The sequence below is a fragment of the Lodderomyces elongisporus genome, chromosome 8 (genome assembly GCF_030384665.1).
Source record: "Lodderomyces elongisporus chromosome 8, complete sequence".
NCBI lineage: Eukaryota > Fungi > Ascomycota > Pichiomycetes > Serinales > Debaryomycetaceae > Lodderomyces > Lodderomyces elongisporus.
The window spans coordinates 389,977-528,107 of NC_083680.1; the positions used below are offsets into that span (position 1 = coordinate 389,977).

The 138,131-nt window shown below is 36.4% G+C and overlaps 51 protein-coding genes and 1 non-coding gene across 52 annotated transcripts; 28 read left to right on the forward strand and 24 right to left on the reverse strand. All coding sequences in view use genetic code 12, as the record gives it.

Moving 5' to 3' along the window:
• Nucleotides 1–1,514: 1,514 nt before the first annotated feature.
• RPL32 (60S ribosomal protein L32) lies at nt 1,515–2,709 on the forward strand (the record flags this gene model as incomplete). Its single annotated transcript, XM_001523890.2, has 3 exons — nt 1,515–1,520; nt 1,996–2,002; nt 2,315–2,709. The coding sequence occupies 3 exons, from the start codon at nt 1,515–1,517 to the stop codon at nt 2,707–2,709; spliced, it is 408 nt and encodes a 135-aa protein (XP_001523940.2).
• Nucleotides 2,710–3,106: 397 nt separating this feature from the next.
• PTK2 (Putative serine/threonine protein phosphatase) lies at nt 3,107–5,701 on the reverse strand (the record flags this gene model as incomplete). The annotated part of the gene is made up of 1 exon (XM_001523891.2): nt 3,107–5,701. One exon carries the CDS (start codon nt 5,699–5,701, stop codon nt 3,107–3,109), a length of 2,595 nt encoding a protein of 864 aa, XP_001523941.2.
• Nucleotides 5,702–10,291: 4,590 nt separating this feature from the next.
• SUR7 (Eisosomes component) lies at nt 10,292–11,155 on the reverse strand (the record flags this gene model as incomplete). Its single annotated transcript, XM_001523892.1, has 1 exon — nt 10,292–11,155. The coding sequence occupies one exon, from the start codon at nt 11,153–11,155 to the stop codon at nt 10,292–10,294; it is 864 nt and encodes a 287-aa protein (XP_001523942.1).
• A 2,182-nt stretch (nt 11,156–13,337) lies between these two features.
• ATG15 (Putative lipase atg15) lies at nt 13,338–14,996 on the reverse strand (the record flags this gene model as incomplete). The annotated part of the gene is made up of 1 exon (XM_001523893.2): nt 13,338–14,996. One exon carries the CDS (start codon nt 14,994–14,996, stop codon nt 13,338–13,340), a length of 1,659 nt encoding a protein of 552 aa, XP_001523943.2.
• Nucleotides 14,997–15,539: 543 nt separating this feature from the next.
• BUD17 (bud site selection protein) lies at nt 15,540–16,412 on the reverse strand (the record flags this gene model as incomplete). The annotated part of the gene is made up of 1 exon (XM_001523894.2): nt 15,540–16,412. One exon carries the CDS (start codon nt 16,410–16,412, stop codon nt 15,540–15,542), a length of 873 nt encoding a protein of 290 aa, XP_001523944.2.
• Nucleotides 16,413–17,207: 795 nt separating this feature from the next.
• Nucleotides 17,208–20,333, forward strand: SED4 (vesicle formation at the endoplasmic reticulum; the record flags this gene model as incomplete). Its single annotated transcript, XM_001523895.2, has 1 exon — nt 17,208–20,333. One exon carries the CDS (start codon nt 17,208–17,210, stop codon nt 20,331–20,333), a length of 3,126 nt encoding a protein of 1,041 aa, XP_001523945.2.
• A 427-nt stretch (nt 20,334–20,760) lies between these two features.
• RAD18 (E3 ubiquitin-protein ligase rad18) lies at nt 20,761–22,314 on the forward strand (the record flags this gene model as incomplete). The annotated part of the gene is made up of 1 exon (XM_001523896.1): nt 20,761–22,314. The coding sequence occupies one exon, from the start codon at nt 20,761–20,763 to the stop codon at nt 22,312–22,314; it is 1,554 nt and encodes a 517-aa protein (XP_001523946.2).
• Nucleotides 22,315–23,120: 806 nt separating this feature from the next.
• On the forward strand, nt 23,121–24,905 carry PVL30_005493 (uncharacterized protein; the record flags this gene model as incomplete). The annotated part of the gene is made up of 1 exon (XM_001523897.2): nt 23,121–24,905. The coding sequence occupies one exon, from the start codon at nt 23,121–23,123 to the stop codon at nt 24,903–24,905; it is 1,785 nt and encodes a 594-aa protein (XP_001523947.2).
• Nucleotides 24,906–25,186: 281 nt separating this feature from the next.
• On the reverse strand, nt 25,187–25,259 carry PVL30_005494. The gene has a single exon. It is a non-coding gene; the product is annotated as a tRNA-Ala (tRNA).
• A 714-nt stretch (nt 25,260–25,973) lies between these two features.
• Nucleotides 25,974–27,794, forward strand: DBP9 (ATP-dependent DNA/RNA helicase; the record flags this gene model as incomplete). Its single annotated transcript, XM_001523898.2, has 1 exon — nt 25,974–27,794. The coding sequence occupies one exon, from the start codon at nt 25,974–25,976 to the stop codon at nt 27,792–27,794; it is 1,821 nt and encodes a 606-aa protein (XP_001523948.2).
• A 228-nt stretch (nt 27,795–28,022) lies between these two features.
• Nucleotides 28,023–28,679, reverse strand: PVL30_005496 (uncharacterized protein; the record flags this gene model as incomplete). Its single annotated transcript, XM_001523899.2, has 1 exon — nt 28,023–28,679. One exon carries the CDS (start codon nt 28,677–28,679, stop codon nt 28,023–28,025), a length of 657 nt encoding a protein of 218 aa, XP_001523949.2.
• Nucleotides 28,680–30,063: 1,384 nt separating this feature from the next.
• Nucleotides 30,064–31,704, forward strand: PVL30_005497 (uncharacterized protein; the record flags this gene model as incomplete). Its single annotated transcript, XM_001523900.2, has 1 exon — nt 30,064–31,704. The coding sequence occupies one exon, from the start codon at nt 30,064–30,066 to the stop codon at nt 31,702–31,704; it is 1,641 nt and encodes a 546-aa protein (XP_001523950.2).
• A 460-nt stretch (nt 31,705–32,164) lies between these two features.
• On the forward strand, nt 32,165–32,862 carry PVL30_005498 (uncharacterized protein; the record flags this gene model as incomplete). The annotated part of the gene is made up of 2 exons (XM_001523901.2): nt 32,165–32,190; nt 32,421–32,862. 2 exons carry the CDS (start codon nt 32,165–32,167, stop codon nt 32,860–32,862), a joined length of 468 nt encoding a protein of 155 aa, XP_001523951.2.
• Nucleotides 32,863–33,160: 298 nt separating this feature from the next.
• PVL30_005499 (uncharacterized protein) lies at nt 33,161–36,007 on the reverse strand (the record flags this gene model as incomplete). Its single annotated transcript, XM_001523902.2, has 1 exon — nt 33,161–36,007. One exon carries the CDS (start codon nt 36,005–36,007, stop codon nt 33,161–33,163), a length of 2,847 nt encoding a protein of 948 aa, XP_001523952.2.
• A 382-nt stretch (nt 36,008–36,389) lies between these two features.
• COQ3 (Hexaprenyldihydroxybenzoate methyltransferase, mitochondrial) lies at nt 36,390–37,343 on the forward strand (the record flags this gene model as incomplete). The annotated part of the gene is made up of 1 exon (XM_001523903.1): nt 36,390–37,343. One exon carries the CDS (start codon nt 36,390–36,392, stop codon nt 37,341–37,343), a length of 954 nt encoding a protein of 317 aa, XP_001523953.2.
• Nucleotides 37,344–37,656: 313 nt separating this feature from the next.
• VPS60 (Vacuolar protein-sorting-associated protein 60) lies at nt 37,657–38,310 on the reverse strand (the record flags this gene model as incomplete). The annotated part of the gene is made up of 1 exon (XM_001523904.1): nt 37,657–38,310. One exon carries the CDS (start codon nt 38,308–38,310, stop codon nt 37,657–37,659), a length of 654 nt encoding a protein of 217 aa, XP_001523954.1.
• Nucleotides 38,311–39,093: 783 nt separating this feature from the next.
• PVL30_005502 (uncharacterized protein) lies at nt 39,094–40,620 on the forward strand (the record flags this gene model as incomplete). The annotated part of the gene is made up of 1 exon (XM_001523905.1): nt 39,094–40,620. One exon carries the CDS (start codon nt 39,094–39,096, stop codon nt 40,618–40,620), a length of 1,527 nt encoding a protein of 508 aa, XP_001523955.2.
• A 492-nt stretch (nt 40,621–41,112) lies between these two features.
• Nucleotides 41,113–42,213, forward strand: PVL30_005503 (uncharacterized protein; the record flags this gene model as incomplete). Its single annotated transcript, XM_001523906.1, has 1 exon — nt 41,113–42,213. The coding sequence occupies one exon, from the start codon at nt 41,113–41,115 to the stop codon at nt 42,211–42,213; it is 1,101 nt and encodes a 366-aa protein (XP_001523956.2).
• A 1,482-nt stretch (nt 42,214–43,695) lies between these two features.
• MAE1 (NAD-dependent malic enzyme, mitochondrial) lies at nt 43,696–45,722 on the forward strand (the record flags this gene model as incomplete). The annotated part of the gene is made up of 2 exons (XM_001523908.2): nt 43,696–44,312; nt 44,498–45,722. 2 exons carry the CDS (start codon nt 43,696–43,698, stop codon nt 45,720–45,722), a joined length of 1,842 nt encoding a protein of 613 aa, XP_001523958.2.
• A 411-nt stretch (nt 45,723–46,133) lies between these two features.
• Nucleotides 46,134–50,030, reverse strand: PVL30_005505 (uncharacterized protein; the record flags this gene model as incomplete). Its single annotated transcript, XM_001523909.2, has 1 exon — nt 46,134–50,030. The coding sequence occupies one exon, from the start codon at nt 50,028–50,030 to the stop codon at nt 46,134–46,136; it is 3,897 nt and encodes a 1,298-aa protein (XP_001523959.2).
• Nucleotides 50,031–52,655: 2,625 nt separating this feature from the next.
• PVL30_005506 (uncharacterized protein) lies at nt 52,656–54,014 on the forward strand (the record flags this gene model as incomplete). The annotated part of the gene is made up of 1 exon (XM_001523910.2): nt 52,656–54,014. One exon carries the CDS (start codon nt 52,656–52,658, stop codon nt 54,012–54,014), a length of 1,359 nt encoding a protein of 452 aa, XP_001523960.2.
• An 849-nt stretch (nt 54,015–54,863) lies between these two features.
• CHC1 (Clathrin heavy chain) lies at nt 54,864–59,894 on the forward strand (the record flags this gene model as incomplete). Its single annotated transcript, XM_001523911.2, has 1 exon — nt 54,864–59,894. One exon carries the CDS (start codon nt 54,864–54,866, stop codon nt 59,892–59,894), a length of 5,031 nt encoding a protein of 1,676 aa, XP_001523961.2.
• Nucleotides 59,895–60,343: 449 nt separating this feature from the next.
• Nucleotides 60,344–60,649, reverse strand: PVL30_005508 (uncharacterized protein; the record flags this gene model as incomplete). The annotated part of the gene is made up of 1 exon (XM_061119691.1): nt 60,344–60,649. One exon carries the CDS (start codon nt 60,647–60,649, stop codon nt 60,344–60,346), a length of 306 nt encoding a protein of 101 aa, XP_060975674.1.
• Nucleotides 60,650–60,960: 311 nt separating this feature from the next.
• On the forward strand, nt 60,961–63,957 carry PVL30_005509 (uncharacterized protein; the record flags this gene model as incomplete). The annotated part of the gene is made up of 1 exon (XM_001523912.2): nt 60,961–63,957. The coding sequence occupies one exon, from the start codon at nt 60,961–60,963 to the stop codon at nt 63,955–63,957; it is 2,997 nt and encodes a 998-aa protein (XP_001523962.2).
• Nucleotides 63,958–64,072: 115 nt separating this feature from the next.
• Nucleotides 64,073–64,957, reverse strand: LPE10 (mitochondrial inner membrane magnesium transporter lpe10; the record flags this gene model as incomplete). Its single annotated transcript, XM_001523913.2, has 1 exon — nt 64,073–64,957. The coding sequence occupies one exon, from the start codon at nt 64,955–64,957 to the stop codon at nt 64,073–64,075; it is 885 nt and encodes a 294-aa protein (XP_001523963.2).
• A 118-nt stretch (nt 64,958–65,075) lies between these two features.
• On the forward strand, nt 65,076–65,447 carry PVL30_005511 (uncharacterized protein; the record flags this gene model as incomplete). Its single annotated transcript, XM_061119692.1, has 1 exon — nt 65,076–65,447. The coding sequence occupies one exon, from the start codon at nt 65,076–65,078 to the stop codon at nt 65,445–65,447; it is 372 nt and encodes a 123-aa protein (XP_060975675.1).
• A 394-nt stretch (nt 65,448–65,841) lies between these two features.
• On the forward strand, nt 65,842–67,467 carry PVL30_005512 (uncharacterized protein; the record flags this gene model as incomplete). Its single annotated transcript, XM_001523914.1, has 1 exon — nt 65,842–67,467. One exon carries the CDS (start codon nt 65,842–65,844, stop codon nt 67,465–67,467), a length of 1,626 nt encoding a protein of 541 aa, XP_001523964.2.
• Nucleotides 67,468–67,861: 394 nt separating this feature from the next.
• On the reverse strand, nt 67,862–69,190 carry SWD3 (WD domain protein; the record flags this gene model as incomplete). Its single annotated transcript, XM_001523916.2, has 1 exon — nt 67,862–69,190. The coding sequence occupies one exon, from the start codon at nt 69,188–69,190 to the stop codon at nt 67,862–67,864; it is 1,329 nt and encodes a 442-aa protein (XP_001523966.2).
• A 680-nt stretch (nt 69,191–69,870) lies between these two features.
• Nucleotides 69,871–70,440, forward strand: VPS68 (Vacuolar protein sorting-associated protein 68; the record flags this gene model as incomplete). The annotated part of the gene is made up of 1 exon (XM_001523917.1): nt 69,871–70,440. One exon carries the CDS (start codon nt 69,871–69,873, stop codon nt 70,438–70,440), a length of 570 nt encoding a protein of 189 aa, XP_001523967.2.
• A 461-nt stretch (nt 70,441–70,901) lies between these two features.
• Nucleotides 70,902–72,104, reverse strand: MCK1 (protein kinase mck1; the record flags this gene model as incomplete). The annotated part of the gene is made up of 1 exon (XM_001523918.2): nt 70,902–72,104. The coding sequence occupies one exon, from the start codon at nt 72,102–72,104 to the stop codon at nt 70,902–70,904; it is 1,203 nt and encodes a 400-aa protein (XP_001523968.2).
• Nucleotides 72,105–74,443: 2,339 nt separating this feature from the next.
• PVL30_005516 (uncharacterized protein) lies at nt 74,444–75,220 on the forward strand (the record flags this gene model as incomplete). The annotated part of the gene is made up of 1 exon (XM_001523919.2): nt 74,444–75,220. The coding sequence occupies one exon, from the start codon at nt 74,444–74,446 to the stop codon at nt 75,218–75,220; it is 777 nt and encodes a 258-aa protein (XP_001523969.2).
• Nucleotides 75,221–75,997: 777 nt separating this feature from the next.
• On the forward strand, nt 75,998–77,097 carry RPL25 (60S ribosomal protein L25; the record flags this gene model as incomplete). Its single annotated transcript, XM_001523920.1, has 2 exons — nt 75,998–76,004; nt 76,676–77,097. The coding sequence occupies 2 exons, from the start codon at nt 75,998–76,000 to the stop codon at nt 77,095–77,097; spliced, it is 429 nt and encodes a 142-aa protein (XP_001523970.1).
• Nucleotides 77,098–77,370: 273 nt separating this feature from the next.
• PVL30_005518 (uncharacterized protein) lies at nt 77,371–79,491 on the reverse strand (the record flags this gene model as incomplete). Its single annotated transcript, XM_001523921.2, has 1 exon — nt 77,371–79,491. The coding sequence occupies one exon, from the start codon at nt 79,489–79,491 to the stop codon at nt 77,371–77,373; it is 2,121 nt and encodes a 706-aa protein (XP_001523971.2).
• A 2,043-nt stretch (nt 79,492–81,534) lies between these two features.
• GGC1 (Mitochondrial GTP/GDP carrier protein 1) lies at nt 81,535–82,449 on the reverse strand (the record flags this gene model as incomplete). The annotated part of the gene is made up of 1 exon (XM_001523922.2): nt 81,535–82,449. One exon carries the CDS (start codon nt 82,447–82,449, stop codon nt 81,535–81,537), a length of 915 nt encoding a protein of 304 aa, XP_001523972.1.
• Nucleotides 82,450–83,509: 1,060 nt separating this feature from the next.
• On the forward strand, nt 83,510–85,333 carry PVL30_005520 (uncharacterized protein; the record flags this gene model as incomplete). Its single annotated transcript, XM_001523923.2, has 1 exon — nt 83,510–85,333. The coding sequence occupies one exon, from the start codon at nt 83,510–83,512 to the stop codon at nt 85,331–85,333; it is 1,824 nt and encodes a 607-aa protein (XP_001523973.2).
• Nucleotides 85,334–85,704: 371 nt separating this feature from the next.
• Nucleotides 85,705–86,463, reverse strand: ADK1 (Adenylate kinase; the record flags this gene model as incomplete). Its single annotated transcript, XM_001523924.1, has 1 exon — nt 85,705–86,463. One exon carries the CDS (start codon nt 86,461–86,463, stop codon nt 85,705–85,707), a length of 759 nt encoding a protein of 252 aa, XP_001523974.1.
• Nucleotides 86,464–87,466: 1,003 nt separating this feature from the next.
• On the forward strand, nt 87,467–88,654 carry MCY1 (Putative mitochondrial cysteine synthase; the record flags this gene model as incomplete). The annotated part of the gene is made up of 1 exon (XM_001523925.2): nt 87,467–88,654. One exon carries the CDS (start codon nt 87,467–87,469, stop codon nt 88,652–88,654), a length of 1,188 nt encoding a protein of 395 aa, XP_001523975.2.
• Nucleotides 88,655–89,093: 439 nt separating this feature from the next.
• Nucleotides 89,094–90,809, reverse strand: PEX25 (peroxin; the record flags this gene model as incomplete). Its single annotated transcript, XM_001523926.2, has 1 exon — nt 89,094–90,809. The coding sequence occupies one exon, from the start codon at nt 90,807–90,809 to the stop codon at nt 89,094–89,096; it is 1,716 nt and encodes a 571-aa protein (XP_001523976.2).
• Nucleotides 90,810–92,214: 1,405 nt separating this feature from the next.
• On the reverse strand, nt 92,215–93,975 carry PVL30_005524 (uncharacterized protein; the record flags this gene model as incomplete). The annotated part of the gene is made up of 1 exon (XM_001523927.2): nt 92,215–93,975. One exon carries the CDS (start codon nt 93,973–93,975, stop codon nt 92,215–92,217), a length of 1,761 nt encoding a protein of 586 aa, XP_001523977.2.
• Nucleotides 93,976–97,032: 3,057 nt separating this feature from the next.
• Nucleotides 97,033–97,506, reverse strand: PVL30_005525 (uncharacterized protein; the record flags this gene model as incomplete). Its single annotated transcript, XM_001523928.2, has 1 exon — nt 97,033–97,506. One exon carries the CDS (start codon nt 97,504–97,506, stop codon nt 97,033–97,035), a length of 474 nt encoding a protein of 157 aa, XP_001523978.2.
• A 7,913-nt stretch (nt 97,507–105,419) lies between these two features.
• Nucleotides 105,420–109,517, forward strand: PVL30_005526 (uncharacterized protein; the record flags this gene model as incomplete). Its single annotated transcript, XM_001523929.2, has 1 exon — nt 105,420–109,517. The coding sequence occupies one exon, from the start codon at nt 105,420–105,422 to the stop codon at nt 109,515–109,517; it is 4,098 nt and encodes a 1,365-aa protein (XP_001523979.2).
• Nucleotides 109,518–109,773: 256 nt separating this feature from the next.
• Nucleotides 109,774–110,667, reverse strand: PRP45 (mRNA splicing protein; the record flags this gene model as incomplete). Its single annotated transcript, XM_001523931.1, has 1 exon — nt 109,774–110,667. One exon carries the CDS (start codon nt 110,665–110,667, stop codon nt 109,774–109,776), a length of 894 nt encoding a protein of 297 aa, XP_001523981.2.
• Nucleotides 110,668–111,918: 1,251 nt separating this feature from the next.
• On the forward strand, nt 111,919–112,785 carry PVL30_005528 (uncharacterized protein; the record flags this gene model as incomplete). The annotated part of the gene is made up of 1 exon (XM_001523932.2): nt 111,919–112,785. The coding sequence occupies one exon, from the start codon at nt 111,919–111,921 to the stop codon at nt 112,783–112,785; it is 867 nt and encodes a 288-aa protein (XP_001523982.2).
• A 209-nt stretch (nt 112,786–112,994) lies between these two features.
• cbp3 (Serine carboxypeptidase 3) lies at nt 112,995–113,981 on the reverse strand (the record flags this gene model as incomplete). Its single annotated transcript, XM_001523933.2, has 1 exon — nt 112,995–113,981. The coding sequence occupies one exon, from the start codon at nt 113,979–113,981 to the stop codon at nt 112,995–112,997; it is 987 nt and encodes a 328-aa protein (XP_001523983.2).
• Nucleotides 113,982–114,432: 451 nt separating this feature from the next.
• srp72 (Signal recognition particle subunit SRP72) lies at nt 114,433–116,520 on the forward strand (the record flags this gene model as incomplete). Its single annotated transcript, XM_001523934.2, has 1 exon — nt 114,433–116,520. One exon carries the CDS (start codon nt 114,433–114,435, stop codon nt 116,518–116,520), a length of 2,088 nt encoding a protein of 695 aa, XP_001523984.2.
• Nucleotides 116,521–117,178: 658 nt separating this feature from the next.
• Nucleotides 117,179–118,552, forward strand: PVL30_005531 (uncharacterized protein; the record flags this gene model as incomplete). Its single annotated transcript, XM_061119693.1, has 2 exons — nt 117,179–117,182; nt 117,222–118,552. 2 exons carry the CDS (start codon nt 117,179–117,181, stop codon nt 118,550–118,552), a joined length of 1,335 nt encoding a protein of 444 aa, XP_060975676.1.
• Nucleotides 118,553–120,085: 1,533 nt separating this feature from the next.
• PVL30_005532 (uncharacterized protein) lies at nt 120,086–121,198 on the forward strand (the record flags this gene model as incomplete). Its single annotated transcript, XM_001523936.2, has 1 exon — nt 120,086–121,198. One exon carries the CDS (start codon nt 120,086–120,088, stop codon nt 121,196–121,198), a length of 1,113 nt encoding a protein of 370 aa, XP_001523986.1.
• Nucleotides 121,199–121,463: 265 nt separating this feature from the next.
• PVL30_005533 (uncharacterized protein) lies at nt 121,464–122,297 on the reverse strand (the record flags this gene model as incomplete). Its single annotated transcript, XM_061119694.1, has 2 exons — nt 121,464–122,221; nt 122,291–122,297. 2 exons carry the CDS (start codon nt 122,295–122,297, stop codon nt 121,464–121,466), a joined length of 765 nt encoding a protein of 254 aa, XP_060975677.1.
• A 614-nt stretch (nt 122,298–122,911) lies between these two features.
• Nucleotides 122,912–124,105, reverse strand: GCV1 (Aminomethyltransferase, mitochondrial; the record flags this gene model as incomplete). The annotated part of the gene is made up of 1 exon (XM_001523938.2): nt 122,912–124,105. One exon carries the CDS (start codon nt 124,103–124,105, stop codon nt 122,912–122,914), a length of 1,194 nt encoding a protein of 397 aa, XP_001523988.2.
• Nucleotides 124,106–125,134: 1,029 nt separating this feature from the next.
• On the forward strand, nt 125,135–134,389 carry TEL1 (Serine/threonine-protein kinase tel1; the record flags this gene model as incomplete). Its single annotated transcript, XM_001523939.2, has 1 exon — nt 125,135–134,389. The coding sequence occupies one exon, from the start codon at nt 125,135–125,137 to the stop codon at nt 134,387–134,389; it is 9,255 nt and encodes a 3,084-aa protein (XP_001523989.2).
• Nucleotides 134,390–134,639: 250 nt separating this feature from the next.
• On the reverse strand, nt 134,640–135,497 carry mug86_6 (Meiotically up-regulated protein 86 protein; the record flags this gene model as incomplete). The annotated part of the gene is made up of 1 exon (XM_001523941.2): nt 134,640–135,497. One exon carries the CDS (start codon nt 135,495–135,497, stop codon nt 134,640–134,642), a length of 858 nt encoding a protein of 285 aa, XP_001523991.2.
• Nucleotides 135,498–136,182: 685 nt separating this feature from the next.
• PVL30_005537 (uncharacterized protein) lies at nt 136,183–138,072 on the forward strand (the record flags this gene model as incomplete). The annotated part of the gene is made up of 1 exon (XM_001523942.2): nt 136,183–138,072. The coding sequence occupies one exon, from the start codon at nt 136,183–136,185 to the stop codon at nt 138,070–138,072; it is 1,890 nt and encodes a 629-aa protein (XP_001523992.2).
• Between the last annotated feature and the right edge of the window lie 59 nt (nt 138,073–138,131).

A 138,131-nucleotide genomic window follows, 5' to 3' on the forward strand; every position in this document is an offset into this window, starting at 1 on the left:
AATATATACCGGTGTTGGCGAAAGAGAGAGAGAGAGAGTGTGTGTGTGTGTGTGTGTGAATGTGTGTGAATGTGTGCAGGTGGATTAGCAAATAGACTTTCAAGTGAATGTGTAGATGTGTAAATTTGAAAAACTATGTTGTTTAATGGGCTAATGATTTTAGTTATCAAAACGGGTTTTTTGGTTGCTAAAATCAGTGCGGTAAATGCTTACGATTTTATACACTTTATTTTTGTCCTAAATAAAGTCTAGCCAAAATTGAGCGACAAGTAAATATAGTTTAGAATCAGTTTTATTATTGAAACCTTATGGTCCAAAGTATGGTATGTACAAAAATAGAGAGTAGAAAGGGTAATATAAAGATAGGAAGTTATGCCAGATGAGTTTTGATGTAAATAAAGGGAAAATGAAAACAAGAAAATGTGTAAATCTGCGGTTCTTAGTATTGCATTGGTAGTGCTTCGGGCAGAGGTACTTTATTGTTCAAGAATTTGTTTTTCGTAAACTTGCTGTCTCCGCCGTATTTGGTAAACAAGCAAAAGCAAAAAAAAAAAATAATACAATCAACTGACGAAATCTATGATCTACCAGACTTTTACCGACCCACAAACACACCCATCATTTACAAAAGTAACAACTATCTATATGTATATATATTTGAACTTGTACATACTCTTTGTACACATCACTCTGCTACACAAGCATCAATTCTATCGGTATCCGCTTCTCATTGCTCGCATATACAGCTTGTTTTTTTTTTTCTTTTTTGTTTCTTTTGGACCAACCTAGATATGGAAGAAGGTTTCGAGAAAGAATGTTTTTTAAACGCTCCAAACCTTTGCTGGTGGAACTTTATTCGATTTCATCCACTCCTTTTCTTGCTTTATTCTTCTTCTCCCCTCCTCACCCCCCCCCCCCCCCCCACCTTCCCCGCCTCGAACTCATTTCTCTCCACGCCGCGCTCGTAGTCATTCTACAAATTGTATTTAGTGCATTAAAAAAACTAGAACAACTTTTCAAGTTACAACAATGATGATTTCGCCTCTCCGTTCTTACTCGCGGGTTTTTTTATCGTATCCACATCCTGATGTTAGATATTCGGATATAGGTTACAATTTCCTAGCAAGCATGTTATTTCGGCCAAAGTTTTGAAATAATATTATCCTTGATTGCTTCTTGTGAATACTCCATCTCCAATATCAAACTTATGTCCGCATAATGTGTCAAAGCCGGCGATAAATTTGCGTCAACTTTGCTGGGCTCTGTTCCTAAATTTGGTTTTGTGCATATTTTCAAAAAACTCTTATTGTTGACTACTATTTTGGGTAAGTTATAAAGAAGTCTGTGAGCCAACATGATCATAATCAAGAAAACAAGCGGTCTAGGGTTATAGCCCGTGTCGTTGCAAGTACGTGTTGTTTGACGAAAAACCAGATTACTTCACGTGATGCTCTTTTTTTTTATCCTTACTGTCGCATTTTTTATGGCCATAGCTGTCTACCACTAAGCAGATAATGATAGTGCGACTTCCCATCGAATGGCAAGCACCCGCACACTCGCACGCACACACAGGTAATGATATATACACACAAACATACTAGCTTGGTAATAGTATTGCAGCTCTGAAAATTTTTTGGAGTAGAGCGCACTCAAAAAATATACTAGAGTTGAAAATCTGGAACAAAGTCCACCCTTTTTACAGAAGACTCTTAATTAGACAACACAAGTATCAAAGAGTATGTTCACACCAACTATAGATCATGATTGCAAGGATTGAAAGAGGGGATTAGTTATGGAATAGTGAATATCATCGAAAGGATAGTTGATAAACAAAAAAAAATTAGTTTACTTGGAGCAAGGAACGATAGATGTATGAGAAATGGAGGAAGACCAGGATTGATAGATCAACAAATATTCCGTCAAATGATAGAATTTAAACAGTTAGAGCCATCTCGTAAACTTCAGCAGTGAATTCATGAAATATCAGGTGTTTAGCTAATCGGTTTTGTTTTTGAAACTTGCTCATTACGATTTTTTATCACTACAAAAATTTGTGAACAGAACAAAACAGAACAAAACAACATTACAACAGTGAAAAAAAGAGTCATTTAGCAATAAACTGGTTGCTTCCGTTAGAACCATAACTGAAAGACTTTAAAAAGAATTGAGAAAGAAGAAGAGACTGAAATGCTTGTTGGCTCATTAGTTCTTTTTCTTTTATATTTAGCATAAGCTTTGTAATTTTCACTATCCGACACCCTGATCCCAATCCTAAGTCACGCAGCTGAATTTAATACTAACTTTATAACTCTAGTGGCCGCTGCAGTTCCTCACCCAAAGATTGTCAAGAAGTACACCAAGAAGTTCAAGAGACACCACTCCGACAGATACGACAGAGTCAAGGAGAACTGGAGAAAGCAAAAAGGTATTGACTCATGTGTCCGTAGAAGATTCAGAGGTACCATCCCACAACCAAACATTGGTTACGGTTCAAACAAGAAGACCAAGTACCTTACTCCATCAGGTCACAAGGTCTTTGTCGTTAAGAACTTGAAGGACTTGGATGTGTTGGTTATGCACACCAGAACATACGCTGCTGAGATTGCTCACAACATCAGTGCCAAGAACAGAATCGAAATTGTCAAGAAGGCTAACAAGATCGGTGTCAAGGTTACCAACCCTAAGGGTAGAGTTTCTATTGAAGCTTAAGTTTGAGTAAGTTTTAAATAAAGTCGATGAAAGTGGTTTGAAAAAAAATTTAAATTATAATCGTTTATTGGGTATAATTTTTTTTTCTTTTTTTGGAAGCATTGTATAATATACGAACTTTGTGCAAGCAAGGATTACCATTAAAACATGTAGAAGTATGTATTGAATTGGACACCCTCAACTATGAAGTACTTTGCAAATGTGCTTTACGGCTCTTATCTACTCGTTTTGCAATTATAACTAGACAGGTTTCGAATCAACATGATAGTTTGAATAATTAAAAAAATCTATGCGTATACATAAACGTATATATATATATGTGTGTATATATATAATTGTATTTATTTATTTACTAAAATCGTTCCGCCTAATTCCCCATTAAACATATCTTTACTCTTTACCTCCTTAATCCTTTGTTAGCTACATTACTCACTTCACAATGATGGTGCTTTTTCAACTTGTACCCCAAAGGACAAGTTCCATCGGCTTCAAGCTTGAGATCACTTAAGCTCTTTAATATCTTGGGCTTGATATCAGTGTCCGCATATACAGACCTATCCTGGTTAACAGCACTAGCAACATCTTCACCTTCTCTGTTTTCTGAATCTTGACTCGGTGTTCTACTTCTTTCATTATCAGCTGCTGGGGGTAACTTGAACGAAGAGTGGACATCATTTTCAATAGGCGCATGTGTCAATGACGATGGAGATGGTGGAATCGAGTCTCTTGATTGATCAAAGGAATCATCTTGCTTTGAGACGGACAAATTATCACAATGGGGGTCGTGCTCAATATCACTTTCCTCAAGTGCAGGTAAATTACCACTGGAAGGCACATGTTGCTGCTGTTGCTGTTGGTTTTGTTGCTGTTGCTGTTGCTGTTGTTGCTGCTGATTAAGTTTTGGCGATGGTGGTACTGATACATTTTCGCTTCCTACACCTACTACATCAAGCATTGAACGTGTACGTGGCGTGGCATTTCCATCACTTGAATGTACTGAATTGTTGCTCGAAGACGTCATTGGTCTCTTCCCGTTAGCTGCTGCTGATGCCGCTGTGGTTCCAACCCCAACTCCGTGTTCCTTTATCTTTTCGGACACAACATTCAAATCCAACATGCTTTTAAATGATCCACTCATATTGGCTTCGTCGCAACTGCTCTCGTGTCCATCTGCACTAGCACCACCAATATTTTGATGACTCCTATTGATGAAGGTGCCTCTTCTCGACGGTGCGCGTGAAGTGTTTGCTGATGAGGATCCCAGTGCAGGATATGTATGCACATTTTCACCAGTTCCAGGCAAAACAAAGGGGTTCACCGATTGATCGGGATCTTCATAAATACACATTTCCAAAGCTTTGAACCACGTATCTTCCATCAATTGATCCATGGTATACCTCGAGCTAGCAGTTGGATCACATAACTTCCATGCAACACGTGATGCGCCGGTGCTTTCGAATTTTGCAGCCAATTTGAAATCACTTCCAGGACCTTTCATAAAACCTCGATTATGTTTAAAGTTTGGATGATCCGAAGAGAATCTCTTGTGACTAAATTGGTATTCTCTATATTGGTGGTCAGTGACACTTGATTGCTGAAAAGGTACTCCGGAATAAACTAGACAGAATAACAACATTCCCAAACTCCAACAATCCATTTCAAACATATTGTAAGCATGTGATTTAGCCTCGGTATGCGTCATGTCTTTTAAAATCATAACTTCAGGAGGTGAGTATGGTGGTGAGCCAACATACGATGAAGATAATTTCAATGCAGAAGAATAGTCACCGGGTATAGTATGGCCGTAATCACTTACACCAAAATCACACAATTTTGCAACCCCATTTGCGTCAAGCAAGACATTTTCAGGTTTCAAGTCACGGTGTGCAATATCTTGTTCATGAAGATAACGTACACCATAAGCAATCTGCTTGAATATACAGTATTTTTCTGCCAAGGGACTCAGTTTCCATCCTGGTCTAATGATTAGCGAAAATAAATCACCGCCACCGCAAAATTCCATCACTACACCCCAACCTCTAGTCAAATTACCTTGACTTTGAATACGTAAAAGTGCAAATACATCAACCACATGGCGAGACGCGGCGGCTCTCTTGTGTATCACATACTCTTTAACAACTCTTTTGTAGAAATCATCATCTGTTTCCTTGTGCAAAAGAGTAAATTTCTTCAATGCAAACAAGCTCTTCTTGCTGTGTGCAGCATTAATAATTCTCACATCTGACGAGCCACCATCACCCAAATGTTTCTTGTTGACATCAATTTCAAACTCGTCTATAAGATTAATATGTTTTTGACGCAAATCCTCAGGGAGGTAATTGTTTGGGTCGGCCACTGGGTTTGCAACAACTCTCTCGGCATCGTGACCACCTGAGAGGTAGAAGCTTGCATGTTTGGGCAAGTCTTGTGATGTCGATTTGTTTATTCCGTATGGATTGTACACAATTTTTTCGTGATTTGGCAATGCAGGAGTGGCATTTGACGAGGGTGACGCTGTGCCATTTTGATGATGACTAGGGATTCTGTGATTTCGTAATTGTTGTTTTGCTGCATTCCTCGTATCCAATTGTTGTAGATGGGCAAAAGTTTCAGCCTTGGAAAGTTTCAGTCTCTGTGGAGTTGCTGTTGCTGACCCTGTTCCTGTTCCTGTTCCTGTTGCGGCTCCGACTCCTGTTCCTGTTCCTGTTGGGTTAGGTTGTGGGTGGTGCAATTGGTTTTGGTTATTTCGAGCTTCAGAGCTACTCCGCGATCTGTTACTGTTTGTTGCAATATTTGTATTGATGGGGTTTGTGTTTCGACGTTTGAGTGAAAACATGGATGGAGTTCGCCTAGGTCCCAGTGGCGCATGTGGTGCTTGCTGTGGTGAAGATCCTGAAGAGGATGCAAGGGTATCCCTCAGACTATTGTCTTTGTTGTGGTGAAACAATTTCGAAAGTCCCGTGTGTGACGATGAAGAATCTGTTGGTGTCATTGTGTTCTTTTCTGAAGGGCTTGTTTCTTTTTTGAATAAGCCCTTGAGGCCGTGATGGTGGTGGTGGTGGTGGCTGCTGCTGCTATTGCTGTTTTCCTTAGCCAGTGTCATTGTGTTAGGCTAGATAGTATGGCTATAGATCCAAGTATAAGAACCGTTATCGTTGCAATTTCGGTTTCGTAATTAAAATGTTTCTAGAAAATTGACTTTGAGGGTGACCTTGTCAAATGACTATGTATATCAATATGTATATATATGTATATATATATATATTGATATGTGTTTGTGTTTGTTTGTTTGCTTGTTTGTGTGTGTGTGTAAGTCTTATTGAAAAGTGCAGCTAACTCCGTGTTTTATTCTTGACTGGAAATAACTGAATATGTTGTTCTACTTTTGATAAACTCCGCTGCCGAATCCGTTGGTGCTTTATTTGTCTGATGATATTGCTCTGTTATGTTATAAATACTGAAGACAGTTTTGGTAGTAGATAGTGTCTTTCAAACTAGCTATGTTGTTTAAAATGAAGTGGTTGAATAGCTATTGTTGGTGTTGCTGACAATGGGTTTATCCCTTCTCCTGTAAGATCTTTTCAACTCATATATATATATATATATATATAAAGATATTGGATTATCTTTTTATTTATGGATATGTCTATGTATATATATTGGTGTGTGTGTGTGTGTGTGTATGTGTATATATATATTTATATATGTTATCTCTTTTATATTCAAGATTGCTTCTTTTCTACTGCTTCTATTTCCCTCTAGTACAATTTTTCGAAATTTGGTTTAGTTAGCGCTTAGCACACTTTGCACTGCATCTACATGAGTTTCAGAGCAAAAAAAACTGGAAATAAAGAGAGATAATAATAATAATAAAGGGAATATAATAATCATTAAATAGTTATATTTCAAAATTTAATAGTTAATAGCTAATAGCTTATAGCTAATATTACTAAAGGGTAAGGACAAGGGCAAGGGCAAGGGCATGGGCAAGGGCATGGGCAAGGATGTGTGTGAGTTAGTGTACGGGTAGCTCAGATACATTAAATCGATCGGGTGATGACCATATACCCTTAAGTAGTGTGAGGAATTTTGCTATGGAAAACCCTGGCCCATGCTCTTCACTTCTCTTTTTTTTTTCTTTTTTCTTTTATACTCTTTTATATCTGTCACTCTGGACTGTTCTACCAAACTATAGTGGATGATTGAAAGAGAGATTGGTACTAATTAATTTGACTTGCAACTACTACTGTACAGTGCTGTTAGCAAACTTTGGAGTTTGAGAATCGGTTCATTCTTCCAATAATGTTGAGGATCGGCAAGAACAATAGTCTGGCTACCTTTTTTTATATTTATTTTCTTTCTTTTTTTTATTTTATTTTATTTTTTTATTTTTACTTTCACCTCCATATGCAAAGACAATCAATTCATTTTGAACAATATTTAAGAGTAGTTTAGTTGTAATTGTAGCTGAAGTTGTAGTTGTGATGGTGATGGTGATGGTACTTTTACTAGTATTCGTGGTTGTAATAGGGATTATGGCAGTCTCCTTACTAATTGTACTTATACCAACTTTTTTCAAAGCTTCAATTAGGTGATCACAATCAAGAGTTTTCTCTTCTTTTTTGTTTGTTTTTTTTGTTTTGTGTTTCTAGTTTTTGTGATGTGTTTCACACATATATCCGAGATAATAGGGCCGTCATCTACAACATGTGAAAGCTTAAGTACAGAGGGATTGCTTTTAGAAGAATGACGCATCATTACAAACGCCCGAGTACAAAATAAAAATTAGAAATAAATGAATAAATAAAAGAAACAAACAGAGTGAGAAGAATGCGTTCAAGAGAAAAAGAGGTACAAAAAAAGTGGAGATTCTTTGCATTGGGTGAAATCTGATGGTTTGGGGGGGAGACGGTGCAAAGTCGGATCGTGGTATCTTTTTCCATTTGCTTTAAGTAAGATATTAAAAAAAAAAAATTGGAAAAAAAAAAATAAATAAATAAATATTAAAAAAAAAAAAGAAAAGAAAAAAAAGGGCCAACAGAAAACGAGAACGAACAAAAGAGAAAGAGAACATAAAGAGAAACAAGTCCTTTGTATCATGCCACCCCACGTTTTTTTGTAAAAACAAATTAGAAAACTTCAAGTAAAATTCAGAACCAACCAATGATTTTTGAAAAGGTCACTCTTTACTAGGATTTACTGCAAGTAGCTGATGATATATGGCTGATCAGTAGCAAAAAGAGGTTAAAGTAGATAAAGTGTAGCAGATCTTTAATAATCCGTCGTCGTTTATACTCCAAGAGTATTCTGTACAAACTCAACGTGGCCCAACTTTTCTCTAACTTTCATTTATTCTTTTGTTCTTTATTTTTCTGGAAAAATTATTTACCTGAGTCCGTGTTTCTTGTCCCTTGTTTTTTATTTTGCTGTTTCCTGTTTTCTGTTTCCTGGTTCTTTCTGGATCTCTTAACCTTTCTTTTTTTTCTCTTTATAATCTGTTTGATTTAATCATTATTCGTTGTTGTTGTTGTTGTTATTATTATTATTTTTTGTTGGTTTCTAATATCTCAATATAAGAAAAACTCCGGCCGAGGTGGATGTGATGTGATAGGGTTTTTTTCTTTTCTATTCAATCATTCACATATCTTATTCAAAGTTTACTTTCCCTTTTTTTTTTAATTTTTTGTAGGACCCAATGACTCCTATTTTGTTCTTGTCTTGCACCAACAAGCCATTGAGAGACAATGTTGATGGAAGCGGGAAAAAAAAAAAAAGAAAAAGATTAAAAATGTTATTACTAGTGTCACTACAAATCAGGAATGCTTAAACTCACCTCTATCATCATGGTGATACAATTGTTGATCCTTTGCGGTGGGAGTGGGGGGAAGATATTGTTTTTACAACACTTTATTGGTATAACAATTTAATTATCTGTATCTTAGACAACACAACATTCTGCCCATCATGGTAATGTAGTTGTTGTAGTTGTAGTTGTTCCTGTTACTATTGCTGTTGGTGGGATTAATTAAATTTATCCAGGCGGTTTATGCGGACAAGGACAAGCTTTTTCTTTTTTGTCGTTTCTTCTTCACTTTGTTGTTGTGGTTGTGGTTGTTGTTGCGGTTGCTGTTGCTGTTGTTGTTGTTGTTGCTCCATTCTTTCTTCCCCACTTCACCTCGATCTGCCCTTCCATTTGTCCTCGCAACATATGTGCCAAGTATAGCTCTACTCTGTATAAAAAAAAACCCCATCTCCAATCCCCATCCCTATGCTCTTCTACCCCTATTGTTTTGCCTTACTTTTCTTTCTGGTTGTACTTTTTTGGTTTCTTTTTTTTTTTTTTTCTTTTGTCTTTTCTTTTTTGGCCAGGCTTCATTTACAGTCATGGTTACTCCAATTTATTTCCCCACTCCTTTTCCACAAATCTCTTCTCCTCCCAACTTGCTCCCCATTCTTTTGCAATTCAATTTTATTAAATTTAATACTTGGCCAACTCTCGAAAAAAAAAGGAACAATTAATTTCTTTGCGATGTACCATTACCACCTTTCTTGGGGTTTAAATCTCATTGTCTTTGTGCAAACACCATAAAAAGGAAACTAGTATTACGAAAGAGGAGTAGGTCCATGTTTCTTCAGTAGATTTCCGTAATCTATCCTTAATCCCCATGTTTGTTTGTTTGTTTTTTTGAAATCCTCTTAATGGTTGAGATGGAATTGAATATTAAGAACTTTTGAAAGGGAAAGTTACTCTTCACCTCTTTGGAAGAGATTATCTAAAGCATAATAGTAAATAGATTCTAAAATGAAAAGAATGGGTGATATGAACAAAGCATTTGAGAAAGAAACATTCACGCTTGTTGGTTTAAATACCGTTGGGTGACAAGCTATTTAACATTCATCAAGAGTCTTGCTCATTTGAAATTGGAATGTGTATGAAGTGTGTATAAGTGTATGAAGTGTGTATGAAGTGTGTATGACATGTACCTAGTATAGGTATCTTTTGCTTGAATCGAAATTTTGCAGCAAAAAACTAAAACCGTCAAATATCTATATACAACAAACTAAGAGAAACTCGCACGTTCCATTATTATCTTTGTACAAAGTAATCAACAAACACAGCACTATATAACATATACTGAAGATTTACTTATAATACAAAGGTCCACTCATTGGATGGTTAGTGGCTACAAGGTAATTGATGAACAAAGAAAGAAAATAATAACAAAAAAAAAAAAACTATTAAATAAATTTATTAATAATTATGAAAGATTAATTATATTTGGTATTGAAAAGGAAAACTGGCACCGTTTTATATATCATGCAACAAAACATTCATGACATTTCGGTAAGCACAATTACTCAAAAAAATCCGATTCTAGAAACAACGTTTGGAAAAACAAAAATGTGTGTATATATATTGGGGGAGGGGGGGAAAGGGGTATTAATATTCAGTGAAAGAGCTCAACTTGGTCAAACTTGGTCAATGGTTTTGCCTCGCTCACCTGAGTTTAGGCTTAAAGGATGTCAACCTGGCTCATTGCTAATTGCTCGTTGTTCACTGTTCACTGTTCACTATTCACCATTAAGCTGATTCGTCATCCACTTGCTTTTGGTTTCTCTTGATTTTGAAAAATCTAATACCGCCAGTGTTGGTGTCGTCGTGAAGTGCTTGTCCAGCCTCATGGTCTCTAGACTTAACGAAAGAAGAGTCATCGCGTGCGGATGCACCAACTTTCTCGTTTGTATCGTATGGATGGTTACCGCCTTGTTCATATTGTTGCTGTTGTTTTCTTTCCCTAACTCTTTGCGCATGCTTCTTGTAACTGTTGGCAATGTTGGCAGCAAATGTAATGAACCAGCAAATGAGCAAACAGACAAAGGCTGCCCACATAATACCCATGGCCTTGGCACCAACTTTGGCATGTCTGTCGTCATCAGTAAATGCATTCTTGGCCAATACAACGACTGCAGTTTGGAACGAAGCAAAAGCAGCCATAAAGAATAATGCAACAGTGACCAAGAAGATCACAACCTTGTCGATAATAGCAAAACAAAAGCCCAAAATATCAATAAGGAAGGCCAATCCAGCAAAGCCCAATGCAATTAAACAGCAGGCAAATGCAAATCTACTCAAGTAGTAATAAGTGTTTTCATTATCAATGAAATCTTTAGGAACGTTTCTTGTAGTGTCGAAATTGTCAACTGGTGAAATTGGATATGCTGGGCCCAACAAACAATTGCTATAGTCTGCCTTGTCACAAACACCCCAAAAAGTCCATGCTGATAAATCGGCTGGTGCTCTGGTAATGTCTGAGGTGTCAGCCTCGAGCCAGTAGAATTTATTAAGTGGAAAGTGCTTTGAAGAACCCGAGAGCACGGTAAAGATCAACAAAAGGATCGAACCGGCTAGGAAAAACAAATTGAAGAATGTGGCCACTACTTTCATTTGTAAGTCAATTGGTGGTTAATAGGTATAGTTAATTAGTGGAAATACACCGTAAAGAAAACTGTAGGTTGTTTTTTTTTCGAAATTGAAAGAAAGAGTAGGAAAAAGGATAAAAGAAAAAAAAAAAGGAAAAGGAAAAGGAAAAAGAAAAAGAAAAGGAAAGAGAAAAAGGAAAAGAGAAAAAGAGAAAAAGGAAAAGAGGAAGAAAAGAAATGGGAAAGAAAGAAAGAAGCAGAGAATATAAATGAAGTAAAGTCAAGTAGGAAAATTATCTACATAGAAATTAACAAATAAAAAAAAATCATTAACAAAGAAAGAAGGCTTTGACGTTTGTACGGTTTTTTTTAATAAAAAAAATAGTTCTTTTTTTTTATTTCCAACATGACTTTTCAATGCAAGAAGGATGATGGGTAATGAAATTCGAAGCTTAATAGTATGGAAGTTGTATGAATCTGTATCTATATATAGGTGTGTGTATTACGTAGCATGCATTGTGTTGTTGATGTTGTTGTTGTTCTTGTCGTTGTCGTTGTTGTTATGGTTTTGTTTTGTTTTTTCCTTCTCCTCGAGAAACAATAGGCTCAAGCTGAAATTTTTTTATAGTTCCATTTGCTTTTTGTGTCATAGGTCAGCCTGCCTGTCTGAGCCCCCGCCCCCCCCCCCAGAGACACAGAAAACCTTGACGAAAGAAAAATATATATATGTACTTCTACTTATATATACAAATTCTACCTCTACTCCACTGCTTTTTACTTGGTAGTAATAGTATCTACTACCCATCAACTTGTAAGAGTTTAAAGTTCTAGCTAACAATTGTGAAAAAAAAAAGAAAGGTTACAAGACGGCTGATACATATATTGTTATGAGCATGGTCCAACTTTTTTTTTCACTCTTCTCCTCACCTCTCCCCTCCGCTTCTTCTACTTCCCTTCCTGCCCCATTTCTCCCATCCATTATTTCTCCTAAATTTTAATCTTTTTTATTTTCTGGTCCAAAACATAAAATAAAAAAATATAAATAAAATAAAAAATAACATAAAAAAAAAAAGAAATAAAAAGAAGAAAAGAGAAGAAAGAAAAACAGACGAAAAAAGAATTTTGTCTCCGTTTTCATTCAGCGCTAAAAATGAAAGTACAAAGTACAATAAAAAGGATTGCTGGTTACTACACAAAAACAATGGAAAATTTAAAAAAGAAAAAAAAAAACAAAGTATAGAGCAATAAGTTTGAGCCTCACTTGTGTCTCCTTTTGGAATACTGGAGAATATCCTCCCACTCTCTTTCACCTCACCCTCACCCCCCCAAAAAGGGAAAAACTATAAATAAAAATTTTTGTTTGGTTTATTGTGAGCCGTACTATAAGACAAATATGGAAGTAGTACGGCTGGTGTGTTGTTCATTCGTTAGTAGTCACAATTTCTTTACCAACGGGGTATTACATACCCCCTTGCCCGATGTGTTGAAACTACAAATAATACTCGAAACAAAGCTTCACAAGGAGAGTGAAATTTCATGATCTATTGGCTCAGCCATATCGATACCGTTGTATTCAGCCTAATTGGATTTGGTTCCACACGGAGCTACACACTAGACACTAGACAGTAGATAATAGACTCTAAACACTAGACACTTATTGCTATTATTGGCTATGGTCATGCGCTCACTCACTCTCTCTCTCTCTCTTTAATCAAAGATACTAATTAAACCTATTTGGCGCACAGCCCATAAACAATGCAAAATGCACGAGAGGCAAGCTTACACACACACACAGAGTGAGAGATAGAGAGATAGAAAGAGAGTGAGAGAGAAAGAGACCAATACAATTCTCACAACGATATTACACCTTATATTATATAACTCATCTCTATCCACCTCATCTTCTACATCCTACATTTTTTCTTGAAAGAACCAAATTACTCAAGTAAAAAACCAGTAAATTTTATATATATATCTCTGAATTGAGTATAAATGAAAGATGAAAAGGTAAAGAGAAATTGAAATAGAGATTGAAAATAAAAATAAAAATAAATATAAAAATAAATTGAACATGAACATGAACATTAACATGAAATTGAAATTGAAATTGAAAAAAAAAAGAAACAGGAACACAAATGCTAGAAACCTCAAATAACTTATAAGAAACCTCAAAAAAATTGCCTTCATTCTCTTTCGCCGCTAACTTCTCACTCCTTATCGTCGTGCGAGACAAACCTCCAATTGAAACAATCTCGACATGGGGCTTGGTACACGCATGGTGCAGTCTCATTATAAACCAAAATTATATCATCAATCACCGTATGTATCCTATGATTCAACAAGTTCACTCTCCATCCATAATCCGTCACCACATCATAAACACATTGATATCCTGTATGACACGCAGTTTCCATCGCATAGCCACCTAAACTACAACTACTGGAAGCACCATTGCACACCCCCATATATATAGGATCAGCAGTATTGCCAATATGCCAAATATGTTCCAAATGTCTAGGCAAGCCTGGGGCTTGCGGAAGATGAAGGCGTTTCAGTGCCAACATCTCACCAGGAGCCTCATAAGCAACTGTAGGCAACCCATATGTCCTACCCAAGAGACTTGCCAAAGCACCTCCCAATGAATGACCAGTCACCCATATATCCGTAGTCTCTGGTGGATAAATGGCAGTTACATTCTTGTAGATATCCAATGCCGCTTCGTAATACCGATCTTTTCTACGCAACTCCTTCTCCAAACAATCCTGGTTACACGTGTAAGCTTTCTCATAACAATCACAAACAGTTGTCCACATGTACCCTACTCGAGCACAACAACACGAAAAAAGTAAATTATCATTTGTCTTGTCATTCTTTGTAGTCTCATCACTTCCTCCACCAGGTAATCCAGCACCCGATGTCCCCTTTATACCAATAACAACTGTCTTGTTATCCTTGCTTACAAATATATGGCCACGTAACCCAACATCTTCCCAACCAAAATTGACATCATTATTTTCCTCATCAGGAATCCACCCACCACCAACATCTGTCCAGTCCGATTTCTTCTTGTCATCATCATTTTGCGGGAATCGAACATATGCATTTGATGAAATAGTAGCCAATGTAACAATCGTATCTTTATCGGTAATATTTGGGATATTAATATCATCATCAATCCACTCTAAATTTATTCGGTTCAAAATCAGGGCATCTCCATTGACTGAGCGAGCATAGTCGAGATAACTCTCAATGAAAAATGGCTCATTACGATGCTTGATTCGTCTGGCGATACTTTGTTTGTTTTTAAATGGAAGCTGGATATCAAATGGATTCTTTCCACGATGCACATCGGGCCAATCATACTCATTAGTGCTAAGCCTTGATTTGTATTCCGTGCCCACGCTATTCAGAGCAGTGTTTGTTTGATTATATTCTTGGTCTGGTCCATATTTTACTTGTATTTCTTGTTTTTCGTGTCTCTTGTGTATCTCTTGTATTTCTTGTACTTCTTGTTGTTGCTCGTTGACCATGTTTTGGAAATAGGCTGAGTGTTTAATAAGATACTCTTGTGTGACATCTAGCCTTTTATGTATTTTATAATCCTTTTCACCAACTCCGTGATGGAATATATGCTTCAACTGTAATGTGCCATCTTCTCCCTTGTCCTCGAAAGATGAGTTAAGAGAATGTTTGTGTATGTTGTGTACAGGTGATAGTCGAAGCCAGTAAAATGTAGTTGCGGCAACGCATGCTGCTGAAATTAGGCAAAACCAAATGAATTTTATCAGCGGTGGCAATAACCTTTTGCCTCGTTTCTCCAGCTGTCGCAGCCCTCTAGTTTGCTCCTTCTCGGTAATGTGTAACATCGAGCTTGGTACTTGAATACAGTATTTGTCTTGCTTTTAATCAGAAATACATCAAAGTATTATGTCGCTGCTGTTGTTGTTGTTGTTGTTGTTGTTGTTGTTTGTTGTATGATAATCTCAATCTGTACAGTTGGATAGATGGGGTAGGAGAGAGGGGAAGTTGAACATTGGCTTATCGGTAGCTAGCTAATGCGATCATGGGAATTTTTGTGACTTTTTGTGACTTTTTCTTCCTTTTCTGAGGCTCGGTCGGAATAATTAAAAAAATAAAATAAAAAAAAAAAAAAAGAAGAAGAGAACCCGTGAACCCAACCAAATTTTTTTATAAATGACGCAATTAGTGGGGCGGAGGAAAGGAGAGGATAGGAATACAAAAGAATAAATAGATAAAAATTAATCAATAAATATAGTCAATGAACATAGTCAACACTTTAACTCTATTCACTTTAAAGAGCAGCTTATAGATACTTTACTCTTTGTTTAATCCCATCAAAATTCAATTTTATGTTAAAAAAAAAAGCATCTTGTTAAAAATGAATTTTTTTACTCAGAGTCATCTCGAAAATACTGTTTGGCAGCAACAATCCTTATATCTTTCACTACTTTTGGTTTCAAAGCCAACTTTTCCGATTCAATTTCGTAACTTAGTTGGAGCACATTATGCAAGGTGTCAAGCACGGTTTCGATCAGTTTTTCGGTGATCTTGTAACCACTCTTGTAGAAATCATTAGCAACCAATGCAGTAAAGAGATCACCACAGCCATTGAAATCGCAACTAATTTGATTTATAGCGGTTTTTTGCAACTCTCCATGTGAATATGCAACACAATATAGTCGACCTGCAACATTTACAGATGAAATCACTATATTCTCAACATGATACGTGTCTGCAAAATCCCTTAAAGCCAACACCAAATCATCCCAACTGGTAATCTTTGAACCACTCAATGTTTCAAATTCAAATTGATTAGGAGTAATTAAGGAAACAAGTCCGGTCGACAATATGTCTCTGTATACTGGTATGAGTTGATCCAGCACGTATAATTTCCCGTTATCTCCCAACACGGGATCAACTATCCATTTTGGAGTGCTAATGTTGTCCTGTCGATTTTGTTGAATCACTTTAGTGATTTCATCTTTGACTGCAAGAAGCACGTCTGCATTGGGACAATATCCAGTTAATATTAGATCAAATACACTCAACCCCATCACCTCATTCAATCCTCGTAAGACATCTTTGGTAGATTCAACAGTTGCTGCGGAACCTTGGAGCGAACCGTACCCTGGATGGTTTGAGTAATTTGTTGTATTAATTGCATCAACATCCCATCCCATATATTGCAAAGGAAAAGTAATCGCTCGATTCCCAACGTAGCCATGTGCAACGTGTGACAGGATTGTAAGTAGTGACTTCATGGTTACAAAGTAAAAGTACACTTCTGTTGGAATTATCTCACCTTTTAAATATTTTGAAATGTTTGTAATCTCTTACCTAATAAACTTTGATCCACTAACTCTAGCAAGAATGTTTCCACTAAAATATATTAAACTTAATTTGTTGTAGTTGAATTTGAATTTAAATTTAACTTCAACTTCAACTTCAATTTCAATTTCAATTTCAATTTACTATTTCAATTTGTATCTGTATTTCAACTTGTACTTTGTTTAATATTCTATTTTGTTTATTTCGTTGGTTTCGGCATTACTCTAGTATATTCATGAAGTAAATATTCAATATTCTTTTGACTCATACAAGATGTGTGTTATCAATTGTTCAATCGGCAAATGTTGGTTCTAGTTGAGCCGCAAGTTCTAAATCTCATTTGGTAGCAATATCTAAAACAAAGTGCCTTGTTAATTATTATGTACAAATATATATATATATATAGTATTATTTTTCTTTTAGGTATATGGCCAATTACGCACTCTTTTGTTTGAATGGGTCATGGCAGTGCCAATTACTAGGACCAGGATATGTGTTAAGACTAGTGTTTATGTCGTAGAACTTTTTTTTGCGCGTTGCCTCCCAATATAGTTTAATTTTTCTTAATTTTTTTTTTGTTTAAAATCAAAAATCTATATACATCAACACCGTTTCCATTCGGAAAAAAACTCAATTGAAAAAGAACAAAGCAACAAAGTAACGAAGCTTAACGTACCATTAAGACTACAAAAACTTTTTGTTCTTCTTTTTTTCAGCACATTTTCAAGATGGCTCTTAAGGAGTTTGCTACTATTGATGTTGGCTATCCCATTTTAGGTGCCAAGTTTATCAACAACAAAACTGTTTTGGTCACTGGTGGAGGTGGCGAGGGAAATAATGGCATACCCAACAAAATTACTGCAGTCAAGTGTAGTTTTAAAGTTGCGGATCCCAAGAGAAGATTGCAGAAATTTAGAGAGGTCCAATTGCCTTCAAACGAAGACTCGCCGCAGTGTATAGATGCAGTGAGACTCGATGATAACGAATTTGATGTTATTGTTGGATGCAATCAAAGCTCACAACTCATTAAGTCAATGAGCATCAACAACAATGTGAGAAAATATACATACAACAAAAATGAGCATTTGACATTTATTGATGCGGCACAATTTGAACCAGAAATTAGTGGCGATGCTGAAGAGTATCCTAAGATTATTAGAATTGCGCAGGACAACAGCATTGGTTGTTTGATGACCTCAAGGACCCCCTCGGTATTGTACTTGTTTAACCCGGAATACCTTGAATTGAAATACAAATATCAACCAACTGATTCTAGTGAAATCAAAGACTTTGCATTAAGTCCGAATAATGGAGAAGTGTTGTCTTTCATCACAGCAACGAGTATTGTTACATTCTCGACCCAAACCAATTCAGTCACGTTTACTTCTCGATCCAGTTTGGCTTTGAACAAACAGCTTGGTAATTTCACCTTGTCGAAGGTGAAATACATCAGCAACTACGAGCTCCTCATATCTGCTAGCTACAAAAACGGCAAGGGTGCCGTGCTTCTCAGATACAATTTGACCTCGCAAAAAATTACACAACAACAATTGATTTCTAAAAAATTCAACAATGTTGTTGGTATGGATCTCTCTGTGAACCAGGATCTTGTTGCTGTAGCAGGAAATGACTTATCGGTCACATTGATTAAATTGTCAAGTTTCAAAATTTTGCAAACTTTTAACAAGTTGCATCCATTTGCAATCACTAGTGTGACATTTTCACCCAATGGAAGCAAATTAGCGACAGGTAGTGCTGCCAACACTTTGCATGTCATTCGCATTCCAGCTAACTACAGTTCAGGTAAGTCGATCATTGGTACTTTGTTCCAATATTTGTTTACGATTGTGTTGATATTGGCATTGGGTATAGGTATTCAAAAGGGTCGTGAAACAGGCCATTTGAATGAGGTTATTGAATACTCTAAACAGTATAGCCAAGTTGGGTTACAGTATGCTGAAGTTGGATTACAGTATGCTGAGGAATACGGAAAAATATTTTATGCTTTGGCACAACAATATCTTGGTGAATATGGTGTCAAGGCTATTGAATATGCAGACCTCGCAAAGAAGCACGGTCTAGAACTTTATACTGAAAAATTTGTTAAAGCAAAGGAAGCATCAACAACAACAACAACAACAGCAACTTCTATTTCCGGTGCATCTAATAGTGGAGCACTTGATGAAACCAATATCATAGATCAAGCTAAAGACACATTAAATGACATTGTTGTTGAAGTCACTAAAAATCTTGATGACGTAACTAATCAACCAGGCTTTAATAGCGAAAAATACTGGAACTCAGAGTATGTTACACACTCCATTGAATCTTTTGTTAGCGAGGTTGTTGACTCGACGGAGACCCCATCATCGGAGCCGACTTCTGATTCGACATTGCAAAACTTATCTTCAGCTAAATCTTCAGCTAAATCTTCAACAACACCGGTTGCAAATAAGGAAGACTCAAGTTCAGCAGGTGCTATGTCACTTAAAAACAGCGAAACCAGTTCGGTACCAACTGAAAATGTAGCCACTAAACTTGAAACTGGCATTGAAGCTGTGGTTTCCGAAATAGTTAAACACGACATACCTGCTGAAGAAGCAAAAGTGAAGGACGAAACGCTCTCCTTCAGTGTTGAACCAATTGTAAATGAACCTCTGGGTACAACACACTCACAAGTTACACATGAGAGCTCGACTGACGTTGAGATTGAACAATCAATTAATTTACCAAAAGAGCAAATTAAAGTTGAATCAGCTATCAGTGATCAAGTTTCAAATGCCATTGAAGAAAATACCAATCAAGAAGAATCTATTGAACTGATCTCTTCTCGGTTGAGTCATTCATCTGAAGCTTCTGAAGAAATTAAGAATCCAATTGAATCAGCATCCGAAGCCGGCGTAGAAATTTCATTGTCCACTGATGATATTGTGGAGCCACCAAGCACAACGAGCTCAATACCAATTGAGATACAAGAAGTTGCAGCAGAAGAGTTGGTAGGGGAGTCAGCAACTGCATTCGATATTAAAGAGCCTTCTGCTTCAAAAGAAGCCGCTATTTCATATAGTGTAACCCCTATCCTGTCTATTGCAAAAGCTGTTTTGGAAGACGTACCAGAGGAAAAAGAGATTCCTGCTCCACCATTGGAGGCAACGGGTGAACCAATTGCTGGCCAACAAAATGTATCCTTGATGGAAGAAGTGTCATTTGAATTATCTGTTTCAAAGACCGTATCTAGCAGTACAGAGTTACTTTCGTCAATTTCTCCAGAATCTGAACAGACAATAGTTTCTGTTCAATCTCATACTGCTCCAAATGATTATGAAACAAAGGAGGAAAAGCCATCGTCACAAGAGCAAGAACAATCTGCTCTTTCTGTGCAAGTTGCCTCTGGGAAGGACGATGTTAAGCAACTGACATCACAATTGTCTCAAGAACAATCAGCTGAGTCAAAAACTAGTACTTCTTTTCCATCTTCTTCTTCTTCTTCTTCTTCTTCTGAAATAGTGAATGGTACTGCCGGAGATGATGTATCATCTGCCTTGGTTGATTCGGTGGATACTGATACAAATGTAGGTACGCCTGGTGACGAACCTACAGTTAAACCTGGAAATGTTGAGAGTTTGAAAGAACCTGGTGCTTCAAAGACTCCTTTGAAGAATGACACTGGAGCTGAGGAGAATGTGAGTCCTGCAGAAGAGGTAAGTGCAATCAGTAACACTTTGGAAAAGAGTGATGCTGCATCCCTGGCTCCCAAATCTTTGCTGACCTCAACCACTCCATCAGATTCATCAACAACAACAACAGCAGCAGCAGCAACAACACTGAACCCTGCTGAAAAGGATGAACTTTAAACTACTTAGATATTATCTTTTTACTTGTATATTAGAAGCGACAGATAAGCAGACAATTACAATTTTTTTTAGTTTTCATACTTTCATATACACTTTCATTTATTATTTTTTTTTTGTTTTTTTTTTTACATTTACATTTACATTTATAATCATTGTCGTAGCAATTGTAGGGATGGAGGGAGCTGGAGAGGGGTCAAGATCCGTTTTTTTTTTTTGCTCTCTGTTTATTGTTGTTGAATTTATCTATTGGTAGCTTACGTTCACGCCCACCTGCCTTATTCGCGTCATAATCTTTACGCGTGTTTAATGATGATGCTGCAATCTAAAGACCCAAGATTCTTTAAAAAAATAAAAAAAAAAAAATAAAGAATAAAGAGTCTGTCTTTAACTTTATCTTCAACGCCGAAAAAAACACAATCCGATCTCGATGGCCCATCTTTCATATAGTGATGAAGATATAACTGATCTGTCAGATTTCAAGAATACCCACATACCTGCTTTAGCGGAGCTAGATGTGTTAGAGAGATGCTATATATGCAAGGAGTTCTTCAACGCACCAGTGATCACATCTTGCAATCATACATTTTGTTCACAATGTATTCGTGAGTATCTTATCACAAATAATTTGTGTCCACTATGCAAGACTGAAGTGTTTGAGAGTAATTTGAAAAAAGACCTGCTATTAGAAGAGATTGTACGGTGCTATGCCAAATTACGACCGCGTCTCTTGGAGTATCTCAAAGTGGAAAAAGATGAAGATACCAATAATAGCAATAGCAAGGAAATTGGCAACGGTAGTAGCAATGAAAGTAGTACAGTGCTACCTACAGAAAATTCAGATGTGATTGTTACAAAGGAACTTTTTAGAGAAACACGAAGTAGTTACAAGTATGAAACTATTGAACCTGAGCGTAAGAAACAGAAAGTTGACGATAAGAATCAAGAAAGTAAACTTGAATTGAATGATGGTTTAGTAGAGTGTCCTATCTGCTCTAGGAGAATGACAGCTGAGAAACTACAAAGAACGCACATTGATGCTTGTCTTAATAGTGGCGGTCTGCCATTTAGACTGCCAAGTCCAGAACCATCTAAGAGGCCAAAATCATCGATATCATCATTTTTCCAAGCTGCAACAGCTGGGGCAACAGCTTCGACCTCGTCGCCCTCTGCATCGCCTTCTCCAGTGCCAGTTGCACAATCAAGCTCATCTTTATCGAAATTTGGAGAAAAGGACGCTTCTCAAAAATATGGTTTGCGAGACCCTCCGAAGCTTGAGCACTCAAGAAAGCCCAATAGCAAAGAGCCGAAGCGATTACAGAAGTTGGACTTTTCATCGTTAAGTACTGTCAAGTTGAAGGAGAAGCTTTCTCAGTTGCACATTCCTATGAGTGGGACTCGAAATCAGCTTGAGCTCAGATACAATCAATACTTTGTTTTGTACAACTCCAACTTAGACAGCAACCATCCTGTTTCGGATAGAGTGTTGCGTCAAAAGCTACATAAATGGGAGCTAGCGCATCTGGGTTTTAGTAAGAAAAGTGGAAGTTCTGGTTTTGGGAATGGGTCAATAAGCTCGCGATCGATTACTGAAAAGAATTTTCTGGTAAGCGAATGGATGCAAGAGTATAAGCTGGAATTTAAAACCTTGGTGAAACAAGCAAGAAAGTCGTTTCGAGAAAGTAAAGCCAAAGTTAGCCAAGCCGAAAAGTTAAACAATGGTTCGAGCAAGGGCCTTGAAGACGTCGATGGAACCATTTTAGTTGTCAATGAAGAAGAAAAGGAGAAAGAAGAAGAAGAAGAAAAAGAAGAAGAAGAAGTTCCCCATTCAAATAAAGTGGAACTGGAAAAAGAGGAGAATAATTATGACAAAGAGAGTAAAAAAGAGTCCTGTCCGTCGCAAGAAGCACAGGAGCCTTTGTCAGATACAGCAAATACCTCCTTCACTTTTGGTAGTAGTATATTATTCGACTCTGAGCCATAAAAGCTCAGATTGGTTCTGGGAACCATTATGTATTTATTATTATTATTGTTATTATTGTTATTATTTATTTTTTTTTAAACAAAAGCATGTAAAATTTTCAGAGACTGAAATACAACTTCTCTATTTCTTTACTTTTAATCTATTCTCCATTCTTTCGTCGTTTTGTTCAAGTTTACCCAATTTTTCAAAGGGGGGTAAGAAAGAAGAAAAAGAATGAAAAGAATGAAAAGAATATTGGTAGATGCAAGCTGCACATAAAATGCCACAACCTGCGCAACAAAAACACTTTTATATCTGGCGGACCACGAATGACCAAATGTATTGCGCGCAAATCACTATTCTTCAATCTTGTTTTCTCTCTTTTTTGACCTTTTATTCGAGAACCCCGTAAAGATTATCCGTTTAGCGCCAAAAAAAGCGAAACGGCCGATCTATCATCCTTTCAAATCTTATTTTTTTATTTCTTTTGTTTTTTATATTTATTATGTATATACACATATATAATTTAATTTATAATTTTTTTTTTTTGGTTTTTTTTTTTTAATAGCTTCTTCTATTGTTTGAGATCCCGATTTATCTACACACTAAAATAACTTGACAGCATAAATTGAGCAAAGCCCACTTTCCATTTGATTAGAGCTGATCAAACAGAAAAAGACAAATAGGAAGAGGTAGAAAAGAAAAGAAAGAAAAAAAAAAAGGAAACGAGACGAAACGAAACGAAACGAAACGAAACGAAAAAAAAATAGTAACTGCTTTGCTCACGGAATATATCATTTCACGGTTATTCAACTGACCACTAGCTAATGGATGACAACTCATATCTCACCACTTATGAGGCGGCACTAGCTGTGGTAGCCACAGCGATGAAGAAAGCCAGACTCCAGATCGATGTGTTGATAGTCAATTCAATTATTGCGGGAATGCTCTTCAGTACAGGGGGGATGCTCACCATAGTCGTTCAAGGACTGTTACCAGAAATATACAAACAAAACCCAGGTATATTACACATGCTCAGTGGGTTGTTTTTCCCTCTTGGTCTTTTTTATGTTGTCGTCATGGGTGTTGACTTGTTCAATTCAAACATCTTATTTTTCAGCTGTGCATTGTGCAGAGGAGCTGTCTCGATAGTGGACTTATTAATCAGTTGGTTTGTGAGCTACTGGTTTAACTTGGTGGGGAATATTTTTGTCGGCTTCATCATTTTCCACTATTCAAACACGGCATCAACGACAGACATTGTAAATGCTGCACGGGAACTAGCTTTCCAAAAGGCAGCACCGCTGTTTGTTCAAACATTGCTTAGGGCCAGTGCTGGTAATTTTTTTGTATGCATGGCCATCTATTTACAGCTCATGGTGAAACCACTTCATGTTAAATTCTTGATGATGGTTATCCCGGTTTTTTCATTTGTCACGCTTGGGTACACGCATGCAGTTGCAGATATGACTATACTTATTATCGGCAAAATCGAAGGTGCACCGGTGGCCATGGCCAAATTAGCTTGGAAAGTGTTTGTACCGGCGGCTTTGGGAAACATCATTGGTGGCTCTTTTTTTGGAATAGTTATTTGTTGGTATTTGCACTTGTTTGTTGTAGAAAGAGATAAGAAGAAGTTGAACTTGCCACAATACGAATTCAGAGATGAACAACCAGAGTTGAACCAAGACTCAAGAGTTGTTAGAAGGAGAAAACCACAGTTTGATGGACAAATTATTGATAACCAACCTAATGACGAGGATGATTATGGAGCAAAGAAAGTTCAAGAGAATGAAAAATTGGAGAGTTCCCCGCCCGATAGTCTTTCAAGTTCAGAGAATGATGCACAAGCATATGAACCAATTGGATTAAGTGGATCACCGCACTCATTAGCTCAACGAGAAAGAACGTCTTCTGGGTTATCGAGAGTGGGATCACAAAATACAATGCGTAGTATTAGTTCAGCTAGATCATCAAAATCGCCCAAGGGAGTTTTCCCTGTTTATGGAATGGGAGCTCCTGCTGCTAGGGAACGATCAATTGCAGACGGAAGTGCATTAACAAGTAGGAAGAATTCATCAGGTGAACCTAATGTTACGAATGTGAATAGTGATTACGGTGCTGATTATGGCGCTAGCGGTGACAGTAACTATAACAACAATAATAATATTAATAACAAGAACAATAACAATAACAATAACAATAACAATAACAATAACAATAACAATAACAATAACAATAACAATAACAATAACAATAACAATAACAATAACAATGATGATGATGATGATGATCAGCAGGAGGGTAATAATGCTGAATATATTGGAGCGCAATTGAAAAGGCTCGTGACTGGTAAAAGTTTTACCAGCAATAAGAAAAATTCAGATCTAGAGGCTAGGCCGAGACTAGGGCGAAGCTCAACTATTGGTCCTCGTCCTACTCCGAGGTTGAATACAGAGCTATTCTCTTCAAATTCGTCAATAGATTCATCTGCCTCAGCACCCGTTACTGGTTCTAATTCTGCTTCAACAAATGGACCCCATCAACATACAATAACTCCCCGACAGAGTTTACCAGTTGGTCCAAAGGAAAATCGAGCGTTTCGAAAGTGATGAACATAGGCACACTCATGTAATTATATAAAATGTTTTTTTTAACAAGTAATAGATTTTTTTTAAAAAAAAAAAGAAAAAAATTGAAAATTGATAATTTAAACAAAATGAAGAAAACACATCTTCCACTAAATCAAGTACCAACAAAAAGATTTGTATTGGATGGCATTTTTCAAAAACTAAATGTTGACGTATCCTTTGCAGAGAATTGAGCATTAGACCATTATTTCAAAAGTGTTGACCTCTTAAAAAAAAGAAAGAAAGGAAAAGAAAAAAATAAATGGACGAGTAGAGAATCGAACTCTAGACCTCTTGCTTGCAAGGCAAGCGCTCTACCAACTGAGCTACACGCCCTTTTTGTTGAAAATTAAATAGCCATTGTAACTATGTTGGCTTCACAGTAGTATTATCAACACTAACAAAAATATAATTGAAAGATGTGTCTTTGCATATGGAAAATGAACAATTTGGTGGTGTGAACAAGATGCAAACTTCCATTGCATTTATCTTCTTTACAGGATATTTATGAATGTTAGCGAATTTGTTTGCGAATATGTGTGTTAATTTAAATTTTTTTTGTTTTTTTTTTTGCATGTTCTTGCTCCCAAAGTGTAAATACCTAAAATGACAATCTTAAAACTACTGTAGCTTAATTGTTTCAACGAAAGAAAAAGTAACTTTTTCTTTTCTTTTCTTTCTGAGGAATGAGCAACATATTAAGCATTAACGATTATGAATGTTTCAGCTCTAGATAGTTCAGCTCTTTATAAAGAAGAGGTTTTTTATTTTTTTGTTTTCAATCATGTAGTTTCTTCATAGAATTGAGGTGTTTGTTGCAAAATACGGAAAAGAAAAATCAAAGACAAAAAAAAAGAGGACGAGAGAAGAGAGCTAGCGAGAGCGAGAGAGAGAGAGAGAGAGAGAGAGACAAAAAAAAAATATGTTAAAAAAAATTAGTTTGTGCTCTTTTAAGAAAGATTTCTAGATGCCCTTCTCATCTCAAGTTTAAATCTGAAAGATATAGAGCAACAAATAGTTGCCTTATCCTATTTTCTAAAACAACACTAAATGTCTTTGAAATCCACCAAAACAACCGCTGCGTCAGAGACGTATTTAGATGACGAGACTACATGGGATTCGTTAAATTTGGATCCCAGGCTTTTACAAGCCATCGATAAGCTAGGTTTTGAAAATCCCACGTTGATCCAAAGCAGTGCTATACCATTGGCCTTGGAGGAAAAACGAGATATTATTGCAAAAGCATCAACTGGATCAGGTAAAACTGCAGCATATGCTATTCCGATAATACAAAACATTATGGTACAGGGGAGCCAACTGGGGACCCAATCAGTGGTTCTTGTACCCACGAGAGAATTGTCTAATCAAGTATACCAATTTATGGAACAGCTCATTAAATTCAGCAACAACAAGATTGGCATTTTGAACTTATCATCAAACTATAGTGACCAGGTCTTAAAGTCATTGTTGATCAACAAGCCAGAAATTATTATCTCCACACCAAGTAAATTAATACAGACATTGGAAGCACACGAAGGAAAAGATATAATCGATTTGAGCACAGTGAAAAACCTTACCATCGATGAAGTTGATTTGATATTGAGTTTTGGGTACAAAGATGATTTGCAAAAATTGGAGTCGTATTTGCCAGTAAAGAAGAATTTGCAAACATTTTTGATGTCAGCTACGGTGAATGATGATTTAAATGAACTCAAGGCTAAATTTTGCACAAAGCCAGCGATTCTCAAGTTGGATGATGACCAGAGCAACAACAACAAACTTGTCCAATTCTATGCCAAAACCACCGAGTTTGACAAATTCTTGTTGAGTTATGTGATTTTTAAATTGAATTTGATCAAGGGAAAGACAATTGTTTTTGTCAATAATATCGATAGAGGATACAGACTTAAACTATTTTTGGAGCAATTTGGTATCAGATGTTGTATATTGAATAGCGAGTTGCCTATAAACTCGCGATTGCATATTGTTGAAGAGTTTAACAAGAATGTTTACCATCTTTTGATTGCAACTGACGACATTTCAGTGGAAAAAGAAGAAGTTGACGAAGTTGACGAAGGTGAAGAGGAGCACGAGGATGCTGCTGATGCTGATGAAAAGAAACAACAAAACAACAACAACAACAACAATAACCATAACAATAACAATAAAGAACACAAAGAAGTTCTGAAAAAGAATGAAAAGAATAAAAAACATTCCAGCAAAAAGGATAAGGAGTATGGTGTTTCGCGTGGTGTCGATTTCCGTAATGTTGCATGTGTTCTCAACTTTGACTTACCAACAACTTCAAAATCTTATGTTCACAGAGTAGGTAGAACTGCAAGAGCAGGAAAGTCAGGCATGGCTCTCTCATTTGTGATCCCCGAGAAAGAGGTGGGTAAGCACAAGACAGCTTCATTGCGGTCTGCGAAAAAGGACGAAAAGGTTTTGAATAGAATAGTTAAGCAACAGCAGAAGAATGGGTTCGAAATCAAGCCATATCAATTTGATATGAAGCAAGTTGAAGGTTTTAGGTATCGTGCCGATGATGCATTTAGAGCTGTTACCCAAACAGCTATTAGAGAGGCTCGTGTAAAGGAATTAAAGAATGAATTGATCAACTCAGAAAAGCTTAAACGTTTTTTCCAAGAGAACCCACGTGATTTGGCCAGTTTGAGACACGATAAGGAGTTACATCCTGCTAGGGTTCAAGCACATTTGAAGAGGACCCCTCAATACCTATTGCCAGAAAGCGCAAGGCTGGATGTGAAAAACTTGGGCTTTATTCCATTTCATAAGAATAAAGTGGGCAAGTACAGAAAGAAGTCAAAGGGCACAAAGAAGCGCGATCCATTAAAGTCATTTAAGAAGTAAACTGATAAAGTTGTACAATCTATTCTATCTATGTTATATATATATATATATATGTATGTATGCGTTTTTTTGCTACTGAAATTGCCACTGGCGTTGACATCATCTAGTTTCAGAGCTAGATCTCTAACTAAATTTAGATAACTAGAAGTAGCCCAAGAACTAAATAAAGAATAAAAAATAGTGATTCAAAAATGGGAAGAAAAAAAACTAAAAACAAACAATAAAAATTTATGCTAGCTTGCTCAAAATTATGTTCCAGATCAAATTTGCTAGACAGTTGCAAGGAAACATCATTGTGTGCGGGACAAACATGAACAGGAAGACACTAAAGAATGGCCAATAACAGTAGCTGTACTTCAAGGACTTTATGTAGGAATTTCTAGTAGATTTTGAAAATAATTCGCCCAGATCCCATAAAGTGTTCAAGATGTTAAAAATAAGCTGGAAAATTGGTGCGCCAATGGCTTGGTCAACCAAAATTCTGTAGACTAGACTATCAAAATTATTCATGAGAATGTTGATCCACGCTACTGTAAAATATCCATTAATGCTTCCCCAAATCATAAATTTAAGAATCTTGTTTATTGTAAACTTCCTTCTCTGGAACTGATTTATTGATTGCGCCAAGGCTCCAGAAGAGCACCCCAAGATTGTAGGTGCGAGCATGGGTGAGACGGCACCGATATTGGCATAGTGGTAGTATATTGTTAGCGAGGCTGTCGCTTCAATGAGCAACGCAATGTATAACCGTTTAAGGATATGCTTTGAGCTGGGATGTAGCTGATAGTTATCTTGGACTAGACTACCAGAAGTGCTTGACAACATTGCTGTTGATTTTTCCAAGTCATCGAGGCTGACGGCCTCCTTGTCTAAAGACACGGACATGTTGAGACTCTTGCCAAAAGAAAAATAAAATAAAAGAATATTAAGAAATGAAAGAAAAGTAGCAAATTATAGTAATGGTAGATGTAGCGGCGTTGACGTTGGAAACAAACAGATAGATTTTCCTTTTGGGTATGTATGTGTATATATGTGTGTATGTGTATATATATATATATATAGGAAAAGGTCTGGTGTTTGAAAGCAGCGATTCTCGTACTGTTCAGTAAGCAAAGCAATGAACAAGTTGTGGTACGGTATCAAGACAAATGTGTTTATCTTGAAATTTGATCACCGTGGACCCCTCGAGCGCAAACTCGAACGAAAAATAACAATAGAAGAGAAAGAATGAAAGAAGGAAAAAAAAAATTACTTCAATTTTGACTAAATACTTACGCGCTCAATTTTTTTATTTTTCCATCGTCCTTGTTTTCTTTCTATTTTTGGATCTTTGTTTTTTAATCGATCCTCCTTTTTTTTTTCTTTTGTAGGGGAGGGAGAAGAGTTGCCTTTTCTTTTTCATATATCAATCCAGAAGTATATGACTAGTATTATAGGAAGTGATCCTTAGGAAGTTGTGATTTTGCATTGGGTGAAATACAATGCGACCGTTATCAATATTTCTTGGATAAATTGGTCATAAATTGCCAACAGAGTCATACAATGATTAAAACGCCTCTCTCTCTCTCTCTCTCTCTCTCTCTTCTGCAAGGAACACATGTTTCATAGCACGAGTCAGCGGGTGATGGCACATTGAAGTATCCAATAAAGATAACAATAGCCAAACAGTCGGGGTTGTTGAGAATCTCCGGATCACTGTTGAAATAGTTCAATTGTTGGATTAGACAACTTTCTATATAGTATATATCCAATCTTTGTCTGTTTAAAAACATGTAAATAGTTTCCAAGCTCATATCATAGTACATCAATTCATCTTTCAAAAAGCAATCCAGACTTAATTCTTGAACCAATTTTCAATTTGAATGTAGATTGACAATGAATGGAGAAATACGAAAATTGAGATGAAAAAAAAATTCAGCCGCTTTATACCATGTTTCTGCCAAGAGATTGACGCTCGGCCCGACAGATACCAAGTTCGGGTATTGTAATGAGGAGTCAACATAAAAAACCAAAAAAGAAAAAAGAAAAAAAAAATACAAAACAGAAACGGATTTTCATTTTCATGCTTACTCATCAATAGAGAAAAGCCTCATCTCCGCAAACTCTAAGCAGTAACAATATCAATACTTATAACAATATATATATATATATTTATATATATATATAAATATATGTGCAAAATAAATTAAAGTACCGTAACTCATGCGATTTGAAGTCAGAAGTAGTTAACATTGGATAAAATTAAACTCAACTTGAAAACCCGTATGTGATGGAGTCTTTGGATTTAGAGAATAGAAAGTCTCATCTACAAATTACAAAGTCAAATCAAGATGTTTGTGGCAGAAGCTCTTCCTCAGCATCAGCATCAGCATCAGCATCAGAATCCATTTTGGTCCCAGCTTCACCACCACATTCATTATCACCATCTTCATCGACCGCAAGCCCAGAGCAATCAATTGATAAAGTAAAGGAACTAGATGAATTCATGGTGGTATTTGATGGTACTGATGATAAAGAAGATGCAGCTCGTTTATCCAGAGCTCACAAATGGGCCATAGTCAGCATCATTTCGTTTGGGTCATTGTGCGTCACTTGCATCTCTTCGCTGTGGTCGCTAGCTTCATCGCACATTATGGAGCACTTTCATGTTAGCCACGAAGTAAGTGTTTTAGGGATTTCATTCTTTATCTTGGGCTTAGGGACTGGGGGTATTTTCTTATCACCGATAAGCGAGTTCCATGGCCGTAAAATGGTATACATTTTAGGCTTGTCAGTGATGATTGCATTTGAATTCCTCACAGCCTTTGTCAACAATATAGGAGGCATGATTTTTGGAAGATTCATGAGTGGGTTTTTTGGTCTGAGCTTTATGAGTGTGGCGTCTGGTTCATTTTCTGACCTATTCAAAGCAAGAAAATCTGAGGGAAAAGACGCAAACAAGGAGCTTGCATTGGCTTTAGTCATGTATTCTGTTTCTCCCTTTGTTGGCCCCGGTGTTGGCCCTTTGCTCAGTGGTTTTATTAATAGCCATCTCAATTTCCGATGGACTTTTTACGTCTTGATAATTTGGTCGGGCTTGCTATTGGCACTTGTAATCATATTTGTTCCAGAAACTTATGAGCCCGTTAACTTGAAACGCAAGGCCAGGAGATTGAGGAAAGAGACTGGAGACCAACGATATTACGCAGAGATTGAGAAGAAAACAGTTACTTTATACGAAAGTATACTCATGAGCTCAAAGAGACCAATTTTGCTCTTGTTTGGCGACAATATGACTATGGTGCTTTGTTTCTACTCTGGCTTCACGCTTGCGATAGTTTACTTGTTCTTTGTTGCTTTTCCATACATTTTCTCCACAGTATATCATTTCGATTTGGGCAAGCAAGGTCTTTCTTTTTTGGGATTGATTATTGGTATGCTTTTGACGTGTTTGATTTCACCATACTTTATCGATAAACTTTATTTGAAATTGCTAACCAAAAACAACGGTGTGGCCAAGCCAGAGTTTAGATTTATACCTTTAATGGGAGGTGTATGTGTTGTTCCTATTGGTCTCTTCATAATAGCGTGGACATCTTACCCTCACGTACATTGGATTGCACCTATGATAGGCTCTGCAGTGTATGGTGCTGGTACAATTTTGGTATTTAATGGAATTTTTGCTTATACAGTTGAAACATATCGATTATATGCTGCCTCGAGTATGGCGACTAATTCTTTTGTGAGGTCTGTTATGAGTGCAGTATTCCCTCTTTTTGGACTTCAAATGTATGAAGGTATGGGAATCCAGTGGGCTACTACATTACTCGCATTGGTTGCGTGCTTGTTGATTCCCATCCCGTTTCTTTTCTACAAATATGGCGAAACGCTAAGAGCTCGAAGTCCTTACGCATGGAGTGTAGATGTATAGATTACATATGTGTACAATTGTACACACATAGATTGGGAATTCACAATCAAAGATGATTCTGAAACAAAACTTTACATATGGGTTGTATTAGTATAGAGTTAAGTAAGAATTAACGTGTAAAGAAGAAGAAGAAGAAGAAGAAGAAAAGAAGAAAAAGACTAAAAATAAAAATAAAATAAACTCAAAACTTACTAGTAATATTTGTTCGCGAATCTTAGCCTTGAGAATTCTGGAACCTTCCTTTCTTTTTAAAAAGGAAGTTCACAGCCAAAAAAGCTTTGCAGATTGACAAATCGCGAAATGATGAATATTAAGAAATCTATGGTAATTTATGATCTAGGATAATTAGATGCACATCTCATATATACTAAAGGGAACTTCATCACTCGCTAAACACCCACTTTCTTCTGAACCCTTTGCTTATTACATTACTTACAAAAGAAGACTGAACAAATAAACCATGGTAGTACATAATCCTAACAACTGGTATGTTTAAAATCAAACTATACATCTCAGCACTTGTGTGATTACTGGAATTTTCCAATTTTTTGTTTCTTTCAATCTTTCTTTTACCCCTTTACCACCGCCAACCATCATTTTGCCTTTTTTATCTTTTTTTTATCTTCCTTTTTTCTTTTTTGATCTATTTTCTTTTTATCTTTTTTTTTTTTTTCATTTTTATCTTTCATGTTGATATGATGCTAACATGTTACTAGGCATTGGGTAGACAAAAACTGTCTTCCGTGGTCAAAAGAATATTTCACTGCAAATGTCAAGAATACAACTTTCGAAAATGATGAGTATAAATTTGTCATCACCGAAATCGATTCAGTCACTGGAGATTGCGATGTGACTCAAAGAAAGGGAAAAGTATTGTGTATATACGATATGAGACTACAATTCTCGGTGTCAAGTCTCGATAAGAACTTGAAGGATGAGGAAAACAGCGAGGGAAAGAGCAGCAAAGCTACAATCACGCTCCCCGAGTTTGTTCATGATCAAGATGAAGACGAGTATGAATTTGAAGTCAACGCAGCAGAGCATGCAGCTCAGATTAAGAAACACCTTCTTCCACAGCTCAAAGCTAAATTAATGAAGTTCCAAAGCGACTTATTAGAGGCACATGCCAAAGATGTGCAACATGCATCCGGACATTAACCATGACTGCATCTATATAGCATAGAATATTAAGTATTATAGACCAGTAGAAAATAAAGCAAATAGTAATATTAATAATAATAATTATAAAAGGTAACAATAAACATGGAACCAAATAATACTAATGATACCAAAAAAAAAAGGAAAAAGAACGAAAGAAAGAAAAAAAAAGAAAAAAAGAAAAAAAGAAAGAAGAAAGAAAGAAAACTTTTTGATAACAGTATACACATGCAGCTGAGATTTATACGGTTAACATTTGACATTTAACAATTACCGAACTAGAAACTAACTTTTTGTATCAAGCAGCAAAGCCTGGCGGTACTCCCTTGGCATGTCTTGCACTTTCTCCTCTTAAGCCCAAATACAAGTCCACGGTGCCTGTATCATTTACATCATTGTCTAAGCTCAACCATTGAGCTTGCCCTTTTTCTATTAATTTCAAAACTTTGTACGCTTCAACAGAACTGTATGGTATTCCAGTAGAAGGATCAAAGTATTTCACCTCTGTACCCGTGATCATGCATGCTTTCCTATTACCATTAGGAAGATACATTCCAGTTGGAGCTTCTGTTTTGATTACAATCTCTGTTGATTCTTTTTCTTCTGCATCCTCAGATACTTCCACAATGTCTTGCTTCACACCCAAACGCGGCAACTTTCGTAACTCATCAAACAATGGATCATTTTCATCAATCTTTGCCGCAGAAATCAACAATTCATCGAACTTACCATCATAGCCACCAATCTTACTCTCGTTAATTGTAGCATATGGGTTTGTCTTTTTCCCAATCCGAAAAATGGTCTTGACATCATTCGACCTTCTCGATGCTGGCAACAAAGATTGCTTACCAAGGAGAATGGTTTTGATGTTTTGTGGATTGAGTCTGAATTCTCGTTTATCTTCAAAATCAAGCAAGCTAATACTGTTACGAGCTACTCGCTGAGCTGGACCTTCAAACACCTCTGGTGGCTTAATAGTTTCTGAGTTGGCTAAATCATTTTCATTGGTAGTTTGAGTTTGATTTCCACTTGGCTGTGGTGTTGAATTAGTGGTAGAGGGAAGATCTTCCATGGGTTCATCGGCAAATTTAACTTTTTTTACTGCAATCGCACCTTCGTCATCTGCATCATTCACGAGTCGGCTAGCCTGCTCAGCATCATCAGATTGATCAAGCTGTAAATCTGCAACGTCATTTACGTTTGGAGAAGATTTGATCAATTTTTCAGTAGCTAGAGTTTTGTCCGTTTCAATTTTAGGATTTGTACCCTTATCGTTGTGTATACTCTCTACTTGACCAATGTCGGCCCCACTTTCTTCTAAGATGGAATTTTCACTTTTCAGATCAATTTCATGGGCTGTCTTGGTGTCAGTTCCAACAGGTAATGTTTCGTTAGAGCCTTGTTGTGTTTTGTTTTCATTATCTGAACACGAGATATTTAATTCTTCACTTAGGGATAAATTCAACTGCTTTTTCTCATCTTGTTTCTCATCTTGTTTCTCATCTTGTTTCTCATCTTGTTTCTCATCTTGTTTCTCATCTTGTTTCTCATCTTGTTTCTCATCTTGTTTCTCATCTTGTTTCTCATCTTGTTTCTCATCTTGTTTCTCATCTTGTTTCTCATCTTGTTTCTCATCTTGTTTCTCATCTTGTTTCTCATCTTGTTTCTCATCTTGTTTCTCATCTTGTTTCTCATCTTGTTTCTCATCTTGTTTCTCATCTAGTGTTTCATTTTGGTCAATCATTTCAACGGAATTTTTTGCTTGATCTCTACCTTTGTGCTCAATTTCATGCTCCAGAGTATTATTTTCCTTCAATGCATTTGATGCATTACCCTTCTCTGTCTCTAATAGCTTGGATTTGTCTACCATAGGTGTATATGCCGAATTCGAAACTTCAGTTTTAATCTTTGAAGCTTCACGTCCAGAATCGTTCAGCTCCAACGGTAAAAAGGTACCATTCAGATCTGCTTTTTTTTCACCCGGCTCGATCTTAATGACGGTTGAGGAATTGTCACCATTCTCGGAAACCTTCAGGTCTTCCATTTTACTATCTCCCTTTGACTGTTCCACACTCAGAGGAGTGCTTACTGATGCCGCTGCCTTATTTGAGGCTGAAGGCTTTCTTTTCCTACTAGGCTTCTTCTTTTGTTTCAACTCTAGCTCTAATATTCGGCGTTGTTCTGTAACTTCTTCAATGGGCGTAACATATGTTTCACGACTCGTTATTCTTAAAACATTTTGTAGTTTAATTCGCTTCGACAACAACGAAAGTCGCTGTCTCTCCTTTTTTATTATTTCCTGTTCTTTAAAACGATTTAATGACTCAATATTCTCCTTCTCTGTCTCTGCAGCTTGTGCAAGTCGCTCCTCTTGAGATAATTCACGCTCCTTTTTACGTTCAACATGAACATACTTTTGCCTCCGTTTTTCACTTTCTTTTAGTTTTCCAATTAACGCTTGTTTGTTTTCAAGAGTAGAGGCTCGTGAAGACGACCGCCGATTTAGAGATAAAAGCGAATCCGAAGTTACTAATTCAAGTTTTCTTTTCTTCTTTGCAGGAATTGAGGACTGCGTCGTCGACTGAACTTTTTTGATTGTAGGGATAATTGACAGTTTCTTTGCCCTTTTCCGTCGTTTAGCTTTCTCTTGTCTTTCTAAATCCCTTTCCCCTTCACTTTCATCTGAATCTGTTGCAGATAGTTCGGAATCCGATAACTGTTCATCCAAGTTTGCAGCTGCTCCATCACTTTCTTCTTGATCATCGCCTCCATCTTGATTTTGTCTCTTTTTAGTACCGTCTTGATTTAGTGTAGCTCTTGCATTCTTGCCTTCCTCCCCTTTGTCAACGACGTCTTCTGCTTCTGCTTCTGCTGCTTCTTCTTCTTCTTCTTCTTCTTCGAGTCCATCCAAATTCGTATTGTCGAACTCATCCTCCTCATCCACAAACTCTTCGTCGTCTGCATCTTCTTGAAAAAGAAGGTTGACGTTTTCGTCGTCCTCTGTAGTAAATCTATTAGTGGATTCTTGTTTCTCGTTCGCCTCTTCCTCCAACTGAATCAACTGTTTCAATCTCGATCCAGCATTGGATCGTCTAGCTCTTGAGGCTATCAAACTTTCAAATACTTCATCTTCTGAGTCACTCATGAATTAATAACAGTGTCGTCACTGGTAACTTGTGTATCCTTTATGCAGAAAAAAAAAGAATAATATAAAGTGTTTCAAGCACCTTAGAATAAAGTGAAAAAAGAGAACAAAATTTCGCGACTACGAAAAATTGCAGCACCACTCACACCTTACCATTGCTTAATTAAAATAATTCCACCCAAGCACTCAGAAACATTAGCACTCAAGTCCAATATAGAGCCCCAATAGCTTGATTTTCTTTGTTTTCTTTGTTTTCACATTTTTTCTTATCTTCACTTATCTTTTCTATTCTTTTTTTTTATTTTTCATTAAAAATTTGGTTCATCTATTTTCGATATCAATTGAGATAGAAAAATACGCAATTAATCCAACAAACCGTTACATGACAAGACTATGCCGCTTGAACCCGGCTTTGAAGCTGTTCAGACTGCTTAGCAACTCTGCCCCATTTTTTCATCAAAATGCATCTGGTTATACTTCATCCTCGCAATCTGAAATGTCGCATTTCAATGCCTTGGCATCATCGTGGTGGGATGTCAACGGCCCACAGAGAATCTTGCATAAAATGAATTTGTTGCGCATGGACTTTATCAATAGTACCTTGAAACTGCATCTCAAGCTTAATGCGAATAGCGGACCTGTACTAGATGATGTCTATATTCCTGCATTTAATGTCAATTTATTACCACCGCAGGTTCAAGAAAGGATAGTCGAGGACCAAGAGACAAGGAGGAAAGAGTTACTTGAACATACCAGACTACGAGTATTAGACGTTGGCTGTGGAGGAGGAATTTTATCAGAGTCAATTGCTCGCTTACCATTTGTTGAGAGTGTTAAAGGTATTGACTTATCATCTGATGTACTCGAGGCAGCAAAGATTCATCGCGATAAAGACCCCATTCTTACAGATAAGCTTTCGTATGAACAAATTGCTTTGGAAAATATCCCTAGAGACGAGAAATACGATATCGTCACTATGTTTGAAGTCTTGGAACATGTCGATTACCCTTCGCGAGTACTTGAAGAAGGACTACAAAGACTCGATGTTGGTGGATGGTTATTCCTATCGACGATTAACAGGGACCCTATAAGTTGGTTTACCACAATATTTATGGGTGAACACCTCTTAAGGATAGTACCCGTTGGAACGCATACATTGGAGAAGTATATCAATCAGTATGAAATCAAGGATTGGATGGATGAAGACACCGATAGAAAAAAACAGTTTAAGATTGAGGATACTAAAGGTTGCATTTATTTACCAGCTTATGGGTGGAAGTTTACATCTTGCCCGGATGTCGGTAACTACTTTATGGCAATTCAAAGGAAGTTTTAAAAGAAAGCAAAATATTATAATCAAGACTTCAGCAGACAACGATTTTGGAGCTAAAATGATTGCGATGTAGTAAAAGTTATGAAATCGTACAAAACAAAGAACAACAACAATAATAATTACAACAATAATAATAACAACAACATTAACAACAAAGATAACAACAATAACAACAATTACTACAAAACATTGGTATAGATACAGACTGAAACGTGAATGTATTTGTATGTATAGGTATACGTGTGAATGTAAATATATACGCACCATATATACGTAGATATGTATGTAAATTTGTATGTAATTATTGAGCAATGTATCAATTAGCTACTTTCTCTGCCTCGGGTTCTTCATCAATGAATGTTGGAAGCTTGTTTGCCGGAGCCGAGGTATCATTCAAGTAGCTTGGTGCACCAATGCCACTCTCAGCCATTTCGTTTTCGAAATCCATTTCTTCTCCTAGTGCCTCCAATTCGGCATCTAACTCCGATTCACTTATATCTTCTGGAACATCATAGCTTGTAGAGAGAGATTCTTGTAATTCGTTTCCCTTTTCAATCAAGTCAATCATTTCATCTTGTAAGTTTTCAATTTCATCAATACTAATCTTGCCATATGTTTTTTTAAGCTCCTTGTTTGCAGTCTTCATGGCATTAATTGTCACCATTGTGTTTTGCAAATTATCTGTTGTCATCGATGCCTGCGTCATGTTCCAGCTTTGGCTCTCCAATTGATCTTTTTGTGACTCGATTTGTTTTCTTTGTCTTAAAAGCTTCATCGCTTTTTGCTTCAACGTTGACTTTGCTGGTCCTTCTCTCATATTTCGCAATTTACTCTGTATCGAGCTCAACTCCATATTCAATTTATTCAATTTGACATCAAGAGATCCAGCCTTGTCGTCTAGTCGCTTAATTGCATCATCTAGTGACGGAGCAGGTGTCTTGCTTTTAGAAGTTCCAAAGATTCTATTCATTTTGCTGATATGTTAATAGTTAGTGAAACGTTGATGATGTAATAATGAAGTATTTGTAACGTGTTAATGAGACGTTAGTAAAGTGATAGTAAAGTATTAATGGTTTTAGATACAAAACTGGTACTAGTATTAATGGAAGTTGCGGGTGAGTTGAGGTTTGAGGTCAAGTATGTAGAAGAAGATCATTTACAATTGAGGGCGTTTTCGACGCCGCGCAAGGAGATAAGATGTTACTTTACAGGCAAAAACTGGTAATCAGTTCGGTTTATTTTATAGAGCAACAGATACAAAACAAAATGGCAACAAAGACAACTAAAGCATTCATATAGACCTAAACTTATTATCCAACAAATGTAAACTCTTTAGGACCAATGTGATACAATATAAGAGAGAAACAGAAAAAGTTTCCGTTGATGAATACAAACTCATATTGTGGAGTTTTTTTCCTGATCTTTGCCCAAGGCTATTTCTCCTGAATTTGACGTAGCAATCTTTATTTAGCCAATCGATAATGTTTTTTTTTTTCTTTTTCATTTTTTAAATGCAAATAAAAAAATAATAATGATCGATTAAATTCTTTTAGATGAACAATTCTTCAAGTACAGAAAAGTCTATTAGCATACTTAACTAGAATGCCAGAAGTCTCAGAGGTATGATTTTTTTTTTTTTAAAAAATGGGGAGACAGAGGTGTCTGTTGTACATATGATTTGAAATTTGACAAATGTCTAGAGACTAACGATTTCCTCCTTGTTTTTTTTTTATAGGTTGCACATGTTTGTGCTATGCTCAAAAGAAATGTCCTTGGGTGCAAAATCAGCAGTGTTGATTTGCCAATCGATCGTCTACTCTGGCCAGCAATGAAAATAGCAGATGACCCCGAGATTACAGCAAGTTCAATTAAGAGCAAGTTGTTGAACAGTATTATCGTATCAGTTGGTAGACATGGCAAGTATTTTTGGATGCGGTTGAAGCAGCCAAAGATGGAACACACCCAAGTGTTATTAATGCACCTTGGAATGACTGGTCGGATCAAACTATGCAATGTCGAATCTGAACTTGTCTTTATGGAAAATGGTGGCGATAAAAAATTACTCGAAGAAGAGCTAGCCAAAGAGAAAGACAAGAATGTGGTCACTAGTTCGAGAGTTAAAATGGCCATGGAAGTGGGACAGAAACAAGGAGTACAGAGAGGGAATACGGAAGTTAAGATCGAGCTGGAAGGAGAAACATCTTCTTGGCCGCCCAAGTTTACAAAGCTTGAGATGACTTTGCGGCAAGACTCTGACCATGGAAATGAAGAATTTTGGGCTTTTGTTGATCCAAGACGTCTTGGTAGAATTAGACTTCTCGAAGGAGAAGAAATTCAAACAGACGAAGGATTGTTGAAAACACCACCTTTAGATTTGCAAGGACCCGACTACAGCAAACCACCCACTAGATGTCTTTCAGACCCATCCAGTGCTGTTTTTGTAAGCGGTGATCCCGACCCTGATCACCATGGTAGGCCGCGTCCTAGTTTAGAAGAATTTTCTCAAGTGGTGCTCAAGTCTAAAAAGACGATCAAGTCAATGCTACTTGATCAAGCACGGTTTGCCGGTGTTGGAAATTGGGTAGCTGACGAAGTTTTATTTCATGCTAAATTACACCCCGAAGAAGTGTTGCCTTTAAAGATTAAGTTAGACTCCCCAGTCTTGTACACATTGTACAAGTCTTTGATACATGTATGCGAGACATCAGTTGCCTTAGAAGGAAGTGCGAGAAGATTTCCAGAAAATTGGTTAATGCGTCATAGATGGGGTAAAGGAAGAAAAAGAGATGGACCGCACCAAACAGCTGAAGGTATCTTGTTGGATCATATAACGGTTGGGGGTCGTACTAGTTGCTACGCCCCAAGTGTACAGAAACTTTTAAAGCCAGAACCAGGTGTTAATAAAGTTCAGGAGAAACCACAAAAGGGAACTAAAACAAATGGGGATGGTGTTAGTATTACAAGGACGAACAAAGTAAAACGTAGGCTTGAGCAGCAAGATGAACGTAAGGTCAAGGACAAAGACAAAGACAAAGACAAGGGAGGAGTTGAAGTTAAAGATAAAGACGAAATTGAAGATAAAGATGAGATAAAAGAAGAAGTAGAAGTAGAAGAAGAAGAAGCAGAACAACAACAACAGCAACGAGATCTAGAGACAAATGTTATAAAAACCAATAAGAGGATAAAGATAGAAAAAGTAGAACCAAAGACAAATGTTGTTCGCAATGGCATCAGAAAATCCGCCAGGTTAAGATCGAGATTAAAGCCAACAATAGACTAACTGTGTTTATAGACGTAGAAGCATCTTATTGTAAATAAAAAAAGCTGAAATGAAATTACAAGTACTACAAGTGCAATTCAAATGCGCGTTATCAAGTTCCGCACTTTCCCTTTTGAGAATGTAATTCCGCACCCACATAATACTTCCCGCTAATCGATAACGCGCTACTTATCAACGAAGATGGAAGTGGAAGGGCAGGAGTAATTAAGGGAGAGAAGAAAAGGTAAGAAATGATGAAGGAGGAGGAGGAGAAGGAGGAGGTGGTGGAAAGGGCGGGGGAAAAGAGGGAAACAAAAACCAATTTTAAGATTAAATTAGATCAACTATATAAATAGCAAAAGATCTTTCATAACAAAGTGATACGACCGGCCCTAAAAAGAAGAAGAAGAAGAAAAAGAAGAAAAAAAAGAAACAAAAAATTAAGTTTTTGATTTTCAATTGTTTTATTTTTTTTTTAACCCTTTTCAATTTGATTAACTCTTTATAGATATAATGAAACTCTTATTGACATTGCTTGGTATACTCCAAGTATGTATTGCTACAGACTTGGAGGAAAAGTGGGGTAGTTTATGGCAATTTCAAGGCATTGCAACATTTGCCCATTTAGAGCATACTCAATGCTTAGTCAACCCCAAGGAATCATTTGATGTTGCCGTTATAGGTGTTCCATTTGATACTGCAGTTTCGTACCGTCCGGGTGCAAGGTTTGGTCCAAGAGCCATTCGTGATGCATCGCAACGTCAATATAGTTTGCGTGGCTTTAATCATAGGGCTTTGTTCAACCCGTATAAATCATGGGCCAAAATCATCGACTGTGGAGATATACCCGTGACACCAATGGATAATCATCTTGCATTTAAGCAAATGGATATTGCCTTTGATGAGTTGTTGCAAAGATCATCAGCTAATGATTCCCGGGTCCCTCCTAGATATGTTGTGCTTGGCGGTGATCATTCTGTATTGTTACCACATTTGAGAGCTTTGAAGAAGCATTATGGACGTTTAAATGTTTTGCATTTTGACGCACATCTAGATACGTGGTCACCACTGAAATACCCCTCGTTTTGGAGAACGGACCAGAACGACTTGAATCATGGTTCAATGTTGTGGCAAGCGCACGAAGAAGGGCTAACCACAAATCGGAATGTTCATGCTGGTGTACGCACTAAACTTTCAGGGATAGAAGATTATCAAGATGATGATGCACAGAACTGGGTTAGGATTGAAGCCGATGATATTTGGTTGAAAGGTCCTCAGTACGTTGTTGATAAGATCTTGGAAACCATACCAAAAGATTCACCAACTTACCTCTCTGTTGATATTGATGTTCTTGATCCAGGGTTTGCATCTGGTACGGGAACTCAAGAATCTGGAGGATGGTTACCCAGGGAGTTAATTCATATACTACGCGGAGTCGAAGAGTTAACTATAGTTGGCGCAGACGTGGTTGAGGTTGCACCAGCTTATGATGTATCGGAGGTCACAGCTACAAATGGAGCACAAATGGCGTTTGAGATATTGACGAGCATGGTGAAAAAGGGCAACGTTGACAAAAACATAGTTGACCGCACCATCGAGATTTTTGAAAGTTGAAAACACGAACCTAACTTCTCTGGACATGTTTCAACATTGGTGAGTAGGTATGAATGAATGATTTTTCGGAGGTACATATATTTATATGTATATGTATGTAAGTATGTTTGTAAGTAAGTAAGTAAGTAAGTATGTTTGCAAGAATGTATGTTTGTGTGATTGTATTGGAACGGGATGGTGGCGGTGAAAGGGAGAGAGAGAGGGAAGAAATATCCAGTGATGTTCGATGTGTTGTCGGAGTTACTTAGTGTTGTAGAAAGGGAGTACATGACACAACATCACCTTATAAAAAGAATAGTACTATCGTGACTTTGCACAAAGAGATCTTGTCTACATGATAGAATTTCCAAGATGTAGAATTACCACATAATAATGCAGATATTTTTATAACAACCAAACCGCTGTTTAGCAATTCCCTTGGAGCGTACATGCTTCTTTTAACTATGAAAGATTTCCTCCTTAATTCTTTTTATTTCATTTTATTGTTTCTGGGAGTATGGAAAAATTAATTTGCTGTTGCATTCAAACAGCAACGGCAGTGAATCTATAGAGGCATATATCGATTAGTGTATATGTCAAGGTTAACATTGATAGCATATGAAAAATCAAACTATTCAGTATCATCAGTGAATTTTCTATACTTTGAATCTTTGGTCTACCTGAAAAGCCAAAAAAAATTGGTCCTCTTTGATAATTTAACACGTGTGGCACAATTGAAATTAAACAACTCTAGTCATTTGGTTCTTTACCACCTCCCTGCTTCCCTTTCTTCCCTTTCTCCCCTTTCCTCATTCTATAGCTTTCACGGTCTTAATCAAATATTACACAAAAACATAATTCCGTTAAGCTGTCTGTATGTCTGTCTGTCTGTCTGTCTGACTCTCTGTCTGTGTGTCGTCTCCTTCTTTTTTTTATCATTCCACTGCCTTCCAAAGCCTCCTTCAACTTCTTTTGTTTCATGATAGTTGCTGGCAGGTATTATCTATAACCGATAAAATTGTCCACTCTTTCTAGAAATCATGGTTTTAAATGAATTGTATTATATATATATATATATATATATATTTACATAAATATTTATAAAGGATTAAGAAGTACCCTTGGCTAGAACATCGAACAATTGGCCACATTTCTTCTTTCCCTCAGCTTCATTTACTTTCATCACCACCACTTCCTTATAGATACATCCCCCTCCTCTTGGCTTGTTTTCTCTTCCCCGCCACCCCCTAGGATAGAAAAAGCAAAAGCAAGTATCCGCAAATTTATATCAATTGGTCAACATAATTGCGTAAAATCAATAAGTTCTTTAACCCAACCTCAAGCATAAACTTGCATTTTAAAAAGTGAACCAGGTTTTAGCGCATCCATTTACCCATAAACAATACAAAAATATATATAAGTGTTAAGACCTCTTACCAATTTGAAACAAAAACAAAAGAAGAAGTTTCCAATATGATAAGAGTACCAAAAGCACAATTCAGAATGATGAATCACCCCATCCATAATAGACGGTCCTCGACAACGACTATGAAGGCAATCAAGACTCCAGTAGGTAGAGATGCAGCCATTAGTCATTTAAAACCCAAAACTACTAGATTATCTACTCAGGGCCCAGAAGAGTGTCCACTAACAGGTTTCCCTTTGCTCAATTCGCCATTTTACAACAAAGGCTCTGCTTTTAACTTGGAGGAAAGAAAAGCATTCAATTTGGTGGGACTTTTACCATCACAAGTAAATACTTTAGATGAGCAAGTGACTAGAGCATACGACCAATTCAGAACAAGGAAAGACGATTTGGCGAAAAATTCATTTATGGACTCATTGAGAGTACAGAATAAGGTCTTGTTTTATCAATTAGTGAAGAGACATGTAAAGGAAATGTTGCCAATCATATACACGCCAACAATTGGTGACGCAATCGAAGGGTATTCCCACAGATTTAGGAAACCAGAGGGATGTTTTTTGGATATCACCAAGCCGGAAGCAATTGAGGAAAGTTTGGCAAATTTTGGAAGCGACCAAGACGTAGATGTAGCAGTCATCACCGATGGATCGGCCATACTTGGAATTGGCGACTGGTCTATCCAAGGAATTTTGATGTATGTATAACCCGTACATTTGACCAAAATCAATTTTTTGTTGTGTAAAGTGAAGAAACATGAAATCCAGTGAATCAAGAATAAGGAAAAAAGGAAAAAACGAAAAAACGAGAAAACGAAAAAACGTAAAAACGAAAGAGAAACAATCTTTGAGCCAAAAGCATGTTGTACTAACCATTTTATAGTGCCGTTGGAAAGAGCAACATTATTACGTTGGCAGGAGGTATCAATCCTAAAAGAATCATTGCAATTGGTGTTGATGTAGGAACCAACAATAAGAAATTGTTAGATGATGAGCTATACATGGGAAATAGATTCCCTAGAGTTGAAGGTAAGGAATATTATGATTTCATGGATAAAGTTATCACTGCCTACAAGAATAGGTTTCCTTCGTCAGTGTTGCACTTTGAAGATTTCAACACCGATGCCGCGTCGACTTTATTGCACACTTATAGAGATAAGTTAGCATGTTTCAATGATGACATTCAAGGTACCGGATGTGTTGTTGTTGCGTCGATTAAAGCCGCCCTCAAGGTCTCCAGCCGTAGCTTTACAGACTCCAAATACCTTATTTATGGCGCTGGTTCAGCTGGAATGGGTATAGCAACGCAGATTCAGCTTAACTTGGTTACTTCCGGTCTTTCTCTCGAGGAAGCTAGGTCTAAAATATATCTCATGGATAGATATGGGCTCATTACCGACACCACAGAGGCATCTCCAGCACAACACGATTTTGCCAAGCCCGATCTGGAGTGGGAAGGCATAAACAAGAAGAGTTTAGTTGACGTTATTGCCGAAATTAAACCTACCGTACTTATTGGATGCTCGACACAGCCAAAATCGTTTAATGAGCAAGTCGTTAAGGAAATGTACAAGTACAATAAATCACCCATCGTATTTCCACTTTCCAATCCAACAAGACTTCATGAGGCTTTCCCAGTTGATATAATGAAATGGACAGACAATAACGCTTTGATAGCTACCGGCTCACCATTCGAGCCTGTAGATGGCTACGTCATTTCCGAGAACAACAATTGTTTTTCATTTCCAGGAATTGTTCTTGGTTCAGTTTTAGCCAGATCAACCAAGATAACTGACGAAATGATTTCTGCCGCTGTCGAGTGTTTGAGCGATATGTCGCCAAAGTTGAAAAATCCTAAAGCAGGGTTGTTACCCGATATAAGCGAGATTCAAGAGGTGAGCGCAAACGTTGCGACCGCAGTTGTGTTGCAGAGTGTCCGCGAAGGAACAGCAAAAGTCGAAGGAGAGAAAGTACCAAATGATGGGTACGTCAAAGTTCCACGCAGTTTTGAGAAATGTTTGGAATGGGTTAAGTCCCAAATGTGGACTCCCGAGTATAGACCATATGTAAAGGTTGAGTATGTTCCAGAAATCAAATCACAGTATTAAAGTGTATAGTAAGTACAAAATTTTATAGAACAAATGGTAAGACACTTTTTTTTTATGCAGTTAGGTTTGATTTTTTTTTTTTCATTTGTATATGTATATATGTACATATATTTACATACACTTATTTACATACACTTATTTATATACATATGTTTGGCTTTTTGTTATGGAGAAGTAAGATACTGAGAAAGATATAAAATTGGAGGCGCAAAGTGTATTTTTAATTAATAAATAAGCAGTATGCTTCTTAAAAATTGGTTGGAGTATTGTAGAAACAAAATTGATTCAATGTTAAACATGGTGTACACTGTTTCAAATGATACAATTATAATACTGGTTCTATTATAAGTCTATATACGCAAACACTCTTATATATATTTATATATATATATATATATATATATACCAAAGTTATGCATGAAACATCCTTGTTCTTCTTTTTTCAAATTTACTCATCATTTCATCACCACCATAATTACCATTACTATATTGACGTCCTTCCATAATTCTTTGTGCATCAGCAGGACACATCACTTTACCTTCAAAAATGTAATAATCTTCTGCCCCGCTTGTACCAATTTGGCAATGACACCATTCACAACTCAAGCAATCTATGTGCCACATCTCTTTCACATCATTCTGAATACAAGTACCTTCAATACCTTTTCGGCACTTGTTGCAAATTGTTCCGTTTACCTCACTATAATGATGGAAACAGTATGGGTTATCTTCATAAATATAACATTGTACAGACTTATTGAAATGAACTGTACATTCAGGTTCAAAACACTCAAAACATCCACGGTGCCATTGCCCAGAAAGTTCACCAGTTTTGGAAAAAACCGGTTTTAAAGATGCTTTTGCATCGTGGTCAACCGTGCCTTTACATGTTCGACAAGGGCCTGTGCCTGGTAAATGTTTTTGTTCAAACTTTAGTGGTACATGCATTGTTTTATCAGCACTATTGTCCAAGGTATCTACATTTGAAACGTTGGTGACGTCGTCCTCCTCCGCCTCCTCGTCAAGGTACGGACTACCTTGACTATCCAATTTCATCTCTGATTCGATAGTGTCCAATTCCTTAATGAGGTTAGTAAATTCAACAGAGTCCTTGCGAGTGACACTAGACCTTATAGTCTCGTGTGACGATCTCTGGACGTCTGCAAGTTTACCATCGCCAGCACCATCGCCAGCACCATTACCAACACTGGAACCTACATCTTCACCTTCACCTTCTATTTTAGTGCGTGTTGGTGAAGTACTGGAATGCACCACGGTAAGTGGTTTAATGGATTCGATCGAGGCAATAGACATTTCATCAGCATTGCTATCCCTCGAATGAACCGACTTTGCATCTCGTGACACTTGCTCTTCTCTGCAGATTCCATTGATAGTATTGTTAGTGTCGGTAATGTTATTATAATGATCGTTAACGTTGTTGTTGTTACCATAAATGCTACTGTTGTTATTCTCGTAATCTACGTCATGAACTGTAAATTGTGGAATTGGGATTTGAGGTTTTTTGGCAACCAAATCTCCGGCTTCACTATGACTTTGAGCAGGAGAAGCAGGCTCAGATTGAGACAAATGCGATTTCAATTGGTCGAAACTACTGCCTGCACCTCCTTTGATGCTTCTTAATTGATTTTCCAATCTTTCCTCTACTTTTTCTTCATCATCGTCTCCGTAGGATGAGGTTTTCGACAAAATGGAGCTCACCATTGAGATCTGACTCACACGATTGTTATCATGTTTTGACTCTATATTTAAAAGTTCCAAATTTTGCTGATTTAAGCGCCTCTCATCCAGTTGGAGCCCATAATCATCATCATCATCACCATCATCATCATCATCATCATCATCATCATCATCATCATCATCATCATCATCACCACCACTTTGTTCTTTTTTATCTTGGTTCTGGAGATTGTCTGAATGTGCATGAAATCCAGTTGTTTGAATTTCCGATGGTAATGCAGTTGATAATGCGGGCGGTGTTTCTTTGGTTGAAAATTCGGTTTCTACTAGTTTGTGGTTCACAATATCATCTCGTAAATTATCCAATGCGCCGGTTAATTTATCCTCTCTGATTTCTGAGTACCTCGGTTGTTTACGACCTTGTGTTGTAAATGTTTGATGAGGAGGCATCACTTGCTGGTTAACATTACCATGAGGAGCTTGCTGTTGATTGTAATGATGTTGCTGATAGGGTTGCTGATGTGGTTGCTGATGTGGTTGCTGATGTGGTTGCTGATGTGGTTGCTGATGTGGTTGCTGATGTGGTTGCTGATGCTGGTGTTGATACATAGGTGGTATTGATTGTTTGAATGTAGATGGGAGAGGCCTATGTTGCAGACGTGGTGGACACGCATTATTTGAACTCATAAAATCTTGCTGGTACTGTTGTGGAAGTTGACGTGGTTGTTGCTGCTTGCCAAACTGTGGGCGAGAATGTGCTTGTGCATTGTGCTGATTGAAATTTTGTCCACTAGGATTTGAGGATGGTGCAGTAATTTGAATTTGCGGCATGTGGGGCGTTTGCATCGGTCCATTTGGTCCATGTGGTCCTTGTGGTCCCATAGGTCCTCGAGGTCCTTGAGGTCCTTGATGCCCATACATTGTATACATTGGATTACCTGGTCCCATCGGCAGCAATGGAGAGTACGGACCAAGTCTTGGGCCACTACCCTGGTGTTGCGATCCAGGCAGTCCTGGTCTCTGCATTCGTGGATTATTATAGCCTGGACGGAAGGGACTATAATTAGAGTACTGTGAGCGACCTTGTTGTTGTTGTTGTCCCGGTTGTGGTCCTCCTCCTGTTCCAAGCTGAAAGTTCAACTGTTGATTACCCATTTGTTTCTTCATTTGGTATTGTTGTTGGATTTCTCTTGTCGTTGGGGAATGATGTCCTGACAGTCCGCGACGTCCTTGATTTGCTTGGCTTGTTTGGTCTACTTGGTTGGGAGGCGTTAAGTCACTATGCTGTTCCATCTGCGAATTTTTTGTTGATTGAAACAGAGGCGTGATTGGTTGCTGTTGCTGTTGCTGTTGCTGCAACAGTTTAAATGAGGGAATAGTGCTTTCTACATGCAGTTGGGAAGGTGGTTGTTTTCTTACTTTTCGCGGGTCAAATGGTTTTTTCCTCTGTTGTTGTTGTTGCTGTTGCTGTTGTATTTGTTGTTGCTGTTGTATTTGTTGTTGTTGTTGTGGGATCAGAGGGATGGAGTTTTCGATACTATTGGGGTCATTTTCTAACATCTGGTCATTTGTATTCAGGGACACATCAAAGTAATGTTCCGATCCTGACGAATGACTTATGCTTTGGGTGCGATCAGAGTTAACCTTTGAGTCCATAGATAATGCTGCTCGATCTCTCATGGATATTTCTTCATGATGAGGGTTAAGTTGGGCATCAGCAGCTTCGTTATTGCTATTACCATTGAGATCAAGTGTCAAATTCTTCACATTCTTTCGAGCAGTGTTGGAAGAGTTTGCAAAAGACCTCGAATCTTGAGTAATTGATGCTTCTTCTTGTCCTTGTCTTAGTTCGTCTGTCGCTACAAGATCGTTTCTTTGAGAGTCTCTAGCAAATGCCTGGCTCTGTTGATTGTGACTTTGCATTTCACGATCCTTGTGTTTATCGTCAAGCAATTTGTTATCGTAATTGTTTCTATCATTGAAGAATGTCTCTGAAGACGTCATTGCAGTTTGCAATGGTTGCTCATAGGAGTTGTGAAATGTGGTATTGGTAGCAGAGCTATCTGTTTTATCACCAGTACCATTTCTTCTTGTGAAACTTGAGTTCATCGACAGAACATTACTTGATTCTGAAGAAGGCGAAGTGGACTTGTGAATGTGCGGCGTTGAAGCAGATGCTGATCTTTGCCCTACATTGTAAGGATTTATACTTTGTTGTTGTTGTTGTTGTTGTTGTTGTTGTTGTTGTTGCCGTTGTTGCTGTTGTTGATTGTGGGTACGCTTTGAAAGGCTTTCAGTCGACAGAGCTGTGCCGCTACTGTTGTTTTCCAGAGAAACCCATCTATTTTCCTTTCGATCAATTGGTTGAGACACAGATCGTTTCCCAGATCCAACTGATCGATTATCAAACAGGTTACTCGACCCATTGTAATGGAAAGTTCCACCTTTATGCGATGATCCTTTATTGACATCGAATCCTGCTCTTTCGTATACTCCTCTATACTGATGCTGCGGATTGAATGGAGGGAAGGCATGATCTATAGGTCTTGGAGATTGCTCAGCCTCTCGAATAAAATTTGGGAATGAGTTCATAGTTGCCGATGGTGACATTCTTTATCTTTAAATTCAACAGACTGATGAGTCCCACTAAATGCCTTGGTTTCAGTTTTGATTCTTAATTTTTATTTTTTCTCGAATCGATTAGTGTACCTTCTCGCGTATGTGTATGTGTAGGTATATATGTATTCGTTTCCTTTCTTCCTTCTTTCTTTCTTTCTTTCTTTCTGTAGTTGTTTGTTTGTTTTCAACTGAAATCTCCAGAATCTGTTTCTACTTATTACTTTGCAAATAAGAAACAAAGATCTATTATAAAATTATCTGTCCTTTGTTCCTTTTTTTTTCTTTTTTTCTTTTTTTTTTACTTTTCTTGATTTTAAAGAAATTTGTGAAGTTTGATTTTTTGTTTACTTTATTTTTTTTTCTTTTTTTTCTTTTCTTAATTTTTTTTTTTTTTTAATTCAACTCTCCACCTCTAAGCCAGTTACCGCGTAGGTGACTGTGTGAGTATGTGTAAGTAAATAAATGGGTTTGCTGAGACTCAAAGCGGAAATGTAGAGAATGAAAAGTAAAGTAAAGCTCTTTGGCTGAGTATTGTTCTATTTGACGATGGCCAATGGTTGAGTGTAGGTCCAAGCACAAATTCTTTTATACAAATCTTACTTCGAGGAGCGTCTTTGTCTTTGTCTTTGCTTTGTGTTACAGTTCCAGTTACAGTTCCAGTTACAGTTCTAGTTCCAGTTCCACTATCACTTCCAATTGCTGTGCTGTACTGTGCTGTACTGTGCTGTGAAGTCTAGATGGGAATGATGAGAATGTAGAGTTTTTTTTTTTTGCCCCTTCTATATTATAGCAGATTAGAGAGAGTTAGAAAGCAATTAGTCGGAGATGATATTGGGCTGGCAGATGAATTGAGTTGAATATTTTGTCATAGCTTTTCTCTTTGTGTGTGAATCTATGTTCTGTTTAACAAAACACCTACTAATAAAAATTGCACCTTCCTCTTATTCTTTTTTTAATGGATCTTAGTACCCGAAGAAGATGTAGGAGATGCACAAAATCTCTAAGTTTTAACCAAAATAGATTTTGAACAGGTCGTTATGTGTCTTGTATGGTATTTGGAACTCAATGCTTTAACTACTATTACAACCACAAATGCTGCTTCTTGGAGATGCACCCATAAGTCCGTCTTTTTTTTTTTTTTTTTGGTTATGAGCGTCCTAGAGATTTAGAAATATTATTATGTGGGCTCTTCGACTACTACTACAACAACAACAACAAAGAAAAGAAATAATTTTACTCGATCAAGCAATGCAAAAAATAATACAAGCAATATATGATAAAAATCGAAGGAAAGTTGAAGTAAAGCCAAATGAAAAGCTAGAGAAAACAAAATTGATGGAAATTTTAAAGGGTCGATTCAAATTATATATATCTATATATCTATATATATATATATATTTTTTTTTTTTTGACAATAAACACAAATGTAACGTGTCTTTTGTGCCACAGTGTGTAACTTTTGTGAAGCGCAAGGAAGGATTAAACATAATAGAATAGAAAATGCATTCTTTTCATAAATCTAAGTGAATGATTTTTTTTCTTACTGCCCAGTCTTTGACACGAAGTCACACGTCTTTCACATGATTTCTACATGGGGAGAAGGGGAGGGAGGGATTCAAAAATTCATTTTTTTTTTCTAGCCTAGTCTTGTTATTCATTTGTTTTTATTCGTTGTATGCATTTATAAAATTACGGAAGAAGAACCAATACAATCATACCTATCGGTTCTTCAAATCACTTGAAATTTTTGTTTTCATTTTTTTTGTGGGCTGACGGGGAAAATGGCCAATGGGCAATTGGTTGCTCAAGAAGAAAGTGGTAAAATGGAACAGGTAGACACAAGGGAATCACGAGGAAACAACGGAAAAGGAACTTTTTGTTGTAATGGCGAATCTTGATTCTTTAAGTTCCCATTTCTAGGGAGAATAGTGGTTTAGAAAAGGACATACCCTCATGCAGCCTTCAAGTAGAATTAGGCGGATTAAAAAAAAAAAATATCATTATAGTATATCCCAGTTTACAATGTCATTCTTGAAAAAGAAGGAATGTCCTTTTGTTCAACTTTCAATTTTCTCTCACTTTGCTGTGGATACTTTACCCTAAAAAAAAAAAAATTCTATTGTTCTTTTTTTCTTTCTTTTCTAACTCAGTTGACAGTTCGCTTATAAGGGATTGGCATGGGAAAAAGGGGCTATGTTCTTCGTCAGTGGTGAGATTAGTATTGACAGTAAGATGTACTTGATGGTTTTTTGTACTTCCTCTCCCCCCCGAAATCTAAACAAATATTTTCCTCTGTTTTCAAAGCACACGCGACTTACACAAAACCAGAAAAGGGTATATTGTTGACGGCATAGAAGCTTAACTGTCCATTTTCTGTTTCTTATTTTTTGTTTTTTCTGTTTCTTACTTTTTTTTTCGCTAGAGACACGTGCTCTTGTCGCAGAGCTAAAATTGGGAGTGCGACGTACTTATTTTTGCGACAAATACTGCAAATGTGGAGGTGAAGATAAAGGAGGAAAATAGCGGGGGTTTTTTTTTCCAAGGAGATGTTTTTAGCAAACAAAGTGGCAAGAGTTACAAGAAAACACTCTTGCTTTGTCTCAACAATATGGAAATATGGATAATGTCTACACTGCATTATCCGCCACATTGATAGCCAAAAAGAGGTTTGTAGTATCTTGCCAAGATAGTAACAGAGCTATCCAGCTGTTTATCGATGTTATAGTACGAAATAATGGATTCGAACTACCGCAAGACTATGTAGCAATCGATTTATTGCAACATCAAACAATTGCTCAAGTTGTTGAACAACTGACGTATATTTCAGAAGTTGATAATAAGCTTTATTTTAAGAACATCATTATATGGCAGAATTTACAGCGGACACCAATTGAGTTTCAAAAACAGTTGTACAAATTGATTCTTCAAATTGACAACTATGAAATGAAGAAAGCTGAAATGATTGAAAATTTCCCTGCTAGTATCACCATTGATAAAGAAAATTTTCAGCAAGTCTATAAGCCACAACTATTCACAATTGTGCCGTTTTTGGAATTTGAACTCTTTGATGAGAAATTGTACATTTATTTAAAGGAGAAGTTTTGGCTCAGTATCAATTTCCCCACCATGGATCATGGATTCGCCACGAAAAACTCACCATCACCATCATCACCATCACCATCACCATCACCATCATCAACACCTCCACTTTCACCACCACCACCACAAATGCAAATCGATAAGCGGTTGTCGAACAATTACGAAACAACAATTGTCAAATTGCGAGAAGAATTAAAGTCTGTTTACATGTCACCCGACATCAAACGGTACGTCTATTCCCTAGTAGTGTTTGTACGATTCCATCGGCTTGCATCCTTGGCACCAAAGCTGGTTAGACTTCCAACAGCAGCCATTGACTACATACACGATCTATGCAAAACTTTGATTGTATGGGATGCAGAGTTTGCAAATAGTGCAAGAGACAGGAGAATGGTAGGAGTAGGTGAACAAGGCCAGGATCATGTATCATGTGAGCAAACAACGCATTTGAAAAGAAATTTGTTTGTTACTCCCAATTATGTCAAAATTGCATTTCGCAAAGTAGCATACTGGTTGGTTGATTGGGAATACAATAAGCAATTTGTACAGACTGATGATCTCGACAAAAAAGAAACAGAAGCAGAAAAAGAACTAGAAGCGGAAGGGGCCACAGAAACAGAAACGAAAACAGGAAGAGCACCAGGAAATGGAAAAATAGATGAACAATCCCAATCAGAGATTTTAAAGGATCAACAGGAACTTGAAAATAAACGATTAGAGATAAGCATGCTCACTGGCGATTGGTACGGTAGTGAATATTACTATGTAAATGAGTATTTAAAAACTCAAAAGAATGAAAGGGACTACGAAAGTCCTATTGGGTACACGAACAAGATTGTGGAGGAATGTATAGAGTCGGTACGACCGCCATTGTAAATAATGAATTTATAGGAAATATGTATATCTAGTAGTGTCCAAAACGACCAAAGAAAGACAAAAAAATAATATAGATATACATATATATATATATATTTTTGAGAAATCACGATCCGGCAAGGAATGGATATGGTATTGTTATTAGTAGCAAGTTAATTAAGCAGTGTCGTGTGCGGTGTCCTAAAAAATAGAAATAAAATGACGTCGGCAGAAGTGGACATAAAAAGAAAAAAAAAAAAGGGGGGGGGGGAGGTTAAAGAAAGTTGGTAGTACTGTCTAATTATTCTGTGTGCGAATCTCTGTTTCGTCCTCTTTTTCTTTAGCATTATTCTTAAACTGTTCTCTCAGTAATCTCTCTCTCTGTTGTTCATTGTTCATTTTTACTAATTTTCAACAACCGAAAAAAAGTGGAGGCCAATTTATATTAGCTGCTAATTGATCCTCCAACAACATACATTCAAAACTCACAAACCACCAACTATAACAAACCAAACCCTACAAAATCATTCATATACTGAAACATACACATTGAGGTAAAAAAGGAAAAAAAACAAACAAACAAACAAACAAACAAACAAAAAATAAAAGATAATTGAGACAATTTGAGAAAGCAAAACAGAATCAGAAAAAACCATACAATTAAAAACAAACCGAAAGAGAACTAAACCTAGCTTGAAGTTTTCTTTTTCTTTTTTTTTTTTTTTCGATTGTTGTGTCTACATTTGCCTTTTTATAATCTTTTATTTCCCATTTCTCCTTCTTTTTTTATAATTGATCAATATATTTTGGACGATACCTATTACTTGTGTCACAATTAAAATATTTAAAGCTTAAAAACCATTACCACAGATGTCGGATATTCCAATTGATTTCACGGAGTTGGCGCAACTCACGCTGTTGGGCATATCCGCTTCATCATTGGACTTTAAATCAACCACATTAGAGTCTGACCGCTACGTATGTTGTCGTGAGCAAGGTCCTCAAGGTAACACTGTTGCTATTGTTGATTTGCAGAACAACAATGAGGTTACAAGGAAAAACATGACTGCCGATAATGCCATCATGCACCCAACTGAGAATGTCATTAGTTTGCGAGCTAATGGTACCACGTTGCAGATTTTCAATTTAGGCACTAAGCAAAGATTGAAAGCCCACACTATGAACGAACCAGTGATATATTGGAAATGGCTAGATAACAAACATTTGGGGTTGGTCACTCAATCACTGATTTATTTCTGGAACGTGTTTGATGGTACCAATGATGGACCATCGAAATTGACAGATAGACACCATTCATTGAACAATGCACAAATCATCAACTTTGTTGCTGAACCAGACTTGAACTGGTTTGCAGTCACTGGTATTGCCCAAGAAGATGGAAGAATTGCTGGTCACATTCAATTGTACTCGAAATCAAGAAATGTGTCCCAAGCAATTGAAGGCCACGTTTGTAAATTTGCTTCAATTACTTTGAGTGGCGCTTCACACCCAACTAAAGTGTTTTGTGTTGGTAATAAGAATGCTCAGGGCCAAGGTAACATGCATATTATTGAAATTGATCATGTTGATGGTAACCCACCCTTTCAAAAGAAGCAAGTTGACATCTTTTTCCCACCGGATGCTTCAAATGATTTCCCAATCAGTTTGCAAGCTTCCAACAAGTATGGAATCATTTATATTTTGACCAAGTATGGTTTCATTCATTTGTATGACATGGAAACTGGTGCGAACTTGTTTGTCAATAGAATCACTGCCGACCCAGTGTTTACAGCGACAAGCTACAATAACGGAACTGGTATCCTCACCGTGAACAAGTCTGGCCAAGTCTTGAGCGTTGAAGTTAGCAGAGAAAAGATCATACCATATGTATTGGAAAAATTGTCCAATGTTCCCTTGGCATTGGCCTTGTCTTCGCGTGGAGGTTTCCCAGGTGCAGAAAACTTGTTTACTCAACAATTTCAAAATTACCTTAACCAAGGTGACTACACCAATGCTGCCAAAGTTGCAGCATCTTCTGAGCAATTGCGAACTCAAGACACCATCAATAAATTGAAGCATATCACTCCACAACCTGGTCAAATCTCCCCAATATTGCAATATTTTTCAACCTTGTTGGATCGTGGAACTTTGAATAAGTATGAGTCTATTGAGTTGGCCAAACCGGTATTGCAACAAGACCGTAAACCATTGTTTGAAAAATGGTTAAAAGAGGACAAGTTGACTTCGTCAGAAGAGTTGGGTGATATCGTCAAATCATACAATGACACAACTTTGGCGTTGGCTGTGTACATTAGAGCCAATGTCAACATTAAAGTTGTCTCTTGTTTGGCCGAGTTGGGTCAATTTGATAAGATTGTTCCATACTGTGAAAAAGTTGGTTACAATCCAGATTTCACCAACTTGATCCAAAACTTGGTGAGAGTTAACCCTGATAAGGCTAGCGAGTTTGCCACTTCATTATTGGCCAGTCCTGCAACAGATTCCAAATTGAATGTCGAACAGATTGCCGATTTGTTCTTTTCTCAGAATTATATTCAGCAAGGAACTGCATTCTTGTTGGATGCATTGAAAAATGACTCACCTTCTGAGGGTCATTTGCAAACTAAAGTGTTGGAAATCAACTTGTTGCATGCTCCACAAGTGGCTGATGCAATTTTGGGTAACCAAATGTTCAGTCACTATGACAAACCAACTATTGGTAAGTTATGTGAGAAATCTGGTTTGTTCCAAAGAGCTTTGGAGCATTACGATGACCTCAAGGATATCAAGAGAGTTATTGTTCATACCAATGTCTTACCTAGTGACTGGCTAGTTTCTTATTTTGGTCAGTTGAATGTCGATCAATCAATCGCATGTCTCAAGGAGTTGTTTAGCCACAACTTGCAACAAAACTTGCAAGTAATTATCCAAGTTGCCACCAAATATTCTGACTTGATTGGTCCTCAAAAGTTGATTAAATTATTTGAGGAATACAAATGTAGCGAAGGGTTGTATTATTATTTGAGCTCAATCGTGAATCTTACCCAAGACTCAGATGTTGTGTTCAAATATATCCAAGCTGCTGCTAGAATTGGCCAGACAAAGGAAATTGAAAGAGTTGTTAGAGACAATAATGTTTACAATGGTGAGAAAGTGAAAAACTTTTTGAAAGAATTCAAATTGGAAGATCAATTGCCATTGGTGATTGTGTGTGACAGATTCAACTTTGTACATGATTTGATCTTGTACTTGTACAAGAACCAATACTTTAAGTTTATTGAAGTATATGTCCAATCAGTCAATCCTTCAAACACTCCACAAGTTATTGCTGGTTTGTTAGATGTAGACTGTGATGAAGCAGTTATTAAGAACTTGTTGATGTCAGTGCTTGGAAGAGTCCCTATCAAGACATTGGTTGAGGAAGTTGAAAAGAGAAACAGATTAAAGATTTTGTTGCCATATTTGGAAAAAACATTGGAGGGTGGCTCCAATGACCAAGAAGTTTACAATGCGTTGGCCAAGATCTATATCGACTCCAACAACTCACCAGAGAAATTCTTGCAAGAAAACAACAACTACGATACTTTAGTTGTTGGTAAGTATTGTGAAAAGAGAGACCCATACTTGGCGTACATTTCATATTCAAAAGGTGGCAATGATGATGAGTTGATCAACATTACTAATGAAAACAAGATGTACAAATACCAAGCTCGTTATTTGTTGCAAAAATCAGATCTTGATTTGTGGAACAAAGTACTTGGCTCTGATAACATCCACAGAAGACAATTGGTAGACCAAGTTATCTCAACCGGTATCCCAGAGTTGGACGACCCAGAACCAATCTCCATTACAGTCAAGGCGTTTATGGAGAATGATTTGCCCGAAGAGTTGATGGAGTTGCTTGAAAAAATTATTTTGGAACCATCTGCATTTAGTGAAAATGCTTCATTGCAAGGCTTGATGATCTTGACTGCAATTAAAGCTGACTCTTCAAAGGTTTCCGGATACATTGAGAAGTTGGACAAGTTTGATCCTCAAGAGATTGCACCTTTGTGTATCGATAATGGCTTAAACGAAGAAGCATTTGAGGTGTATGACAAGTTTGAATTGAGATCAGAAGCTATGAATGTTTTGGTTGAGAGCATTGTTTCTTTAGACAGAGCTGAGCAATATGCTGAGAAATATGATACACCAGAATTGTGGTATCAATTGGGTACTGCTCAATTAGATGGTTTAAGAATCCCTGAAGCAATCGACTCATACATCAAGTCTAAGAATCCCGAGAATTTCGAACAAGTCATTGATATTGCCGAGCATGCAGGCAAGGAGGAAGAATTACTTCCATACTTGGAGATGGCTAGAGAGACATTGAGAGAACCTGTTATTGATGGTGCTATCATCAATGCATATGCTACTTTGGATAGATTAAGAGACATGGAAAGTTTTGTTGGTGGATCAAACGTTGCTGATTTGGAAACCATTGGTGACAAGTTGTTTGAAGCCAAAAACTACAAGGGAGCCAAGATTTTGTATTCGAATGTTTCTAAATATTCTAAATTGGCAACTACTCTTGTTTACTTGGAAGATTACCAAGGTGCAGTCGATTGTGCTAGAAAAGCATCAAACATTAGTGTTTGGAAACAGGTCAATAATGCCTGTATCGAGAACAAAGAATTTAGATTGGCTCAAATTTGTGGTTTGAACTTGATTGTCGATGCTGAGGAATTACCCGAGCTTGTAAAGACTTATGAATACAACGGTTATTTCAATGAGTTAATTTCATTGTTTGAAAGTGGTTTAGGTTTGGAGAGAGCACATATGGGTATGTTTACCGAATTGGCGATCTTGTACGCCAAGTATACACCCGAGAAAGTGATGGAGCACTTGAAGTTGTTCTGGTCAAGAATCAATATCCCCAAGGTATTGACTGCGTGCGAAGATGCGCACTTGTACCCAGAGTTGATATTTTTGTACTGTCATTATGAAGAGTGGGACAATGCTGCATTAACTATGATTGAAAAATCAGAAGTTGCATTTGACCATTCTTCATTCAAGGAAATCATCGTTAAAGCTCCAAACTTGGAAATTTACTATAAGGCCATCCAATTCTACTTGAATGAGAATCCATCCTTGTTGGTTGACTTGTTGTCTGTGTTGACGCCAAAATTGGATTTGCCAAGAGTTGTGAGAATGTTTATCAAGAGTGACAACTTACCAATGATTAAGCCTTTCCTTATCTCTGTTTTGGACAAAAACAATAGTGTCGTTAACTCAGCATACCATGATTTGCTTATTGAAGAAGAAGATTACAAGTCACTCCGCTCTTCTATTGAGCATGAGTCAAACAATAGATTTAACAAATTAGATCTTGCTGAAAGGTTAGAGAAACATGATTTGATCTTTTTTAGACAAATTGCCGCCACTCTTTATGCCAAAGAGAAAAAATACAACAAGGCCATCTCTATTCTCAAAGCTGATAAGTTGTGGTCGGACTTGTTGAAAGTTGTTGCCATTTCGAAATCGCCAAAGATTGCTCGTGATATACTCGACTATTTTGTTGAAACTGGTAACCACGAATGTTTTGTTGCTCTTTTGTACACCTCATACGAATACATCTCTCACGACTATGTGATGGAAGTATCATGGTTACACAACTTGAGCAATTTCATTAAGCCATACGAGATTTCCATCGCTTATGAGAACCAAAAGAAGTTGAATGAGTTGTATGTTGATTTGAAAAAGAGACAAGATGCTGAAAAAGGTGACGAGGAGTCGAGCAAAAATGGACAAGCTCCATTGATGCTTACCAACGGGCCAATGAGTTTCCAAAATACAGGACTTCTGTCTGCACCATCCTTGGGTTTCCAACCAACTGGAACAGGATTTGGTAACGCATTTTAGATTGTGAGGGCAGTGAGTCAGAGTGCGAATAAAAAGGACGAGATTGATTATAAAGTAATATAAGGAATTTTAACATTAGATTCTCTTTGTTTTTTGTTTTTGTTTTTGTTTTTTGTTTTTTTTTTGTAGTTTGAGTTTTGTACATTTACTAAATTGATTAATTAATTGATTAAATTGTTAAACTATTTGAACTAAAGAAAAGGGAGAGAAGAGACATATTTGTGATAGTGTACCAAGACATGTGTGGTTCAGGGCACTATAATCATTCTTTATTTGATTAATGTCTTCTTTTCTTTGGCCGAAAGCTTCACCTTTACACAAAAGAACGTTTTGTATTTCCAAGTTGTAATATAACTTTAAGCAGCCCAGAACCCTCTTTATTTTCCTTCCTTTTATGTATTGTCGAAAAGAAACAACCGATTCCAAAAAAAAAAACTCTTTATTTTGAGTTACGTAGGGTTAAAGAAATGTGCAATGGAAGGATCGAAGTAAGAATGTCTGATAATCGGAACTTCTTCAGCCACACCGCCAACGCCACCGACACCATTGAACTGTCCTTTTGTCAGCCGAGAAACATGTTGCTGTTGTTTCAATTTGTCGTAGAATCTTTCGCGTAAGTCGACTAAATCTCCAGTAGTTTTCTTTTCAACCAACGAGATATCATTGATCTCGCGCTCCATTAAACTTAGTTCATTTTTGACATCATTAAGACGTTGTAAGATTCGAAACCTCTCGATTTGAATATCCTGGAGCATCAATCATTTAATTAGCAAAGCTTCAATCCAATTTGTATGCATGTGTAGTGGAAAATATGAAAATATTTTTGAATATGAAGAAGTGAGAAGTCCAGAAATGTGGCATTCTATGAAGCCGCGCGAGTATCAAAGGTAGAGAGAGAAAGAGAGAGAGAGTGTGTGTGTGTCTGAGTGTGTCTGTGTGTGTGTATACTTCTGTGCACAAATAAAGCCACCACTTCTACATACTCCACTTTACAACCACATCTTCATTTTAATCACAGATTAAACCTATCGAAAGCCCGATAAGTATAAGTTGTGACCAAACAGATATGTCTGCTTTATTTGCAAATAGTTATTGGTCAGCAGATTATATTAGTGGATTAGATAGCCTTAAAGCTCAATCTGCAACTTCGATAAATCAGCTTCATGAATTTCGACGACTTGTTTTTAACTACCTCAAATTTCATTTCTCCAATAGCGAGTACCTTGACCAGTCTGTAAAGAACTTGTATTCTTCAGAGAGTCCCTTTTACAGTAAAGGAAATGAAAAGAATGAGCAATTGACTTTTACTTCATGCTACAAGTCATTTGTCGGTGCGATGGAGCAAGAATCTGTAACATATCAAATGCTAGCATCCAATATCGATAAACAAGTGCTTGAAGATTTGACTGCATATATCAAATATCATGAACCCAAAATCAATCGTGAAATTGATAGGCTTGATGAGTTGTATGAAAAATATCTCTCAATCATGAAACAAATTATGAAGTATAAACAGAAATATCAGGATCAAATACGTCTCAAGGAATTTGCTGAAAGCTCCAAAACTCCAACGAAAACGGGTCTAGGTTTGCAAGGGTTTGGAAATGGCGATACCCTGGCCACCAAAGAGGATACAGATTATAGTGATGATGAACTGTATGCAGATGATGACTCAGATATACTAGAGCAACAACAACAAGAACAGCAGCAGCAGCAGCGGGGACAACACAAGGATAAGCCAGCCTTCGACTTTCCTATGAAGATCGGGTCTGCTCAAATTGAAAATACAGAGGAGTTGCAAAAACTAATTTCTCATCTCATAGAAAAAACCCCCACTAGCAAACGAGGAGTGCCTCTTCCTGGATTCAAAAATGAAATGTTTGTTAGTGATTCTCTATGCGATGTTCTCACGCGATTACGAATAAAAGGGATGGGCCCTTCAAGACTGAATATTGAAAAATTTGGGCAAAGTTTAGCAGACTGGAAACTAATCACGCCGACTAATATATTCCTGCGAAAATTCAAAAGTGAGGGTGTATGGTTTGAGTGGTCAGATCTAGCCTACTCGACTGCAACATTGACGTCGACCGATTGCGAGATGTCGAAAGAGAATATTAAATCTGAAGAAAATTTTCCGAGAAGCACGACGGCAGCTGGGACACATCGACGTATGCTGCTGTCACAAATGGCGCATTCTTCTTTGTCCTTTTCTTCGCCTACTTCTTCTTCCTCTTCTTCATCAAAATTTGTGAAAGATATGTCTGAAACCACGGCCAAATTCAATGCAATGTTTTCCTCGATGAAAAATTCAATGCTAAAGACCAACCACGAAGAGTTGATAGTCGACTCTATTCAATCGTATAATGAAAATTTGCTTAAATTCTACGAGACTGAATACTTTCTACAAAAAGGATTGCTTGAATTTGCAGCATATTTAGAAAAGTTTGAGAAAAAGAAAAATCAAATTATGTATGATGGTTCTGTTAAGTTGCTGCAAATCGCTGCAAAATCATATGCAAGACAAACTGCAAATTTGGAAAGGTTGACAAAAACAACAACTCTGATGAATATAGTGGAAAATTATGAGCACGATTTCTTGTTGACATTTGAGAAATTTAAAACGGGATTGTATATGCCTATAACTCTTTCGCAGCAGGATAATTTTAAATTACTGAATCAATTTTTGCCTCAGAATTTGAAGTTTAGTTTTGATTTGTTCAGCGATATTCCATTGCAACCAACGGTGTTGCAAACCCAAGCTGAACCAATATTGCTCAGCACTGCATCAATCCCAATTTTATTATACAAGATTATCATGGTGCTTGAAAACAAGCCGATAAACAGTAACTCTGATGACAACAAGAGAAAGGAAGAAGGTGACGCTTTAGTTAGAACGGATCTACAAGAGCTCTGGTTACGCCCTATAGATTTTCAATTACAATGGAGAATCAAAGAGCAATTGACACAATTAATTGCTAATACTTTGTCAGTTAATCCCGAGGATCAAAATGATGTCGATGTTGATCTCAATGCCGTGAATTTAATAATTGAAGAGTTACTGAAGAGAAGCACAGCTGAGCTCGTTGCTTTTCTAAAGTCGTGGTTGTTGGAGATTAAGGATTCCATTATCCCTTTTATTGTCTATGAGTCAATAATAAAGGATTATGCTACGAGTGAAGATAGAAACGAAGCCAAGAACGTTAAGCACAGAACCGCTTTGAAAAAATTACTTTCTCTGATCCCCAGAAGTAATTTGGCTTCCTTGATTTACATTCTTGAACATATATGCAAAATATTTCAATTAAAAGCATTGGAAGGTTACGGTAAATTTGACGATTTGCCGACATCGTTGTCTGCAGAATCGAAGGAGCAAGAACAAATAGAGCATGTATCTGACAAGCTTAATCTGATGGAAATGGTTGCAGCAGTTCCGTTTATTCATTTGATCATGAGGCCTTCATCCTCAAAAGTGTCTGCTGGATTTAAGCCACCTTTAGCTATTTACAAAAAGCTCTTAACGGACTTATTGGACCTAGATGTTCGCTCAGATCTATTCAAAGTCTTGGTTGAAAACGAAAAAAAGTTTCGAGAGAAGAAAGCTAATGAAAAAATAGGAGGCTTGAGTGTAAAGAAAATTCATGTACAAGACTCAGTCACATCTGCTCCCAAGATTGATCTTAATGGGTCAACACTTTATGATGATGATGAACAACATTATGACGACAACAATGACAACAGCGAAGAATATAAAAACGGCAACGGCAATCTCAACGGTAACAGTAATAACAAAAATAACAAGAAGAATAGCGATATTGATGTTCCTGTTACTCCACAAAGGAAAGATCAAAGTACCTTGTCAAATCCTGAAATCAAGACGCCACGCCCATTAAGTGGAGGCTCATTTTCACTCAGGCCATTCAAAACTCGTTCAACACCAGCTCCTTCGCCCAATGCGTCACCAACTCGTCATTTAAGACAGGTTGATGAGGAAATTACTAGAGCCCAAAGTCCTAATAGTTCACTATTGGTTCCAAATCTCGATATCCAATTTGAAGGCAAATGACTGATTAAAGCCAAGAAGTATTTTTGCACAAGGAAAATCTATGATATATATATATATATGTATATGCATATAAGTATATGTATATGTATACATGTGTTGTATGATTAATATTTGGCTAAGAGCGTCTTTTGAAGTTTGACATTGTAACTTTTTCTACTTTCTTTAAATGTTTAATCGTTCCGGCAAATAAAACAACTAATGATACAGTTGCAACAACCACAATCAATTCAAATCCACCATCTGACTCCTCAATGAAGTTCTCCAAGTTCATTCCGTATAATGCAGCAAAATATAGAGCAATACCCATTGACAAGAGTCCTGTGGAAAATTTCAAACCCAAAAGCATCAACTCGTTTCTGTTGGAATCCAACACAATATTTATGATTTCCTCTGTTGTTTTAATTTGGGACCTCAAATTGCCCACTGTTTGTACAATTTCATCTGCATGTTTGTAATATGACTCTAATAACATCTCAATCTCGGCATGATTTGTCCCTGTTCGTGGATCAGTCAAATACAAAGCATTAAGTTCGTCATCTTTTTCTAATAGATCATCCAATAAATCTCTAATCAATGTCACTTTTTGCTCAAATGAAGCCAATTTCTTCAGTTGAATAAGCAAGTATCGAAGCTTGTACCTCTCAATGCTCTCATCCAATCCAAGCAAAACATTGCTAACGACTGTCTTGTGTACTTTCATTTCGGTAGTCAAGTTGGCTATGACGTGAATCAAAATTGCCTCCAAAGCACGAAATTCGTAAAACAATTCGCCTTCCTGGTGTGCAGAATCACTTTTGCATTTGAGTTTATCACCAAGTTCGCGCAAGAATTGTAGTTGGGACCTACTTTCATGTACTTTAACGGAGTTGGGATTTGTTGAGGCATTAGAATCGAATAATGTAACTTTATCTTTTTGAATCAACGCTCGAATATTGATTAAATTTAACATAATGCATTCATGTCTTGTGACCAAACTCGGTACAAGTTCTATGTTGTGCATCATCAACGAGGATGTTTTTGCCGCTGACGAATGTTTTGAAATTTTACGGAAATCTCGTGGAACAAGGTGATATTGCTTCATAAATTCTGATTTAGGGATATCCTTGGCGTGATGAACCATGTTCCCATTAGCGTCGAAAATTGTACATTTGATAAGCTCGTTGTCAGCGTACTTGGTCGACGAAAGAGTTTTGGAGATGAACAAATCATCAAACATGTCTGTTTGTTTGCGAAATTTAGATTGGTGTGAATGCTGCTGTGTGTTTGTGGCAAAAGAAGATTCAGCAGAAGAAGTAGACGATGATGATGGAGGAGGAGGAGGAGGTGGTGGTGGTGGCAGTGACGAAGAGGATGATGATGACGATGATGACGATGATGATGACGATGATGATGATGACGATGATGATGATGATGATGATGATGATGATGGAGAGGATACGGTGGATGTGGAGGACATTAATCGTCGCAGATCACCACACGCTTGTCGTTGAAATTGAAGTAGAGGTCGCATCCTATATCGCGGTACTATTCTGATAGACATTCGTTGCATTTCCCAGGAGTTTTTATTAAAAGTAATGAAAACAAAATTTGAGTAAAATTTAATACTGTGTTAGTAAATCTAGTAATGTGTAAAGAGTGTAGAAAGTGTTGAGATGATGTGATAAGATAAAAGTGGGTAAACCTCTAGTTAAGTTTGCATTGTTGTCGCAAATTCCGTTTGATTTTCTTTTTTACCTTGATTTTTAGTTTTTATTTTTTTTTATTTTTTTCGCAATCATTTTTTAATCTTTAATTCCGCAAGTTATACATAAATACTTCTCCTGGTGTTGTCTCTTGCACTTTCAAGCAATATCAAAATTACATTTCAATAATATTTTTTCCAAAATGAGAGTCAACTCTAGTAATGAACTAGAGGTATATGAAGAAGTTGGCCGTGGTGGGTTCGGTGTTGTATACCGCGGCATAATCAAATCCACTCTACAGGAAGTTGCCATAAAACAAATTGATCTCGAGCAAGACGCGACAGACTTGATCGAAATAAACAAGGAGATACAAATCATAAGTGAATGCCGATGTCCGCAAATCACTTCGTACTACGGATCATTTGTTAAAAACTACAAATTATGGGTAGTGATGGAGTATGTAGATGGCGGTTCCATTTTCGACCTTTTAAAAGCTGGTCCCATGGACGACGGGGAGGAATCAGCAATTGCCGTAATTGCTAGGGAGGTCTTGTTGGCCTTGGTATATTTACATGACCAGGGAAAAATTCATCGCGATTTAAAAAGTCAAAACATCATGTTGAACAAGCTTGGCAATGTAAAATTGACTGATTTTGGGGTAAGTGCTCAGTTAGGTTCCAACTTTTCCAAAAGAAACACTACGGTAGGGACGCCATATTGGATGGCACCTGAAGTGATTTTAAACTCAAAAGGTGGCCATAGTTTCAAAGCGGACGTCTGGTCCCTTGGGTGTTGTTGTTACGAAATGTACACTGGTAAACCTCCATTGCAAAGGTACCATGCTCCAATGAAGGCACTACGGTTGATCTCAAGATGTGAACAAAATGGAGACTTTATCAAGATGATTGCTTTAGATGAATTACGAATAAGTGATGAGTTTCGAAGTTTTTTAAACTGTTGTTTTATTGAAGACCCTGCGACTAGGTTCAGTGCTCGAAAGTTATTGAATCACCCTTTTGTCAATAGAAAAATACTCAATTCACAAAGACTAATGAAGAAACTTATAACGAAAAAACAATTGTGGAATCAACAACATCAAAACATTCAAAGACAAAACTTTTATGTTCCAACGCAAATGTATGATAATCAGAGACAATGGAGTGATGGAGAGATGGGAGCAACAGAGGGTAATGTACTTGGCAATGACAGAGTGAAGTTTGATATAAGTATGATCGAAGAAGAAGAAGAAAAAGAAGAAAAAGAAGAAAAAAAGCAACAGAAAAACCACGAAACCCAACAAGGCACAACTAGATCAAGGGCTTCCACTTCCCCGACCATACCAACGCCAACCACAACTCCTAATAGATTGCTGACTCCGAAAAAGGGATCAGTCTCATCAAGATACCAAGAGACATTTGAACGAGATATTTTAAGCAAATCATATCAAAAACTTATTCTGCGACAGTATTTCACTTCCCAAGAGCATTTTTTAGTCAAACAGTTAAACCAAAACATGGGTGCATTAGTCATAGAGAACAAAAACAAAATCCTACTTTTTCAGTACCTTCGAATTATGATCAAGGAACTCGCAAAAGATAAGAATGGTGTACTAGGATCAATGATCTTGCCTTCAAGTTTAAGAAACCATTATACGCGTGGTCGCTCATTATCAAACACCTCGGCAACGATTAACGCAGAAACTAATGGAACCGGTGCAAAAAACAGCCTAGAAAAGCAAAGTTTAAATGCATGGCCCAGCAAGTTTGATGAGATTGAACAAAGTTTGATGGACTCTTGGATAAAACGAATGAAGGAAGCTCATCAATGAAAATGAGCAAAAGAATAATAAAAAAAAACATTGATTAGTATATCGTTAGAATGTGTAGTGTACAATTAATTGAAAAAGAAAAGAAAAGAAAAGAAAGAAAAGAAAAGAAAAAAACTAATACATGTTTGTATAAAGAATTCTAACTCCTTTTCATTATTCATATAATTAAGTAGTTGCAATTGTGGAATAGCCATTCTCTCTACACTCATTATCATTATTGCCTTTATACTTATACTTTTATGTACTGAAGCTTAATCCAACATTAATCTTTGGAATATCTTAAGGTCTCTTGTTGTCGTGCTCGTCGTCATGCTTCAAACCATTGGGTACCAGATTTGCTTCGGCCAAAAGTAAATGTTTATTGTCAATTACCTCTCCATCGTGAATAATGTTGTCATTGTCCATTTTTTTGACCATCTTGTTTCTTCATTTCAAAGACGCTAACTACTCCATCCATATTACCAGTAACTAGTAATCTTCCTTCATCAAATATGTCCAAACTCAATATTGCCGATTCGGGACTCTTTTGTTGCCCATTCCCATTTTGTTCTTGATTCTCACAAATCTCATCTGCTTGTTTGTGATTTTCTGTTTCTTTCTCCGATACTTCCTTTTCAGTTTTTTCAGACTTTATATTATCAATCTTGTTATCTCTTGCCTCGTCTTTTGTATCATTAAAATCGCTTTCAGTAAAACTCCATACAATTTTCTTCAGTTTAATGTCCCAACAAAGAATACCATCGCAATCACTCCCACTAATGACAAGTCTCTTATCTCCATGAGTAACGAACCTCAGTTCACAGTTATATCGTTCACACACAGGGCTTGACATGCGTCCAGTGAATGTCTTGACAACTTTATTGTCCATATAATCCCATAAACGAACCATTCCATCTAACGAAGAGCTCAAAATATATTTCCCATTCGGAGAACTTTCAACATTTCCAATAGGGTAATTCTGTAACTCCTTACTAGATAATGACACTGTTGCTGTACCGTGGGTAGTTGCGTTTGTTGTTAGTGTCTTGAGACATTGATACAGCTCCAAATCAAATAGTCTAATTAGGCCATCATAGGACGCCGAAATGATTATCGAGTCATCTGGTGTTAATGCAAGACTCGAAATAGGGTCCGAATGTGCCGCAAGCGTAGTGAGGATTTTGCCAGAAATTATATCCCATATTGTGATAGTCTCATCAGCCGAGCCACTAATTAAAAGATTACCTTTAGAATTGAATTGGATGGTTGTCACGTAAAAGGTATGTTTTTTTAACACTTTGAGACATTGATATGAGGAATTTTTCATCGACGTTGTTGAAAAGTTAGAAGTAAACTTAAAGTTTGATGTAGATGAAGGGTTCACTGGTGGTTTATTAGATGTTGGGTTGAATGACCAAATTCGAATCGTTAAATCATCGGAACACGATGCTATAATTGTGGAGTTTATTGGCGAAAATCGAATATCTGAGATGCCCTTTGCGTGGCCCCGTAATTCAGTGATGAGTTCTCGAGTGTGCAAATTGTAAATCTTGATTATTTTTTGAGTAGATAATGCAATATACTTGCCATTGGGTGATATTCGAACAGCTGTTATAGGATTATGCCTTGGTTCCTTGAATGAGTAGAGATGGTTGTATAAGGAATGGGTTTGTGGTGACTGATCCTCCTCCACCTCCTCCTTTACCAGCTCCGATTGAGCTCCATCATGTAACAATACACCCATTAGGTACTAAAACAAACTGTCACTAACAAGATTTACAAATTGTTATCGATATTCGTATAAATTTTGCAATAGTATCGTAATGTTGTTTTTTTTTGTCAGTTGTGGCTATTGAAATTTCCAAAGGATATAGAAATACGCAAGTCCATTCTCTTTAAATTTCACAAAAGAAAAAGATTAAGAAGCAAATAAATCAAAAAGAAAAAAATAAAACAATAAATGGGTGAGCATTCCGAGCGATAAAGAAAACGAGAAACGGAGTGGAAGTGAGAGTTGTAGTGGAAGTTGTTTCACGAATAATCTAGAAGGCGTAATCACCAACAACAAAAGAGAAGACCAATTCTTACCATCACTTCAACAGTATCTCACCTCCATCTCAATAACACTTGGATACAACAGCAAGACAAAATTTATCTGGCAAAGATTACTACCAAAGTCAATTGCCATACCAAAATATAAAGCTAGTCCAAACTCAAAAAAAAGGGCAATCCTCAACACTGAAGTAATCAACTAGTTCAATCAAACAAACTACATTCTTTGCTTCTTCATTGAACACAATTCAAACTACTTTTCATTCCCTCTCTATCATTCTCTTCCACCCCTCCCACCCCCAATTTCTTGTTTTTCCCCGATACTTGGTATTAATTTCAACCAAGGAACAAAAGTATTAATATAAAAGAAAGATGAGTTCGCAACAGAATAATTTATTCAAGTTTTCCAACCTTCACCTTCATCTCCCCAAATCAGCCAAACTTCGCTCTGCTGGAATATACACTGCAGGTGCTTTATTCTCAATTGGGTTTTGGTCCTTAATTGATGCGCTGATCTATTCGAAAACAGTTAATGCGCTGGACGTCCATGTGACATTTGTTGATTGGATCCCTTTGATATGTTCTTCGTTGGGTATGCTTATTGTCAACTCCATTGAGAAGGGTAACCTTATGAATCGTGACTCAGATGGATTTGGAACTACTGGAGGACGTGGTGGCGGCGGGTTTGGTCTTGATGATGGGGGTAATTACGTATGGGCAGCAAGAATTATCTTGTTTTTAGGATTCAGCTTATTGGCTGGCGGCGTTGCTGGTAGCTTTATGGTTTTTATCCTCAAATATTTGATGAAACATTACAGCTTCCCCACTTTGGGTATGGGAGTTGCGAATATCGTATGCAATGGATGCGTTATGTTGAGTTGCATTATATTGTGGATTTCACAGAATATCGAGGATGAATATAGTTATAGCTTAGCTTTATAGTTGGAACAGGACTAAAGGAAAGAAAATGTTTGGAGAGCGTATTTATATACATTGATTGTATAAACAAGAAAGATTATACGAGAGAGAAATAAACAGGATTGAAATAAAAATTTCTTGCAGGTATTCATGATTTTAAGTGTATTGAAACTCTATAAAGATGTCGAAAAAATCTAGAAAAGTAATTCATATAATTGTAATGGAAAACAAGAACAAGAAAAACAACAGCAACAACAACAACAACAACAACAACAACAACAAGAAAAAGAAGAAGAAGAAGAAGAAGAAGAAGAAATGAATATGCAATGTGTAATTGGCAAATACAATAGCCTGGAAGATCGGCTCAATCAGGTCAATCAGATCAGTCGGGTCTGTGACTCATGGTTCATTGTTTATAACACATGATTGTGGGTTTGTTTTTTTTTTTTCTTTTTATTATTATTCTTTGGTTCATAACATCCAGCTCACGCGCTTATTTTCAACTCATCCTTGTATGAACCAAGCAACTCCAGTTCAAATTCAGTGAAGTTGAACAAACTCAAGTCCACTGGAGTGGTAGAGCCTCTAGGATACACCTTAAACTCAGGGCTTTTCAATTCATTAAAGAATGGATGTGCCATTACTCTTCTGGGACTTGCACGGGCTTCGGGGTCATATACCAATATTTTCATCAACAAATCTATAGCATCTGGTGGTGAGTTGCTGAAAATCTGTTTAAATCTTTCCTCTACAGTACAACTGAACAACTTTGTCGAGTACATATTTCCTCTATAGTTTGGATTGCTCTTGAAGAAAAACACTTTTGGTGGTGGTCCTAATAGTTTGGCAATTTCTTTCAATTGTGACTCGGGAGAAGATCCTTGGAAAATGGGTTTGCCCAAGAACATCTCCGCAACAACACATCCCAAGCCCCATATGTCAATTTTTGTTGTGTACAAAGAACACCCTACAATCAACTCTGGTGCTCTGTAGTACCTTGAACATATATAGCTGACACTTGGCTGGTTAACCTCGAGTTTCTTTGCTGAGCCAAAGTCACATATTTTCAATCTTATATTCGTTGGGTCAACCAATATGTTTGATGGCTTGATATCCCTATGACTTATACCAAATCCATGTAAATACAACATTGCTCTTGCAAGTTGGAATGTATATGCCTTCATGTGCGGGTAAGGAATAGTGTATTTCAGTTGTCGATAATACTTGATTTCAGATTGTAAATTTGATGGTAAGCATTCCATGACCAAGTTTTGGTAAATCTTGTTATCTGAAGAACTCTTCTTATCGAAAAAGAAACGCAAGCTGACAATATTGGGATGTTGAACCACGCGCAAAATCTCCAATTCTCTAGATTTGTACTCTGTTTGGGCTGGGACTCTTTTTATGGCAAATGGACCAATCCATTCGTCTCTTCCACCATTGCTGCTCACACCGTTATGTCCGTTGCTATTGCTCTGCTCCTGTTGCTCCTGTTGCTGTTGTTGCTGGTGGTGTCGGTGAGTGCTTGAAACATCAGTAGGTTCGTCATATCGTAATGCAGCTTCTACAACTGTTCCAAATGCTCCTTCTCCAATCTTCCTATATTCTCTAATAGTCATTCGACTTGATGTAGATGTCTTGTTGTTGACAACTTGTGGTAGCGTGTATTCATTCACTGACTGCGCCATGTTTGGTGTTGAAATAAACGGGGGATTTTTTTTATAAAATCAAAAATAAAGATAAAAGCGGGAGGGGAGTATGCGTCAATTGTTGAGATTCAGAGAAAACGTTGTAGTTATAAAAGAAAAAACAACAACTTCTTTTATGATGCGTTTTAATTGTGTTTAGCTGCAAAAAATGCCCTCAATCGTTCAAATTTCAAGTTTGGTGATTGAGTAGTAATTGTTATAAATTGTTTTTTTTTGATTTGTAGTTGATTATTTACGTGTGTCCGGTAACGTGTTTTTCCTCAATATAACTAGGTAGGGGTAGTGAGTGTGAGTGTGAGGGGAGGGGGGCGGAAGCAGAGAGATAGGAAGTTTGGTTTGGTTCCTGTGTCTAATCTCTAAATAGTTTCTAAAGCACTATTGAGTATTCTTAGTTAATTTAGTTGTAATTGACTAATGATAAAGTAAACAGCTCTAGTGCTAGTATAAATGGATGTTTTTCTGCGTCGTTGAATGTTGATTGTTGAATGTTGAATGTTGGTTGTTGGTTGTTGTTGTTATTTTTGGTAGTCTGTGGTATGTTACAAATATTATTTTTTTTTTGTTGTTTCTTTGATTTTGTTAATTATCGCCAACTGAGGCGTTGACCACCAATCCACTCAACACCGGTAATTTTATACTTCTTTCACACCTTTGTTATATATATATTATTCTTTTTTTTTTACTTCTTCCTTCTTCTTTTTTGCGCGCAACACTGCCACTGGATGGCGCCCTCCCCACCCCCTCTCCTCTCCTCCCCCCTTATATGACTACAGCGCAATTAAACTATAGTCACCAAGCAATAGAACTAGAGTTACGGAGATTGCTAGAATAATTCTTAGAGTGGAAATATACTCTTTTTCTTTAAGTGATATTCATTTGCAAATACTTTCTGCCTTTAGTTTGTTTCTCTTCTATTTTGTGTATATTATAATGATTATTTTTTTTCTATTTTTTTATTTTTTTATTTTTTTTTTCACTTCTTTTTTTCCCGCCCGCCCTTTTGTCTCCTTCGTGTATTTTCGTGTGGGTGGTGGTCATTCAAATTGCGGTCACGGGATTTCTAGGAAACGGAGTTATATTTTTTTTACTACTGGTGGTGATTCCCTAACCTTTCAGAGCTAAAAGTGTAGAGTTTTAGATTCATGTCTAATTATTCATATTGGTAGATATGAGGAAGAAAGGGGGGGTAGCAATCCAATGAAGAGCCTCAAATTCATACTTTCACAGAAATCCATTTGTGAATTTGATATTATGGCTATCAAATTTGGCGGGGGGGGGGGGGGGGGGGGTTGGAATTTTCATTGAATCTTTTCCCCAGCTCTCTTACTCTCTCAGCATGACTCTTTTGGTTACGCGCGGTTAAGGAGTCGCTGTTGTAAACAATATTCTCGGTAGATACGGCTTACACAACAACGCTCCATTACACGAAAGGAGTCAGCACAGCTAGACAATGTCGCACTTTTCATTAGTGTCGCGTTTATTATTGTCTCAAAATATAAAAATATATATTTCCGTTACATGGAATATCTCTTTTATCTCTAATATGTATGCAGCTGACATCTAGAGTCCACCATGTTTCACAACTACTTTTTGAAAAATAAAAAAAATGAAACATTAGCTTTAAATTGTTGGTTGAACAAAACATATCATCATTCTAAACTTTATGTCCACTATGTCCAAGTATTGTAGAGGAGACGAGTTGAGTGGATGCTGGAAACCGGTCATCGTTTTTGAGCAATTTTTTAATCAAAGAATGATGATATGTTTTGTTGATGAAGAAAAAAAAAAAAATTAGCCAATAAACGAGTAAAAGTACTTTACACTATACTAAACAAGGAATATTAGATTTAAGTACTAGGACAAACAAACAAACAAACAAACAAACAAACAAACAAACAAACAAACTAACTAACGAATCAAAAAGGGGAATGGAAAAATGAATAAAAAATCTGTACCTTTCTTTCCCAAACAGTAATACATTCTTATTCACCTTTATATTTTCCATTTCACCTTTATGGTTTGACCTATAGCATGTTGAATTTCGCAGCCAAGTAAGAGGTTGGTTAGAGACAAGTCTCTGGTAGCTGCAACATACTTTTTTTTTTCTCTCTCTTCCCCCCTTCTTATTTTTTTCCCATAGTTGTACGCGCCAAAAAACCAGTCTCTAGCATTTTTCGAATTGTGGAAGAGAAAGGAACAGCAGATGTCGAGCTAAGATACACACATACATATACCGGACTTAATATTCAATTTTATCACCACCAATACTAGATCTTTTATAAAGCACGGACCCAATCGTCTTATTGCCACTATTCACTATGTCCCTTTTAAAAAGAAGTCTTAACTTACTAAGTAAGAGCACCAGCTCTTTACTGTCGGTGCCTAGTATTTCAAAAACAATCATCAATCCAATTGCATTCAAACATTTTTCAACATCAACACCATTTTTCAGCCAACAAATCAATATTAATAACCAACAATCGACTGAAGAAAGCAGTCCATTTGCACACAAGCAAAACCAACAACAGCCTGTCGATGATGCTAAAACCGCAGAAGCAGCTCAAGCAGCTCTCGATGATGCCTTGCTAGATAAAATAGATCAACAAAAGCAACAAAAAATTAAAAAGGAAATCGTGGTGGACGAAAAAGTCGTTTCATGGAAACTATACGGCCGTTTCAATAGACACAACACTAGATGCACTTTGGTTGCCGTTGTCGAAGACCTCAATTTCATGAAAAACAATGAACATTTGTCTTATAACGATAAAGTCATCTACTATATGCAATTACCTCACAAGGTGAAATACGATGTCACAGCAGGTATGTTGGGTTTCAGAAAGACACAGAGACAAGAGTACGAGGCTGGTTTCCAAGTTGCGGCAAAGATGTTCAAAACAATCCAAGAAAGAAACTATATTGGCCCCAACGATAAAGTCGAATTGGTATTTACAAATTTCGGAAAGGGAAGACAAGCATTTGAAGCAGCATTATTGGGTAAAGAAGGTTCATTTTTAAGAAACAATATCGTGAGAATAGTGGAAAACACAACTCTCAAGTTTGGTGGTCACAGATCAAAGAAGGTACGTCGTTTGTAAATTGTTATTATCTACAACAAGATTCCTCCCCCTTTTTTTTTTTAATTTATACAACCCATGTTTACCGTAGTATTGAAAAGAAGAAGTATGAAAACAGCGAGCAACACATGAGATAAGAACAGGGCATACCAGAACGAAACATCACGAGACGAAACAAGACAAGATAAAACAGGACAAAACAAAAACATAGCAGAACAGGAGAGAGCAGAACCAGTGAAAGCATGGCACACTGCAATATACTTTAGATTGACACTGAACAAGAGGTCCACAAATCGCCTTTTTTCTTTTAAGATTTCAAACAAAACTTGTATATATATACCGGGGATCTAGAAAGAAATAAGCTAATCATAGTGATGATTTACTTGTTTAGGTCTCTATATCTAGTAAAGGAGGCGAGGAAGCAAAGTTTAGATTCATCTAATAGTATCTTTTAACTGTTTGCAGTCAATGATTTTGTAGTTATTGGTTTTACAACCTATAGTGGTATAAGACTATATCTTAACCCTAATATTTATTTTTTACACGTGACCTTAAAATCTCTAACTTTTCTTTTTCTCGTTTACTTTGAGGCTATTTTTTTTTTCAAATGTCGCGAACATTTGTCGTAAAGTTTGCAATAGCTTATGAGCGTTGTTAAGTGTCGCATTTCTGCCCTTTCCAATATGTGCACGCATCACCAGAGCGAAAAATAATTCCCATACTACTAGTTTGAAATTTTTTATACTCATTGAAGCTTTTCATAGTTGTATCAACACCTAATCATCAATAACATCTACAATGGCTCGTATGTTTGCGAATAATTTGTCATATATCATGATCAAGTTGCAAGAGACCACAGGGGAGAGGGATAGACATCATTGTCAAATTGAGCGGACATTTCTAGAAGATAACGTGAAATAGTGGACGATTAAGACATGCTAGAATGAACAAATAAAGAAATGAAGAAACTTAGAAATCAACAAGTGAATCATTAAACTCATGATTAGATCAACAAGTAGAATGAGCACTTGTGATGTTTTTAACGTCAATAGCTTTTTACTACAAGTATTGAAGGATAGAATGACTTGGTTTCTTTGAAATAGCACTTAATAAGTCAAGCAAGTTTTTTTTCTTTCCAAATTGACAATAGAGTCATTCATGCTTGTGATATAAGGCTACGTTCCCTAATTATGATCACTACTAGTGTTTGAAATGAGAAAAATGTCGTTGGACAGTACACCTCAACCTCATGTTTGGGTCTTTACTATGAAAGAAGAAGAAGAAGAAGAAGAAGAAGAAGAAGAAAAGAAAAACAACAGGAAAAGGAATTTCTTTAACATGCTTGCAAAGTAATTACACCAGTCTAGATCATGCTTCTTGTCCGTATTTTTCAATGTGTCTAACCCATATCTTGCAAACATTTTCAGTCTTTGAAAAATAAAATTATTTTCAATACTAACTTTCTAATTTTTTTAGCAAACACAAAAGCATCAGCTGCTAAGAAGGCTGCCTTGAAAGGTACCAACTCAAACAAGGTCACCAAGGTGAGAACCTCAACCACATTCAGATTGCCAAAGACTCTTAAATTGCAAAGATCACCAAAATACCAAAGAAAATCAGTACCACACTACAACAGACTCGATGCTTACAAAGTTATCGTTTCTCCAATTGCTACTGAGACCGCAATGAAGAAAGTCGAGGACTCAAACACCTTGGTTTTCCAAGTTGACATCAAGGCTAACAAGCACCAAATCAAGGCTGCTGCTAAGGAATTGTACGATGTCGATGTCGATTACGTCAACACTTTGATCAGACCAAACGGTACCAAGAAGGCTTTCTTGAGATTGACTGCTGACCACGATGCATTGGACATTGCTAACAAGATTGGTTACATTTAAATTTAGAATTCAGAGTTGAACTAATATTTTTTTTGTGTTGTTGATCATCTGTGTAAATCTTAATAAACCCCTTTTTCATTTGTAACGAAGATGATTTTGACATCTTTTTTTTTCTTTTTTCTCTATTTTCTTTTTTCTCTTTTGTCTGTTTTAAATTGATTTTTGAATTTGATTTTGTAGAGATATCTTCTGTTTAGCCTTGTAAATCAAAGAATTTGTTGAATACTAGGGTGTATTTTATTCATTACATTATTATATACCTACAAACAGTTTTTATTCGTCTGATACTTTGTTGGCTAACTCATTCAATAGCTCATCCAATGTAGACTCAAAAGTCCAGTATCTTGATTTTGCCCCACACTGCCAATACTCATACTCTTGTCGTAATTTGATTGTCATTTGCGCTTCACTTTGTAAGAAACTGTGTAATTTGCTGTACATAACATTAACAAAATCTTCGTCCCCATTAGTTATGTCATTGTTACCACCCTTCAATCCAAAAAAGTGGTGAAACTCTGTATCCTTTTGAAGATGCACCAAAATCTCACTCTCTTGTTCATCGTCAAACATAATTCTTACCGGTGCAAATCTTATTCCATCTTCATCATAAGGTGTAAGAATAAACTGTTTGAATGGTAAAATGCCTAATGTTCTAACTGGTCCTAGCATTGCATTTGAAATGAGTGAACTTGAACTATGATTATCCACATATCGATTTAACTTGTTGATGGATACAAACTGAATAGTTTGTGAAGAATCGAGCCGTACATGTACCGGTGAGATTTCATTATGTGCAAAATGCAGTAAATCTTTATCTAATTGTAATGTCTGCTTGTGTGTCAGTGTCAGTGTCAGTGTTGGTGCCAGTGACAATTGCAGCTGCTGTTTTGCAACTTCATTAGTTTTAAATACGGCGGGCTTCTTGCGCAAAATTGCCATTTCCTCATTGTTCTCGTCATGTTCTTCAATATTCTTATCGATTTCCCCTTTACGTTTTCGATGTACCACCGAGTTTGAGAAATCTTGACTGTTAGCATTGCTGGGATTACTACTACTACTTTCATTATTATTATTATTGTTATTGTTGATGTTATTGATGTTATTGTTGATGTTATTGATGTTATTGTTGTTGTTGCTAATACTATTTTCATTACTTTCAATCTGATCCAGAGATGGAGGAGGAGGAGGAGGAGAAGGAGTATTATTCATTAGTACACCTTGTACGTCCAAATCATCATCTAAATCACTGAAACCCATATCACCATCAACCTCAGGGATCTGACTCTCCACATTGGCGTGACCTTTGGACTCGCCTAAATGCTTCAGTATATTGTGTGTCGGCTTTGGTTCAATTCTCATAAACATACCATTTGCTCTTTTTTCACTTGAATTGTCATTAAATTCAAAACCATTTCTATTATTGTCATTATCTCCGCCATTATAATTGTAACCTTGCTCCAATCTTTGATTCACTGTACCACTATCAAATTCTTTTTCAATCTCCAGTATTTTATTAGAGACATCGACTTTTTTCTTGTCTCCATGTGTCCCAAATTTAACATTTTCTTTTTCAACTTCATCAATTTCACTACCTTCACTCATTCCAGGTATATTTTTTTCTTCTTCAACATCGGAAAATTCCACTTCCATCAAGGCTTGAGTCTCATCCATTGAAACACTTTCCAAGAACCCCGGAAACTGTGAAATGTGTTCGATATCTTGACTCAATGCACCAAACTTGTGGATAAAATCGCGCAATTTGAAAAATTCCACCATTTTATCAAAATCAGCTGATCCTCTAACTTTCAAATATCTATCCAACAAATTAACAAATTCTTGTTCTATCCCACGCATCACTTGAGTAAAATCTTTCCGTTCTGGATTTAAATCTGACCCAGATCCTGATGGTGAATGTGAATGTGAGTGTGAATGTAGTCTTACACGCGAGGGTAATTTTATACTATTACACAATCCATCAATCGCAGTGCCATTCTTCAAACGAAGGTCAAAGTTTAACCTTGCAAACATAGGATCAACACAACCATAGTCCTCGACATCGTTTTTAAATGACTCATATTGTTCGGCGCTCATCTCAACGCTGAAAATAGTGTTTCTATTCCATACAGTCATTGACTGCACAATCTCATTAATCTTTGGTGGTAAAGTTTTTTTTTGAACACACGTTTGATGGTGAGTCTTTGTCAAGTCGGTAATCAAGAGCGAGGCTCCATTTATCTTGCCTTCTTCTTCCTTGTTGGGCCAGCTCTTGACATTAACAATTATGACGGGAATATCCAATGTATATTTTGAAGCTTGTTGCAATCGAAGTGCCTTGGGATGCGGTAGCTGTGATAGCGTATCATGGGTTACGAGTTTTGATCTAAAGGTGCTCATCTATTCTCTTTTTCTTTTGTTGTTGTTTTTCTTTCCTCTTTTTCCCAAATAGAACACATAGATCTGAAAAAACCAAGTGTTGCTGGTTTGTTGGGACATCATAAGAACGACAATGCTTATTCACTTTTGCAATTCTATCATTACTTTTTTGAGGAAAGTAGCGCGTTGCAAATATTTAGGAGACGCGCAAAATGGAATCTTCAAATCTTAAAACCTCAAGGATAGGCTAAACAGGCTTATATATACCAAACTGGAGACGTCTTTATTAATATCACCGTCACCATCACCAGTATAGTTATTTTCCTCGTCTTTAGTTCCGTTAAAATTATTGTAATTGTAAATCAGTAGCTTGGTCATTTATTCTTTGTTTTTTCTTTTTTTTATTTTTACTTTTTAGGAAAACTTCATATAAGTAAAATCAACAGAAATGACTTGTCATACATAATCAAATTCGAGCAATTATAGAAATTAGCAAAAGTTTTTGCACATTATTACTTCAGATTTGGTACATATTTCTTGAACCTGATAAAAGAATTGGCAAATAATTCTTGCATCAAAATGTTCACGCAGCAATGGAATGAATGCACAATTTCGACCAATGTATTCTTGAGAAAGGAACGAGCTTTTTATTTCAAGATAGTGTAAGACAAGCTGTCGAATCTATTGGTAAAAGACATTTTTACCACTTTACAGCGACTATTACGGCCACTTCTACGGCCACATATGTAACTCACTCAATCAGTTTAGATTGTTTTGGGTCTATAATAGTTATAAAAACTTAAATACTCGAAAAAACAAAAATATTAAAAACTAAATTAAACAAATCAAACCAAATCAAACCAAATATATATATTAACACATTAATCTAACGAAATAAAAGTTGAGCTAAAAAACTGTAGAAAAGAAAAAACAAATATGTAGGGCCAGGTTCTAGATAATTCCTTCAACCTCCATCATGTCCAGGTCCATCAAGTCAATTTCTTCGGGAACATCTGTGAAATTGTTGCTCCAATAATTCTGATAATATTGATCAGCATACGCACCACTTCCATTAACAGGTTCAGCTGGTGTACATCGACTAGCTTGTCCAAAAAAGGAACTATCTATATATTGAAGGCTTATTGAAGGATTTCGTGAGTTGTTCACCACAATTTGGACTATATTGATTTTGATTAGATGAATAATCCAAGCTATCTTCATGTTTTTTTTTTTTTGATTCTTGTGATATTTTTCTTTACTGAATCTGACGGCAAATAGAATTAGATACGTCTTAATATATGTTGTAGCAAATGTTGTGGATTTGGTAAATTGTGATGAACAGTTCTTCAATAACTACCATCAACAATGATGATGTATATCAAAGTTTCTTGAACTAAAGTGTAGTTACTGGTGGCACCTTTAAAAATGTATACATATATATAAATATTTATATATACATGAATTCTAAATGCAATAGTATCAAAAGTATATAGTCCAAAAAACTAGTTTTGCCCACGTTTTGTGTGATGGGATCGAGAAACAGGTAAAGAGTGGGGGGAAAGGAGGGGGGAGCAGTTGAAAGAGAACATTTTTCTAAAAAAAGAGAAACAAAATAAATAACGGCTTTTGTTTTTAGTGTTTTTCGGATCTACCTCCCAATTTGGTAATGATACCCGAATATATTGATTCTAACACACGTGATAATTTTCAAAAATAGCACTTACATGTATAATGAGCACTTTTTCATCTACACATTTGCACATCTCTACATCTCTACAATTCTGCAATTCCACATTACTACACATTTCAAAGTTATTGTTTGTCGAATTTCGATATATTCTATTAGCAAATTCTATACTTAAATATATACATGATTTACAGTTCTCTGGTCCCATTCCTAAAAAAAGATTTGTAAATGTTTGAGTGTCCGTATCTTTCTTGTTCCCGCATCACACATACATACATACATACATACATACATGCAAACAAACAAACATTACGAAGAACTTCTTTGTTCCTTTTCCTCTTTCATTGTAACTGCTATTTCACCCCCACATTCATAGTTTATTTACTCAAAAGTTTGTCAAAAGCTGGAATCAATGATTGAGCCATGGCAAATGAAAACACCAACTTAGGTCCTGTGGTCAACAACTTTGGAGTTAAACCCTTAAAAAATGAAGTGATACCTTCATTCTTGAACATATTCTTTAAAATAGTAAATCCTGATTCTGGGTTTTCAAAGTTTCTGTTTTGAATTCTGGTCTTGATGACATCCAATGGCGCACTAACAATCAATGAAGCACTAGCACCAAAAATGGAGGTAATGAAATTTTGAGTCCATGTAGCTTGAGTATAATCTTTCAATCCAAAGATGTACTCTTTGGCGAACGAGTTACCACCAAACAATGCAAATGAACCAGGTGCGTTTCTAGCCATGGTCCATCCCCATCCTCTATATAAGCCAAAACCTTCATCGCTCAAGATCTTGAGGAAGCCTCTACCTCTGAATGACTCAGGGTTTGTTTGACGTTTGATTTTAAGCACATCCAATGGCAAAAGAACAACTTCACCAATACCGATAAGAGAACCAGCAGTGGCACTCATCAAAGCCTTACCGTTCTTAGGTCCAAAGACATTGTCAAAGTCGTTCTTGAAGTTTTTGGTCAAAAATTCGTTGGCAAATGGTTGACCACCATATTTGTAGACTCTTTGCAAGATCTTGTAACAAGCAGCGTAACCCAAACCTGGAAACAAGGTGAATAATCTCTTTCCCAAAGGCTCTAAAGCAGCGTCTCTGAAAATAACTTGATTCAATTGAGTTAAAGAAGTAACCTTAGTGTGGTTGGACATCAATCTCTTGGAGATGGTGTCGACTGGATGGAAAACACCAATCTCCGCAATACCGGCAGTGGCTGAACCAAGGACTCTGGCAAGACCAGTAGTCTTTTTATCGGAAGTCGAATGAGCTGTTGGTGACATTGCTAAAAACTTTTCTTTTATTTTTTTTGGTTTTGATTTGATTTGAGTTTCTCTTCTGATATCTACGAATCCCTTGTAGTCTAAGATTTGCTTACCAACTATATGCCTATATATCAGTGTGTCGGTGTGTCGATGTTAGATTTTTGTCCGTGATACGAGTGGATGTAGGTGGGTGTATCAATGTGTTTGTGTGGATGTGGATGTAGGTGTAGGTGTTAGTTTAGGTGTAAGTCTGTGAGTGTAAGTCTGTGTGTGTGTATGGAAAACGAAAGAGAAAAAAATTTTTTGTGTTAAAGAATCTCACCCTTTGGACCGTGGAAATGAATCATCGCGCTTAGCCGTTTCTAAGGCGAAGAGATTACCAAATATGGGATCAAACAATCGAGTAAAATGAGTGGGCGTTTGCAATTTTGACTCCTCAAATCTATAGCTTTACAAATATTTATTGCCAATAGAAGCTAGTGCTTTGATAAATTTGCATCAAAAAAAAAAAAAATCAAATACAATAAAGGTCAAGTTCTTCTTCCTATACATAGAATCGATTCTTGGTTGTCCCTAATCAAAGCCTATAAAAGGACAGAAAGTTGTGGATAAACCAAAAAATAAAAAAAATAATACAAAAAACAATATAAAAAGAAAGGGAAAGAAAAGAAAAAGAACAAGAAAAAAAAGGGAACAGCTATAAAGTAGTTGAATATAGGAACAAATCTTACAATAATGTGTGCATAAAGATTCAGCTTTGCTGGTTGAAAGTAATAGACATTAGATTATGTAAATACGAATTTTTTTGAGTGTCGCACTTTATCAAAGTTGAAAACTGGTGCGGCGACACATTGCTGCGCGACAGTGTTTTAGTGGATATATTATTCAAGCCAAAATTTAACTTGATGCTGAGGAAAAGCCTTTCAGCTTGGTTCCGGATTTGGATTTGGATTTGGATTTGGATTTGGAACTGGACATTGACCATACTTCAACATTTGTTTTGACATTGGTATATATTTAACCAATTAGTTTTAAATAGCATCACATCTTTCAAAATTTTTTTTTTACCAGCAGCATCATGACGGATGTTCTTACGGAGTATAAGAGAAGGCTCTCTGAACTAACATTCAATTCACAACCTATCATTACTGAGCTAACTCAAAAAGCGAAACTGCATCTCGAACTTGCTGATCAGATTATGGACTTGATCACGGAACGTATCCATAATACTATACCGGAACAAAAACTATTTGCATTATATGTGCTCGATGACATATGCAAAGTTGTTGGTAATCCATACAACATATTGATTGGCGACGAAATTTACGATATATTCATCCATGTTTTCCAAATGAATAATGATGTAATTAGAGAAAAAATGGTTCGATTGTTTAATACTTGGAAAGTGAGCACATTGCGAAATACCAAGATTTTGATATTTCCCAAAGATCAGTTAAACAAGATTGATCAATTTTTGAAAAAGGCAGGATACCCAAAGAAGAGAGCGATTGATAACACAAATCTGCAGTTGCAGCAGCAGCAACAACAACAACAACAACAACAAAAGCAGCAGCAGCAGCAACAACAATTTACTGTTCCTGTAGTGGGTCTTCCGCCAAAACCTGGGGTTTCTATCCAACAGTCTCTCATCAATGACATTGACCAGTTAATTCCAGTATTTGAAAGACAAATATCGAACGGTGGCCATAATGACCCAAAGCTTCCTGATAGATTAAAGGCTTTGAATAGATTGAAAATACTCTTGGGCTCAAAAGAAATGAAACCAGCAGAGTTGGAAGCAATAAAATCTCATATCGTCAATATTCAAATACAAACGAGTCAAGCGCAAGCGCAAGCACAATTACAGGCACAATCTCAATCTCAAACACCAACGCCAGTACCAGTCACTCCTGCAACAACTCCACAACCCAAAATAAATCCTGCAATAAGATTATTCCAAGAATTGATTTTTTCAGGATTGGTAGCAAAAGATCAGGAACCTATACCTGGGTCTAAACCAGTATACACATTGATGTTTCCCGAGGTCAAGTACTCAGCTAAACAGTCACCTTTAGGAGAAAATGATAACTTAGAAGATATATTACTTCAAAGCAGCTCTATACAACGTTCTGAGTATGAAAAACTAAAATTTGTAGAATTAATGAGTGTAATGAAGAAAACGTCTACTTTTTCTACCACTACTAATACTAATAATATCAACAATATTAACAATAATAACAACAACAACAACAACATCAGTGGTACAGGTGACTTGCAACATTTCATCAATTCAAACAAACCTACATCTAATTTAACTAGTTTGCTTTACGGCGCCAAGCCTTCAAAGTGCTCCATATGTGGCAAAAGATTCACTGTTGATGTTGATGGAACCACAAAGAAAAGATTACACCTCGATTGGCATTTCAGAATGAATAAAAAGCAAAGTGTCAAAGGAGGCAACATTCAATCGAGAAATTGGTTCCTAGACGATTACGATTGGGTACAGTTTGACGAAGATAGCTTATCTGAATATGCGTCAGTTAACAACAGCAACGGTAATAACAAGAATAACAATAGCAATAGCGACATCGGTTTCAATTCCAATAAGAGCGGTATATCAGGGCCACAACTGGCGTCAAATGGCGCCGCAGGTTCTTTTCAGAGTAGTACATACGTTGTTGTTCCACCAAATGATACAAATATGAACAATAGGTGTCTCATTTGTAGAGAGCAAGTGAGGGCTAAGTACAATGACGAGATTGGTGAGTGGGTATGGAATGAATGTATTAGACAACCGGGAGAGAAGAATGGTAGGAGGATTGTTCATGTGAGTTGCTATAATGATCGCAAAAGGGCAGCCGATGCTGATTTGAATGCCAATGTGAAACGGGAGAAATATTGATTTGCGAAAGAGCACTCTAATTGTTTACATTTAATTTGAAGCTGGAAAGTAAGAAGCAAAGAATGAAATCAATACATATATATATATATATATATATAAACGGAATAAAGACAAGGAGATAGGATGCAAAGAAACATTCGGAAAGAAAAAAAAGAGAAAAGCCAAAAGCCAAAAGATAAAAGAGAAAAGAGAAAAACAAAAGCAAAGAAAAGAAAAGCAAAGAAAAGCCAAATAGAACATATACGCCGACTAGAAAGATCCGGCAAAATAACAAGCTCGATGTTAAGGGGCTTCCCTGTTCATAAATACATAATGTTTTTACTTAGTCGATATGTAGTAATCTATTGTTCTGTGCAGCACTCATTGGAAATTTACTGACCCAAACATTTCAAGATATCTTTCCAAACTTTAGCAGGCTTTTGGGAGGCATCAATACCTTGCCAAATACCGGTCTTTTTGTAGTATTCAACAATTGGTTCGGTTTGTGCGTGGTAAGTTACCAATCTCTTCTTCAAAGCAGCTTCATTGTCATCGGATCTTTGCACCAATGGTTCACCAGTGATGTCATCGGTCATCTCTTTCTTTGGAGGTGAAAAGATCTTGTGATATGATCTACCAGAAGCTGGGTGGACCAATCTTCCGGTGATTCTATCAACTAATAACTCATCGTCAATCTTCAATTCAATGGCGTTTTCCAATGGAGTCTTTCTGTCTTTCAACATAGAGTCCAATTTTTCAGCTTGGGGAATAGTTCTTGGGAAACCGTCCAAAATAAAACCCTTTTTACAATCTTGGTTGGTTTCCAACTCTTGTTTGATCATACCAATCATAATTTCATCATTGACCAATCCACCTTGATCCATAATCTTTTTGGCTTCAAGACCTAAAGGAGTACCTTGCTTAACTTGGGAACGCAACATGTCACCAGTAGCCAAATGACAAGCACAGAACTTATCCTTCAAGTCGGTGGATTGGGTACCTTTACCAGAACCCGGAGCTCCAATCAACACCAATCTCAATTGTTTGGCGAAATCTGGTTGGGAAGATGGGAGAACACCAACTTTTTTCTCCAATTGTTGGATTCTCTCGTGGAGCTTGTGTACGGTATCTTTCAATTCTTCAACTGACATTTTTTTTGTTAAATTTTATTTTGTAAAAAGACTTGGTAAGTAATTACAAAAATGGCTAAGTTTAAATGTAAGAGGAGGTGATAAAAAGAGGTTTTTTTTTTATATTCGAGGTAGAAATATCACGAATAGACTTTTTCAAAATTGATTTCCTGTGGGGAGGATTCGAGATTCATTCACCCGGAGCGAGTGAAAAAAAAAGGAAGAAAAAGAAAAAAAGAAAAAAAAAGGCATATTGAATTTTCAGCTTGTTCTTCTCTTTTGTGTCATGTTGGCTTTTTTTTCTTCTGTCTCTTTATTTTTTTTTTTTTTATTTTTTTTTTGCAATCTTTCATCTTATTGGTCCCAAAAGTTACCTATAATAAATTGAATAGATTGTGTAGAAAGTATATTGAACACCGAGATCCTTTTGTCCAATTTTATATAGTTTTCATGATGAGGGTTGTTTAGCCAGTCTAGTAGAAAAGAAGTTATTACTTTGGTATTGCCAAAAAACTTTTTAACTTATTTCTAATTACTATTTGAATTGAAGAAAATAAAATTAATAGAAAGGATAGTGTTTGTATATACTTCGAGTCTCAAGGTTGATGTTCTAAAAACTTAGAGGATAAAACAAACGAGTATTAAGTATACAGTTTGAGATGACCAACTAGCTGTATCGTGGCAGTCAATGAATTATGGAAAATTAAGGAACTTGCAAAATAAGCTGCTTCTTTCTGATTTTTTTTTTATCCTTTTCTTTTCTTTGTTACTCTAGGCCATTTTTTAACCATTTTTTAACCATTTTTTGACCTTCCTTTCCTCCGATCTTCTCTATCAAACTCTATTTGGTAGCGACGGCATCTTCCTTCTCTTCCCCTCCCCTCCCCCACCTCATTTACACTATCCTTCACATACCTTGTAATCATAAACTATGAATCTCTAAGCTAATCATCGCCCTTAGTTGTTGTTTTCTATTTTTTTCTATTTTTTTTTCTTTTTTTTTTTTGTTTTTGCAACCATCATCATGGGCTTGAGATCAACTTTGTCCACAACAGCATACGTTCTTTCATTTCTCATTCTTTGCAATGAAGTAAATAAAGCATACAAAAAACTATCACAACAAGAGAAAAAACTTACACCATTACCACCGAAATCGCGTGGTATCGAATCACGAATAGGCAACACGCCATTAATAGAGATCAAATCGCTCCTGCGCAAAACAGGTTGTAAAATATATGCTAAATTGGAACTTTCCAATCCTGCGGGTAGTTCCAAAGACCGTGTCGCATTAGCTATTATCCGGGCTGCTGAAACTCAGGGATTAATTCGCCCATACCATGGTGATGTCATCTTTGAAGGTACCTCAGGCTCCACTGGAATTAGTTTTGCCGTATTGTGCAATGCTTTGGGCTATACGGCGCATATATGTCTACCCGATGACACATCGCCTGAAAAATTACTACTTTTAGAATCATTGGGCGCGGAGGTTGAGAAGGTGAAACCAGCAAGTATCATTGATCCCAATCAATATGTCAATGCGGCAAAGCGAGGCGCAGAAGCAATCAATAATGACCCAAATGACCCGAGAAGAGCCATTTTTGCTAACCAGTTTGAAAATGATTTCAACTGGAGGATTCATTACACTACAACTGGGCCAGAAATTTTAAAACAATTCTCGGATGATGAGAAGGGAGTCGATGTTTTTATAAGCGGTAGTGGTACTGGTGGAACCATTGCCGGTGTAGGAAGAGCATTAAAGGAATACAATGAGGATACCAAAATTATATTGGCCGACCCGCAAGGAAGTGGACTTGCTAATAGAATCAATTACGGAGTATTGTATGATTCAGTGGAGAAAGAAGGGACTAGAAGAAGGCATCAAGTTGACACTTTGGTGGAAGGAATCGGACTTAACAGATTAACATGGAATTTCTCCAAAGCTATTCCATATATAGATGAAGCTGTTAAAGTTACTGACGAACAAGCGTTAAAGATGGCAAGGTATATTTGTTTAAATGATGGACTATTTTGGGGTAGTTCATCAGCAATCAATTGTGTTGCTGCTGTTCAAACAGCATTGAAGTATGGACCAGGACAAACTATAGTTTTAGTTGCATGCGATTCCGGCGAGCGACATATGTCAAAATTTCATGCAGCTGCAATAAAACATGGTTTGTGTGAACTAGAGGATATTATCCAAGATACGGATTGATTACATTGCCTTCTCTTGAGTATATACCAAATGTTAACGGAACAGGAAAAGGGAAGAAAGTAGAGGAGGAGGTGGTGGAGGAGGGGAAGGAGGAAGAAGTTGAGAGAAAATGATACGAAAGGCAAGGAAAAAAAGGGGAAAAACCAAGCAAGTTTAAGGATATGTTCTTCTAAAAAGTATACCATTGTTGATGGTTGTAGTGAGAGAATCAATAAGTAGGATCTTTTCAACTTAGTTTATTCATCTGTTTTTCCACCCACACATTTACTTTATCTAATTTTTTCGATAGCTCTTGAACTTGTCAAAAGGATATATAGGACTTCCTCCAAAACTGCTTTTGCTTTTGCTTTTGCCTTTGCCTTTGCCTTTGCCTTTGCCTTAATTCTTTTTAATCCTTCATTAAATAAAATACTAAACATATTGTATTATTCATTCTCTATTAACTTTCTTCTTCATCCATAATTAGTTTTCTTTTGGTCTCCCTATACAACTTAATACTGCTCAAGACACTAGCGGTAATACCCATCCAAATCTGCCATGTTTGAAATGGTAATTTCAACTTAAATACAGTGTACGTGTTGAATCCCAAATCAGCCAAGTTTTTGTATATATCGATCCATGTGTTGTGAATCTTAAACAGTAAATCCTCCAACTGTTTTTGTTCTTCTATAGACAATTTGGGTTTCAGCTCATCATCACCATTGTTTGCACCAGAATTTGTATTCTTGAACATGTTGAGAAAATTAGCCCCGCCATTACCCTGGTGCATGTTTCCATTGCTGAATTGCTTAGCCATTGCCTTAGCTTTGGCCTTGACATGAATTTGTATTTGTAAATTGATCCTTTCTTCTGAAAGTTTGCCCAATTTTTCATATGCATTGTAGAGAGCAATCCAAGTTTCCAGATACCATGCATATGACTCGTGTCTACTCACTATTGATTTGTACCACGGATTTGTAAGAACATTTAGCTTGTATAGTAAGATGGATTCGTCATTGATTCCATAGTAAAGCGAGGCCACTTGAGATAACGTACTTCGACTAAACAATTGCTTATTAATGGTTTTTGAATGAACATTTTCTTGCACTTTCTTCACTAGATCATGGATTCGGAAAGGCGTCTTACCGAACCGGAGAAATTGACGATACATGCTAAGACCATTAATCATTCCCGCAACTCGCAATTTGAAAATGGAGCAGACCAATATAACAATTATTCTAAAGAAATCTTGTGGATGTTTTAGAAAATTTTTGAATAGGTCAAGCTGCTTTGATGCATCGTTATATCTTAAATTGATTTGTTTGATGTTGACTTTCTCATCGGATAAATAGTTTTGCGTTTGGTTTGCGTGATGCACAAGTAATCGTAATGTGTACTGTCCGACTTTGGCAAATTTGTCCTTGCCAACAATATCGTTGAGCATAAGCCAAAATATTTTCCATTCACTAGGAGAGTTTTTTGCTTTCTCCTTGGAAGAAGTGTGGGTCATAGGAGTCGCTGATGTCATTATCGAGGCTGCATCGCTCTGCTGTTCCATCTTATCGGCCTTTTCCTCAATTGATAACGAATAGCTTTGATTGTTCAAGTTTGTTCTAAACTTGAGCGGTGTTTCTACTTTCGAAGTTGTCATAGTCGCACTCATGTTTTTATTTTTAAATTTTTGTTGTTTACTTGGTGTATCAGGTTCTTGTTCTTCCTGTTCTTCCTGTTCGTCTTCTTCGTCTTCTTCGACCCACTCGGAACTAAACGAGGGGTATGGCTGAGTGTATAACTTTGAGGAAGGGTGTAATGGGGATCTTCGAAATTTGTATTGCTGATGAAGATGTTGTTGCTGTTGAAGATGTTGCTGCTGCTGATGTTGTTGCTGTTGTTGTTGCTGGTGTATCGATGACAAAGTGTTGATGTGACTTCGTTGAGGTTGCGTATGTAGTATCACCGGTGATACTAGTGATGGCGATGACAAAGTTGTCTTTGTATTATTTTGTAAAAGTTCCAATTGTGATGGCTCTCCAGTAACACCTGGTACTTGTTGTTGTTGTTGTTGTTGTTTTTGCTGCTGCTGATGCTGTTGCTGCTGGGAATAAGTATAAGTTCGATGGTTTGGGTCTGAATTTATAAAATGATCAGATGAAGAAATGGTTTCAATGTCGTTCATCCTTTTATATCCAAAAGAAAAAAAAAAGAAACAAAAAAAGAAAAAAAGAAAAAAGAAAGAGAATGTAGGCTTGATTTTGGGTCAGAAGAAATTGGTTTGTTGTTGTATATTTTATATTGTGCTACTGTTTCACGTACTGTTATTGTTAGTGTTACTATAACTATAACTGTAGCAGGGTTTCTTTTCTGTATACCCCTCCTCCCCTCAGAGTTTTAGATCCGTTTGTTCATGGGTTACAAAATTACATCAACACTTTTTTTTATTTTAATTTTTAATTTTATTAATTTTTTCTTTTTTTTTTTTTCAAGTATTCACAAAAGATTTCTTCTGCCGAGCTCTTGCTTGCAAACCGTTTCTAAAATACAATTTCTTTTCTTTTCTTTTTTTTTGATACTAATCAAGGTTTAAGAGAGCTGGTAAGAGAGGGATGACGTAGGACACTCTAGCAATGTAGCATTGAGTACCATACATTCAAATCCAAATTCAAATAACGATGGTTTCAATTTTTTTTGTATTTGTTTTCTCTTATTTGGTTGCACTTTAAAAATGCTACTTTTTGTTAGAGTTACGGTAGCCAAAAAAAAAAGACAAAAAGACAAAAAGAGTTATTCCAATTTCCTCAAACTTTCCTTCCTTGACGGCCCATTTACATTGCTCCTCCCCCACGTTGGACGTTTAGCGTTCTTCCCCCGCCCCCCCCCCCCCCCCCCGCCACACGTCTACGCCTCTACCTTCCCGCGTACAACAAATTTCCGACCCCCCCTCCCCACACCATTACATATTCTTCAACTCATATTCCAACTTCAACTGTTATCTAATAGAAATAACTCTAATGAAAAGTTTACTCTACACAATGAAAAAGTGTCAGAAACAAATCAAAAAGAAATTAAAAATTAAAACTAGGAACAAACGAATTTGCAAAATAAATTTTTTCTATTCTTATGTGACATTACCATAGACTGCGATTGGTTGCACCCATGTTACATTTTACGAAAAAATTTACATCAAAACAACGTTGCCAACCCAAACCCCAAAATACTTCATCTTGTTCAGTACATCAACGCCCCTCTAAACCTAATATAAAGCTATCTCTTGTTTTTGTTTTTGTTTTAGTTTTAGTTTTTGTTTTTGTATTCCTTTTTTTGCTTTCTCTCCGTCTTTCTTTCTGCAAATGCTACACTATGACAAAGTAAAATATGTCAAATCACTACGTTCACAATCTGCAATATATTTATATATATGTGTGTGTTGGTGAGAATAAATAAATACTTGAATTAATTAAAGTAAAATATAGTAAAATAAATAGAAAAAACAGATAAAGAGAAACAAAAAGAAAAAAAATCAAACAACAGCTAATCCAAACAATTATAAATATTCTTAATCATAATCTCATCTAAATCATCATTCATCCCTTGTGTTCATCCTCTCTTCCGTATGCTGGTCCCATCATAAATGCACCAACGCTTCCCAAGTATCCTTCGTGTCTCAAGAAATAACTTTGCATCTCTCCACCAGACCAAAAATTGACTGCATAACTTAATGTGTGTATAGTTTGCAAATGGCCACTAATATATGAACCACCAAAATATATCCTCTTTAAACCAAAACGCAAAGCATGCAAATATGCAATTTGTCCGATATTATTACTTATGGAGAATAAAAGGGAACGAGCTATATCTTCTTGGTTGAATTGGGCCAACTTTTCTGCTGGAGATAACCTCTTCTCGATGGAATTACTTGCACCATCGTTATCGCCATTCCCGCTACCAAATCGTAATTTCTTAAACACTTTGGCAAACGAAGAAGCAATGTGCGTTGCTTTAAGACCAATCTTGTTGTAGTTTGTTCCGTAGATATCACCAACTAGTAAATCGATATTTTCATTATTACCGCGCTGTGCCATCTCAAGCATCTCGTTATAATCCTTGGCATCAGTAAGAAGCAGCAACAATCCCCATAAAGTACCACCACCCAAGGAACTACCCCCAATACGTTCAAACCCCAATGGACCAGGTTTAGTAACTTTAATCATTGAAACACCACTACCAATATTGACAAGGAGATAAGGGTATATTTCAGTTTCAGTTTGAATAGGTTGGAATTTGGTTTGTGCTTCATTCAAGTCATAAATGAATATTTCTTGTGGGATTTTCGTGATAAGCCAATCCAAGCCCTTGATGAGGCACTCCATTTCGTCTTTTTTAATGATTTGCATTGGCAACTTTTTCTTTTTAAATGTCTTGGTCATGAGATTGTAAAACTTGTGTGCACCACCACCAGTGGCCATTATATATGTGATTGGCGATTTCCTAGTTTCTTTTGAGATCGATTTGGTAATCAACTGGATGATAAATTTCATCACTTCGCTTTTGAAATTTTCAGTTTGGAAATCTCGGAAATGCAACTTCCCGCCTCCAGAGATAGGTCCAGCACCAGAAGCACCAGAAGCTCCAGAATCGTTGGTGTTTGCACTATTCTTGTTTGATCTTCTGGATTTGCTAAAATAAATCAACTTTGTCAATGTTCCACCAATATCGACTGAAATATGGATAATCTCATCATTATGCTGTGGTAAATTGATATTGTTTTTTGTAATCACGCCTCCTGAAGTGCTATTTCCTCCCTCGTATTCCCCGTATTCCTCTCCATCTGCGTCTCCCTGGGTATCTCCCTCCTCTTCCAAGTCTGAAGATGTATTGGACAGAGAAGCAGAAGGTGTTTGCGATGGTGAGTTTGAACTGTAGATGTAATCGGCAGAAGACATCTCTTCTTCGTTATCCAAGTCTACGTCATCCACCAATATCGAGCTTCGTAACAAATTGTCATTGGCGATAAATGCACCACTGCAGTCGATTCTTATTGTTCCGGGATCAGCCAACTCCAAGTTTATATCTTCGTGCGATACACTAAGACGATGTCGCCTTGTACTGGTGGTTGTGAAATTGTTGTTGTTGCTGGTGATGGTTGACAAATGTGTTGAGCTGTTGTTGGCAGTGTTGACGGCTGTTGTAGTGACTGATGTTGTGGTCGAAGTAGATGTATTAGTTGTTGAAGAAATCGATGTGTTATATAAATTTACATTATTATCCTGGGGTTGTAGTGGTAGTTTGGTGTTTATTGTGGAATATGAGTGGATAATTGTTGGTGAATCCTGTGACAGCAGCATCTAGTATACTCGAATGGAATACAAAGTGTATAGTGTGAAATGAATATGTCTTTATATATATCTATATGTATATATAGATATAAGTATGCAAGAATGGGGAAAAGAATTGAAATAAATAATTAGCCTCCTAAGCCTTGATGCCAAAGGTGTAGTTGGTGGTTATAGTAGTAACAAAAGAAGTGGTAAATGTTGTCGTTGCTAATATTGATAAATGCTAGGATGTGCCCAAATGAATGTGATGATACGATACCAAAGTTTTGATTGAAAAAAGCTCTGTGTCTGATACGTGAAAGATGAGAGAACGCAGTAAAAATGATGACAAAAAAGTTTGGGGTCAAAAAGTTAATAAAAAAGAAGAATCAAAAAATTGGTTGGAGAGATTCTAAAATATAATTCTGGTGATACTTGAATTGAACTTGACTTTGATATTTGTTTTTAATCAATGGAGAGATGGTGAGTTTACGTGCGGGTTGGGGTTGAAAAATAATTTTTAGTAAAAAAAATAAAATAAAATAAAAAATTATTTTTGTTGGCGGCGGTAATTTGAATTTGAATTTGAATTTGGATATTTTTTTTTTTGTTGGTTAAATATTTTGCACAGTACTTGGGTTGTATTGTTTGTCCCTCGGACACGGAACAAATCTACACTACACTGAATCTAGTATGCATATATATATAAGAAATATACAGTAGAGGAGATAAATGAAGTACGGAGAAAGGAGAGACAAAGAAGATACAAGGAGAAAAAGAATACCTGGAAAAAGTTAAAGAGTGGTGATAACTTTTTCACAATCTCCGTCCTAAGATATGAGAAATTTAATCTAGTTTTGGGCAAAGATAAGGAATTAGTGTCATTCGTCCAAGTACGTATTACTTATTAATCATCATCCTTCGTGATCATCGTACCCTCTTCTCTCTCTCTCTCTTTCTCTCTTCCTCTCCACCCCCCCTCTCTCCCCCTCCAACAAAAAAAAAAAAAAAAAAAAAATTGTAATGCAATCAATCATAATATCGTACAGATTGTTACATCCTCCACTTGGTAGCATTCACACCCGCAGCCCCGTTCTCCCGCTTTCCTCACAAAAGGAAAAGGAGGAAAAAAAAAGAAAAAAGGAAACAAAACAGGCAAAAAAAAAAGAGTTTTTAGGCTTTTGAGCACTCACCAAATCTCCGACATGGTAGCATTAGCATTAGTGAAGCTTCAAAAGTTTACCCCTATTATAACCCACCTTATTCTTCTATATATATATATATATATATATTTATATATACATGGTTATTATTATTACTACTCTTACTACTGTTTTTAAAGACCAATTGTATGGGTGAATAGAAAAAAGTCACTCCGATAAAAAAGAGAGAAAAAAGCAGCAGCATGTAAACCCATTTGGGTGGTGCTGAAATTGCTCGACACCATTAGTTTCTTCATCGCTTATAATTTTAGTATATTATTGGCTATTCTTTTATTTCTATTCAAGTGCATCATTTTGTACTATTCAAAAAGGTTAAGCCAACAAAAAAGGAAGAATAGATGGAAAAGATGAAATAATTGGACAAGGGATGGGGAAGGAGGGAGAAGAAGAACCAAAAAAGAATTAAAAAGAGTGGAAATGTATGATTGGAAACTAATCAAAAGAAGACAAATATTTTACCAAACGCTTTTAGGTAGGATACAAATCACGTGACTGAAATTATTGTAGTCTCTCTTCCTCGTCTAGTCTGAAGAGTATATAAATTGCAGTAGAGTTCGAAAAAAAAGGAGAAAGAAAAAACTAAAAAAAAAACAAATAAAGAGTTTTGAAAACCAAGACATGTGACACGACGTTGAAGGTGTCATTACCAAACGTTTTAACTATAAATACAGCGTTTATTTATTTATTTATTTAGGCTAATTCAACGTTTTGCTGGAGACCAACAGCCGAGGAAAACTGGGACGCTTTGAATCCCTAAAATTTAAGAGATTTTATTACTCAGCCTCAAGCAGAAGTAATGAGAAAAGAAAATAATAAAATAAAGAGATAAAAAAAACAGATAGTATCTTGTTCCCAACATTTTTTGAATTTTTACTCAAACTTGTTCTTGTTATCTTTCAGTTGTATATTGTAGAGTTATAAATCTATAGAATTGTATCCATTAGTCTTTATATTATATGTATATCTATTAGATAAATTAAATAGAAAACTTGTAATATCAACTTTGAAAACTAACAGACAAAAAAAAAAAAAATAGCATTTTTTAAAGGGGAGACACGATCAAACCACAAAAGTCTAGGTAAGCTCTTCTTGTTATTCTTGTTCAAGTAGCCCATTCCATGAAAGGGTAGAATTTTACTCTAATGTCTCCACACTTTCTTACAATCACACAATTCATATATATATATATACATACATATATATATATATATATTATTTTTAATACAACCTAAAAGACAAAAAATAAACACATAAACTTCTAATTTTGTATACTCTAAAGATTCATCAACTTTTATTTAAAAAACAATTTTTTTTGATTTCATTTTTATTTCGCAACTGCAACAAAAACTGATTTTTGGGGAGGGGGGGGGGGGGGAGGTTGGGGGAGGAAGTAGGAAAGGAAAGGCTAAATTCGATCTTTAGACTGCACGTATATTCACATATACATGCATTATATTCAAACTAGACCAAACTAAAGTGAATTGAAGATAAGTGAACTGAACTGAACTGAACTGAAATTTAATTGAAACAATTATAAAAAGAAAATAGTTTGAGTTTTTTTGGGGGGTGAAGGAAAAAAACCTGGGTATAAAAAAACACACATACAAATATATATATAATAGAATTGAAGAATTTAAAAAAAAAAAGAAACAAAGAAAAAACCACCAGGGAGAAAAGAACAGCAATGATAAGAAAATAAAAAAAATAGAAACTTCTTCTCCTTTTTTTCCCTGACTGACCAGCAGTCTTGAAAGAAGTTTATTCTTTTCCATTTCCTCTTGCCTTTTCCTTTTCTTGACTTTTTGCGGAGTTGCTGCTTTGTTGCTGCTTTGTTGCTGCTTTGTTGTTGCTTTGTTGCTGCTCGCTAGATATCCCACGCAATGCTTTCTTTATCGATAACATTCAAGATCCTATTGGCTAATAACTCATCAAAATCCAAGTCGCATGCTGTTTGTTTGTTCAAAATTAAATCATGAAATTCTTCTTGAGAGCTGATGGAGCTGTTTTTTGTGTGATTTATTGAGCTTGGTGTTGACGTTGACATTGACATTGACATTTTGTTGCTTTTGCCATTACTTTTAAAGTCGTCGACATCGGGCAAGGGAGGAATAACTGCTTCTTCCAATCGGAATTGTTCATCAACTGGGGAAATGACTGTTGATAAAGGTGCATGTGTTTTGGCAAAACTAAATTGGATGTCAGAAAAATCAGGGAAATGAGGCATATCTGGAAAGTCCAATGGTGATTTTAGAGAAGTAGTTGTATATTTTCGTTGTGTTTGTGGCTCTGATGATGTAGATAATGAGAGTGGTAAGGATAATGATTTTGATCTGTGCATTGAAAATAAGCTCGAAGGGGTTGATGAGGGTACTGAAGTTGTTGACGATGATGATACAGATCTAGGTGTAGTTGGTGTTGTACTTGTATTGTCTAATGTCAGTTGATGATTGGTGTGGGTAGTGGTGGTGTAAGTGGTGGTGTAAGTGGTGGTGTAGGTGGTGGAGTTGAATTGGGAGTATTGGTGCATTTCAGGTGTGCTTGTTGCTGATGTTGCTCTACGATTTGCAGGCAACGAAAGCGAGGGTAATAGCTGCGAGGTGGAGGATATACTCGATTGCAGTGTAGTTGACTTATTATTTAATAAATCATTCTTTATGGTTTTCAATTTCGATTTGAATGATGATTTAGTCTTTTGTAAGTGAAATTGATGTGGTTGATGTGTTTGATGTGGTTGAAGTTGGCTATGGTTGTAATTGTATTGGCTCATTGGGTAGCTCACTGTATATATATATATATAATGTTAATCAAACGAAGGGAAGATCAAGGACTTTGTAGAATAAAGAAACAAGTAAATGGAATTGAATTGAATTGATAATGTATGAAGTGAAGGCCAAAAAAGAAAAACAAAATTTGGAATATACAAGAGAATACCAGAGAGAGGGAAGGGCAGGTTCAATGACATGGGAAATATCACTGTATCTATATACTCTCTGGTTTGTCAAGTAACCTGTCTCAAGGATTAATAAAAAGTTAAAATAAGAAGGGGTGTGTGTATATTCGACTTGAACAAAAAGTCTAGAAATCTAGATGGTCCCTTTTCTCTTTTGTGTCTGTGTATGTGTGTGTTTGACCAGTTTGTTATTTACACTGTTGGTGTTCAAACTTGGTGTAACTCAGGTTCTTGCATTTGTTATTGTGTTTGAAATTAAATTAAATATAATTTCTGTTCTGGTATTATTATAAGTTGTATCAGTACAAAGTGGTATATCTCCTTTTGGTATTTTATTTTATTTTGTTTTGTTTTGTTTTTGGGTAATTATTATTTTTTTTTTATTATTATCAATCTTTTGGTAGTTTTGAGTTGGAGCAGTAGTAGCAGTAACATCCACACTGATGTATCTCAGGGTAAGCCAATGACTCCTCCGCGGTTGGTTTTACAAACAGCACATGAGGGTTTTGAAGAGACGGTACAGGCTGTTAAAAACAAAACAAAGCAAAACAGAGCAGAACAGAGTAAAATAAAATATTATTATTTTGCAAACCTCTTTCTTTATTTCTTTTTCTTTTTTTTAGGGGGGGGGGGGGGGGGGGGAAGATGGGAAAGAGAAAGAAAGGATAATGGAGGGGCGGTTTGATTGATTGTAATGTAGAGTCTCTTATTGACTACATTCTTGTCTGTCTTGGTTTACTACATGTGTTTGTAAATGTGGATGTGGATGTGTCTGGCCACTTAAATGTCAAACATTACTGGTAACTGGTACGATTAGCTCGTCAGACTCTTGGAGGAGGGGGCACACAGTTTGGCATATACACACTGGTTTTTCATTTCTTATTTTTGTTCTTATTTTTTATTTTCGTATGTAATGCCACATCACAAGGCATCTGCTATGGCATCACATAGATAACTATTTATACTCCAAAAACTCTTCTAACCATCCAAACACTTTAAACTTTTTCTCAGCAGAGTATTATATGCATACCCAACAAGTGGGAACTACCACTCTCAGTAATGGTAGTTTTACTACTAGTGGTAGTTTTACTACTAGTGGTAGTACTACTAGTATTAAAGCTACTTTTGGGTATATTCCAGAGTACATTACTGAATGTGGTAATCTACACTTGATATGTCTCTATCTATTTTTCGTTTATCCCTTATTTCCACTGAACCAAAATCCAAAATCCAAAACCAAAAAAATGCTAGACCACATATGCTATTCTTAAACCTGTTCACACAAAAAAAAAATTTAAAGAGCCACGACTTTACCTTGATACGTCATAATTGACCAAAAATTGACCAAAAATTGACAAAAAATTGACAAAAAATTGACAAAAAATTGACAGCAAAGGGAATTGAAATGTAAATAATATTTTATTTCTTTTTTCCAAAAAAAAAATATACCTCCTAACTCAGAGGTAGATCCCATGTTGTGATTTCCTATTGTTTTCCTTGTTTCCTTCCTTTATTTACTTCCCCGTGTTCGATTTAATGGTTAAAAAGATAATTAAATAGAAGTGACACACAGAGAGTGTTTCAAATACCATAGAGAAAATGGTGTAAAAAGAGAGGGAGAAAGAGATAACTAAACATAATACAACCGCCTTTTTGATGCCCTAGCTATTGTTAATTTTTTATTGTTTGTCTCTCTTCTCTTTTCTCTTTTTTAGACCCTTGTGCTGTTTCAATCTAGATTGATATATATGTCTTGTATTGTTGTGGTGATACTACAACTAGTCTATTCCCTCTTTGTCCATTTTTATTTTATGTTGTCTTTTTCTTACATGAATACATTGAAAGTGAAAAAATAAAAAACACAAGTGCAGGTCCGAGGATATACAATTATTGGTTTCATGTACCTTTTTTTATATTTTCTTTTTTTTTCATTTTGCTTTTGGCTTTTTGCCCCACTCCTTTGGCAGTGGGGCAAAAGGGCGGGACGGTGGGATTAGTAAAAATATAACCGGTGAACAAACAACGTCTAGCGTCATTACAAATATTCCGCCTTCAATAATTCATGTAGTAAATGTAGAAGCCAAAATAGCAAAATTCTAGACTTGATAGGATCGGGGATGGGGGGTTTTTTGTCCTCAAAGCTCTAAGCGGTACTATACTGGTCAATTCACTCGCTCTGTTGGTTATTCTTTATTTAGTCTTGGAATTTATAATATTTTGACATTGACAAACCATTCCCCCCCCCCACACACACACAAGATAATAGATTTGCGATACGAAACCTTGACTAGTAAAAATGGCCAATTGTATTTGAGTTAAAAAAAACAATTATTTTCTTTCAACAACTTTACATTTAGTCTAAAGATTTCAAGTTTTAAATGAAAAATAGGAAAAATAGGAAAAATGTAAACTGTAAACTGTAAACTGTATACAATTTAGGGGTTTTCAGCTACACTTTTTTTCCAACTAAAAAAAAAAAATAGAATTAAATTTAGCCTCTAAACTATCGAGTATGATAATCTAGTTTGGACAATAGGGGAAAGAGAGAACATAGATGTTATAGTGAATACGATATAGCTTATTTTCTCATTGTACAATAGACAATAATATTTATAAACTTGTAAACAAATCAAATGTAGTACTTGTTAGAATAAGAGTTCTAGATCTCGATCCCTAATCAATACCTGTTTATTCATTGTTTATACATTGGCGTTACCATTGCTTCAACTGGTGCTTGCTCTCTTTTTTAACATATATATATACATACTGACTTTGCCTTTCAAGTAATTTCCCCTACCACTAACTAATTTACACGATGCTAGCAAGCAAACAAAAGAGAAATAAATAAATAAAAATATATCTATATATACATTAAAAAAGAAGAGGAACACATATATACAGAGTGGAGCCTCAAGAGAGGAGCAAAAAGCTATTTGGCGTCGTCTAATATTGTTCTTATTTTTTATTTATTCATTTGTTGTTGTTGTTGTTGATTGTTCTAACAACGTTGGGGCTTCAAATTTCTTCTTGTCGTAGACCATAACCATTACTCGACAAACGTTTGTTGATCATTCTCTCTTTCTATTGGTTGGTTTGTTGGTTATTTTTTTTCCCTCGCTTTTTTCACTAAAGCTATTGACCATATGGCTATTATTTATAGAGAGATATAAATATATATAAAGTGTATGAATGGTAAAATCAACAACGAAACGAAATGGAAAAAAGGTAAAAGAGAACATTACAAGCATAAACTCTTACATTAAACCTGTCTTCTTTTTAAGCGATTGTGCACTATGCCAGTTGTATACTTTTACTATTAATTTATACAACTCTTAAAAAAGGAAAATTTGGGAAAAACAATGTGTGTGAAAAAAAAATTAAAGAAAATAAAGGTAAAAAAATCATATTCAGAAAAAAATTCTGGTGCCGCTTGTGTAAATGTGAATATTGAAAAAAATCAATAAAAGAATAAATCAATAAACCAAAAAAAACCAAAAAAAAAAACCAATTTTTGTGACATATGGCAACAATAATGACAAGATTGTGTAGTCTATTTTCTTTGTCCATGTCTGTCCCCACTACCCATTTCTTAGACTACCAAGATTGTCGTCGATTGTCGATGTTGTCAATTTCCCTAATCCTGGACAATTAAGTGGTTACAGACAAAGACAAGGACAAAAAGGAAAAGTTTGGGGGGGGGGGTGGAAATAAAAGACAAATATAGGAGATGTAAATCTAGAACAGCTTCTTTCTGAACACTTTATTCTTGTTTGACCAAAAGAACAAAAACTAACGAGAAGAGAAGAAGATGCATAATGACAGGTACTCATTTTCACACCCTCTCCGTTACCCCCCTCCCCCCTATCTCTCATATTCAACCCATAAGCTTACACATAGATAATTGAAAATTAGTAATTGTGTGTGAAGTATTTAGAGTTGATGTAAACATGGTATTGATTAATGAGTTAACTAGAAGATTTAAAGTTCTTTTTTATTTTTTCTGTTTAAATTTCTATGGACGGTTAGTTTTATAGGGAATTTGCCCTAAGTTTGTTGTTTTGCACTTCTTTCAATGGAAATAGATGAAATAGGGGCGGTGAAGGAGGGAGGAGAAGAAGATGATACAGAGTGTAATAGTTTGTTTTTTTTCAAAATTGGTTATGTTCTTCGGTCTACTCCGATTGTGTATGTCTTTTCTCGCAATGCTCGTCTTGCTTTTTTTGGGGTGAACAAAAGAACAACGATTGAATTTAACAAAAAGACAACAAATACACACAAGTAAAAGAAAGAATAAAAAAGGCAGTCAAATGTAGAAACCGCAGAATCCTTGCATCTCAAGGTTGAAGACATTTAAAAAAAAAAGGGGAAAAAGTAGGAAAGGGAAAACTTTAACTCCATCACCTTTTTTATCGTGTTGTTATTTGCTTATCAAGGTACTGGATGAAGTATAATGCTACGGCGTTTTCATATTTTTTTTTTTTTTGAAAAAAAATGTCTTCAACCATTTTTATCAATTTCTAAACCTTAGCTTCATCCCTAATAATCTGGTTTGAGTAGGAAAAACAGAAAAAAAAAATATAGTTGCCAAAATTCTTCAATATAGTGTGAATCCACCATTATCATTACAACTTTATCAGCCCTCTTATATATCTCTCTCTCTACTCTTGATTAATACTAACCACAACACTCCAAAGAGAGTGCTACTTAAAACATACGTTTGTCCAATTTTGCCAAACGATAATAAGCGCAGGGTTTACTTAAAGTTTGATTTTCTTAACTTTCATTCTTTCATTCTTTCTTTCATTCTTTCATTCTTTCTTTCATTCATTCTTTTGTTTTTTTTGTTTTTCCTTATTATTTTCTTCCATCGTAGTGGGGCACATGACTTACACCAAAAGCGAGGGAGAGAGAGGGGGGGAGAAAGAACAAAGAGCAAAGAACAAAAAAACTGAAAAAGGATAATTAACTTAAACAAAGGTTGTAAAACCCCTTTGTAGCAAGAGTGACGGCTGTTTCAACATAGTGAACTTGTTCTATGCCGTTTACCTTTTAATTGTTTTCCCTTTTCTCTTCTTCTTTGGTTGTTTTGTTTCTTTTTTTTTTTGGTTTAAAAATTGTGCAAAAAAAAAACAAAAACAAATGTAGACATTTCAATATACATTGTTGTATTACCCCAAAGTGGTATAAAGACCAAGAATCTGCCTTTCAATACTTTCTTAAATGGTACGCAGGTCTAGAGACCCCTTGTTAAATGATTAATACTGAATGGATCCTGAAATATGTTTAATAACTACATGAGACTAGAAAATAGAACAAAAGAATTGAAATTTAAATAAAAAATTACAAGGGAAAGGAAGAATTGATAATATTTTTCTTTAAAATCAACAATAGCAATAACAGTCGCATCTAAAGTAGTTAGTATATATGTATATCACGTGACCAATTCTTCTTTTAATTTACACTAAATGATATCTATATTATATATAATCACGTGACTTATTCAGATAATGTAATTTTAATTTGTAGATTCCGCGTGTTATTGTGGATCATTCAATAGCTTTTTGCACGACAACTTTTATTCTTTATTTTTTGGTGTTTCCTTATTACTGTATTTTGTCCGCGAGGGTTTCCGGCATCGCGTAACTATTGGCTCAAGCAAAGTCCATTTTACTTTTTTTTTCGCATCATGATGATTTGGTTTCTTTGTTTTTTTAATTACATGTTATACTAGTCACGATAGTCTTGGTGTTGAATTGGTATGCTAAAATGCACCGTGGCTGCCAAATATTTATATATTTTGTTGCTGTTGCTGTTGCTGTTGTTGTTGTTCTATATAAAAATCAAATAAAGTAATGTAGAAAATTTAGTATAAAAACATTTTACACTTTGAGGTTACTAGTCTTTATAAACTCTGAATATCTCTAATTTGGGTCAGTTGTTTAAGACCTAATGTAAGTTACTATAGTACACAAGCCACACAATAGGGGATGTTACCCCATTTTGTTCGTGCCAATTTACTTTGGTGCTGATTGAGTTATTGTTTTGTAAAGTGTGCTGAAGAAAGTGTTGAAACGACAGGGAATTTGAGCAAGATTTTTCGCTGTGTGTGTTTTTTTTTTCTCTTTCTCAATTCTCACTTTTTTCACCTTCCATATTTCTAGATGAATTTTTTTATTTTTTATTTTTTATTTGTTCTTCTTCTCTCTCTCTCTCTCTCTCTTTCTCACTCTTTCTCTCTCTTTTATTCCGCACAGTAAAAGTTGTTGCGTTGATGCGTTGCAGCTCTGTGCTGTGCTGTGTTTGTATCTTTGGTTCGCGAAATGATTTGGTCACACAAAAACGCTTTTACAATGCGCTACACAAATTTCAAGCTTAGCTCAAGGAGTGATTATTTCTTTTTCCCTTTTCTCTTTTTCAGTTGATATTTAAGGTGAGTTAGTGAGTTAGTGAGATTGAGATTGAAAGAGTATGGGAGTGAGTATGAGAGAGGGATTAAGAGAGAGAGAGAGAGAGGGGGAGAGATACCTTCATTCAAAATGCTTGAAATCAAAAAAGAAGATTTTTTTTTCCTTCCTCTTCTTCTTCTTTTAACGAAAACAACTGATTAAATTTTTTTATTTATTTTCTTTGAACAACAGGATTATAGTTTCTTTATCAATTAGTCAACCCGTCATTGGCACAATTCGTTACTTCAATACCTTCCCTCTAGCCATCACTTGATTCAGACCCGCACTTTTTCAATCCCAATTACATTTTATTCCTGTTTCCTTTTCATCCTTTTCCTTTTCCTTTTTTGCAGCAAAAAAAGCTCTACTAGTGATGCAAAATTAAAATATAAAAAAAAAAATAGATTAAAAAAAATTAAAAATAAAATAAAAAAAGAGGTAACAAACATAAACAACAACAACAACAACAACAACAGTGAAAACAAAGGCAACAAGACAAACCAAATAATTGGAAAGTTTTTTTTTTCTTTTTTTTTTTTTTCCCTTCCTTCCTCCTTCTTCTATTTTTTTCTAAATTCATAAATTTTATTTTGACAACCATAAATTAATATCATCTACTACTGCTACTACAACAACTAATACAAGGCTCTAGTGTCCATCCCTCAAAGCACAATCTAGTGTAACACACAAGTATACACTCTAGAATACAACATCGCACATTTCATTTATAGTGAACCACACTTTACTGCACGAGGAAAAAGATTCAAAAAAATAAAAAAAAGCAAACTAGTTAGTCCAAAGCTAAACAAAAAAACCAAAACCAACAAGTACAACCAGCAACCTCAACTTGTAACAATGGTGTTGTATAAGCGAAAACAAGTGCCGTTTACTGCACCACCAGACATGCCCCTGGATCCAGAGACTCAAGTTTGGGTGATTCCACGTACAAAGGAATGGTTCCTCACATATGAAGAGTACCTTGAAAGATTAGACTTTTACAACAGACCCAAGTTTGTATGCGAAATAACTGGTAACTCGTGTCTCACATATTTCCAGGCACTAGACAGCGAAGAACACGAGAGGAAAGAAGTGGACAAAAACTTTCCAGAAAATCTCCGAGAACATATACTACGCTACTTGCAATTCAATCGAGTATCACGATCAGACCAATTGGTTGACCAAGTATACCACACATTCAAAAACGACTATTTTCCAGGCGAAACCGTTTATTTAAAAGGATTGGACAAAAAAGAGCCCTTGGGAAGACTGCGTGGTATAATCAGAGAAAAAGTACAGTATGGTGAAAACCAACCTACAAAGTACCTTGTTGTCCGGTCCAGCGACAAGTACCAGGCCATCGTCACCCAAGAAGTAATCTCAAGAGATCGAAATCAATTCACAAAATGGCTTATAAAAACATTCATCAAACTCACAATGACAAGATCTCACAAGGTTGGTGCACCATGGGTGGTGAAGAGTACATTTGCCAAACAATATGGCATTCCAACAACTTACCCAGAAGATCTTCGACAGTACATGGAGTCCACACCCTCAGGCGAACCAGTATTTATGATTCCTAAAAAGAAGAAAACAAGGAAAAGAGGAAGAACAGCTAGTGAAGCCAAGAAGGAATCAAAACAGGAAGCCAAGAAGGAAGCCAAACAGGAATCTAAACGAAAGAAGGAGCAACTAGCCAATGCTGAAGCAAAAAGAAGAAAACTTGCTAAAAAGGAGGAAGAAAGACAACAAAAACTACTAGAAAAACAACAAAAGCAACTACTAAAGAAACAACAAAAGCAACTTGAGAAACAACAACAAAAGCTACAACAAAAACAAGAACAATTGAAAAGGGAAAAAGAACAACTAAAAGCAGCTACTCCAACAGTTGATATGTCAGCCACTATTCCATACCGTAAAAAGTTTCCCACTCACCACATACCAGAGGCACTCCAAAGAGAGATTGAAGAAGAAGAACGCAACGGTTCACAAACACTTGTACTCTCACTGTTTCAGCCTACAAAGAAAAGTATTGCCGAGGACTTGTTGATAAAATTTGACATTCAAAACTCAAAACCAGTTGCCAAAAAACTCAAAATCCAAACTGTGGGAACGAGTGAGGAGGAGGAGGAAGAAGAAGAAGAAGAAGAAGAAGAAGAAGAAGGAGATGATCATGGAAAAGAAAATCGTGAAGTCACAAGTTCCTCTATAGTAAAGGCAGTTTCTGAAGCTCTCCAAGTGTGGGTCTTTATGAATGTGTACCATAACGTACTAAACATTGACACATTCACCTTTGACGACTTTATAATTGCAATGAGTTGCAATTTGCAAGAATACGGTTCATACATGACAGATGAAATTTATTGTGCCTTGCTATGCAAAATTGTATCTAGTGAATTACCAAGTAGCAAGACTATCAAGGATGCAGACCCAGATGAGATCTTTGGGTTGAATGTGGTGATACCTGAACGGGTGGAAGAGGACGATGAGAATGAAGAAGCAGAGGAAGAGGAGCAGGAGGATGTAAAAGAAGAAAAGGAAGGAGAAGATAAAGGAGAAGAGAAAGAGAAAGAGAAAGAAGAAGAAAAAGAGAAAGAACAAGCTAATGGTAGTAAAAATGATGATGATGATGATGTTGATGATGATGATGATGATAACGATACAGTGAAATCACATCACAGTGAAGATGAAGAAGACAAGATGGAGGTTGATTCTCAATCAGAGATTGAAGAAGCTTCTAACAAAAACCACTCGGCACATGTATTACTCAATTACAAAGGCATTCCATGGCATGACCGATTGAGGAAAAGGAATTTTAAAGATGGTCATTGGCAAGTCTGTCTCATTGGTGTATTATCCTTGGTTGAACACATTCCAAAATATTTGCCTATTATTGAAGAAATATTCACCGTATTAGCGCCAAAGAGTTCCAGCCCCACACCCTCTTCTGTCAAATCCAACTTTTTCGAAAACTTGAACATCGATTTGAAATTACATTCATTGTGCATCTTGACTGATTTGCTCATACCGAGTCAAATGGTTCGAAACTACATTGACGAATGTCTTGAAAACCAAACATCGCTTCGGAGAACCAGGTTGGAGAACCTAAAAGAATTTAAGTCGCATGTAGAAATAGCAAAAGAAGCCCACACATACACCACGAAAGCCTTGCCTAAACCCGATCCATCTGAAGTTGTACCACCAGCTTCCATCAAGTCAGAGTCCATTGGTGAAGAAGAGATCAACAAAAATGGACAAGTAATGGCATCGCCTCCTGAGGCTTGGAATCCATTAAAACCAAGTTCGTTAGAAATGACCGAAGCAGAAAAGGAGTTTGCACAAAATAACTCCGAATTCCGTGAGAAATGCGAAGTTCGCAAACAAGCATTATTGAAAATACAAGAAATCAAAGCAAGCAAAAAATTGATTGAACAGAAACTTAATGAACTTGATTGTCAAAGAGTCAAGCTTTTGGGTAAAGACCGCTTGCATAATCGATATTGGTGGTTTGAAAATAATGGGTTGCCAACACTACATGCGGGCTCATCTGGTGATGGCGATGGCGATGATAATAATGATAACGACGATGCAGCAGATGCAGATGCAGATGATGAGAATGTAAATAATAATAATAATAATAACAACAACAATCATAATCTTAATGGCGACGAGGGCAATAGTGGTCATCACAGCAATGGCTATAAAAAGAAGGATTACGAATATCACACACAAAATGGTGATGCAAATGGTCGTGTCAATGGAAGCGGACATGCTGATAGTGTTAATAATAATGCCGAGGAGGAAGATGGAGAAGGTGGAGTTCGCGATGAAACGTACCTCATGGGTCGGTTATGGGTGCAAGGTCCAAGTAATAGTGATATCATTGCCAACTTTAAGTGCGAAATTGATTTCATCCGCCAGCTTGCTAATTCAATGGACGAGTTGGAAGTTGAAGAGGATAAAAGGGAAGTGAAGAGCGAGGCAGATTCTAGCGAGATTGTTAATGACTCAACCATCTCTACCACCAACAGTTCCAACACCAGAACAACAAATAGTACTACTGGTAGTACTGGTATCAACAAAAGTGGTGATAGTACTGCTGATAGCACCATTACCACCATCACTTCTACATCCACCAATAAAAATAGGACGAAACAACTAGACTACGATGCTCTCCCACTGCAGTTTAAACAAGCCGCATCATCGATTGGATTAGAATTCAATGACAAGCATATTAGTCATAAAGATTCTGTCGATGAACACATTGTTGATAATGAAGGGTTAGTCCTAGTTCCTCTTGCAAAAATTTCCTCCATTCAGCGAAAGTTTATTGAAGAGTACCAAGACCCAATTTTGAATGGCGACTCATGGAGATATTATGACGATCCCGAGGATATAGTAAAGTTACTTTCATGGTTGAATCCGTGGGGTAAACGTGAATCTTCATTGAGAAAAGAATTGATGACAGTCAAACACGCGATTATATCAAGTATGCAAGCAAGAAAAAAAGCTTTGTTTATAAATACACCATCACCTCAGGAGCAAGAGCTTCTTACTCAAATTAATTTGTTGAAAAACAGGCTGTCTGAGCTCGAATCAGAAGCAATTAAAAAAGAAGCCGATGAGCAAGCAGCAGGAAACAAATCCATTTCTCCAGATGGTGAACGCGATGATTCAAATGGCATTGCACGAAGAAGGGCAATACGTCCTCGTTCAAGAAGAGGCAAGGATAAGTTGACGATAACACCTGATTCTACAACCGAAGAAGTCGTGAAATATGGGGATATTAATGATATTAATACAAAAATCAAATTACTTCAATCCGAACTCAAAGAGGCCAAAGAAGAGGACGAGATCAATCGAGTCACTGAATGGGTCAATTCTCGAGCCCTTGAACTCTTCAACAAATCGCTTTATGAAGGAGGAGACAAACCAAAAAGAACCAAGAGAAAGTAATATATACGATTGGATAAAGAAGATAAAATAAAAAGAGAGAAATTGATGCCAGAAATGATTTAAAACATTCAGTCTAGACGTTAGTTATGTGAAATAGAAAATAAACAACCTTGTAACAATATTAGAAAACTAGTTAACAGTATCTGCAAATAACGCGGAAATAACAATCTATATTCTTGCATCTTTTTTATTTTTTTCATTTCTTTTTTTTTTCATTTCTTTTTCTTTTTTGTTGCTTAATTCTGTATTCTTCCATTCAATATCGCCTTCGTTTACTCCGATTGGCAATCTCACGTATCCTTTCTTCACGTTTCATTTGCTCTAATCTATCACACTCCATTCTTTCCTCGTTTCTTCTTCTAATATCTTCTCTAGCTTGTGCATCAGCAGACAGTAATGCAGAACTCAAAGCAGCAAACTTGTCTATGTTGATTGTATCTTGCAGGGGTTCATCTTGATCCAAGCCTCGTTTCTTTCCAATCATACGTTTCTCCAATCCAATAGTGAACCCATTATTATTTTTCCAGTTCGATATTGCTGCAGGAATCTCCCACTTTGCTCTTTCTTCTTTACTTAATTTTCCGGCAACCACGGGACTTGGGCCTGAACCTGAACTATTCTGTACCAGTTTCAAAATGGGTGCTGGTGGATTTTCAGGTCGTTGATGCTTATTCTTTGCGAGTTTTACAAGTTTAGGAGGTAACATTGGATCTGCAGCGTATGTTCCCCCTCTTTTACTAACTACCACACCTGGGCGTGGTAAGGATAAAGTGCCCTGGTTCCCATTCTCCTCAGCAAGGCCAAGCTGCTTGTCTAGTAATTCTTGGAAAATCAATTTTGTTTTGTTTATTGCATCGAGATCTGGCTCCGGTCGTGGAAAGTGATGGATCAAATTAGGAAATCTTTGTTTGAGTGGGATGGTAGACTCGTATGTATCATGCTCAGTTTCAGTGATTGATGAAATAGTGAGCACTTTGTCTGCTGGTATTTTTGATGCTGCCACTATGGATGTTGCATTAGATGATGTCTTGGTGTTGGAAATGACAGGTTGCGTATTGGCAATTTCGGAAAGAAGGATCAGCGGATCCAAATACAGAGCATTTCGAGGACGCGGTAGAAGTGAACTTAGCAGTAATGGAGTCGATGTCATTGCGTTTGTTTGCAAGAATATTGTTATTTAGCTAGCTAATGCTGTCAAGAGCATTATATACAGAGTATATATATTTCTCTGTAGATGTTGCTTTATAATTGAAATTTAATAGCGAAGAAGGTAGCGTTCTATTCTGTCTTTAAAATCTGAGCAACGAAGGAAAAGTGTTTAAGATCTTACCACGAGTGTTATATCTAGCAACCACCATAAATTGTTCCAGGGTATAAACTAGTCTACATTATCTAGGAATCAATAAAATTACCAGCTTTTTTATAAGATTATGACAAAAACATTTGGTGCAATTTTTTATCAACCAAAGATTATGAAATACTGAATCTAAAAAAAAAGAAAAAAAATAATGAAAAAGAATAAAAACAAATTCCAAAAAATAATTAAAGAATACAGGTAGAAACTTGACAAGTCAAACGATCAATATTACCAGTGTTATTTGCTAGCTATTCTTCCATTCCATACTCTAACTACCTTTCTTGATAGTACTCTTATCCACATTCGTACAAAAACAGTCCAAAGTATGAACCAATACCAATGCAACCAAAAGAGAAATACAACAATAATCAAAAGCACGAAAAAAAAAGAATCAACAAGCTTTCTTTGTTTTCCTGATGGAGACCCGCTAAGAATGTTATCATTTCTTAATTTGAGCTTCGTTACTTTCCTCTTCACTCACCATCTTTTTTTTTTTAACAAAGTAGATGCTTATTGTTTCTTCACTGATATACTCCTTTTCCATATTGTTTCTTTTTTTTTTTTTTAATTTTTTTTTAATTTTTTTTAAAGTTTGCAAATTGGTAAATTTTATCTCTTGTGGTGGTTTCATATTTTTGAAAGAGATAAACGTAGAAACAGGACTAAAGCGCAATTTTAAGCCAAATGCATACTTTCCATATCGGGAAGAATGTAGATGCGCATTTCAAACCAAGTCTTCTTATTTCACTGTACGAAATCTCATGCACATCATGCATTACCTTTTAATTCTCCTCACCACCAAGAAGATTCCTACTTTGATTTCCCCCCTTCTTCATCTTCCTCTCCGTCTCCTCTTTGTTCACACATCCCATTTCACTTATCCCCTTACCGCCGAAGGTCAAGTTCTATAAATGGGTGATATTTTTTCTTTGATAAAATTACCAAAATTATGTTGATTTCCACAGTCAACAAAATCGAATAAACTTTAATCAATTTTCTAGAGATATGTCTACAGTTCAAACAACTACAAGTTCAAACAATCCAATGCAAGAAAAGTTGTCATCATTACCAATACCACCACCATCAACATCAACATCATCATCATTACCTTCTTCATCCCCTACTTTTGCACAAACGTCTCAGAAGGTCCAGTTCATTCGAAATTTGACCAATGCTGATGTCGAAAAAGCAGCGTTGACGATGTTGGATGCGTTTCAAGAAGACGCGTTATCGCAACTTTTAGTCTGTCACGTTTCGGATTTGGAGGAACGAAAACAATTGGAGTTGAGCATCTATGAAGCCTATATTAGACAACATATAGCCAAGGGAATTGTATTGGGCCAGGGAGAGATGGAGGATAAGTTTGAGACTGTGAGTTTGTGGTCCCATCCTAAAAGTGTTGAACAAGGTTTAGACTCGTTTAGTACTTTGATGGAAGCAGGATACGATAAAGTATGGAGATTAGCTGGGCCCGAGGGTCGAGATAAAATCTTTAAAGGAATGTTGCCATTATTGCATGACTCATGTGAGCGAATCGTTCATAATGACGCGAGATTTAAAGGCAAAGGGGTCTTTACTTTGGTATACGTTGGATCCACTAAAGAGGCTAGAGGTAAAGGTAATTTGCGAAAAATGTTTGAGTACATGTTTGAGAAATACATTGATGTTGCTGGAGATGAAGATCACAACAACAACAACAACAATAACATAGCATATTTGGAGAGTTCTGCACCAACCAATATCCCCATATATAATAAATTTGGCTTTCATGTGGTTGAAGATATTGTTTTAGGCAAGAAAATTGCTGGAGCCGTTGAAGGTCAAGATTACGCAGTTATGAATGTAATGATTCGAGGCCCCCGGGGCCATGATTGGACTCAGGACTCGAGTACCAACACAAGCAAGCTATAGATATTTCATGTAATGAATAAATAATAAAATAGGCACACGCACATATATATATAAATATATATATAATTATTTACACAAGTTAAGTTTTGCCATCCCAATTCATCCTGTCGACTCCTTATCTGTTCCTTTCATTCTGTTGGTATTTGATCCTCTTTATCTCAATTCTGTCGTTTTCTTCCTCTTCTTCTTTTTTTGCTTTACATCACTCTTTATTCATCCATTGATAAAACCGATTTATGTGCGGGCAGTGTCATTGTTGCAAATTCTTCTTTGGTTTTTTGTTTAATCAACTCCTCCTGGTGTTTGCTGATTGGAGTAACAACTTGGTCTGGTGGCACAAATTTAAACTTACCAAATCCAAATGCCCTATCAGTCATTTTATTTAAAACGTAAAGTTGTGATCTAACGTAAACCAATAATGCTTCAACGTGTCTAATATCAACATTTGCATCGGCGTTAAACACGTTTCTCCACAATGCCGCAGCAAGTGTAATATCGTCAGTCATTAAACCTTCATCGTAGCTCAACACACAACCTAATAACTGAGTATGGTAATCTTTCAAGTACCCTTCAATGATTCTATTTGACTTGATTTTCAACTCAGTACCCATCCTCACTTCCAAATCTTTAAAGATCCTATCCACCAACTTCTGTTGGTATTCTTTGGAATATTTAAAAGGTAAGGCTCTCATTCGCACCGATAAAATCCAGTAGTGCAAGATAGTAATTTGAACTTGTTGTGAAAACGAAACTGGCAACCCCAAGGTCTGGTAATAAAATTTGGCTGTGTCACTCATTGGTTCATCAGGGTACGTCAACGCTTGCTTTTTACACTCTGCAAAATACAAACCACCTGCAACGGGTCCACTTCTTGACTTATCCATATCCATGGAGAATGTCGAGATGACCCATTGTCCGATCTTCTCGGCAAACCCAGAAGGACGAAGCTTACCATCATCCTCTTGCTCTGACAAGAAAGGAGCTTTACTTGTTGGTTGACGAGGCGGTTTTTTGAAAACATGTTCTGATAATGGGAGATGTGAATCGGTCGCCATTGCCGTTGGCGACTCTACTACATCATCTTGTTCTGATTTGTATTTCGCAAGGATGGAGTTTTTCGACAGAAATTGGAGCCTCGTGCCCTGAGACAAGCATCTTACTGACAGCACACTTCTAATGTTACACGATCTGAGCATTGGAATGAGGACTTTTTGATCAAACGTGGTGGGTAAGGTGTTTGTATGAGATATAAGAAACTAAATGTTGTTAAACACCTTTAATGAAACTTCCAAATCCTTTTACTTCATAAATGCACGACCTTTTTTCGTTGTACTTCTGTTTTTTTTTTCCCCTCTATCTTTCTCTTTCTCTCTCTGTTTCTTTTTTTTTTTTTAATTGTTTTTTTTCTTCTTCCTCGTACTCATGTTTTGATCAAAGGTTGGAGACAAGTTGAGGTAAAAGGAAAAAGGTAGAGGGAGTGCGAAAATTGGAGAGAAAATCAGAGAGAAAATCAGAGAGGTTTCGAAAAAATTCATAATTGTTCGTTGAAAAAACAATCGAGACCATACATATAGTTACAGATCTGTTTGCATTATATAGTGGTTTTTCTTTTTTTTTTTTTACAATCACTGACAAACTCAATACACAATGAGCTCATCGATAGGAGAAACGTTCAAGAGTTTGAAACTTACAGGCTCAAGTCCATCAGAAGATGAGCAAATTTACAAGGTGTCATATGAATTTTTAAAACAAAAGAAATTCAATGACGAGCAAGCTTTTAGGAACTGTCTCGTTTCGCTAATCAATTTGGATAAATACGAGCTTGCAGACCAATTAATCAAAAAAATTCCTAGTTCACTTGTTGAACCATTGATTTTGGAGATTGCATATGTATATTATAAAATTGGAAGAGCTCTGGAGATTTATAAGTTACATGAGGAGTACTCGTTGAAAATATCGTCTTCACCTGCAGTTGCTAGAGGATTTGCGCATATATTAATTCAAACCTATTACAAAGCGGGCGAATTTTCTAAAGCATTGGAATTGAACAGAAAGATTGCTGGAGATGTTTTTGCAAATCCAGAGGAACACGGTGATTTGGTCACGAATGAGAGTGCAATTGTATCGCAATTAATTTTCCAAAGTGGTCATGAGCAGCATATGGACGCATCCACTAACACTGAGTTGGATGAAACAAACTATGACTTATTATTTAATGAAGCATTGATTGAACTAGCGAAGGCAAACTTGTCCAAGTCGTTGACTTTACTCCAAAAGGCACATCAGGTGTGCACACAAAACAACATGGATGAAGAAGAGGCAGAAGTTGAATTGCTACCCATAAAGCTCACTATATCTTATGTCCAGCAATTGAGCGGTAACACTGAAGAGGCGGAAAAGATTCTTTTGCTGATGAACACCGACCAGGTTCATGACTCTTTACTCAAATTGATCGTTAATACCAATTTACACTCATTTGAAAAGGATGCGACATCGAAACAGAGCAACCCAAACTTGATTGAGAGGCAACTCAATCTTCAAGAGCGTCTTCAGCAATTGAAACAGAAACTCACTATATTCCAATGCGAGACTATTCTTCAGAATAGTATGTTGTTACGATACGCCACAGGCACTTTAAACAATTCACTGTTATTGAAAAGCTCTTTTATTCAACCTTATAATTTGGTAACCTTGGCTTACCAAGTTCTCATTTCAAATGGTATTTCATTTGAAAGTTTATCAGACCAGACTCAACTCAAAAGTGTAGGCAAAAAGCTTGTCAGATTCATCAAACAAGAGGAAAAGAAGAAGCACATCGGAAAAAATACAAATAGTGGCAACATAAACGATAACAATAATGATAAAAAAGACAACAGCATTAATTATAACAGTAGTGGAGTTGTTGAAGCAGCTACAATTTTGTTAGTGTTTGTTAACTCTCAGCTCAATAACTTTGATCAGAGTTTACCGCTTTTGGAGAAATTGGCCAACGAGTCATTAAATGAGATGATTGTAAAGCCAGGCATCGTTGGTACCTTGATTACAGTCTATGAAAAACAACACAACCTTGCAAAGCTCAAAAAGCTTCTCAAGACATTGGTTGAGAAATTCTTGTACAGTCCCGAAGATTCTTTTAAAAATGTCAACTACTACAACTTTGCAAAGATTGTGGCGATGAAGAACTATGCATTCAGCGAAGATTCTAGACAGTTGTTTGAATTCTTGCACGCTGCAAACCCCCAGGATATGCTCATCAACTCAATTCTTTCAAATTCTAATGAGAGTTTGCAATCTATAGCAGATTTGTCATCGCAAAAGTCTGTAGACAGTTTACTTGCAGTGAACATGGAGGCGCTAATCCCCACAAAAAGTAAACCAATCAAATCAATTACGAAAGCAGCAACAAAAGTTACAAAAAAGAAACAAAAGCCAAAGTTTGGCAAGAATAAAGTTGTTAAGCCAGAAGGCGAGTTTACGCTTGACAAAGAGAGGTGGCTTCCATTGAAATTGAGAAGTTATTACAAGCCGACTAAAAAAGACAAGAAAAAAGCTGGAGGTCACCAAGGTGCAGTGGAATCATTTTCACCATCAGCTACACCTGCTCCTAGTTCAGCTTCTACATCACATGCAAATGCAAATGCAAATCCAAATGCAAATGCAAATGCACAAGGTGCGTCACATGGCGGCAGTTCAAGCGCCAGCAAAAACAAAAAGAAGAAGAAAGGGAAAAAATAGTGGTTAATCGTGATGATGATGATGATGATGATGATGATGGTAAAAATAAAACTAATAGGAAACAAAGAAAAAAAGAAAAAAAGAAAGAGTGTAAAGTGCAAGGAAAAAGGTAAAATAAAAAGAAATAGTAAAGTATGTAAGACACTTGTATACATATAATGTGGTAAAAATAGTAAATGAAAATACTTAATTCTTGTTTAATATTCAATTTTAATTAAAGGTCTTTCCTCCTTATTTTTTCTTTTCTTTTCTTTTCTTTTCTTTTTCTTTTTGCTTTTTTTTTTGTTGGAGAGAAAGTGGGAAAGTATAGCGTTAACATTATAAACCTCACGTGAAGTTGCAGCAACCCAGTTGTTAATAAAAATAGTATTATATATATATTTTTTTTTGTCTTTCGCTTTTTTTTTCGCAACCAGTCATTTTTCACCAACCCACAAAGTCTTTAAAAAGCTCACCGAATTCCACCGTTTGTCTGTTCCTTAATAATGTAAGAAGGTGAAGAAGAAGTGAAGAAGAAGTGAAGAAGTGAAAAGAGAAGAAGTGAAAGGATTGATTGGTAAGATTGATTTACTTTGTCTTCTTTTTCTTTCTTTCTTTCTTTTTCTTTTTTTGCTAATTTTTTATATAAAAGACTTTACTTTTTTTTTTCAAGTAATAAATGAGTATTTTTTTACTACTTTACGCTGTTTATTTGGTTAAAGCATCATTGCTAAAGCTTGTACCTCCAAGTCAGGACCCTTTTTATTCCCCGCCTGTTGGTTTTGAAGAGGCTAAACCAGGAACCATTCTTCAAAGTCGTCCGACACCGCAAAAAATAGTCAATTTGTTTTTCACCTTTGAAGTAGCTAACTCGTGGCAGATCATGTATAGATCTACAGATTCGTTTGGTAATGCGACTGCAATAGTGATGACAGTAATGCAGCCCCATAATGCAGACCCCAACAAGGTTTTGTCATATCAGACTGCTGAGGATTCGGCGCATATAGACTGTAGTCCAAGCTATAGTTTTCAATTTGGTGCACCACAAGGAACGATGATGACTCAATTGGATTTGAGGTTTATGGTTCCGGCATTAGCGCAGGGTATTTATGTGATTAGTGCTGACTATGAAGGAAGCAAGCTGGCGTTTGGCGCAGGTTTACAAATGGGGCATGCGGTGTTGGATGGTGTACGATCAGTTTTACAATCAAAAGATGTTACCGGTATAAACAAAGATGCCAAGGTGGCACTCTGGGGTTATTCGGGTGGTGGATTAGCAACTGGGTGGGCAGTGAGTCTACAGCCTGTATATGCACCTGAATTAAAGAGCACACTTGTTGGATGTGCATTTGGTGGGTTGGTTGTGAACATTACAGCTACTGCAGAGTTGACGGATGGCACGCTTTTCGCTGGATTGATCCCACTAGCATTAACTGGTTTAGGTAAGGAATACATAGAGTTTCAGAAACGTATCCAAGCAAACATCGATTTTGATCACCACAACAATTTCGAAGTTGGTCTTAGAGACTGTTTAGTACCTGGTTTACTCGAGTTTCGATGGAAGCAGTTTTTTTCAGGCGGCAATAGAACTTTTACAAAAGGTTTTGCCTTGTTGGAAGACCCCATTATAAACAAAACCATCCAAGACAATTGTTTGATCAACTTGAATAAGACCAATATGCCCGAGATTCCCATATTCATGTACCATTCCAAATTTGACCAAGTTGCACCTTTTAATGGCGCATTGGCATTATACAACAAATGGTGTCTGTGGGGGATTGGGTCGTTTGAGTTTGCACTGGACATCTTCAACGAGCATTTATCGGAACAAGCGTTGGGGGCAGCAGCGGCATGGACGTGGATACAAGCAAGACTCAACAATGATGATCATCTACCACCACTACCACCACCACCAGTGCAGGGCTGTGTACGAAAATTGCATTTTAACAATATAATGTATCCCAATATTAGTTCCAGCTTAAAGGATTATTTTTTGGGCTTTGACTATACTGTTTTGGACACACTTACAGGGAAGACGAAATGGAGCATATAGAGTATTAATGGGGATGAAGGGCAAATCCTACTAAGCGGTTGCTTAGAGAGGCTCTAAATTTAGCTTTACTGATTTTCTTTTCCTCTTTTCCCTTTCCAACTTCCTTGTGCTTGTATTGGTTCTTTTGATTACTAATACAGAGTGCAAATTTAGCAGAGACATGGCTTGACATATCACACAATGTGATTCTGTGTTTTAGATCATTTCTTCTATTGCCTTCAATATGAAGATCGATTTTTTCAAATTTTGCCGAACAACTTATCCCAATGTAGAAATCACCGAATATTCTCTGATATTCTCTGATATTCTTTGATATTCTTTTTTTTCCTCTTTGTCCTTTTCTTGCTCTTTGTCCCCTGCTATCCCCTTCTATAATTTGACACCCATCATTTTTTTTACCATAGCCGAGATTGCTGTGCGATGAGATACGTTTAGAGCCAAAAAAAAAAAATAAATCAAAAAAAAGAAAAGAAGTGAAATTTTTGGTAACAAAACAAACATCTGTGAGTAAATAGAGAAAAAGCCGCAAGCGCTACCAACTTTAGCACTTGTTTCGTGTATTGAAGTCAATTTTTAACGTCTTTTTTATTTTTAAGTTTTTGACGTAAAACCAAAAAAAAAAAAATTTCTTTTTCTTTTTTTAATTTTGGCCACTACACCCTTTCCTCACTTACTTACTTACTTAGATTTATTCTTTCTCTCTGTATTTCTTTTTTTTTTTGGTTGATTACTAATTGTACACTATTTCTTAACATTGCTCTTGACTAGCCTTATACCAAATCTGGCTGGTCAGAAACCTCTTCCCGGGAATTAACATAGTCTCTTTATCTAAATTAATCTGTTTTTTATTTCCGTATTATCGCTTACATCCCACAATCGAAATCTGTCTTTATCAAAGTAAATGGAAAATCAACCAATTTCAATTTGTTTACTAGAAAACAAAAAAAAAAAAAAAGAAGAAGAAATCGCTCAAAAAAGAAGTAGTTACTCAGGGAAAAACTTGCCAAAATTGGTAGTCTTTTCCCTTCAATGACGAAATTCAACGGCTTTGCATTTAGCATGCTCTGCATAAATATATATATATATTTATATGTACAAACAACTTGCCTTCAGCTAACTCAAAGATCCCAGGTACATACTTGTTGGAAACTCGGATAATTACTTTGAGAAATTTTAATTTTAAGATATGTAGGAGATAAGCACGTTTCGGTGTTCAGTGTATCTTCTATGTGAATTTTTTTTTTTTTCATTTTTTTTTCATTTTCTTTCATTTCTTTGACACAATTACGTCAACCCCATCCATCTGCCTGTTCTTTCAATTTTATTTTCATTCTTTCACATTATAAATAGAGAGCCAAATCTCTTGCTACCTCAATTGAAAATCTATTCTCTTTATTTTTCTTCTTCTATTTCTTCCATCTTCATAACTTACTATTCAAAAACCTTAGTCAAGTTACATATACTAAAAACAATAATATTCTACCCTTTCTCCTTCCGCCGAAAGAAGAACAATCATACACAACTATATATAAAATGACTCAAGAAAAACAACAAGTTCCAGACAAGTTCCAAGGTTTTGGTGTCGACAAAAAAGAAAACTGGAACAGACCAAAGCTCGTCACTTATGACAGAAAACCAATTAACGCACACGATGTTGTGTTGAAGAATGAAGTTTGTGGTTTGTGTTACTCAGATATCCACACTGTCAAAGGTGCTTGGGCCCCATTGCAAAGAGATGACTTGGTTGTTGGTCACGAAATCATTGGTGAAGTCATTGCCGTTGGTGATGAAGTTAAAGAATACAAAGTTGGTGACAGAGTCGGTATCGGTGCATGCTCATCATCTTGTCGTTCATGTAACAGATGTCAAACTGATAACGAGCAATACTGTAAGCAAGCATCTGCTACTTACAACTCAAAGGACGTAAGATCCGAAAACTACATCACCCAAGGTGGTTACTCATCACACTCCATTGCTGATGAACAATTTGTTTTCCCAATTCCAAAGGACTTGCCATCAGTTTACGCTGCACCATTGATGTGTGCCGGTATCACCGTCTTTTCACCATTGGTTAGAAACTTGGGTGTCAATGCCAAGGGTAAGAATGTTGGTATCATTGGTATTGGTGGTTTGGGTCACTTGGCCTTGCAATTTGCCAATGCTATGGGTGCAAATGTTGTTGCATTCTCAAGATCCTCATCTAAAAAGGACCAAGCTTTGGAACTCGGTGCCCACGAATTCATTGCCACTAATGAAGACAAGGACTGGACAACCAAGTACGACGACTACTTTGACTTGATCTTGAACTGCGCTAGTGGTGTCGATGGTTTGAACTTGGAAGAGTACTTGTCAGTTTTGAAAGTCGACAAGAAATTCGTTTCTGTTGGTTTACCACCAGTCACTGAAAAATTCGAAGTGAGTCCATTCACTTTCTTGAAACAAGGTGCTAGTTTCGGTTCATCCTTGTTGGGATCCAAGGCAGAGGTCAATGAGATGTTGAACATCGCTGCCAAGCACAACGTTAAGCCAATGATTGAGGAGATCCCAATCAGTGAAGAAAACTGTGCCAAGGCATTGGACAGATGTGAAGCTGGTGATGTTAGATACAGATTTGTGTTTACTGATTTCGACAAGGCCTTTAAATAAATTAATTTCATAATGGTTGAATGATAGATTTTATAGAGTACATATAGAGAGAATGACAACAATAACGATGACGTGATGTAATATATTAGAATTGAATTGTACATGTTTTTGAGTAACTTGATTATCGACATATTTTGCGTTTCCTTATCCTTTTACTTTCCACTATTTTTCATTGTCAAAACCTACACCCTTCCCTCTTTCCCCTTTGACTGCTTCTTTGTTTTGCTATGCCTTGCTCTGCTTTGTCGCACCTTGCCATCTTCTCCTACGTAGTATTGGTCATTATAGTGAATGAGCCCTTTTTTATCAAATCGCGTTTTGCTTCGTTTCTCCCTACCGACATTGACCGCGTCTTTTTATTCACCATATGGTTTCTACTGCTCCAGCTATTTCTTCCTGCCTCGATTGTCGCGTTTGATACAGAAAGATATCCACTACTACCACTAATACCGCCACCACCACTGCTATTGCGTCTGTTTCTCCTACTTGGTGTTAAATAACCAGGCAAGTTTGTAAACTTGTGAGCTGTGCCAAACTCATTTTCATACAATACAGGTTGGTAAAGATCACACAATTGTCGCGTGCCTTCGTCCTGTGTAGTAATGTATCCTTTAAATTGACTGATACTCAATTCACCTAAAGGCGTTCTTTTTCCTCTTTCAACTGATAATGTTGTTGATGTTGATGATGTTGATGATGATGTTGTTGTTGTTTTTGTTGCTGGAGACGATGTCAATTTTTTAGGTTGAAGAATATTTTCTTGATCTTCATGATTCAAATTGGGAACCGAGTTCTTGTTGTTACCTTCTTTTGTCGGACTATTTGGCTTGTCTTGCCAAATGGTGAATCCCAATTGAGGAGACGATTTGTTGCTCCTATTGTAATATTTGGTAGGTGATGGTGTTTTCGAGCGAATGTGATAGGCGCTCTTTGTAGGTGAGTGCTTACCAATTTGGGTCTTGAGTAGACTTTTACTCAAAGGAGAGATCCCCATACTATTGTTGCTGCAGCAGTTATTGTGGGCTGACATCATTGGAGAGAGAATATGATTTGTGCTCTTTGAGGGTGACGAGTGTGGTGTGATTGGAGAACTAGACATTCTTACTTCCTGGAGGGGGTGCGGTAGGGGGGTATTTAAGTATTCTTTTCAACTCTGTTTGTCAATTTCAACAAATGTGTTGAGAAATTTGTCAAAAGAAATTTGGATGTATATATATATATATATATATGCATGTATGTATGATATATAAGTTTTAAAAGATCGAAATTGGAACGTGATTATTATTCTCTCACACGATATGTTTTTATTATCGTTTCAATACCTCCTGTCTGTTTTTTTATCACACTAGTTGGTATACTTTGTGTCAAAGTTTACAGTAATTAAATCTTCAAAGGAGGTTTAAATTTCACTCAATTTGGCGAAATGAGGCAAGGAGAGAAGAACACAATTATGCAAACAAAAAAATACAACAACAAAACATACGCTCGCAAACAAACAACGCGTATGGGAAACGCGCCTGACCTTTAATTTTTTTTTCTTTCTTTCTTTGGGAATATTTTATTTTCCTACTTTCAGATACAGATATATATATATATATATTATTTATACGAATACAACAAGTACCTTTAACACGACCTAAATTTAGTATCTAAACAGACTTCTCATATTCTTTTCTCAAGCTATATTCAATCTATCTAACACATTTATAATTCTTACTGTTTATAAAATTTGCTTTCGACAAATGGTAATTTGGTCACTACAGCATCTCTCAATTTACCTCTAATGTCTACCTTGACATTAGAGCCAATTTTAGCCTTCTTATCGATGTACGCTTGAGCAATATTACCTCCAAGTGTTGGGGAGGGCGAACCAGAAGTAACATAGCCGACTTCGGTCTTGCCGTCTTCTGCAAAGATCTTGTTACCATCACGTGGCGAGGGACCTTTAGATGTAATACCAATCCTTCTCTTGGTTGTTGATTTATCCTTGATTTGACTCAATATTTTGGCTGCACCATTAAAGCTCTGCTCTCCCAACTCTCTGCGTGTTTTTGGGATCAACCACGTTAATGATGCGTCGACTGGCGTGAGATCTTCAGTTAGTTCATGGCCATATAAACACATACCAGCTTCTAATCTCAATGAGTCTCTAGCTGCCAACCCAATTGGTTTGACAATTTCCGGATATTCGGCAATTAAAGTGTTGAAGAAACTCAAGGCTTCTTGTTGTTCTACTTCGCTTGTAGATGGAATAGACAATTCAAATCCATCCTCTCCCGTATAACCAGATCTCGCTAAATGCACAGTTGCATTGATTGGTGATAGTTTCAAAAACTTGGTCTGACCAAAATAAATCTTGCCCAAATCTTCATTAGTAAATTTTTGGAGTAAATCTTGAGCCTTGGGACCTTGGATAGCTAAAAGAGTACCTTCAAAAGTATTGTGCTTGACATCCAGGAATTGCAAAAGTTCTTTTTTCAAAAAATCCACATCCTTGGCCCTGCATCCAGCATTGGTCACCATATAGTATTCGTTCTCACCATGTTTTGTAATTATACAATCATCAATTACTCCACCATCTTTGTTTAATAGCACAGATAAGCTGGAACTATTAGTAGCCAACAGGTCCAAATCAATTGGAGTAACTTTCTGCAAAAACAATTTTGACTCTGATCCCGAGATGTTGTGCTGTAACATATGACTCACATCAAATAAACCAACATTCGATCTCACCCATTTATGTGACTCAATGTGAGATTGATCCTTGTACAAGACGGGCATTTCGAAGCCAGCATACTCAACCATTTTCCCACCATGGTCAATGTGTGCTTGGTATAATGGAGTTCGCAAGAGATCTTTACCTGTTGAGGCTAATCTTTTTTGTATAAACTGAGTAGTTCTAAGCATTGGCAAATATATAAAAGTGTTGATTGATAAAGAGGAAGAAAATTTTTGGGAGAGCAATTCACCAGTTTATATATACATATATGTATTATATATTATATATGTTATTTTATTTGTGCTTTTATATATACATTTATATATAAATATATTTATCATACACAAAATGCTCGATGTAAGAGCCGCAAATTGTGGAGAACGGGATTTTCATTTTTATGTCTTGTCTTAAATTTTTCAAGTGACTCCTGCGCGAAGAAGTCAACCAAATATAAAACTGACTCTGTTTCATCTCTCTCCGTCACAAAGTTCGCTGAATACATTGTAGTTGATTATGGTCGGATAAGGCATTATCAACAGAATACTTGTCAACGACTCGTTTTATATCATAACTAACTAAAGAATCTTTTAAAGAATTAAACAGACCATATACTGCAAAAATAAGAATTTAAAAAATGTAAAGTTGCAAAAAACTAAAAAAAGCAAAAAGAATTAGAAAAAGCCAGTATCGGTATCAATATCTCTTTGTATATTCAATTATTTGAACAATAATTCTCTATCATCGGCAAATGCATAATTAATTATATCATGGTTGTTGAACTTGTTTTCAAAGGTCACAGGATGCAATAGCAAATGTGTTAAACCCTTTTTAAAATTATCATCTTTATTTGTTGTAGTCCCAGATTTCCATTCGGTCCTTATTTTTCAAGGCGTTTGACAAATTGGAGTGGCTGCAAAAAAAGCAAAAAATAAATTGTAAAATTAAACTACATTGTTCCTTATCCTCCTAACAAACTCATGTGTTTGTATATTTATAAAAAATGCGCAATCCAGGATCTGAGGTTTGAAAGAAGGAGAGATCGCGCAAGGAGAAGATCTTTAAATTATATGTAGAAACTCTCACACATAGATACACACTCACACACACACAAAGTTTACCATAATCATTAAAACTCATACATACAAACCTGTATTAATATACGCTTTTATTTTTCCACAGTCACTCACTTACCATTACCAATTACACATGTCTTGCATATGTCGACAGTAGATTTAGCAAGTTTGGTAAATTTATTACAATCTACAAAGGTAAAAGACAGGAATGATGCATTGACACATTTGGAGCAAGTTGCCTCCTCGCGTATTCGTTTATCACTGAAACAACTACGTTTGTTGGCAACAGCAGTATTTCTGCTTATTGAGTATGAGTCAAGAGCCTATGGTCTGGAGAAGTCAACTCTGAATGCAGCAGGGGATATGCGACTCAATTCCGCAAGTTACTCTTTGCGTTTGCTCGTGCAAAAATCGGTTGATGACAAATTGAATGTAAAATACAAAGTTTACATGGACATTTGTGTGCATATTATCAACTTATTCTATATCCAAGACGTGAAGGTGAAAGATGTACCAGAATTACTTTTGCCTTGTACTATTGATTTTGTCAAGATCATTGCAAAGATCATGAGCGTCGCATACTTTATTGACCATTTAAGTAATAAAGAGTGGTCAACATTATATTCATTTCTAATTCGAGCCATAGATTACGAGTTGCGAGATTTACACGAGAATGTATATAGCCAAAAACCAGCAGAGAGAATTCTTACAGAATTGTGGCTTGCATTGGAACTATTTTTAAACTGTGAGAATGCTACATGTGGCATTCAAATCTACCAAAACAAGCAATATTTCAAACTCCTTGCTATAGTAAATTGTGCACGCAATGTTTTTAAAAAAGAAAGCCCCATTTATATTTCATTATTCAAGGTTATAAACAAAATGATTGCGATGTTTGCTACGGAAGATGTCAAGTTTGTGAACAAGATGATAACCATTGGTCTTGACTTGGTGCTAAACTGTTTAACAACAAATTGGGAACGTTTATACGACCAGTTTTTGATCTTTTTAAATTTACCATCGACACATCATTTTATAACTTTAGAAGGAGGCTTACCAAAACTAGATGGTGATTGTGATTTACAACTAACAAATATCTTGGAGGAATCTGAGTTTCAACTGTTGGAGGAGAACAAAGAAGGCAGCAAAGATAAAACCAAAATGGAAAGCAAGATAGAGGATTTAAACTTTTTGCTAATTAAGCTTGAGAAATTGATTCTCTTTTTTATTCAATCAACTTCGTCTGCATCGAAAGACATTGTATCTAACAGTATAGGCTTGTCATCTTCATTGGGTGCACCTTCAACAGATATCACGGCATGGTCGTGTCTAGAGAATATCCATCTTGTACTGAAAAACGAATCCCGTTCCTGGTTGCTTATGACTGCAACAGTGAGATTATTGCATTCATATTATAATATCAAAAGCATTCTTGGCTTTTTTTCTTCATCTATTTTATCATCATCATCACCATCATCATCGTCAAAATTACGTGACGGTCGTATTTATAGAGGAACTTCAACAGATATTTTGAAATCTGCTCTAATTAAATCAGACTCCGCTATTGAGTTTTGCGCTGAACTATTGTCTGCAACTTCCCTACCACAATTGCGAATTAAAGGGTTGAAAACATTAACGTTTTATTTAGAAATTTTTCCTTTTCCATTGGTAAATGAAAAGGGAAATGTATTAGGAAATAAATTTGAAAATGGGATTGGAAATGGAAATGGAAATGAAAACGAAGTTGGTGAAGAAAAAATTCAAGAGGTCACTAGCAATGCCACGGGACAAAGGCAAAAGCTGACTGATGAATTTGTTCTTCTAGCAGCAAATGAAACTACAAACACATCATTTGATTTCACTGTTCTTGATGATACGAAAAATACATTTAATGCGGAAACTATGTTACGAAAAATCACAGACTCTTTTGATATTGAAAACTCGGGTTTTTGGAATTTACTACTTTCCAGGACCATTTTTTTTCTGATCAATCTCTCGGCATTTAGAGAACGCAATGTGAGAGAGTTTGTTCAGTTGGTCTTGTTGTTATCATTTAATCAACTCCATAAAGAACAGACATTCACTGTTTCTGCAAATGTCATTAGTTTCATATTGGAAAACTTTCGACATGACATGCACAAATTGATTGATGACTCTATTTTAACCCAATTGGAAACTGCTATTGATTTTCCAGAAGCAAATGGGCCATTTACACTTCACGACGAAAGTTTTACATTTTGGTACAATGTCTACCAACTAGTGGTGGATATCGACCTGTCCAAGAGAACAATTTTGCCGGCAAAGATTGCGCATTGGCTATTGGCTAAATGGGATATGGTGTTTTGCAAACATAGCCATGGTCAGCAGCATCGCATGCAAAGACAATGCATGTCGATTCCACAGTTCTTGATTTGGTTATCGGGAGGAGAAATTAGTTTGGGTAAAGACACCATGTCGTCTACTAATCTTCCCAAAATTGTCCCGTTTTCCAACTTGTTCAAAATTCAAGAAGAAAGCAATCTTCTTGAGCAATTTATGATTTTACAAAAACAAAAAAGGCAAATCTTTTATAAGTTTATAGGCAAACTTGAAGGTGTTGCTTTCAAGTTGGATGATAACCTTTGGGACAAAGTACTTGCAACTCATATGGTCTTCAGCACAGGTAATCCAGACTACATTGGATCTTTATTGTGGTTGTTAAACACAATATCTTTACTAGGATTGCTTGAATCGAGTGATATTTCAGATCTGTCAAAAAAATCTAAAACTCTACAAGATCAGCTTTCCCAAGGGTATGACTTGTTTTCCAGTGCAAAGTTTACAAAGGAAACAGTGTCTCATATTTCAGAAATCCTTGTGGAGTATTTACCTTGCTTATCCTTAGAAACTTCAAAAATCATTTACTCGTTCCCTTTTCACAACATTTTTAAAACCATAGAGTCCTTTTTTGCTGATACTAGTAAATCCAAGAAACGAAGAATAAACATTGAAAAAGAAGAAGACGAAGAAGGACTGGTTGAGAAGAAGAATTATCAGAAAATAACGAATCAAGGAACGCAAATTAGTGATGATTCTTTAGTATTTGATAAATTTATGAGTGAGACGCCCGAAGCAAAGCTCAACATAAGTTTAGATACAAATGGAAACGAAAACTACATTTTGAATTATATAACACTAAAGCGATTGGTGTATAAGCTCCATGCCCTACCAAACGAAGACCTTTTATCAGAACTCGTTGTTGTTATAGATCAACTTATGAATAGCGTTAGCATCACCAACACCAACAATAACAACAACAATAACGATAACAATAACAATAACATTGTTATAGATGCATTGTCGCTTATAGTTGACGAGATATTACCATTTGCTCTCTCGTCCACAGATAGTACAACTGCATCAAAAAGCTTGATAAGACTTATTGGAGCCCATATTTTAATGGACCAACGATACGAAAAAAAAGAATGCATACTTGTTATGATATCACGTTGTTTGCAGCAATTTTTCACCTTTTGCAACTTTGCTAATCTGGATCCTGCTCTACAGTCTGATATCAGCGACGTTGTAATCTGGCTCCACACACTTAGCAGTAAAGATTTTATCACCTCAAAGCTTGCAATTCAAGAATTTGTTCAATTTTGCATTGCGTATTTGCAGAACAACAATGAAGGGATTTTACCACGTCAAGTTGTTATGAATGAAGCATTGCGTCAATTCCAAGTCTGCCCCAACGTATCTAAAATATTTTTGCAAAAGTCATTTTCGAAGTTGATGACCAAACTACGATCAAGAGAACAACAAGAACTATATAGCAAACTATTTGATGCGTTTGATAGCCCTCAGTCTGGTATTGAAGGGGGTGCTACTTTTGCAATGTTTTTATCGGGCCTTTCTACTTCGCTGACAAGAGTTTTTCTGTTATCATTGTTTAACTTGGTTGAATGTTCGCGATTTCCTCATCTATTGCCATATTTGAAACTATCTATTAAGAGAATGACCGATCCATCGGAACTGACAAGTTTTGCTAATGTTGGTGATATATTTACCAGATTCAAAACTGAATTATTACATGAGTGGTGGATCCATGATCTGTTTGATACTTTCCCATTTTCGGTTTTTGGATTCCAAAATTATGATATCTTTGTTTTGAGTAATTACAGAGAAATCACTGCCTGCGTCATTGGTACAAAGATTGGGGAAGGTTATAATAAGCGAGTGGAGACTGTTCTTCAACAAATTACTGAGTTACGGAACTCACCGCACAAGGCAGTTATCAATGAGAGTTTGGCGTTAATTTTGCCATATGCTTATACTAAAGATGGGGTTGGTAACAAAGTATTTGATATTATATTCCAGAAAAACGATGAATATCGAGCCAATATTTCAGAACAATTGCCCTTGATAATTCTGGAAACTATTAAGCTTATCGATGTGCATCTGGAAAGTGACATGAATGCGATGTTTGTCCATAACAATAAAAATAAGACTCTCTTTGATGGGACCTCCAAGCTTGACGTGTCAAGCAATCTTACTATATCTTTAAAGATTGGAATGGATCTTGTTACCAAATTAATAGACAAGTTCCAAAAACCCCGCGAGATAAACTTTTGGAGGCCTTCAGTTGTATATTTTCTTCTTAGACAGCAGAGCTTGTTGCTTTCCCCACAATCAACATCCGTGCTGGAGAACATCTCAATTTTAAGAAGAATAAAGCTTTTGATTTTGATTGGTGGTGGAGGTGGTAATGGTGATGGTGATACCAGCGGTGATTACCAAATCACCAGCTCTTACGAAATTTTTAATCTTTTGACAAGAGCACTATTACCACTTTTGAACAACCAAAGTCTATCAAATGACGTTTTCGGTATATTGATGTGTTTTGATACACTTTTTGAGAAGGTGAACAAATTTCACATGATGCGAGATGTAATTGTTTTGATTATCCATTCGATGTTCAAGTATTGGCTTGAAATGGACAAGGGTAAAAGAACGACTTTGCACAATGGCACAAAGTTTCTTGGCATGGTCAAAAATTGGTTATTGTCAGTGGATGTCCTCGACTCTCATAGATCTGAATATACTGTTGTCACCAGTGCACTTTCAAAGCTAGTGGGGGATGAACCAAAATTGTTAAAAATTCGAGATGTGATGACATGTTTGCATGAAAATACAACAAACTCATTGTTGATGCTTATCTCGGCGATTTTCCACGAAGTTGACTGCACCGAAGTTTTTGAAGATAGAAAAGTAACTGATTTTATTATTAAATTAAACAGTTTAGTAATGAAAGAGTTATCCAGCGAGTTCAAAGTTTGGATAGCAACATACTTGTCAAACTTTACTTCAAGTTGTGAGAATGCCAAAGAGCTCGACATCGTGCAGAAGCCGGAGTTTATCAACCTTTTACCAAAGCAAAAAACAAAACATTTTTCTCTCTATAATAGTGCCTTGCTGATCTTGTCGGAAATTTTGACAAATAACCATTTAAATGAAAATGTTGATGGAAACACTGTTTCTGCGGAGGTTGCGACAGCTTTAAATGGCGCTGTTTCTTCCTCTTCCGTTGCTGCTTCTATTGAAACTATTACAGGTGCAATCATGTGGTGTTATGAACAAAATCCCAAATCAGTCACCAAGTTTTTTGAATTTGATGATTTCTACAACACGCATAAAGGCTATATTTTATCATTGAATATTTCAAATTGCGTCTTACTCAATGTTAAATCCTGGATGCAGGCACCAAAGTATACATTGGAGGAAATATCTCGAAATACTACAAGTTTCTTTGATAATCATTCAGATGACTGGTGTGTTGCCTTATATTTGGCGCTATTGGAAGAATTGGTGGCTTTGCTGGATGTGGCACGTATACTTGGTTTATTGGTGATTGAATATCCTTACTTTGCTGAACAGACACTTACTTCGCTAATTTGTTTGTACTTGCAAACAGTGGCCAATGATCATGGTTTGGACAATATTGTTTTAGTTTTGAATAATTTTACCACTATGAAACACATTCCTAAAAGTGCCAGCAAATCTATTCTTCAAGTTGTTTTAACTATTCGATTAATTGCTAAATCATTGAAGATACATGCTTTTGAAGAAGTGTACAAAGAAGTGCTGGTTGAAAAATACTATCGATTGGCATCAAGGTTAAAAATGTATCATACCGCAATGATGCTTTTTGAAGATGCTTACTTTACAAATGGTTTTGATAATAGTAATGCTGATCGAAGACGAGGGGACGAAGGAGAAGAAGAAGAAGAAGATGATGATGATGATGTAGAGAAGGAAAAGGCAAAGGAAAAAGGGCATGATGGTAATGCTGGTGATGATGCCGTGGATAAAGAGTACAGTGAGTTGCATGAGATATATGAAAATGTTGACTCAACAGACCTCATCTATGGCTTGTCAGAAATGCCTACTTTCGATTACGCCCTAAGTATGATCAACAAAAATGGTACCTCTGGAGAACAATTAAGCTATAATAGTGGTATTTTTGATGCTAGTATTAAACTTGAAGGCGGATTTGCCTCTGAATATGCGCACTCGCTTGCAAATGTCGGAATGTTGGGTACCTCGGACGTTATGAGCAAAATCTCAAATACCACAGTATCATCTGATGAGAGGTATGAATGGAGTTGGAAATTGTCGAAATGGGATCAACCAGTGCCGCGAGATATGTCAGGTCCTCATGCACTGATCTATAGTACCTTGAAGCAAATAAGGGACCATCCCGCAAAAATCAAAGAAATTTGCCGCCAATCACTTTTGAAAATTGTTGAATGTGATCGATACGACAAAGAAATGAGTTTGAAAGAAGCAAAGGAGAGTACAAGGCGCTGGATAGAATCCATTACTGTTGTCCAAAGTATATCCGATATTATGGAAGTGGACGGGAAAGTAAAGGGCACGGAGGATGTGGAAGGAAAACTTAGCCAGCAAGCACGTTATACCAATGACATTCAAGAATTTACACTTTGTGAGAACAAAATTCTTGCTCGTGAAACGGCTTTGCAAATAATGGCACAGGCTTTGGACTCGAATTTTAGTACTGGAATATTTTGGTCCAAATCTTTAACAGAAATGGTAAAGTACAATAATCTAGCACGAGTTAATGGCGAACAGCAGAAGATGGTGTCCTCAATGGTCATGATTAATAGTATATCAAAGAAGTTGCAAGTTTGTGGAGAAGGCTCTTTTCATCAAAACATGCAGAATTTATCTCTTTTTCAAACAGCGCAAACAATGTGGGCACAAGGAAATAACACAAACGTTCCAGTGTTGATGTTGAAGGAGTTGTATAAGCTGGGTGGTGTTGATGTGCAAGATGCCAATTTAAAAGTGGATAAGCTTTTAATTCGAGCCATGATGGTTAAATGGATGTCAGAGTCCCGTCAAGAGTTGGCACTCACATTGATGAACTCTCATGTTCTCCCAACCGCTGAAAAAGCAGTCTTGATTCCTGACTTGGCGCAACAAACCAAGATATATCGCTTGTTGGCGAACTTTTGTGAGGACCAAGCCAAATCAAGGACCTTGAATGAAAGATTGAAACAACTTGAAAAACGTGTCAAAGGAAAAAGAGCTGAGTTGCTTGAAATGAAGTTACACAAGTCTGATGGCTCTTCTTTGTCTGATAATGAGCGAAGAGCTTTTAATAGATTTTACCTCAGTCTGAAAAACGTGTATGAGAAAACTGAAACTGAGTATATACAAGCAAAAAATGAGAAGAGGCAATTTTCGCATAAAGCTGTTGAGTTTTATTTACAAAGTTTGGCAGTGGGTAGCAGTTCAGAAAAGGATTTAGACAAATTCGTTGCACTTTGGTTAGACTTGAGCAACGATCAGGATTTGCATGCAAAAGTGCGTGATAATTTGCTCTCATTACCCACGCACAAGCTTGTTACTTGGTGTGCTCAATTTGTTTCGAGGCTTTCAAGTGGTAATACACTGGCATTTCAAACTCTTTTGAAGCTTCTTATCAGAAATATATGTGTTGACCATCCTTACCATTCTTTGCATCTATTGTTGTCGTTGCAAATGCAAAAAGACCAAGCCAAGAGAGACGCAAATTCTTTGTTAATGTCAAAAGTTAATGCGGCACAAACTATATGGGACGAATTATTGAAGCAGGAGACTTCATTTGTAAAGATTGTTTTGGCTGTTCAACATTATGCTCATGAATGTGTTGACTTGGCAAAACTCAAAACTAAAAGAGGTCAGCGTAGTTTTAGCTTAGACAAGACGAAACAAGCCGATTATTGGATCAATGGCCCATTGCCAAGTATCCCTCCGTTGACAAAGGATTTGCCTCTTGATCTTACATTGAAATATGACAATATTCCAATTATTTGCTCAATCAATAATGTGATTCAAGTTGCTGCATCTGGATTGAGTGCCCCAAAAATAGGCACGTTTTTGCTCTCGGATGGTTCGACACATAGAATGTTATTCAAGAGTGGGACCGATGACTTACGACAGGATTTCATTATGGAACAAGTTTTTCGCAAAGTTAATAATTTATTCAAAAAAGACCGCGAATGTAACTCGAGAAATTTGACTATTCGAACATATAATGCAATTCCATTAGGACCAAATTCTGGTGTCATTGAGTTTGTTCCTAATTCTAGTGCTTTATTAGATTGTATTTACCCATACCATAAGAAATTTGATCAAATAAGTTATGAACAAGCGAGAGCTATCATGCATGAAGCTCAAACTCTAGGGAAAGAGCGACGAATTCAAGCGTACAAAGAAATTGAAACTAAAGTGAAGCCCGTTCTCAAACTATTTTTTCAAGACGAATTTTTAACTCCAGACTCATGGTTTCAAAGTAGAATGAATTACTCGCGTGGGTTGGCTGCATCTTCTATTGTGGGTTATATCTTGGGTCTTGGCGATCGCCACTGCAACAATATCTTGCTAGATAAACTGACTGGTGAACCAATCCACATTGATCTAGGTGTGGCATTTGATCAAGGAAAAAAACTCCCTATTCCTGAGACTGTGCCTTTCCGTTTGACAAGGGATATGGTTAGTGGATTGGGCGTAACTGGAGTTGAAGGGCTTTTCAAAAAATCTTGCGAGCATACTATGCGTGTGTTAAGAGAAAATAAGGAGCACATTCTTTCCATATTAGATGTGTTACGATGGGATCCTCTTTACTCATGGACGGTTTCGCCATTACGTAAAAAAAAATTACAAAATGAAGCAAATGGTCAAATACAAAAGCCAGAGGAGGATGGATCCGAGGCTGAGCAGGCTGTACTGACAGTTTTGGAAAAATTGATTGCAAACGATCTTAGTGTTGAGGCAGCAGTAAGAGAATTGGTTCAGGAAGCTACTAGTGTTGATAATTTAGCACTTATTTACAAAGGTTGGTCTCCATTCTTTTGAAGAAGAAGAAGAAGAAGAAGAAAGAAAAAAAAGAAAACATATCGAATTATAAAGTAAATGCAAGCAAAAGCATACAACGAGAAAAGAATAAATTAAAAAATAGAAACATTAAAAAAATTAAGAAAAAGAAAAAGAAAAAGAAAAAGAAAAAGAAAAAGAAAAAGAAAATAAGGAACTTAGGGAAACCATCAAAAAAAAAAAAAGCAAAAATAAAAGGTCGTCCCATGGAAAGCAAGCAATTTTAATGCACTCATGCTGGAATCTTTTTACTTTTATGTAACCTGGGCACAGTTCCTGTTGGTAACACGAGATAGGAATTGTGCACCGTTGAAACTCCTGAAAAGCAACTATACCAACCAAAGATTGCACTGATAACGATCAAGATCCCACCTCCTCTGCGCACCCTAAAGCTATCTGTCATGAATCCTGCTGCTAGCATGAAAAATGCAAAATCCAACGAGATGAAGAGACCGATGAACGGCCATGTCAGTTTCAATACGACTAACAACAACATAAATGTAAAAATTCCCCATCCCAAGAGGAAAAAACCCACGGCATTATTAAATTGCTCGGGGTGCGACTCGTATGCTTGCGCTATACCAAAGTTATTGATGTAAATAGCACCAAACGATAACCAGAATGAGCCATAGCTAACAAATGCTGTGCCTGCAAAAGTATTCCCTTTGATGAGCTCGCAAACCCCAGCGAGAAACTGAGCAATGCCTCCGTAGAATATGGCTGGTGCTACAACAACGTTCGGAATTGTTATTCCCATTGCCTTGGCCAAGTACAAACCAACAATGAATGCGGTTAATGCGAAACAAGCAAGGCCTATAGCAGCGGAATTACCAATTTGGCGCGTTGGCCATGTGGAATATCCGGGATTAAATTCTCCAGCTGAAGGTTGTTGAAGATCGCGTTTGAGCAATCTCTGATTATTAATCACTGTATGCTCTGCATCAGACATCAAAGTTGTTCTGCTCAATGGAGTATGAAGGGATGGTAAGTTAGACGAAGCAACTGATGATTGACTATTGTGCTCCCCATCCAGCTGTGGCACCTGTAATGAATTCTCATTACCTACTATTTGATCAATATTACCTGACATTTTTTTTTCACATAAATGGATTTACTTTTATATGAAATTAGCGTATAAACGGAGAAAGCTAATACCAGGTGATTTAAAAAAGGATAAGAAGAGAAAGATTGAAAGATTAAAAGATTTAAAGATTTCGATGTGGATCTTTCGACATATAAAAGAGAATTGTTTTTTTAAAGTTTTGCAAGTTGTAGACCCAGTGCCTTTCTCTTTCCTAAAACCAGATATCGTTGGTATTGGTAAAATATTTCATTTTTTTTGTATTTTTATAGCTTCTTTTTCCATTGCACAGTTGAATGCATAATTCCAAATGAATCATTTACAGGACGATAAATAGGAATCTTTAAGATAACTTTTCAAGAGACTTTTTCAGTTGAAATGTTGCTCATATTGTCTTCAACGCCGTACTTGTGATTATAGTTCAAAGTATACTGACGTTCAAAGCTCATACACACTTAAGGGGCTAGCTTCTCTTATTTTTTGTCTTCAGCGCCCTTCCTTCCCTCCCCCCCCCCCTTTTTTTTTTTGCTAGAAACCTTTAGGAAAGAATAATTAGTGTGCATATATAAACTATTTAATTTCTATATTTTTTTGTGGCACGATCGAAACAATTCATATTCAAATCAAGTTGTTTAATCCAACTTAAACCGGCTATTGGAACCAAAAAATGAATTGATAAAGAGTGAATGCATTGATGATTGGGAAGCCTACACAAGTTGAACGCCAAAATGCAACCACACTTTCGGGAACAATCCTTAAACTTCCATTGAGGATTGAAGATTCTTCAACCTGCGATATTATATTAAATACAACAATATGGCTCCATATCAGCAAAGCAGAGTATGAGCCGAGCTCTGACCCCAATTTTATCAATATGTGCTTTGTTGCAGTGTTTCCCTTTGGTCAATTTCACACCACAATTACAAAAGCAAACGTGAAAAAAGTTTTCAAAGACAAAGCAATTTCTAAAATTGATCCAGCCGATGCAGTCGCTGTATTCAGGGATTTGTTTCATCTAGATTTGGAGAGCATCTTGGAGAGTGGTGAGAAGGAAGGGGTGCATCATGACTTATTTGTTAATGCCAAGATCTCAACTTCAAAAGATGACTTTGATGAATTTGGAGAGTACAGTGGCGATAGGATGGAGAATGAGACATTGAGCATATTGGTCAAAAGACTGGGTAAATTTACCCCCACAATTGGGCAGTTTGAGATGCAACCTGTTAGTCTTGCCAATGTAGACTATTTGGCAAGCGAAGGTGACTTGTTCAATTGGATGGAATTGTACCACCATCAAGTAGAAGAGCTTACAAACTCTTTAGTTTTATCGAAACAAAATTACTCCAAGATTAGCGAAGATAATGAACTTCTTAAAAATGGTCTTAGAATAGCGCGAGATGACTTTCAGAACATTGTTGATGACTTGGAATCTAAATTCTATCAAGCTTTGAATGCAAAGAAGAATATGATATATCATTTAACTCATAGTGATGGAGCCAAGATTAAGGAGCTTGTGGGGTTGAACAGGGAATACATACTTAATACGGGGAAGCTTCGAAATATAGATACAGATGCGCTTGAATCGGGTGAGAACTTTGATGACAAGAGTTTATCCAAGAAGCGGATATCTGCTACCACTAACCCTATTGATGAATATACCAGTCGAAAGAGACAAAAAGTCAAAGCTGAGAATAGCTCAGATGCGAATACTAAATTTGCTGCAAAAATGGATGAAGAAATGGAAGAAATGGAAGATTCTTGCCATGCTTTAAATACCAAGGTCAAACGAGAGCCAGAATTTGCTAAGGCTTTATCAAAATATTGTTTAGAGAATCCCAATAATTCTTTTGATAAAAATGTTGAAGTGAAACATGAAAAGGAGCTACTGTCTGTATCGTGTGATTCTGATTTGGTAGAAACAAAAAAAAAACTTCCATCGATTGAGTTGAAAGACGATAGCTGGAGTTTGTCAGTCCCCAAAAACTCTTTAAATGAAGAATCGGATAAGGAAGTTTTAAAGCGAGCAATGCAATATGAATTTGAGAATGACGAGGACGAGGATGATAAAGAGGAGGAGGAGGAAGAAGAAGAAGAAGAAAGTGAATTGGTAGGACAAACCACTGAAGACGATACAGGACGAGAGAGTGATGACAATTTTGTCAAAGTAGATGATGTTCTGGAAACCAATTCTGAGAAAGAATCAAGTGGTTCCGGGAAAATTAAAGATGAGAAAAGTAACCACAAAAAACAAGTCACGTCACCTGGCGGAGATAATCATTGCTCAAGTGAGACTTTAGTGATTGAAGATAGTTTATCCGCCGCAAAAGACAATAATAACATCATCAAGATCATTAACGAGAATCATCATGTTGATGAAAATAGAGATAAGGATGTGCAAGGGAGATTAATCAAATCAACTCAGGATCTGACTGACTATAGCTCTAGTTCTGAGGGAGCGGTTGATGAGAAGACACAAATTTACAAGACAAGTAGCAATATACCAGATACTGCCGAAGTGGAGGATGACACTGATTATAGTGATGATAGTAATGATGATAATGATGATAATGATGATGATGTGTAATATATATATATATATATATATATATACGTGTATTTAGAATGTGTGCGCGTTGACGTTTC